This window comes from Bufo gargarizans, chromosome 4 (assembly GCF_014858855.1).
Source record: "Bufo gargarizans isolate SCDJY-AF-19 chromosome 4, ASM1485885v1, whole genome shotgun sequence".
NCBI classification, from domain to species: Eukaryota; Metazoa; Chordata; class Amphibia; order Anura; family Bufonidae; genus Bufo; species Bufo gargarizans.
The window spans coordinates 514,045,309-514,189,487 of record NC_058083.1 but is presented as its reverse complement, the minus strand read 5'-3'; the positions used below and the strand labels follow the sequence as shown (position 1 = coordinate 514,189,487).

The 144,179-nt window shown below is 43.7% G+C and overlaps 2 protein-coding genes across 5 annotated transcripts; one reads left to right on the top strand and one right to left on the bottom strand.

Moving 5' to 3' along the window:
* Window positions 1-47,766: 47,766 nt before the first annotated feature.
* LOC122934333 (zinc finger protein 605-like) lies at window positions 47,767-95,680 on the bottom strand. Of its 4 annotated transcripts, none has more exons than XM_044289726.1 (7): window positions 95,562-95,680; window positions 73,667-73,816; window positions 73,358-73,537; window positions 73,152-73,275; window positions 72,982-73,067; window positions 68,045-68,147; window positions 47,767-50,052 (listed from the first exon to the last, which is right to left on the bottom strand). In XM_044289726.1, the coding sequence occupies exons 2-7, from the start codon at window positions 73,742-73,744 to the stop codon at window positions 48,443-48,445; spliced, it is 2,181 nt and encodes a 726-aa protein (XP_044145661.1). In that variant the 5' UTR covers window positions 73,745-73,816; window positions 95,562-95,680; the 3' UTR covers window positions 47,767-48,442. The 4 variants fall into 4 exon arrangements, with proteins under 4 accessions (XP_044145661.1, XP_044145662.1, XP_044145663.1 ...); XM_044289727.1 differs by lacking the exon at window positions 95,562-95,680 and adding an exon at window positions 77,127-77,334; XM_044289728.1 differs by lacking the exon at window positions 95,562-95,680 and adding an exon at window positions 76,938-77,066.
* Window positions 95,681-95,860: 180 nt separating this feature from the next.
* On the top strand, window positions 95,861-142,808 carry LOC122935525 (oocyte zinc finger protein XlCOF7.1-like). Its single transcript, XM_044291294.1, has 9 exons — window positions 95,861-95,969; window positions 97,070-97,155; window positions 115,829-115,974; window positions 116,096-116,248; window positions 116,330-116,450; window positions 116,530-116,621; window positions 117,011-117,089; window positions 139,029-139,631; window positions 142,621-142,808. Exons 3-9 carry the CDS (start codon window positions 115,897-115,899, stop codon window positions 142,806-142,808), a joined length of 1,314 nt encoding a protein of 437 aa, XP_044147229.1. The 5' UTR covers window positions 95,861-95,969; window positions 97,070-97,155; window positions 115,829-115,896.
* Window positions 142,809-144,179: the final 1,371 nt, after the last annotated feature.

Sequence of the window (144,179 nt, the reverse complement as noted above, 5' to 3'; positions counted from 1 at the left end):
TATTAGACGCTGTTTTGTTAACAGCGTCTGATATACCTGCTACCTGGTCCTCTGGTGGTTTCTTTTGCTTGGATCGACCACCAGAGGACACAGGCAGCTCTGTAAGTAGCACCAAGCACCACTACACTATATATGGGGGATCTGTGGAGGACGCTGTTATATGGGGGATGTGTGCTATGACACATAGGGCCATGAGGGGGGCCAGCATAAGACACACATATAGCATCTTATGCTGGTCCCCCTCATGTGTCCTAAACTGCACACATAACTGGCTTTGTGTGTAAAGTATTTTACTAGTGTGTGAAACAATCTCTCTCCTATTGATAACAGGTCCGGCCTCTCTACTCACAGTACTATGAATGCACTGCAGCGAACGGCAGGGAGCTGGCCGGCCGGCGCGTGACTGACGTCACTTAGTAACGCTCCTCCCACTTCAGGAAGCAGGAGAGTTACTAAGTGACGTCAGTCACGCGCCGGCCGGCCCGGTCCGCTCGCTGCCGTTCGCTGCAGTGCATTCATCGTGACAGTGAGTACAGAGGCCGGACCTGTTATCAATAGGAGAGAGCTTGTTTCACACACTAGTAAAATACTTTACACACAGAGCCAGTTATGTGCGCGGGACCCCTTTATAAATAATCGCGGCATTTTCGGGTCGGCCAAATCGCCATATCGCATTTGCCGATTATCGCGATTCGATAATTTTTTCGATTTATCGTGCAGCCCTAATTGATACCCAAGACGGATGGGACGTCGTGGTTTTGAAACGACTTTCGAAAACTTAACAAGATTTACAAGAATTCGATGCGTATCCCATGCCCCTGGTAGATGAGCTCATCGAGAGGTTAAGACAAGCCCGGTATTTTTCTGTTTTGGACCTCACGAAAGGGTACTGGCAGGTGCCCTTAACAGAGGCTGCCAAAGAGAAAACTGCTTTCATCACGCCTGAGGGGCTTGATCAATATAAGGTCTTACCCTTTGGTCTGCTTGGCGCCCCCGACACTTTTTAGCGACTAATTAACATCGTGCTTCGTCCACATCGTCGGTACGCTTCGGCTTACCTGGACGATATTGTCATCCACAGTACCGACTGGGAAAGTCACCTACCCAAAGTGCAGGCTGTAGTGGACTCCCTTCGGAAAGCTGGCCTAACCGCTAACCCAAAAATATGTGCGATAGGGTTAGAAGAGATTAAGTACCTGGGGTATGTCATTGGGCGCGGAGTCATCAAACCCCAAGTGAACAAAATAGAGGCGATATGGAATTGGCCCCGACCTGTCACCATTAGGCAAATAAAGTCATTCCTGCGAACGGTGGGCTATTACATGAGGTTTGTTCCCCACTTTGCTACTCTAGCCATGCCCTTTACAGGACTCTTGAAGGGACACAAGTCAATGATGGTTTCGCTGGGATGATCGGGCCGAAGAGACTTTCTCCGCTTTGAAGTAGGCCCTGTGCAGGTCCCCGGTTTTGGTGACGCCCGACTTCAAAAGGGAGTTTATAGTACAGACCAATGCCTCTGAAGTAGGCCTCGGTGCTGTACTGTCTCAGGAGGTCAATGGAGAGGAGCATCCCGTTGTCTTCCTCAGCTGTAAGCTCACTCCAGCCGAGACCAGGTACAGTATAGTGGAGAGAGAGTGCCTGGCTATCAAGTGGGCACTAGAATCTCTCCGCTATAATCTATTGGGGAGAAAATTCCGACTGGTGATTGACCACTCCCCTCACAAGTGGATGAGCCAGGCCAAGGACAGAAATGCCCGGGTCACCAGATGGTTTCTCTCCCTACAAAACTTTTTCGGTGGAACACAGGGCAGGCCGGTTATAGGGAAACACAGATGCCCTGTCCCGGGTACACTGTCTGGCATGTGTTCACCCCCTCAGGGTTGAACAAAGGGGGGGGTTTATGTGACACAGTGAGAGGTTTTGTCTCATGTGCTGCTGGGCTGATTTACAGCCAGGTTAGGTCAAATACCGGACCAGATTTTGAGTGCCGGTCTGGGTTTTGGCAGCACCTGGCTGTCCTTAAACAGGCAGCTGGGCTCAGAAGCAAGGTCTTTGTGTTGGGATCTGGGAGCCTTGTGTCTGGATAAAGGCTTGCTACCTATTTGGCGTGAAAACAGGTTGGTGCTGCTATCAGCAAGGACTCTTTGAGACAGAATTGTCATATGGTGTGAATTACCACCAACACCGCAAGGTGACTTTTTGCCTGATTATGACTGTTTGTTTTGTCACTTGTCACCAAGTGTGAATAAAACACTGAACTGTTTATTCCAAAGAAATTATTGTTGCCGCTATACTGCGTCCGCTAATCCTGTCTACCAGAGTGAGTCCCCACAATATATAAAAATGTTAGAAGTGCATTATATTATTTGTTGTGTTAACTTCCTTCTAGAATTATATTCATCTGCCTTCTTTGACCTCGAGATCGTCTGCAGATGCTCTACAGACTATCTAGTCATGATTCTGGGCATGCAGCCAAAGAGTGAATAAACAGACAACATAGATTAGGATGAGGGGAGCGCAATAGATCGTCCGTCTTCTGTACAAATCAGTGTAAATGTCAAATGTTATGTTTATGATTAGGCTGGCTAATTTTTGACAGTTTTGAGTGGTGAAGTGCGACTTTATTTGCATTAAAAGTCGCACTTTCAGGGAGTCGTGCGACTATTTTTCATACGACCAGTCTAAATGAATATGAACCTGTCTAATTTAAAAAGAACCACCAGAGGTCAGACTAAGGCCTCATGCACACGACCGTATGGCTTTTTCAGTATTTTGCGGTCCCCAAAAAATGTATTTGCAAAAAAATACAGATGAGGTCTTTGTGCATTCCATTTTTTGCGGAAAGGAACAGCTGGCCCCTGAGAGAACAGTACTATCCTTGTCCATTATGCGGACAATAATAGGACATGTTCTATCTTTGAACAGAACGGAAAAACAGAAATACAGAAACGGAAGGCATACGGAGTACCTTCTGTTTTTTTTTTTTTTGCGGATCCATTGAAATGAATGGTTCCGTATACGGTCCGTATATGGAACACAAAAAATGGAACGGGAAAAAAAAATTGTTCGTGTGCAAGAGGTCTAAGAACAATACGCTAAGGGTCTATTCACACTTCCGTAGTGTATTGCGGATCCGCAATACACCTGGCCGGCACCCCCATAGAACTGCAATTGCGGACAAGAATAGGACATTCCAAACTTTGTGGAATTATTTTTTAGGACGATTTTTTCATATTAACTATATTACACCACTGAGGCAGGCGAAGGAGTCTCCTTCCATCCATCTTATTACTTCTTGCTAAGAAGTGTTTTACAATACACAGTTGGATTCTCATGCACCAGTCCTGCTCCGTGCTTGACTTAGGATGGTATTCCAGCAAACCATGCATTAAGATTTCAGTTTTTTTTATTGATGTCATCATTAAAAGGTGGGTGCCTGTGCTGTAAAGGGACGAGAGACAGCTACTAAAATCACTCGGCCCCATACAGATTCATTGTTTCTGGGGAGCAGATCCCTGTCAGGGCCGACTTTAATATTGATTGGACCCTGGGCAAAAATTTACTTGGGCCCCCTGGATCAAATTTACTTGGGCCCCCTGGATCCCGCCTTCCCACACCTTAGCAGGCAATCACGCCCTCCACCACAACACGCGCACACAAAAAAACACACACCTGGTAGAGTACAGTGAATGACTGTAAATACTTCCAGTTCTGAAGACTCCAGCGGCTCAGGGTCAGTGCTCTGGGCAGCTGGGCTCAGGCTGGAAGTGGGCACCGCTCTGCAGGAAGGAGACCAGGGCTCGACTAACCCTAGTGTTACAGTGCACCCCAGAACCCCACAGTATGCAGTATAGCACCCCACACTATACAATACCCCACAGTATATAGTAGAGCAGTATAGCAGCCCACAGTATACAGCACCCTACAGTATACAACACCTCACAGTATACAGTAGAGCAGTATAGCACCTCACCGTATACAGCACCCCACACTATACAGTACAGCAGTATAGCACTCCACACTATACAGCACCCACAGTATACAGCCCCCCACAGTATACAGTACAGCAGTATAGCAATCTACAATATACAGCACCCACAGTATACAGGCCCCCCACACAGTATACAGTAGTTTACAGTATATTAGCATGACAGCCCCTGTCACCTTTTTCTGATGTAATCTTCACAAAAAAAGCTCCACAGTTAAGGCAAACTTCTCCTGCAACACTCCTGGACCTGTGATGACCTCATAGCCATGTGACCAGTAATATTGCTAGGTTACTGGTCACATGGTGATGATGTCATCTAAGGTCCTAGATCACAGCTCTCACTATTTTCCTACCAGGCAAACTGAGCATGCTTAGCAAAAGTGAATTCCACACCCACATGTAAAGTTCCTGCCCATTCTCCCCACCCATTATATTTTCCTACTGCTTCTGTTCCTGTTCTGCTGGATTTATTGTGTCTACTGCTGTCATGTGTAAATTCCTACTGGTTTTAGGCTACTTTCACACTAGCGTTCGGGGCTCTGCTTGTGAGTTCCGTTTGAAGGCTCTCACAAGCGGCCCCGAACGGATCCGTCCAGCCCTAATGCATTCTGAGTGGATGCGGATCCGCTCAGAATGCATCAATATGGCTCCGCTTGGCTTCCGCTCCGCTCAGCAGGCGGACACCCGAACGCTGCTTGCAGCGTTCGGGTGTCCGCCTGGCTGTGCGGAGGCAAACGGATCCGTCCAGAGTTACAATGGAAGTCAATGGGGGCGGATCCGTTTGAAGGTGACACAATATGGTGCAATTTTCAAACGGATCCGCCCCCCATTGACTTTTAATGTAAAGTCTGGACGGATCCGTCTGACTACAAATTACACTTAGACTTTTTTCTGAAATATAATGCAGACGGTTCCGTTCTGAACGGATACCATCGTTTGCATTATAGGAGTGGATCCGTCTGTACAGATACCAGACAGATCCACTCCGAACGCAAGTGTGAAAGTAGCCTTAAATTGTTGTAGCCTCCTATATTCTGTATGTAACTTCTGTACTGTGCTATCTGCTGAATTCACTGTCTACTATATACTGCATGTCTCCTATATACTGTGTGTAGCTTAGAAGGGGCCCACTGGGGGCCCAATGAGCTCCTATGAATACTTCCATCATCAGGGAGCTTCTGTCATTTCACTTTCACAATACCCCTTCTGCTGGCCCCCTGCAGAGACTCAAACAGCCCCCCAGCCCCCTTCTTCACTCCAGCAGAGAAGGACAGGCTGCCTGAGAAGAGAGATTGGGAAGTGTGAAGCAGAAGTCTGTGAGTCTGCACTGTGACTGTCTCTTCTCTGTGGGACAGGAGGAGGGGGTTAGGGAACTCTTCAAGCTGCTACTGGATACTGTACATCATGGGTGTCAAACATGCGGCCCGCGGGCCGCATGCGGCCCGCAATGAATATCTTTGCGGCCCGGCAAAGATGCAGCATCGCAGACTGCTATGTATGAGCCGGGAGAGAGGAGGGCCTGGAGTCCGTAACTAGGGGCGGGGCCCGGTGCAGTCACTGTACTCTTACACCGGGCCCCGTCGCTCACCAAAGTATTTATAAATGTGAATCCTTATCCTGTTATTAAGTTGAACTAACGCTGCCCTCTCCCATGTTCCCATGTCCCCCTTACTTAAGCTTCAATAGCAGGCAGAGAGGACAGCAGCAGTAACGTCACTCACTGACGTCGAGCGCCTGCTCCGCCCACTTTATGAATGAAGCAGGCGGAGCAGACGCGCGATGTCAGTGAGTGACGTTACTGGTGCCGTCCGCTCTGCCTGCTATGGAAGCGTGTTCGTAAGTGCTGTGGGGATACAGGGGAACATGGGAGAGGGCAGCGTTAGTTCAACTTAATAACAGGATAAGGATTCACGTTTATAAATACTTCGGTGAGCAGAGGGCCGGTGTATTGGGGGACACTGTTATGAGGGGGATCTGTGGATGACATATAGCAGTGTCATCCACAGATCCCCCCCATAACAGTTCCATCCACAGATCCCCCCACCTCATAACAATGCCATCCACAGATATCCCACCCCATAGCAGTACCATCCACAGATATCCCACCCCATAACAGTTCCATCCACAGATCCCCCACCTCATAACAATGACATCCACAGATCCCCCATAACAGCACCATCCACAGATCCCCCACCCCATAACAATGCCATCCACAGATCCCCCCACCCCATAACAATGCCATCCACAGATATCCCACCCCATAGCAGTACCATCCACAGATCCCCATAACAGTGCCATCCACAGATCCCCCATAACAGTGCCATCCACAGATCCCCCATAACAGTGCCATCCACAGATCCCCCATAACAGTGCCATCCACAGATCCCCCCATAACAGTGCCATCCACAGATCCCCCCATAACAGTGCCATCCACAGGTCCCCCATAACAGTGCCATCCACAGATCCCCCATAACAGTGCCATCCACAGATCCCCATAACAGTGCCATCCACAGATCCCCCATAACAGTGCCATCCACAGATCCCCCATAACAGTGCCATCCACAGGTCCCCCATAACAGTGCCATCCACAGATCCCCCATAACAGTGCCATCCACAGATCCCCATAACAGTGCCATCCACAGATCCCCCATAACAGTGCCATCCACAGGTCCCCCATAACAGTGCCATCCACAGATCCCCCACATGACAGTGCGTCATCCACAGATCCCCCATAATAGTGTCATGCACAGACCACCATTAATTCAAAGCCCACCAAAAGCACAACTTTTGGTTAAAAATATTTTTTTCTTATTTTCCTCCTCAAAAACCTAGGCGCGTCTTATAGTGAAGTTTAATATTTGTGTATATATATATAATAATCATTCCTCCTTGGTGGTTTTATCGTGAATACATTTTCACTTTTTGATATTTGTTGATTTATTACCTAGTTGCCACGTCGGCTTGGTCTTGCGGTTTAGCTGGTTTCCTAGTAACCACAATATTTTTGCGAGCATCATTACGTCATAACGACACCTGCGGCTTCCCGTTCCCGTTTTTTTTTTTTTTTATGCGGCCCACATAAACTAAAATTTTGTTTTTTTGGCCCATGTTAGCCTTTGAGTTTGACATGCTTGCTGTACATCATCACCTTCATACTATTTAGTTTTTTTAACTGCCTCATTAAGCAGTTTGCTTCCATGACACCTGCCCCCCCCCCCCATATCCTGTCCTATCTCATCCTCATGGGTCCCCCTCTGTCTTCTTTCCTCCCTCATGTATCCAGAGCTCCTGTCTCATATTGCTGCTCTGCATAGACCTCCTGCCTCTATATCTTGTACAAACCGGATTCCCAAAAAGTTGGGACACTAAACAAATTGTGAATAAAAACTGAATGCAATGATGTGGAGATGGCAAATGTCAATATTTCATTTGTAATAGAACGTAGATGACAGATCAAACGTTTAATCCGAGTAAATGTATCATTTTAAAGGAAAAATACGTTGATTCAAATTTTTATGGTGTCAACAAATCCCCAAAAAGTTGGGACAAGTAGCAATAAGAGGCTGGAAAAGTAAATTTGAGCATAATGAAGAGCTGGAAGACCAATTAACACTAATTAAGTCAATTGGCAACATGATTGGGTATAAAAAGAGCTTCTCAGAGTGGCAGTGTCTCTCAGACGCCAAGATGGGTAGAGGATCACCAATTCCCACAATGTTGCGCAGAAAGATAGTGGAGCAATATCAGAAAGGTGTTACCCAGCGAAAAATTGCAAAGACTTTGCATCTATCATCATCAACTGTGCATAAAATCATCCGAAGATTCAGAGAATCTGGAACAATCTCTGTGCGTAAGGGTCAAGGCCGTAAAACCATACTGGATGCCCGTGATCTCCGGCCCCTTAAACGACACTGCACCACAAACAGGAATGCCACTGTAAAGGAAATGACAGAATGGGCTCAGGAGTACTTCCAGAAACCATTGTCAGTGAACACAATCCACCGCGCCATCCACCGTTGCCAGCTGAAACTCTACAGTGCAAAGGAGAAGCCATTTCTAAGCAAGATCCACAAGCTCAGGCCTTTTTTACTGGGCCAGGGATCATTTAAAATGGAGTGTGGCAAAATGGAAGACTGTTCTGTGGTCAGACGAGTCACGATTCAAAGTTCTTTTTGGAAATCTGGGACGCCATGTCATCCGGACCAAAGAGGACAAGGACAACCCAAGTTGTTATCAACGCTCAGTTCAGAAGCCTGCATCTCTGATGGTATGGGGTTGCATGAGTGCGTGTGGCATGGGCAGCTTGCATGTCTGGAAAGGCACCATCAATGCAGAAAAATATATTCAGGTTCTAGAACAACATATGCTCCCATCCAGACATCATCTCTTTCAGGGAAGACCCTGCATTTTTCAACAAGATAATGCCAGACCACATTCTGCATCAATCACAACATCATGGCTGCGTAGGAGAAGGATCCGGGTACTGAAATGGCCAGTCTGCAGTCCAGATCTTTCACCTATAGAGAACATTTGGCGCATCATAAAGAGGAAGGTGCAACAAAGAAGGCCCAAGACGATTGAACAGTTAGAGGCCTGTATTAGACAAGAATGGGAGAGCATTCCTATTTCTAAACTTGAGAAACTGGTCTCCTCGGTCCCCAGACGTCTGTTGAGTGTTGTAAGAAGAAGCAGAGATGCCACACAGTGGTGAAAATGGCCTTGTCCCAACTTTTTGGGGATTTGATGACACCATGAAATTCTGATTCAACATATTTTTCCCTTAAAATGGTACATTTTCTCAGTTTAAACTTTTGTTCCGTGATTTATGTTCTATTCTGAATAAAATATTAGAAGTTGGCACCTCCACATCATTGCATTCAGTTTTTATTCACGATTTGTATAGTGTCCCAACTTTTTGGGAATCCGGTTTGTATGAATTCCCCTCACAGCCCCATCCATCTACTTGCTATGTCCACCACTCATATCCATCCAGGGCCCCGGGCCCCTGTCTCACTCCTCTGCCTCTCATTATGGTGGCGTCTGAACCTCATTCACCATAAGCCCCTTCTAATGTCACAGGGTCATGTGACTGTGTCCACCATGTATGAGTGTGTCCATGGATGTGGTGACTGCATCTATGTATATAGTGAGTACATGTATGAGTATGTACATTAATTTGGGGAGGGGACCCATACAAACATTTGCTGTGGGGCCCAATCAGTTCTAGCTTACGCCCCTGGCTTTACTGAGCTATGTGCTGGATTGTGAGTTACATGATTAGTGTCCTAGGTGCTGCATTTCTACTGTAACTTTTATAATGATTGTATTGTCATTTTAGATTATATTGTGCTATTTGATAGATTTCTACAGAGCTTCAGTTTTACTTTATCTGCTGGATTTGTGTGTTTATTGTATTGATTCATCTACAGATGTCTGCTGTGACTTTATGATTTATTTTATTGTGTTTGTTGAAAGTTGCTGCTGTTGGATATCATCACTTAAGCTCCATACAGACAGAGCAATAATCCCGAAACCCGCATCGTCCCGCCATATCACTTGTGTCATAGCGTGGGACAATATCCTAGGGATTGCGAATGCTGGATCAATCAGAGATCCAGCAACATGATCCCAGCTATGGCCACAGTGCCGGCGACTTTTGTTGACATCATTGGGCGGGGGGGGGGGGGGATAGGGGGTTTGGCGTTGCAAAGGAGCTTGCTCCCCCCTCGCTCCGTCTATACGGAGCTTAAGGTATCCTGCACGATCCAAGCTATGGCCGCGGTGCCCGTGACTTTTGTTGACATCATCTCGCGAGCGTGGCGGGGGTGTCGCAAAGGAGCTTGCTCCCCCCTCGCTCCGTCTATACAGAGCTTAAGGTATCCTGCACGATCCAAGCTATGGCCGCGGTGCCCGTGATTTTTGTTGACATCATCTCGCGAGTGGAGCGTGTGGCGGGGGTGTCGCAAAGGAGCTTGCTTCCCCCCTCGCTCTGTCTATACAGAGCTTAAAGGGAGTCTTTCACCTAAAATGACCATTATACACCACAAACATCATGATATCCATTACATTCCCCATATTATAATCTTACCTTTCATATTACTGTCCATCGCCTATTCTCTCTTAAAAACGCTTTTATTCCATATGCTAATTAGGTTGTGAAGGTGCCCAGGGGCGGCGTTTATGCGGCTGGTGCCCAGGCCCCACAGCGCTGTTAAAATCAAACCCCTCCCCTTTCACCCTTCTGGCCCGCCCTAGGTTCTTCAGATTCCATCCTCCTGTCATTGACAAATTTGGCGCCTGCGCAGTTCAACATAATCCTGAGCCTGCGCACTCCATTACCCACTAGGGCAGAGGCAGCAGAGCGTTTAATGCCTATGCGTCAGCCCGTGCATCCCGATCTAGCCGGTGGAAGTAAACTGCCAAAATATCGGGATGTACGGGCCGGCGCATGCGCATTAAACGCTCTGCTGCCTCTGCCCATAGTGGGTAATGGAGTGCGCAGGTGCGAGGATTATGTTGAACGGCGCAGGCGCCGGATTTGTCATTGACTGAAGGATGGAATCTGAAGAACCTAGGGCGGGCCAGAGGGGTTAAAGGGGAGGGGTTTGATTTGAACAGCGCCGTGGGGCATGGGCACCGGCCACATAAACGCCTCCCCTGGGCACCTTCACAACCTAATTAGCATATGGAATAAAAGCGTTTTTAAGAGAAAATAGGAGATGGACAGCAATATGAAAGGTAAGATTATAATATGGGGAATGTAATGGATATCATGATGATTGTGGTGTATAATGGTCATCTTAGGTGAAAGACTCCCTTTAAGGTATCCTGCTTAATGTATGGATCCAATGTATATGTACATGTGACCCGTAAGCGACAAAAGACCGTTGTGTGTGGCTGACGCGATCATTGTGACCCGCATCGTCCCACACTATCACTAGTGATGGTCACTGCCAGTCGAACACATGCGGGCTGCCATCTTTAGTAAAGTAGACTTACCTGTGTGAAGCCGTCTGGCAATGCATAGGTAAGCCCTTACCTATGCCTGTTGCGGGAGCACCGCGATGGCCACACTAGGTGCGTCATCCTGATGAAGGCCCCCGGTGGCTGTTCTCGGAACTGGGGCCCTTTATCGGGATGACATGCCTAGGGACAGGTAAGCAGTCTTGGCTGTTCACTGTCCATGGAGGACAGCGAATTGCCATCACTAGCTATCACTCCTGCGATAGCGTTGGACCATATCCTAGGGATCGCGCACGCCGGACAGATCCATGGTTGTGGCACCCGCGACTTGTTGTCATCACGCGAGGGGGGCATCATGCGAGCGTTGCGGCTATACGGAGATTAACATCACCAGCTTTCCAGTTCCATCTCCCCTACCTATTGTATACTCTCTTTCCCAACCTCTTACATTGTAAGCCCCATTTTATTGTACAGCGCTGCGTTATATGTTGGCGCTTAATATATAAAAAACAATAGCCTCACACCCACAGGAACACTGCACCACAATAAATACAGTTTATAAATTACGAATGGGAAAAAAACTAATATATAAATTTATTGTGTATTCATAAATAAATTGATTTGACTTTAGCTGTTTATCATATTTGTCATAAAAATATTTTGTTATATTGCAGTCATGGAGAAGAAGTATGATGAGGTTTACAATCTACTTCGGAGTGGTTCATATCCACAAGGATTTAACAAGTCACAGCGACAGAATCTAAGACGTCATGCTTCAAAATTTCACCTCATAGGTCTGTATTTCAATTACTTGTTTAAAATGGGGAGAGGCTGGGTGTATGAAAATATTCGTTAATCATTGTCAATATTTTTATGCTATCATAATGCAGAGGATGAACTCTATTATGGATCCAAGAGAAGAGTTATAAGAACCCAAATAGAGGCAATGAAGTTGTTCAAAGAATTTCATTCATCCCCTATAGGTGGACACAGTGGTGTTACAAGGACCACAATCACTTTAACCACCCGTTTTTTTTTTGGGTCGGCATGACTTTGGATATTAAAAAATGGGTACTTTTTTTGTGTCTTTTTTTAGTATGGTTTGCTCAAGAAGAGGTTTAAAATAATTTATATGTTTTTTTTATACAACAGACATTGCATTGTGACCAATGTCAAAGAGTTGGACAACCCATCACAGCACCAACACCATTGTGTAGCATAAAGGTACATGATATTGCAATGCTTATCTGTCACTAATGCAGCTGACAACTCCATAGATTTGTTCTATACTGCACACAAACCATCCCAAACAAAGCTAGCCCAAACAGTTATGTAAGATTCCCCATACTATTTGTCAATTTTTTGTGTGCACATCACAGTATATGTTCAACAACACTATAATACACCTAAGGCTATAGAAGCCAAAAATGTATACATAAAAATTAGAAGAAAAAAAAAATTACCTGATCGCGATATGCAGCTTTTTAGCTGCTGGCCCTACCCACTCCCTCTCGAGCGGCCTGGGCCCTTTCAAAGGTTTCTGGGAACCTTTGCAAGGCACGATGGGAGATGAGCCTGTCAATCTCCCTTCGGGGTCCCGCTTCCTCGTCTTCTGCTTTTCCCGTGGTTTACTACTCACTATTAACTATGAATGGCAAGGAGCAGGACCGTAGAGTGTTTACCTCGCGATCCCGCCCCTTCTCATTCACAGTAAATGATGAGCGGTGACCACGGAAAAAGCCCAAGACGAGGAGGCCGGACCCCGACAGGAGAGTGACACATTGCTAGATCTAAGATGGCGTCGTCAAGGGGCACGAAGACCGGACAGTACGGGAGGTGCGGCAGACTATAGGGACCAAGCAGGTACGTTTTATATGGATTTTATGTGTGTGTTATGTGTTTGGTATCATATTTTTTTTTTTACTTTTAAGTGCCCTTTAAGACAATTTGGAAGGCAGATCTGGTTGCATCATGGCATTATGAAAGGGTTATAAAGGATAATACAAATGTTTTATGATTGCAGGTTTCCGAAGTTTGGGAACTTGTTGGGATAGATCTAACTGGTCCTTTCCCAGTAACTGCGAATGGTAATCAATACATATTGACTGCAACGGATTATCATTCAAAATGGGTTGAAGCATATCCTTTAAAAACTAAATCTGCTGTGGAAGTGGCTCTGAATTTATGCAGCATGTTCTATAGGCATGGATGCCCGAAGAGGATTTTATCTGATCAAGGCAGATAATTTGTTAATGAAGTAAGTTACTGCTTTCAATGGGGGATTTAGGTTAGAAACATTGTATTTGTTCTTTTCAAAGCTGTTCTCAGAGCCTCAAAGTTTTTTACTACTTTTCCAGATCAATCTTACATTATGCCGAATTCTGCAAATAGAACGTTGTATGTCTGCAGCATATCATCCCCAAACCAATGGCTTGGATGAAAAAACAAATGATAATATAAAGCAGTAAAAATATTATATTAACCTTTGGAAATTATTTATTTATCCATCAGTATATTTGATTATATTTCTTTGCCTTTTTAGAGCCTTTCGAAAAAAATTGTGAACAATCAGCAAAATGATTGGGATGTGTTTCTAGATGCCACCCTTTTTTTCACTACGGTCCAAAATCCATACAGGGACCAAATTTAGTCTATTTTTTCTGCTCTATGGGAGAGAGGCAGTATTCCCCTCTTAAGTATCAACTGAATTTCCAGTAAGAAATACATTTTTTATTTAAAAAAAAAAGACTTCTAGACATATTTCTTGAAAATATAGTTCTATTCCAATGTTCATACTTCCTTGCAACTTTGATCTCAGGTAAAGATATTTAACCACAGCCCATATTAGTGTAATTGCTATGGGCAATTACCTTTATAAAGGTGACTTTTATATTTTTTGTAATCACATTTGTACATTCAAGTCCTGAGTTCTTCATGTGTGGGTAGGTCCCTATTTTCCTGTGAGTTCTCATCTGCACCTTTTATTTCTCCATGCTATGCACCTACAAGTCAAACCTTCTCTGCTTCAAGGCAACAAGTGATTTCCCTTAGGGCAAGAAAGAGACAAGGCCACTGATCAATCCTGTAGGGCCTTTATGAAGCTATGTTAAGATTAACAAGCAGAGGTCTATGTTAATGACAATTAACAGAAGCCTACCCATGCTCATTTTTCCCCTTTCACTCTCCACCCCTCGAAATGGCCTACATGATATCAGGTTGTGAGATTCCGAATGTGGCTTCATCAACTTCTGATGTGTTATGGAAGTTGTCCGGACTTAGCTGTCATTGTGGAGAGTTGATGGACTGCTCCCAGCCAACAGCCACCTTCTGGTCCCTGCTATTTTGAGGAAACATAGCTATAGTAGGCACTGACTTCCTTTTCTCATGGAGACAACACTCAATATAGCTACCTCACGATTATGTATTGCTCTATGATTAACCCCACCAGGTAGGTGAAACGCATAAGAGGGGACCTTTGAGTCTGATGAAGTTGTATGTGATGGTTGGATAATAAACTTTTTATACTTTTACAAAACTCTGTGTGGAACCTTCGTATGGACTATAGGGATGCACAGAGAGCTGGAGATGGATTAAAAGAGAGCTCCTGCACTAGACTCCACGTGTAATCAGTAGCCATAGGGGAAGTCTGTGGAGACCCAGATATATTGAACATGCAGTGAGTGCGGATTCATATAAATGGGTAAGTCATACAGCAGGATTACCTTGAAGGAAAGCGGACTGTGGTGTACACTTACATAAGTAGTTATGGAAGGGTGCCACATCAGGACAGTTCAATGCAAACACAGTTTTTTTTTTTTTTTTAAGATAGTCCTTTCAGATTGTGCCCAAAGTAAAGGTCTACAAAGAATAAGTACAAAAACAAAACAAAATGGCTGCACACCATTATATATGCAAACAATCGAGCTAAGAAAAGGGGGTCATTCTAGATAAAAGTGGTACAATACCGACTATAAATGAGTAATAGAAGCTTTTAGCGCACATACGTGACGGGCCCACCTACCAAGCGTCAAAGTGGCTTCAGCAGATGGGTCCCTATCACTAAAGATACTGCCTCACTTTGGATTTACTAAAGCCTCCAATATTCAGGGCTGTGTAGGAACTAGCTACAAAAGTACTCTGCTGAGAAGTCCCAGGTAGATGGGCGTGTCCAGTCTAAAATGGTTGCCACCCCCAATATATTGCAAGAAAATTTAGACTAAAACCTTCAGAATCACAGGTGCATATCCATGAAGCAAACAAAGCGTCAAGGTGGCTTCCGCAGATGGGTCCCTATCACTAACTTATAGTCGGTATTGTACCACTTTTATCTAGAATGACCCCCATTTCTTAGCTCTATTGTTTGCATATATAATGGTGTGCAGCCATTTTGTTTTTTTGTAATTATGTTTGCTTCATGGATATGCACTTGTGATTCTGAAGGTTTTAGTCTAAATTTTCTTGCAATATATTGGGGGTGGCACCCCTTTTAGACTGGACACGCCCATCTACCTGGGACTTCTGAGCAGAGTACTTTTGTAGCTAGTTCCTACACAGCCCTGAATATTGGAGGCTTTAGTAAGTCCAAAGTGAGGCAGTATCTTTAGTGATAGGGACCCATCTGCGGAAGCCACCTTGACGCTTGGTAGGTGGGCCCGACACGTATGTGTGCTAAGAGCTTCCATTACTCATTTATAGTCGGTATTGTACCACTTTTATCTAGAATGACCCCCATTTCTTAGCTCTATTGTTTGCATATATAATGGTGTGCAGCCATTTTGTTTTTTTTTTTGTAATTATGTTTACTTCATGGATATGCACCTGTGATTCTGAAGGTTTTAGTCTAAATTTTCTTGCAGGTCTACAAAGAATAATATAGAATGGTTTTTGAAAGGTGTTGGTATATCCATCCATAGGTTATTTATTATCCAAAAATACAAAATATACAATTTCTGGAATAGAACTTCAAAGTTTTAGTATACTTCAGAATGTTCATAACCATTGTGCTTAGCAACATATAATGGAGATATTCTTATTTTTTTCCCCCCTAATTTTGTCCTGACTACAGTGTAAAACATAAACACTCTCACTTTCATTTTAGCTTGCTTCAATTATTATGCCAAAGGAGCCAGATTATACAGGTTGTGTTCAGTCAAAATTAGAAAAACGTAAACAGGTCAGGGACAAAGTTGATTACAATATGCAGTATTCCCAAGAAAGACAAAAGGAGGCACATATAAAGAAGGTTCTTAAAAAATATAGTAATCTAACGTACAAAATTGGGGATGAAGTACTTCTTTACAATATGAGGAAGAAGGGGAGAAAGGGTGGAAGAATGGAGGCAGACTTCTCTGGCCCATATACAATTACAGAAATCAAGAGCAAAATTGTTAAACTGCAATGAAAGTGGTGAAGAATTGAAGACTTCATTCAACATTTCACATCTGAAACCTTATAAAAGATCTTTACTACCCCGGAATGACAAAGACATCCCCGAACAAAAACTGGAAGAAGGAATAAGTGGTGTGTCGATAAAAGAAAGGTCTTCTGAATAACGTAAACTAATCTTGTACAACATACATTGTCAGAAAGTAGTGAGAGTCACGAAATTTAGGATTTGACGCAAAAATTATGTCAACTATGCCGAATGTAGTGACATGGAGGAAAAAAAGCGTTGGTGGATCAGTGTGACCACAGAGAAGCCGAAGGTGTTTATTTGCCCCGTTTTATTTGCCCCGTTGGCCCTGCTTTTGAAGAGAACTTAGGTGTTGGCCCTGCTTTTTGAGAGAACTTAGGTGTTGGCCCAGTTGGCCCTGCTGTTTAAGAGAACTTAGGTGTTGGCCCTGCTGTTTAACCCCTTAGGAACTTAGGGCGTACCGGTACGCCCTGTTTCCCGAGTACTTAAGGACCTAGGGCGTACCGGTACGGCCTGTGTAGTTTTAAACACTACCGCACGGCCGGCAGTGATCGGAACAGGGTGCCTGTGGAAATCATTCAGCAGGCACCCTGTGACAATGCCTAGGGGGGTCCTGTGACCCCCCGTATTGCCGATTGCTACAAACCGCAGGTTAATTCAGACCTGCGGTTTTTAGCGCTTATGCAAGTTTCTGATCCCTGCGGTCCATGACCGCAGGGATCAGAAACTTCAAAGTGCCCATATTTTTGAAAGTTAACCCCCTCCTGCAGCCCTCTGTGTTTTTGTGCGGGCGCATTGCTGACACTCAGATTCAAACGGCAGACATCTGTGCAGATGTCCGCCGTTTTAAATCCTTCCATGCCGCGGTCCGTAGGGACCGCGGTATGGAAGAGAGAGGGAGCTCCTTCCCTCTCCCATCGGGGGCTGCTGTGCCTTTGCAGCCTCCGGACAGGATGGGGTGACAGAGGGAGGGAGCTCTCCTCCCTCCCCTTTCCCGTCTGCTCAGTTCCCCGTCTTCTCAGGCATCCTGCTGTCCATGGTGCTGAACAGATCTGTGCTAAAGGCAGAGATCTGTTCAAAGTGTGAGTGAAATACAGTGCAGTACACTATATAGTGTACTGTTCTGTATTATACAGACATCAGACCCACTGGATCTTCAAGAACCAAGTGGGTCTGGGTAAAAAAAAATAAAAGTGAAAAAAAAAGTAAAATAAAAAATTTATCCCTGATTTAAAATTAAAAAAATAAAATTCCCTACACATGTTATATATCACTGCGTCCGTAACGACACGATCTATAAAACGGTCATGTTACATTCCCCGCACGGTGAACGCCATAAAAAATAAAACATAAAAACTATGATGAAATAGAAGTTTTGCTCACCTTACTTCCAAAAAAAGGTAATAAAAGTGATCAAAAAAGTCGTATGTACGCCAAAATAATGTCAAACCGTCGTCTCATCCCGCAAAAAATGAGCCCCTACATGAGACAATGGCCCAAAAAATAAAAAACTATGGCTCTCAGACTATGGAGACACTAAAGCAAGTTTTTTTGGTTTAAAAAATGATATTATTGTGTAAAACCTTAATAAATAAAAAAAGGTACACATATTAGGTATTGCCGTGTAAGTAAGAACCTGCTCTATAAAAATATCACATGATCTAAACCCTCAGGTGAAAAACGTAAAAATAAAAAAGGTGTAAAAAAAGCCATAATTTTGTGACCTTACATCACAAAAAGTGTAATTGCAAGCGATCAAAAAGGTATATGCACCCCAGAATCATACCATTAAAACAGTAATCTCATCCTGCAAAAAATGAGACCCTAACTAAGACAATCGCCCAAAAAATAAATAAAACTATGGCTCTCAGACTATGGAGACACTAAAATGATTTTTCTTTTCAAAAATGATATTATTGTGTAAAACTTAAATAAATTTTAAAAAGTAAACATATTAGGTATCCCTGCGTCCGTAACAACCTGTTCTATAAAAATAGTACATGATCTAATCTGTCAGATGAACGTTGTAAATAATAAAAAAATAAAAACGATGCCAAAACAGGTATTTTTTGGCAAATTTTCCATTTTAATCCATTTTTTCCCATAACAAAGCAAGGGTTAACAGCCAAACAAAACTCAATATTTATTGAGGTTTTTTTTAAATTTAGTTTACAGAAATATCCGATATGTGGTCGTAAACCTCTGTACGGGCACACAGCAGGGCGCAGAAGGAAAGGAATGCCATATGGATTTTGGAAGGCAGTTTTTGCTGGACTTGTTTTTTCACACCATGTCCCATTTGAAGCCCCCCTGATGCACCCCTAGAGTAGAAACTCCAAAAAGTGACCCCATTTAAGAAACTACACCCCTCAAGGTATTCAAAACTGATTTTACAAACTTTGTTAATCCTTTAAGTGTTCCACAAGAGTCAATGGCAAATGGAGATGAAAATTCAGATTTCTATTTTATGTTACATTGCTTCACAAAAAGTGTAATATAGAGCAACCAAAAATCATATGTACCCTAAAATAGTACCAAAAAAACTGCCACCTTATCCCGTAGTTTCCAAAATGGGGTCACGTTTTTGGAGTTTCTACTCATGGGGTGCATCATGGAGCTTCAAATGGGACATGGTGTAAATAAACCAGTCCAGCGAAATCTGCCTTCCAAAAACCACACGGCGTTCCTTTCCTTCTACGCCCTGACGTGGGGCCGTAGAGTGGTGTACGACCACATATCGGGTGTTTCTGTAAACCGCAGAGTCATGGCAATAAATATAGAGTTTTGTTTGGCTGTTAACCCTTGCATTGTTAGTGGAAAAAATGGATTAAAACTGAAAAATTTGGCAAACAATTAAAATTCTGAAATTTCATCTCCATTTGCCATCAACTCTTGGGGGACACCTAAAGGGTTAATAATGTTTGTAAAATCAGTATTGAATACCTTGAGGGATGTAGTTTCTATAATGGGGTCACTTTTGGGTGGTTTCTATTATGTAAGCCTCACAAAGTGACTTCAGACCTGAACGGGTCCCTAAAAAGTTGGTTTTTGAATATTTCGCTAAATTTTCAAGATTTGCATCTAAACTTCTAAGCCTTGTAACATCCCCAAAAAATAAAATGGCATTCCAAAAATGATCCAAACATGAAGTAGACATATGGGGAATGTAAACTAATAGCTATTTTTGCAGGTATTACTATGTATTATAGAAGTAGAGAAATTGAAACTTGGAAATTTGCAAATTTTTCCCAAATTTTGGTAAATTTGGTATTTTTTTATAAATAAAAATTGTTTTTTTTTACTCCATTTTACCAGTGTTATGAAGTACAATATGTGACGAAAAAACTATCTCAGAATGGCCTGGATAAGTAAAAGCGTTTTAAAGTTATCACCATATAAAGTGACACTGGTCAGATTAGCAAAAAATGGCCGAGTCCTTAAGGTGAAATAGTCCTTAAGGGGTTAAGAGAACTTAGGTGTTGGCCCCGTTTGTTTTTACACATTGCTCACCATATATATTGTGCTTGTTCCTGTTAGGAAATGTTGAAGACTATTGTACTAAGTGCAGCCAACAGGAACAAGCACAATATATATGGTGAGCAATGTGTAAAAACAAACTTGTCTCATGCACATGACACATTTAAAGGGAGTCTGTCAGCACATTTACACCTATTAAACCGTTGAAATAGTGCTATAGGCTACACCTAGATGTTTAAAATGGTACCTTTGTTGGCTTCACTGCAGTTTTGTAACATCAAAAAATGAAGTTTGAAGAATATGTAAATTAGGGCTCGCAAGTGCCCAGGGGCGACGTCCACAGCGTTAGAGCCCAGGCAGCTCTGCCTCTCCGGCTCATATGCCCACCCAGCGTCTTCCTCTGCCCGCCCTTTTTTTCTCTCTCCCCCTCGTCGAGATCCCGCGCCTGTGCTCTGATGTCCTCAGCCGGGGCATTCCCCCATGCGATGCCCGCTCCTGGCACGGCATCGCAGTACCTCCGGTGCATGTGCATGCCCCGGCTGAGGACATCAGAGCGCAGGCGCGGGATCTCGACGAGGGGAGAGAGAAAAAAAGGGCGGGCAGAGGAAGACGCTGGGTAGGGATATGAGCCGGAGAGGCAGAGCTGCCGGGGCTCCAATGCTATGGACGCCGCCCCTGGGCACCTGCGGGCTCTCATTTACATATTCTTCAAACTTCGATTTTTTTATGTTACAAAACTGCAGTGAAGCCAACAAAGATACAATTTTATGGTTCAATTTGTATTTATTGAAAACCAAAAACATGAAATAAATACAGTGAGTCGTAAGAGATTTACATTTCTCATGTACAGTAGTAGAATCAGCACATTGAAAGACCAATCAACATCGATCTAATAAAGGGGATAAAGACATACAGGGAGGGCAAGACAGAAGGATGACGGGATGGGGAGGGGAGGGAAAGTGGAAGAAGGAAGGACTGGTAGTCCAGTGAAGAATCCAAGACAATAACTCTAATAGAGGTATATTACGTAAGAGTACCTGAGGTCAACCAGCCTGAGAAGTTAGCAGACGCCCGAAAGTGATACCATGCTTCCCACTGATTGGCATGTGCAGGACCCCTTCCCTGATCTTCGGCGCCCAACTCCTCCATGCGCGCCAGGTGATCCAGAGCCACTACCCATGTGATTCTGCGAAGGCTTTCCGTTGAGCGCCAGGATCGAGGAATGATTTGGTCCATTGCTATAATAAAGAATCTAATAATACTTTTCTTTACCAATTTGACTCTCCCTGGGAAGACCGATAGCAGAGCTACCTGTGGGGATGGGGAGATGGAAGAGCTATAGAGATGGTCGTGGAGCTTGAATATGTCCCGCCACAGTGGGGCAACCCCTGGACAATCCCACCAGATGTGCAACATGGAACCTCTTGAGTTTAGGCAACGCCAACAGGTGTCTGGAACGGAGGGGTAAAACTGGTGTAGCTTAACCGGGGTCCTATACCACATCTTGTAATTTAGCTCCTGTATCTTACAGGATATAGAGGACTTGTGGGTAAACAACAAGGACCTCTTCCACTGGGCAGATGTGAGGGTACATCCCACCTCGTTCTCCCAGGATTGTATAAGTTTCTTATCCGGAGCAGGGAGCTCCTCCGAGTCGTCCCTGATCTCTCCCTCAGTATGGCATATATGAGGGATATAGGATGTCCAGGCGCAGAAGTTGCAACACATAATTTCTCAAAATCGGACAGAGAGGATTGAAGTTGCCATCCGGGTGCCAGAGATTTAGTAAAGTTGAGTAATTGGAAGTAAGAGAACCAGCGTCCCGGTGAGTCAGGTATGAGATGCGACAGGTCACTAAGGTCCCTTAATCCCTTAGTGGAGTGTATGTCTCTAACTCTGACCTGGGGTCTGGTCTGCAGCCCAAACGTGGGTAGGGCCTTGAGATTGGGGGGTAATGAAGGGTGAACAGATAGGTTCGTGGGAGGACCAGGGATCGTGGCCAATTTAACCTTGGAGGCGAACCCAATCCATATATTCACTATGGAAGACAACACTATGGAAGACAGAAAAGGGGAAAACTGTTGGATGAACAATTGGTTCAGAGTGTCCTTTGGGTACCAGAAGACACCAAGAATCAAGCCGGGGGCCAGAGCATGTTCTAACTCGACCCATAGTTTCGTGTTTAAATTGTGTGTGAGGTCAATTACGCAGTTGGCAACCGCCGCTCTATAATATGCCAGAAAGTTAGGTAATCCCGTGCCTCCTAGGTTCTTTGTTCTGTTGTGCATTTTCATAAGTATAAAATGTATCTGATAATACTATATTCAATATGGATGATCATTGCCTTTAACAACATGTGATCAGCATGAACTTGAAAGAAAAACCAAGATGGGTTCATGGCAAGTTCAATGTGTTAAAAGTGAATAAATAGAGAACATTATACTTTTTATTATTGTTTAGAGACATGGATTTATCTGTACTGGTTTATCTGAACATGTCTGTCTGAGGAACAATGGGTGTTTCATGGCTGAGCCATGATCTGATAAGAGATGTCCATAAAACACATCTGGTGTGGAATAGATATCTATTCATATATTCACATATATATATATATATTCCTGTGTACATTTATATAGCATTTGAACTTGTTAATGATTCATATATACTATGCAATATTGATGTATTATAACCAAATATTATTAATGTATATTTTATACTGTGATTATCTCACTAAGTGGATATATAATCTTAAGGGATATAGAGAGCGTTTAAGTTGAATTTTCCTAAATAAGATCCATTCAGAGGAGCTGATGTTATTTCAAACATCATTACTCAATAGCTGAGACAGTTAGGGTACACACACAACGAGAAAAGTTAAAAGATTTTGTTCTCTTATCTGACCATAAATAAGATGGTCTGTTAACTGTCAAGATGGATCCATGATGTCTGGGAAAGTGATTCTAAAGTGTCAAAGAAGAGTCCCTTCTAATTGATTTAAGTTGGGAGAGGTCAAAGTTTAAGTTGTGTAATGAAGCCATATATATGTGTTAATTCTTAAAATATTTAAATTTCATATATGAAACAACAGTGCTATCAAGTGGTAGATTGGCAGAAGTTTCTAAGGAATGCCAATTAAATGACATCATCCCCATGTTTAACATACGTCACACCCACCTTGTCTGATTGGAAATCCCTAATCTAGAAGGGGATGAGTTATTAGATAACATGGGGTATAAAGTATGCATGTAAGAGGTTAGAAAAAAACTTCTTCTAAAAACGTCAACTAACAACTTACTTCAACAACTAAAATACAACTACAACACAAAAAAATCTTGCTACAAAGAAACATTGGCACAGAGAAAATTGCCCACAAGAAAGATTTATCACAAAGAAACATGGATTAATTTTTGTCTACTGGAGAGCTGATCACATCCGAAACTCTGTTCATCCTTGACCCGGTAACGTATATTTGTACTTGCTGATTGTGGTATTAATAAGATATTCCTCTTGGCATATAGTCAAGAGTTCCCATACTGTGGGAACATATAGTGTTAAACACCTCCCTAATGCTAGTTGTCCTCTTAGCAAAGATGCATATTGCTAATGGGAGATTAGACATTGTCCGAGTAGAGGAAAAACTCTGGGAAATAATATTTCCATAGTCTGATTGCCGAGTGGGGTATAATATCATATTAATATCATACATATTCTTTGATTGAGCATAAGGGACTTTCCACAGATTCATTTCTATTGTTTTTCGTTGCATCATAATGTTTTGATAACCAGTACACTAATCGATAATAATTTTATAAAAAGTAGCATTGTATTATACTTGGTGTAGTAAATTAAGTTAGCCTGGCGTAAACGGTGGAGCACCATCTTGTGGTCAATTTTGATATTATCCTTGTATTAATTTGTATGCCATTTTTACTGTATTTATTTGTAATAAATTATATTTTATATAATTAATTGCACCCTGTTTCATTAGCTGCACAAATTGACTTTAGATCTCATCAATAAAAGAACTGGCGTTTATATGTCCGCCAATAAAAATTTTCATATTTCATAAAAATATGAAATCTAAATTTTTATGATTTAATATCTTATATGAAATAAATACTCGACAGTTCGGGTCATTAGGTTGTAATTCAGTCTAGCTCTAGACCTACCAAAAATGAAGCGAGAGGCCATTCTTCTGAGTCAAGCAAAATAAGAGGAGTCTGGGTAGCACGTCCATCTTTAAGGTGCTAATCCTGCCAAACCAGGAGATATTTAAATCTGACCACGATCGAAGGTTATTTTCGATGGTATGAACTAGTGGTAGATAATTGAGCTTGAACAATTGGGAAGGATCCGCACAAATGTGTATTCCCAAGTGTTTAAGCGTGAGTGGGGACCATTTAAACGAGAAGGAATTCTTGAGGGTGGCGACTTCCCTCAGGGGGAGAGTGACATTTAGAATTTCAGATTTTTGGATATTCACTTTGAAGTTGGATAATGATCCAAAGATCTCAAATTCTTTTAGCAGGGCAGGCTGATTCTAGGAGAGGTTAAGTAAATTAGTAGGTCATCGGCGAACAGTGAGAGTTTATGTTCTACGTCACCAAAACGGAGGCCTTTGATCGATTCATTGGCTTGCAGAGAGTTAGCTAGAGATTCCATGACTAGTATGTAGAGGGACGGGGACAGGGAACAGCCCTGGTGCGTTCCGTTTCAAATAGGAAAGAGGTCTGAAAGTGTACTATTGACACGGACTCTGGCATTGGGGCCTGCATACAGGGCCATGATTCTATGAACCATTTTAGTTCCTAGGCCAATATGGGCTAAGGTCCTCTCTAGGAAATTCCAGTTAACCCTGTCAAAGGCCTTTTCTGCGTCGACTGATAGCAGGCATAAAGGGTTCTTGGACTGTTTAGCTTAAGATATCAAGCTAACAGACTTGATAGTATTGTCGCGGGCTTCTTGCCCTGGAACAAATCCCATTTGTTCTCTATGAATGCAATTTGGGATGTAGGGGCGTAGTCTCAGGGCTAACAATTTAGCGAATATCTTTAAGTCGATATTAAGGAGGGTGTCACCACCAGACATCTGAGAAGCTCTGACAGACGTCCTTCAGAACCTCCTCCTTGAGGTTCCTTTTGTTTTGCTTTCATTTTCTCATCTCGTTAGCCTCTCTCAGCTGTCATGTAGTTGCACTGATTGCATCCCTTTAAATCCCTTCCCATACTGCATCACTTTGCGGTTTATATTACTTCCTGGAGTGTGTGCATGCTGATGCTACTACTGAGTACAGATAAGTTTTGTTCGTTCATTTGTGTTTTCCTGTTTGCTGGATCCCAGGTGACCCTGACTCCCTCCGTATCAAGTGTAGGGAGCCGGTGGTCGTGTCCCCTCACTATTATAGGGTGTTCAGGTGTTATACAGTCGAGGTACGAGGATATGCGATCATCTACCATTGGGATTTTCGCATAGGCTGAGCAGTTAGGGAGAGAGCCAGGTCTGTTGCAGGGCTCTCCCTTTTGTTCCTTAGGCCTCTTTCACACTTGCGTTCTCCGGATCCGGCGTGTACTCCACTTGCCGGAATTACACGCCGGATCCGGAAAAACGCAAGTGTACTGAAAGCATTTGAAGACGGATCCGTCTTCAAAATGCTTTCAGTGTTACTATGGCACCCAGGACGCTATTAAAGTCCTGGTTGCCATAGTAGGAGCGGGGGAGCGGTATACTTACAGTTCGTGCGGCTCCCGGGGCGCTCCAGAGTGACGTCAGAGCGCCCCATGCGCATGGAAGACGTGCCATGCGATCACGTGATCCATGCGTTTGGGGCGCCCTGACGTCACTCTGGAGCGCCCCGGGAGCCGCACGGACGGTAAGTATGCTGCTCCCCCGCTCCCCGCTACACTTTACCATGGCTGCCAGGACTTTAGCGTCCCAGCAGCCATGGTAACCATTCAGAAAAAGCTAAACGTCGGATCCGGCAATGCGCCGAAACGACGTTTAGCTTAAGGCTGGATCCGGATCAATGCCTTTCAATGGGCATTAATTCCGGATCCGGCCTTGCGGCAAGTCTTCAGGATTTTTGGCCGGAGCAAAAAGCGCAGCATGCTGCGGTATTTTCTCCGGCCAAAAAACGTTCCGTTCCGGAACTGAAGACATCCTGATGCATCCTGAACGGATTTCACTCCATTCAGAATGCATTAGGATAAAACTGATCAGTATTCTTCCGGCATAGAGCCCCGACGACGGAACTCTATGCCGGAAGAAAAGAACGAAGATGTGAAAGAGCCCTTAGTTTTGGATCCAGTCAGTCGGATCTTCATTTTGTGTCTTCTAGTTTTCTGTACACCTTCCGTGACAGAGGGAGATAGGCCGGTAATTTGAGCAGAGGGAGTGATCTTTGTCCGGTTTGGGAATGACCGCGATATGTGCCTGTAGGGACTGAGATGGAAAGGGGCATGTATCCGAGATCGAGTTAAATGTCTTTAGGAGCAGAGAGGCCAGGTCATCACCCAACGTTTTGTAAAAACAGGAGGTCAAGCCATTTGGGCCTGGTCTCTTCCCGTTTTTGAGGTCTTTAATGACGGACGAAAGTTCTGGTGCGGAGAAGTCGTCCTCCATACCAGAAGACGCATCATCAGAGAGACATGGGGTCCAAATTGGGAAAGGTACTTGTGTACAGCGGAAGACGACGGTCTAGAGGTGTTTGCACTAGTATGATCAAGATTATATAAGTTGCGGTAATACGCTTGGAATTCGCGAGCAATTTCGATCGGGGCGTGGATCTGACCTTTCGATCCCGCGTTTAGCGAGGGGATATGCGCGAGAGGTGTACGTGGGTGTAAGGCTTTCGCTAGCCATTTAACACATTTGTCACCGAACTCATAGTATCCGCGTTTGATTTTGTCTCTGAGGCACAGGGATTTTTGATCCAATATTTTTAATATCTGTTGTCGGATAGAGGAGAGCTCAGCCTTAAGGGAGTCTGAAGGGGAGGTCTTGTTTATAGCCTCTTTAGCGTCCAGCTCCGCAAGGCATATAGAGAGCTTGTGCGTCCTTTCCCTTTTGAGCCTAGTTCCATGCGACAAAAAAATACCCCTAAGAACACATTTAAGGGCTTCCCATTTCATAGGAGGAGCAGTAATGTCTACCCTGCGATCAGTGACAAAATCTGCAATTGCTTTTTTCACGTCTGCAACACATACTGGGTCATTCAAGAGGTTATCATTTAATCTCCAGGTGAACGTATGGGAGTGTGTGTGGGTTGGGGACAGAAGACCAAATACCGGGGAATGATTAGACCATATCATGGGGCCGATTGAGCATCGGGGACCAAAGTCCAGAAGGCTCTGTGACACAAAGAGATGGTCTAATCTGCTGTAGCTGTTGTGGGCAGAAGAATAGAAGCTGTAATCTCTAACACCCGGATGCAAGATCCTCCAGAGGTCAACCAGTTTGAGAGATGTGAGAGCCGCTTTAAATATGCGCAATGACGAGGGAGAGATCGAGGACTTACCTACAGAGGAATCCAGCTCGGGGTCCATGACCATGTTGAAATCTCCGCCCAAGATGATGCGGGAGCCCTCGGCGAAGCCAGCCAGCTTTCTCAGGATTTTGGTCCCAAAAGACGTCTGGCCCTGGTTGGGGAAATAAACATTAGCCACAGTAAAGATGGAATCATTAAGTGAAAGCTTAAGGAAAATATATCGGCCTTTTAAGTCAATTTCTGAGGCCAAGACCGTGGGGCAGAGAGTTTTGTGGAAGGCTACGGAGACTCCACCTGCTTTTTTGTCTGGGTGGGGACTGTGATACCAGGTGGGGTAGTATCTGCTCACACAATTTGGCGTAGAAGACAGCTTAAAGTGAGTCTCTTGTATCATAGCTATCATAATTATTTTCTTATGAAATCGGTATAGAATCTGGTTGCGTTTCTCAGGCTTGTTGAGACCCCTAGCATTATAGGTGCTAATCGACAAAGGACCTGAGTGAGACTATATAATAGAGCTAGACCACACACAAGGAAGAGAACACGAGGGGGGAGACATACAAACACGGGGTACAATAAGAAAACAGTGATTAAGATAGATGGACATGGAATGGGGTACAGAAGACAGTGAGAACCAGACAAACGGTTCAACAGGAACTAAATATTGACGAATCGGCGCGTGTAGCACTGTAGGTAGTGTTGCGGTACCTAGTTGGGGAAGGAGGAGACAAGGGCAGTAAAGCAGCCCAACATGTCTCCGGACAAGTTATAAAGCATGTAAATGAAACAGGTCTCTAACAGCCTATCAAGCAATAACCTTAACATTAGGAAGAATAGTAACATTAAACAGGAGGGGCCCGTGTTTCAAGGCCACGCATAGAAAATAGCAGGCACATCATGTTAGGACTCAGGAATGGAACAGAGCATAAAGATGTGGAGAGTACTTGAAACAGATGCCCAGTAAGAATTGGACAGTTCAGTCCTTGGAGGTATTTGAGCGTCTGGTGGGCCTCTGTTGTATCGGATGTGCCGCCTGCCAAGAGTCCCTGTGTGGCATGGGGATCATCTCCCGTGGTCGAGGCCAATCAGGAAGGCTCATAGGTGGAAGGTCAAAGGTGTCCAACAGTCTCTGAAGATCTGTAATGGTTTCGAAGGAGGCGGATTTCCCTTCCTTTTTAGCAAATAACTGGAAGGGGTAACCCAGCGATATACAATGTCATTGTCCTTGAGAAGTAGCAGCAGGGGTTTAAGGGCTTTACGCAGCATACGTGTATGCCTGGCCAGGTCTGGCAGGATAAGTATCCCTGGATAATCTGGGATGCCAGGTGACAAGTTTCTGGCTGCTTTAAGGATCGCCTCTTTTTCTTTGAAAAAATTGACACTGCAGACAATGTCGCGCGGTCTGAATTGGTCCGTGGGTTTCGGGCCCAGGGTCCTGTGGATCCTGTCAATCTCGACAGGTGTTCCATAGTTTTGGTTAGCAGCTTGCCAAAGAAACCGTGGCCCCAGTGCTCCAGATCGTGTGGAAGGACAGATTTGGGTACACCTCGTATGCGGAGGTTGTTATCACGACCGGCGTGCCTATCACATACGTGACACAGAGGGAGGGAAAGAGGAAGGCCCTGTCCAAGGGAGAGGGAAAGGTGGTGACCCCTATCTCACCTTGAGGCTGGCACCTGACTGCCCTGACGTCCCTAGACGGGTTCCTCACCCGTACGCCGATCACGTGCCTAAAACCCTGGCTTTCCCGAAGATGAGCCCTAGATAGTGAATAGGGCGGTGGGAACACTAATCCTCACCAGTAGCTATAAAGGAAAACACCAAGGGGAGGACAGACAATACAGACTATACATATAATCCCAGGTGGGCGACAACAGAAGACAACAAAAAGCCCAACAGGGATCCGGAGGATAACACTCTGGAACAACAACCAGGATTCACAGCTCCAGTGGGTCAGTAAAGAAGTCCAGGCAGGAAGCTCTATATCTGGCAACTAGAGAAGTGTGAGAGGAGAATATAAGGAGGTTGGGAGTGACAGACAAGAAACAGCTGAGGAGGAGAAGCTACGGATCCCTGAGTGAGACAAAAAGGATTGCAAGGCAAACACAGAAAACTATCATTAAGAAACAACGTGATCTTTAGACATAGAGCGCGCAGCCACCCGCTGCGACTTCCTGACCCTGGGTATAACGGAGTCAGACATGGCTCTTGACACCCTCGTGACAGTTGTTACTTCTGTGTCTGTTTTCCATATCATCAAGATGATTCAGGATGTCTTGAATTTGCTCAGTGTGGTCCTGCAGGGCATGCTGATGAGAATCAAGTGTCGGAAGAGTCTGTTCCTGAAGATCTTCGATTTCCTCAACCCTATGACCCACTTGTTTGAGGTCTGATTGCAATGCCGCCATGTCTTGTTTGTGGGAGGCTTCCAGCCTGGAGAAGAAAGCGTTCATCTCCTGTTTGGTGGGGAGAGCCTTAAGATGGACCTTCCAGTCCCAGTCCTCATCAGGCAAGATTGGTGTCGTTTCTCTGGCCTTGTTAACAGGGAGACCCGAGGAGCCCTGTGACTGGGGTGAGGAGCCTGGTGTGGAGCGTCTGCTGCCTGCCAGTGCTGGAGAGGAGGGGGCAGCCGAGGACGGGCTGCTGGCAGCTACAGCAAATGATAGTGTCCCTGAGGGGTTGAGCGGCGACTGGCTGGGGTTCGGGTGAGCGGCTGTGATGGTCGGCGCCGCGATCTCCTCACCTCCGGTGGCGGCCGCCATCAAGGTGCGCGTGCTGCTCATGGCGCTTCCCGCCGCTGAGAGCTAGCGGCAAGGAAGTGCTCTATGGCCCCCGATTCTCTCTCCACAGGTGCCAGTGTGGACAAGGTCCTCTCCCTCCTGTTCTTCATAGGGGTAAGTAGGCTGTGTGAGACCCGTGTCGGGGATATGCGCTGGAGACCGTCAGGAGCTCAAGAGACGCGCTGCTTACACGGCCATTGGCAAGCTCCGCCCCACAAAGGTACAATTTTAAACATCTAGGTGTAGCCTATAGCACTATTTCAACGGTTTAATAGGTGTAAATGTGTTGACAGACTCCCTTTAAACATTTGTCAGTCATTATCCAGGAAAAGAGTACTCAAAAACTGTTTTCATAAATTAACTTTGCTTTTATAAAATCCAAAAAAGGGGGTAACGTAAAACCTTGTGAAGTTTATAAATTCATGACCTATATATTTTAGAGAATGTGGTCAATCTGTCAAAACAGGATACAAAGATCCTTACCAAGTTGGAGTGTGTGTAATGTGTAAGGATAGTGCACTTAAAGGGGTTGTCCGGGCTATTCATATTGATGACCTATCCTCAGAATAGATCATCAATATCAGATCGGCGGGGGTCCGACACCCAGCACCACGCCGATCAGCTGTTTGAAGAGAAGGTGCGCACCGTGCTGGCGCTGCCTCCTCTTCACTGTTTACCTGCTCGGCGTCACCTGTGCAGCGGTGAGCAGGTGTGATTACACCCAAGCCGTCCCATTCATTTCAATGCGACGGCTTCTTTCTATACACTTCTATAGGAGCGATCCGTCCCATTGAAATTAATGGGACTGCTTGGGTGTAATTACACCTGCTCACCGCTGCACAGGCGACAGCGAGCAGGTAAACAGTGAAGAGGAGGCAGCGCCAGCACAGCGCACACCTTCTCTTCAAACAGCTGATCGGCTGGGGTGCCACGTGTCAGACCCTGGCCAATCTGATATTGATGATCTATCCTGAGGATAGGTCATCAATATTAAAAAGCCCAGACAACCCCTTTAATTGTTTCAGTAAATATATTCAAACTAATTATGTGCTATGCCAAATTTTGACCAAATACTAGTCTTCACATCACTCCACAACAATTTTCAGAATGACCAGTTGTACAAATGTGTCTGTGCATGGTTTCAAAGCCTATAATAGATTACATTTTTCTATTTTAGGTACAATGTGACAGATCCAATCGATGGACCCATGTTGAATGTGCAACCCTTCTTTTGTGAGAAATGGAATTGAGGTGTGGCATGCATGGTCCTCAGTAAAGGAATCAATCAGACAGGACTCTGCGGACAGATCTTCCCTCTGACAGTTTCCATGCCTCTGCCTCAGATAAGGAAGGCGCATTTGCCCTATAGGAACCCCCCCCCCCCCCCCAACAATACGACTTTGCATGTGGCCAAACAATTTTTTTACTTTTAACTTGTTATTTGTTATGGGAATTTGTAATAAAAGAAAGTTTATTGATATATGTGTCCTAATTAATTTCAATCATAATAAATAAATAAAGTGTTTTGCAGGATTTAGCAAACTTATGAGTTGATATGATAACTGAAATACACTGTTTATGGAACAGATAATGGGATAAGATAAGGGTAGGAAAATATCACAGGATGAAATCTATATAACATGCCTTGATATTTTCCTACCCCCGATCACAGGGTAAAAACATATCATGGGATGAGATAAGGGTAGGAAAATATCACAGGATGAAATCTATATAACATGCCATGATATTTTCCTACCCCCCATCACAGGGTAAAAACATATCATGGGCTGAGATAAGGGTAGGAAAATATCACAGGATAAAATCTATATAACATGCTGTGATATTTTACTACCCACCCCCCCAATCACAGGGTAAAAACATATCATGGGATGAGATACGGGTAGGAAAATATCACAGGATGAAATCTATATAACATGCTGTGATATTTTCCTGAAATACAGGAAAATAGCTGTCACGGAAGGTGTACAGGGAACAAGACAATGCAAAATGAATATATGACTCACTGGATCCAAAACTAAGGAAGAAAAGGGAGACCCCTGCATAAGACCTGGCATTCTCCCTGACTGCTCAGCCTATGCGAACACCCCAATGGTGGATGATCGCATATCCTCGTACCTCGACTATATAACACCTGAACACCCTACAATAGTGAGGGGACACGACCACCGGCTCCCTACACTAGATACGGAGGGAGTCAGGGTCACCTGGGATCCAGCAAACATAAAATCACAAATTAAAGTACAACACTTATCTTGTAGAAGACTGGGAAATAGGATCAGCATGCACACACACTCCAGGAAGTTGTATAAACCGCACACTAATGCATTATGGGGAGGAATTTAAAGGGATGCAATCAGTCCAACTACAAGACAGCTGAGAGAGGCTAACGAGATGAGGAACTGAAAACCAAAACAAAGAAAGCTCAAGGAGGAGGTTCTGAAAGGCATCTGTCAGAGCTTCTCAGATGTCTGGTTGTGACAGTACCCCTCCCTCTACGAGTGGACTCCGGACACTCAGAGCCCACCTTCTAAGAGCCATAGTGTTTTCAGTTTCTAGGCGATTATCTTGGGTAGGGTATGATTTTTGCGGGATAAGATGACGGTTTGATTGGTAGTATTTTGGCATACATGCGACTTTTATTACCTTTTTTGGGAAGTAAGGTGGGCAAAATTTAGATTTTCTCATAGTTTTTATTTTTTTTATTTTTATGGCGTTCACCGTGCGGGGAAAGTAACATGAACGTTTTATAGATAAGGTCATTACGGACGCGGCGATACCTAATACAGTACAGACCAAAAGTTTGGACACACCTTCTCATTCAAAGAGTTTTCTTTATTTTCATGACTATAAAAATTGTAGATTCACACTGAAGGCATCAAAACTATGAATTAACACATGTGGCATTATATACATAGCAAAAAAGTGTGAAACAACTGAAAATATGTCATATTTTAGGTTCTTCAAAGTAGCCACCTTTTGCTTTGATTACTGCTTTGCACACTCTTGGCATTCTCTTGATGAGCTTCAAGAGGTAGTCACCTGAAATGTTTTTCACTTCACAGGTGTGCCCTGTCAGGTTTAATAAGTGGGATTTCTTGCCTTATAAATGGGGTTGGGACCATCAGTTGCCTTGTGGAGAAGTCAGGTGGATACACAGCTGATAGTCCTACTGAATAGACTGTTAGAATTTGTATTATGGCAAGAAAAAAGCAGCTAAGTAAAGAAAAACGAGTGGCCATCATTACTTTAAGAAATGAAGGTCAGTCAGTCAAAAAAATGTGGAAAACTTTGAAAGTGTCCCCAAGTGCAGTCACAAAAACCATCAAGCGCTACAAAGAAACTGGCTCACATGCAGACCGCCCCAGGAAAGGAAGACCAAGAGTCACCTCTGCTGCGGAGGATAAGTTCATCCGAGTCACCAGCCTCAGAAATCGCAGGTTAACAACAGCTCAGATTAGAGACCAGGTCAATGCCACACAGAAATCTAGCAGCAGACACATCTCTAGAACAACTGTTAAGAGGAGACCTTGTGAATCAGGCCTTCATGGTAGAATATCTGCTAGGAAACCACTGCTAAGGACAGGCAACAAGCAGAAGAGACTTGTTTGGGCTAAAGAACACAAGGAATGGACATTAGACCAGTGGAAATCTGTGCTTTGGTCTGATGAGTCCAAATTTGAGATCTTTGGTTCCAACCACCGTGTCTTTGTGCGATGCAGAAAAGGTAAACGGATGGACTCTATATGCCTGGTTCCCACCATGAAGCATGGAGGAGGAGGTGTGATGGTGTGGGGGTGCTTTGCTGGTGACACTGTTGGGGATTTATTCAAAATTGAAGGCATACTGTCACGGCTGTTTAAGGGTAACCAGAGCATACACAGTAATAAGAGCTACTGACCGGACCCAAACTAGGGAAGAGAAAGGGTGACCCCTGTCAGACCCTCAACACTCTCCCTATGCTGCTAAAGCACATGCCCGGATCCAAATGGTGGAACGAGGCATGCCCGCGTACCTTAGACTGATGAGCCCTGTAACCCCTACAATAATGGAAGGGGCACGGCCACCGATGCCCTGCTCAGAATATGGAGGGAACCGTGGCCACCTCAGATCCAGTCAGGAAATCACCAGGTACACAACAAAGTCTGCACACTTAGCTGATGGAGCTGTAGCCGCAGAGAAGACGGATCCAAGGGCCGCTGGCAATATCCGGAGTGCTTGCAGCAGCAGAACACAGGTCCAGAGAACTAGTAGGTAAAGAAGTGAAGATACTCAAGGCAGAGCTACAACTGAAAAGAGAAGTATAATCCACGCCCTGCAATAGGAGGAGGGGTGATTTAAAGGCAGGGAAATCAAACGCAGGAGAGACAGCTGGGAGTAAAGACCTCATCACAGGGGCGGAGAAACAGAACAGTGAGAACACCTCCAAACTCTAAGTGACATCATCACAGGGGTGGAGACACAGAGCTGTGAGAACGTCTCAAAGCTCTGGTAGTGACAGTACACCCCCTCTACGGGTGGACTCCGGACACCCAGGACCCACCTTCCCAGGATGAGCCCTATGAAATGCCCTGATAAGGCGAGTGGCTTTAATGTCTGACATCGGAACCCACATCCTCTCCTCAGGACCATAACCCTTCCAATGAACGAGGTACTGAAGAGAACCGCGGACAATGCGAGAGTCCACAATTCTGGAAACCTCAAACTCCAGATTGCCATCAACCAAAATCGGAGAAGGAGGCAAAGAGGAGGGTACCGTGGGCTGGACATATGGTTTTAAGAGAGATCTGTGAAATACATTATGTATCTTCCAAACCCATGGAAGATCAAGACGGAAGGCAACAGGATTGATGACTGACAAAATTTTATAAGGCCCAATAAACTTGGGACCCAATTTCCAGGAGGGAACCTTCAGTTTAATATTTCTTGTAGACAACCACACCAGATCACCCACATTCAGGTCCGGACCAGGCACACGTCTCTTATCAGCCACACGCTTATACTTCTCACTCATCTTTCTGAGATTACTCTGAATCTTTTGCCAAATGGTAGACAAAGACGAGGAAAATCTCTCCTCCTCAGGTAAACCAGAAAGAGCCCCTCCCGAGAATGTCCCAAACTGCGGATGGAACCCATATGCACCAAAAAATGGTGACTTATCAGAAGATTCCTGACGACGGTTGTTCAAAGCAAACTCAGCAAGAGGGAGAAATGAACACCAATCCTCCTGGTTCTCCGCCACAAAACAGCGCAAATATGTCTCCAGATTCTGATTGAGGCGCTCAGTCTGACCATTCGACTGCGGGTGAAAAGCAGAAGAGAAGGACAGCCGAATCCCCAGGCGAGAACAGAAAGCCTTCCAGAACCTGGACACAAACTGCGTGCCTCTATCGGAAACAATATCAGAGGGAATGCCGTGCAATTTAACAATATGGTCGACAAAAGCTTGCGCCAACGTTTTAGCATTGGGTAAACCAGGGAAAGGAACGAAATGAGCCATCTTGCTAAAACGGTCCACGACCACCAGGATCACCGACTTCCCCGAGGAACGAGGAAGATCCGTGATAAAGTCCATGGACAGGTGTGTCCAAGGACGGGAAGGTATGGGTAACGGGAGAAGGGAACCTGAAGGTCGTGAACGAGGGACCTTAGCGCGAGCGCACGTCTCACAAGCAGCCACAAAACCCTCCACAGACTTACGAAGAGCCGGCCACCAAAATCTCCGAGCAATGAGATCTACCGTGGCTCTACTCCCGGGGTGACCAGCAAGAACCGTATCATGATGTTCCTTAAAGAGTTTGTGACGTAGCTCAGGAGGCACGAACAACTTCCCGGAGGGACAACGGGCAGGTGCCTCAGTCTGGGCAGCCTGGACCTCGGCCTCCAAATCGGAATATAGAGCAGAAACAACTACCCCCTCCGCCAAAATGGGACCCGGGTCCTCGGAGTTTCCTCCTCCCGGAAAACAGCGAGAGAGAGCATCAGCCTTCACATTCTTGATCCCAGGGCGGAAAGTAACAACAAAATTGAATCTGGAGAAGAACAGAGACCATCTGGCCTGTCTCGGATTCATACGCCTGGCCGACTCCAAGTACGCCAGATTCTTATGGTCGGTAAAAACGGTGATAGGGTGCCTGGCCCCCTCCAACCAATGGCGCCATTCCTCGAAAGCCAACTTGATTGCCAACAACTCCCTATCTCCCACATCATAGTTTCTCTCTGCAGGGGAGAGTTTTCTAGAGAAAAAGGCACAAGGTCGCCATTTGGCAGAAGAGGGGCCCTGGGACAAAACTGCACCCACACCCACCTCGGAAGCATCCACCTCAACAATAAAAGGTAAGGAAACATCGGGATGCACCAAGATGGGAGCAGACGCAAAACTCTCTTTAATCTTAGAAAAGGCTGCAAGCGCCTCCTCTGACCAAGAGGAAAAATCCGTCCCCTTTTTTGTCATGTCAGTAAGGGGTTTGACAATAGAGGAATAATTCAAAATGAACTTTCTGTAGTAGTTAGCAAAACCCAGAAAGCGCATCAATGCCTTCTGATTTTCAGGAAGCTCCCACTCCAGCACAGCACGGACCTTCTCCGGATCCATGCGAAAACCAGAAGCAGAGAGGAGAAAACCCAGAAATTGAATCTCCGATACCATAAAAAGACATTTCTCCAGCTTGGCATACAGTTTATTCTCCCGCAGTATCTGCAGGACCTGAAAAAGATGATCCTGATGGGTCTGAACATCAGGGGAAAAAATCAAAATATCATCAAGATACACCAATACAAATTTCCCCATTAAATGATAGAAAATACTATTAACAAAATGCTGAAAGACGGCCGGAGCATTCATCAGGCCGAAAGGCATAACGAGATTCTCGAAATGCCCGTTAGGGGTATTAAAGGCCGTTTTCCATTCATCCCCCTCTCTGACCCTGACCAGGTTGTACGCGCCTCTCAGATCCAATTTGGAAAACACCTTGGCCCCAACAATTTGGTTGAAGAGGTCCGGGATCAGAGGAAGGGGATAGGGATCGCGAATCGTGATACGGTTCAGCTCCCTAAAATCTAAACAAGGTCTCAGAGAGCCATCTTTTTTTTTAACAAAAAAAAAAAACGCGGCAACAGGTGACTTTGAGGGACGAATATGCCCCTTCTCGAGACTCTCGGAGATATAGGTTCGCATTGCGAGTCTTTCCGGTTGTGAGAGATTGTAGAGGCGTGCTTTTGGCAGCTTGGCGCCGGGAATGAGGTTAATGGGACAGTCAAACTCCCGGTGAGGAGGTAGCTCCTGAACACCGCTCTCAGGAAAACACATCCGAGAAATCAGAGAGAAATGATGGCACAGTTTTAGTAGACACCTCTGCAAAAGTCGCTGTGAGACAATTCTCTCTACAAAAGTCACTCCACTCATTTATTTGCCTTCCTTGCCAATCAATAGTGGGGTTATGTCTAGTGAGCCAGGGTAGCCCCAAAACTAGAGGAGAAGGCAATCCGTTAAGGACAAAACAAGATATCTCCTCCACATGAGTGTCACCTACAGCTAGCCGGATATTGTGAACAATGCCTTTCAGAGATCTCTGCGAGAGTGGAGCAGAGTCGATAGCAAAAACAGGTATATCCTTTTCTAATGTACAAACCTGAAAACCATGCAAGGCTACAAATTGAGTGTCAATAAGATTGACGGCCGCTCCACTATCGACAAAAATCTCACAAGGAATGACTTTGCTCTCTAGCGCCACCCTGGCAGACAGGAGAAAACGGGAACTGCAGGTCAGAGGAATAGCATCAATTCCCACATCAACTTTGCCCAAAGTAGCAGATGAAGCAGAACTTGATGATCTACCTCTTGAGGTTTTTCTCTTATTATCGCTCTTAGTACAGTTCAGGAATCTCCTAGATGGACAAACATTTGCCAAATGACCTATGCCCCCACAACAAAAACACACCATATTCTGAGGACTAAATCCTCTTTTATCAGGGGCAAGTCGGCCTAGCTGCATGGGCTCCTCCTCAGAGGGGAGCGAGACAGGATGAGACCCCTGCATACTGAATGAGTCCGCACCATTGCCCCTAGACTGACAATGGCTGGACGGAGAGGTCTTGTTTCTTTCCCTTAGACGCCTGTCAAGGCGTACCGCCAATGACATGGCCGACTCTAAGGACGTTGGTCTCTCATGGAAAGCAAAGGCATCTTTCAAACCCTCTGAGAGACCATGACAGAACTGACTTCGGAGTGCAGCATCATTCCAGCCTGAATCAGCTGCCCATCTCCGAAATTCAGAACAATAAAGCTCCGCAGACAGTTTGTTCTGGCATAAAACACGTAAGTTCGATTCTGCCAGAGCAACACGATCCGGGTCATCATATATCTGCCCCAGGGCCACAAAAAATCTTTCCACGGATCGAAGGGAGGGATCCCCTGATGACAGCGAAAAAGCCCAAGTCTGAGCATTACCCCTGAGCAGGGAGATGACAATCCTCACCCTCTGTTCCTCATTACCAGAGGAGTGGGGACACAAACAAAAATGGAGTTTACATGCCTCTCTGAAGCGAACAAAATTCTCACTGCCCTCGGAGAACGTTTCCGGAAGTGAGACCTTTGGCTCGCAACAGACTCCATGAGCCGGAGCAGAGCCCAATGTTTGTAGCTGAGTCACAGATTGACGGAGATCCGCTACTTCCAAAGAAAGACCCTGCATGCGGTCAACCAAGCCAGAAAGCGGATCCATGTCAACAAGGACGGTTTTGGAGGATTATAATGTCACGGCTGTTTAAGGGTAACCAGAGCATACACAGTAATAAGAGCTACTGACCGGACCCAAACTAGGGAAGAGAAAGGGTGACCCCTGTCAGACCCTCAACACTCTCCCTATGCTGCTAAAGCACATGCCCGGATCCAAATGGTGGAACGAGGCATGCCCGCGTACCTTAGACTGATGAGCCCTGTAACCCCTACAATAATGGAAGGGGCACGGCCACCGATGCCCTGCTCAGAATATGGAGGGAACCGTGGCCACCTCAGATCCAGTCAGGAAATCACCAGGTACACAACAAAGTCTGCACACTTAGCTGATGGAGCTGTAGCCGCAGAGAAGACGGATCCAAGGGCCGCTGGCAATATCCGGAGTGCTTGCAGCAGCAGAACACAGGTCCAGAGAACTAGTAGGTAAAGAAGTGAAGATACTCAAGGCAGAGCTACAACTGAAAAGAGAAGTATAATCCACGCCCTGCAATAGGAGGAGGGGTGATTTAACCCCTTAGGGACCCATGACGTACCGGTACGGCATGGATCCCGAGTCCTTAAGGACCCATGACGTACCGGTACGTCATGAGTTTAAATTGAGATTGTGGCGCCCCAGGGGTTAATCCGCACAGGATGCCGGCTGAAATCATTCAGCCGGCATCCTGTCACAACGCCTGGGGGGGTCATATGACCCCCCCGTATCGGCGATCGCAGCAAACCGCAGGTCAATTCAGACCTGCGGTTTGTTGCTATTTCTGCTGTTTCTGATCGCCGCGGTCCCTGACTTTAGTGTGGCACAAATCTATAGTTATCACCCCCCCTGCACCCCTGCATGATTTTAGCCTGGTGGGAGGTGCAGGGGGGGTGTTGGGGGCGGTGTGGGCGGTGCGGCAGGCGGGATCGCGATCCCCCGCCCGCCTCCCGCCGAATAATCGTTGGCTTCTAGTGGGTATACCAGGGTGCCAGCACATTGCTGGCACCCTGGTATAAACGGCTGACATCTGTGAATGGATGTCAGCCGTTTAACCCTTTCCATACAGCGGTCCGTACGGACCGCTGTATGGAAAGAGTTAACAGTAAGATGCGGCTCCCTCCCTCTCCCATCGGGGGGCTGCTGTGCCTTTGCAGCCCCCCGATGGGAGAGGGAGAGAGCCCCCAGACAGCCCCCCGAAGCCCCAGTCCTTACCCTTCCCCGTCTGCGAAGTTGTGGCAGACGGGGAAGGTTCCCATGGCAACAGGACGCCTGCTCAGGCGTCCTGCTGTCCATGGTGCTGAACAGATCTATGCTGAAAGCATAGATCTGTTCAGTGTAAGTAAAATACAGTACAGAAACCTATATAGGTTCTGTACTGTATTATGCAGACACCAGACCCACTGGATCTTCAAGAACCAAGTGGGTCTGGGTCAAAAAAAAAGTAAGAAAAAGTGAAAAAAAAGTGAAAATCAAAAAACACATTTATCACTAATTAAAAATGAAAAAAATAAAATTCCCTACACATGTTTGGTATCGCCGCGTCCGTAACGACCTGATCTATAAAACGGTCATGTTACTTTCCCTGCACGGTGAACGCCATAAAAATAAAAAAATAAAAACTATGAGAAAATTTTAATTTTGCCCACCTTACTTCCCAAAAAAGGTAATAAAAGTGATCAAAAAAGTCGCATGTACGCCAAAGTAGTGCCAATCAAACCGGCATCTCATTCCGCAAAAAAAGAGACCCTACCCAAAATTATCGCCCAAAAACTGAAAAAACTATGGCTCTTAGACTATGGAAACACTAAAACATCATTTTTTTTGTTTAAAAAATTAAATCATTGTGTAAAACTTACATAAATAAAAAAAAGTATACATATTAGGTATCGCCGTGTCCGTATCGACCGGCTCTATAAAAATATCAGTTAACCCCTCAGGTGACCACCGTAAAAAAATAAAAATAAAAACGGTTTAAAAAAAGCAATTTTTTGTCATCTTACGTCACAAAAAGTGCAATAGCAAGCGATCAAAAAGTCATATGCACCCTAAAATAGTGCCAATAAAACAGCCATCTCATCCCGCAAAAAATGAGACCCTACATAACATAATCGCTCAAAAACTGAAAAAACTATGGCTCTTAGACTATGGAGACACTAAAACTTTTTTTGTTTTAACAATGAAATCATTGTGTAAAACTTACATAAATAAAAAAAAGTATACATATTAGGTATCGCCGCGTCCGTGACAACCTGCTCTATAAAATTACCACATGATCTAACCTTTCAGATGAATGTTGTAAATAACAAAAAAAAACGGTGCCAAAAAAGCTATTTCTTGTTACCTTGCCGCACAAAAAGTGTAATATAGAGCAACCAAAAATCATATGTACCCTAAACTAGTACCAAGAAAACTGCCACCTTATCCCGTAGTTTCTAAAATGGGGTCACTTTTTTGGAGTTTCTACTCTAGGGGTGCATCAGGGGGGCTTCAAATTGGAGATGGTGTAAAAAAAAACAGTCCAGCAAAATCTGCCTTCCAAAAACCATATGACGTTCCTTTCCTTCTGCGCCCTGCCGTGTGCCCGTACAGCAGTTTACGACCACATATGGGGTGTTTCTGTAAACTACTGAATCAGGGCCATAAATAATGAGTTTTGTTTGGCTGTTAACCCTTGCTTTGTTACTTGAAAAAAGATATTAAAATGGAAAATCTGCCAAAAAAGTGAAATTTTGAAATTGTATCTCTATTTTCCATTATATCTTGTGCAACACCTAAAGGGTTAACAAAGTTTTTAAATTCAGTTTTGAATACCTTGAGGGGTGTAGTTTCTTAGATGGGATCACTTTTAGGGAGTTTCTACTCTAGGGGTGCATCAGGGGGGCTTCAAATGGGACATGGTGTCAAAAAACCAGTCCAGCAAAATTTGGCTTCCAAAAACCAAACGGCGCACCTTTCACTCTACGCCCCGCTGTGTGGCCGTACAGTAGTTTACGGCCACATATGGGGTGTTTCTGTAAACGGCAGAGTCAGGGCAATAAAGATACAGTCTTGTTTGGCTGTTAACCCTTGCTTTGTTAGTGGAAAAAATGGGTTAAAATGGAAAATTAGGCAAAAAAATGAAATTCTCAAATTTCATCCCCATTTGCCAATAACTCTTGTGCAACACCTAAAGGGTTAACAAAGTTTGTAAAATCAGTTTTGAATACCTTGAGGGGTGTAGTTTATAGAATGGGGTCATTTTTGGGTGGTTTCTATTATGTAAGCCTCGCAAAGTGACTTCAGAGCTGTAGTGGTCCCTAAAAATTGGGTTTTTGTAAATTTCTGAAAAATTTCAATATTTGCCTCTAAAGTTCTAAACCTTGTAACATCCCCAAAAAATAAAATATCATTCCCAAAATAATTCCAACCTGAAGTAGACATATGGGGAATGTAAAGTCATCACAATTTTTGGGGGTATTACTATGTATTACAGAAGTAGAGAAACTGAAACTTTGAAATTTGCTAATTTTTCAGAATTTTTTGTAAATTTGGTATTTTTTTATGCAAAAAAAATATTTTTTTTGACTTCATTTTACCAGTGTCATGAAGTTCAATATGTGACGAAAAAACAATCTCAGAATGGCCTGGATAAGTCAAAGTGTTTTAAAGTTATGAGCACTTAAAGGGACACTGGTCAGATTTGCAAAAAATGGCCAAGTCCTTAAGGTGAAATAGGGCTGAGTCCTTAGGCAGGGAAATCAAACGCAGGAGAGACAGCTGGGAGTAAAGACCTCATCACAGGGGCGGAGAAACAGAACAGTGAGAACACCTCCAAACTCTAAGTGACATCATCACAGGGGTGGAGACACAGAGCTGTGAGAACGTCTCAAAGCTCTGGTAGTGACACATACTGAACCAGCATGGCTACCACAGCATCTTGCAGCGGCATGCTATTCCATCCATTTTGCGTTTAGTTGGACCATCATTTATTTTTCAACAGGACAATGACCCCAAACACACCTCCAGGCTGTGTAAGGGCTATTTGACCATGAAGGAAAGTGATGGAGTGCTGCGCCAAATCACCTGGTCTCCACAGTCACCGGACCTGAACCCAATCGTGATGATTTGGGGTGAGCTGGACCGCAGAGTGAAGGCAAAAGGGCCAACAAGTGCTAAGCATCTCTGGGAACTCTTTCAAGACTGTTGGAAGACCATTTCAGGTGACTACCTCTTGAAGCTCATCAAGAGAATGCCAAGATTGTGCAAAGCAGTAATCAAAGCAAAAGGTGGCTACTTTGAAGAACCTAGAATATGACATATTTTCAGTTGTTTCACACTTTTTTGTTATGTATATAATTCCACGTGTTAATTCATAGTTTTGATGCCTTCAGTTCATAGTCATGAAAATAAAGAAAACTCTTTGAATGAGAAGGTGTGTCCAAACTTTTGGTCTGTACTGTATGTGTAGTGTATTTTTTTTATTTATTTTTTATTCAGTGATAAATTAATAAAAAATAATTTAAGTTGACTTTTTGACCCAGACCCACTTGGTTCTTGAAGATCCAGTGGGTCTGATGTCTGTATAATAGAGTACAGTACACTATATAGTGTACTGTACGGTATTTTACTTACACTTTGTCTGAACAGATCTATGCCTTTAGCACAGATCTGTTCAGCACCATGGACAGCAGGATGCCTGAGAAGGCGTCCTGTTGCCATGGGAACTTTCCCCGTCTGCTCAGTTGCCCTCCCTCCTGTGACCCCATCCTGTCTGGGGGCTGCAAAGGCACAGCAGCCCCCCAATGGGAGAGGGAGGGAGCTCCCGACTGTTAACCTCTGCTCTTCCATACCGCGGTCCGTACGGGTTAAACGGCTGACATCACATAACCACTAGCCACCAATGATTATTCAAAAGGAGGCGGGCGGGGGATCACGATCCCGCCTGCCGCACCGCCCGCAACCCCCCTTGCACCACCCGCCGCCATAAAATCACTCAGGGGTGCAGGGGGGTGAAAATCTATATTTTGGGCATGTTAAAGTTTCTGATCCCCGCGGATCAGAAACTGCAGAAAGCGCAGCAAACCGCAGGTCTGAATTGACCTGCGGTTTGCTGCGATCGCCGACACGGGGGGGGGGGGGGGTCACGGGACCCCCCCCGCGCAATTAGCCGAGGTGCCTGCTCAATGACTTGAGCAGGCACCTTGTTCCGATCACCGCCCGCCGGGCGGCAGTGATCGGAACAACACATTACGTACCGGTACGTCATGTGTCCTTAAGGGGTTAAGATCATGTTAGAAATAGTGTTCTTTTCACTACCAACTGATCTTTATAGGCCATCTAAACGCAACTTAGTAACCCATCTCATTTCGGCTGCTAAAGCCATCGTACCTCTCCACTGGAAGAATACCAATACTCCCTCAATACAAGAATGGAAGGCTAAAGTTAACCAGATCTGCCAATTCGAAGAAATGACAAGTTGGATTAATAGAAGCCACAAGAAATTCCTGAAAACGTGGCAAAGGTCACTGAATGACAGTGGGTGATGTGAAACGCTATGGTGACAGTTCGGTGGCTTAACCTGAGTGGTCTGGCATCACCTGACCAGCTTTGTAAGCATCTGACCAGCCTTTTAAACATTGACTAGCTCTCTTAGGTACTGAAGCCCCCCCCCCCTCCCCTCCCTTTTGTATCTTCTCTCTCTTCTTTTTTTTCTTTCTTCTTCAAAAATGTATTTTCTTCCATACCTCTCTCTTTCTCTTTATCCTTTTTTCTAATGTATATTATGTTCAATATTTGGGTAGCCAACGCCACCTGAACACTCCAATATGTTACACCTGTGGTAAACTATTGAATCTCTGGGAGTGGCACAGGGGAATGTGAATTTGGTAACAACTCTGGCTACTATATTTGGATATTTTGATGTTAAATTTTGAAGTAATTGTATGTTCTGCCTGATTACTTGTAACACTACCTTCATACAATATCAGTCTATGGCCATCAGGCTTTGTTGGTATGTCTCAAGATTGAAAAAATTTGAAAATAAAGAATTAATAAAAATAAAAAACAAACAAAAAAAAAAACTATGATTTAATGTCCTGCATTAAAGATCATTTCACCCCATGAATGAGTGTTTTACACGGTAAGATAATCACAAACAAACATCTGTATATAAAACGTTTATTCCCGATAATCAGGCCGTGTAAGTCTGCCTTAACAATAGTTCTGTGCTGAAGAGGATGAGGAACATGGGATCTTCAGAACCAGAGAGGGCAAATCAGGGAGGAGAAACAGCATATAAACAGGTGGTGGAAGAGAAATAAGCGACTTCACCTGCTACACACACATCAGACATCTGCTAAATACAGATCACACAGAGGCAGCTCTGCTACACAAAGACTACAGGTCATTCAGCATTGATCACAACCAGCATGGTTACATCTAGAACAGAGTTGCTGATGGTAGGTGCAGCAGCTTCACTGTAGAGAGATCATTGGTGAGAATGCTGGAATGAAGTTGCTAAACGGAGGACCTACCAGGAGGGTTGATCTAAAATGGAGTTGTTAGAAGGAGGTGTGAGGTCAGTGGTCACGTGGCTCCAGGACAGGGAAGCCCAACCTGCGGCCCTCCGCAAAACTTCAGCTCACAGCATGCCTGAACAGACTACAGCTATTAGGGCAGGCTGAGAGTTGTAGTTTTGGAACACATGGAGGGCCGCAGGTTGAGCATCCCTGCTCTAGGATATATTTAACTCTCTAAGTGCCTCCTTTAGCCTGAACAGCGAAGGCTGCTATGTGCTATCAGATAGGGAGCCGACACGTCATAGGTAAGGCAGTTCATTTATGCTCGCTCAGCAATCCTGTACGTCGGACTTCTTTTCAGATAGGAAAAAATCATATTTGGTGAAACCCATAATCTGTGGGACCACATGGTTAGAAAAAAGGTACTTGGGGGAGCTACATAGACCTCCTCCATTCTAGCTTCTACCCCCTAGAGATATAGCCATAAATGATGGCGATGAATTGAAGCACACCTGTATATGCTTGCATGTCTGTTTTTGCAAACACCAATTTGAGAGCACACATATTCAAAATATCATATTTTATTATATACCATAATTACATTATAGAAACAATAAAACCCATAAGGGACAGATTATGCAGGAGAGAATATGGAAACAATGTGTGTGTCCCGATTACACTGAACTAGTAAGGACACAAAGGCAATAACATCAAATTATAACCATCATGGTTAAGTAACAAACACTGCCCGAATCCTACACCCACCCAGCATCCATCAATAACACTCCATCTCATAGGGCACAATGCCTAACTGTGTAAATAGAGACAAGTGCCTGCACCCCCGACCGGGAATGCTAACAAGTCCCCAAGACACTATTACTCTTGAGCAGCCTAATAGCATACACATACATGGACACAACTGTGGGGATACCAACCAGCAATCAGGAGACACACCACCCCGACGTACGTTTTGCCGTCGCTTCCTCTTGGGGGTGCCTAGTTGTGTCCATGTATGTGTATGCTATTAGGCTGCTCAAGAGTAATAGTGTGCTGGGGACTTGTTGTTAGCATTCCCGGCTGGGGGTGCAGGCACTTGTCTCTATTACACAGTTAGGCATTGTGCCCTCTGAGATGGAGTGTTATTGATGGATGCTGGGTGGGTGTAGGAGTCGGGCAGTGATTGTTACTTAACCATGATGGTTATAATTTGATGTTATTGCCTTTGTGTCCTTACTAGTTCAGTGTAGTCGGGGGACACACATTGTTTCCATATTCTCTCCTGCATAATCTGTCCCTTATGGGTTTTATTGTTTCTATAATGTAATTATGGTATAATAAAATATTATATTTTGAATATGTGTGCTCTCAAATTGCTGTTTGTTATTGCATTATCACACATTATTGGCTGCGATTTGTTTAATGTCTGTATATACACTACTCACTACTCACAAAAACGTTAGGGAGATTTGGCTTTCGGGTGAAATTTATTGAAAACATAAAAAGTTCATGAAAGTCAGGCATTATAGTAGAAGCATGCAATGGTGATTTCCTCATCTCAATTTATTGAAACAAAAGCCAACACCAGTGGTGAGTATACCCCCACAAAAATGTCAATGTCTCACTAGATTGTGCCTTGAGCATCAATTACAGCTTGACAACGACATCTCATTCACAAGTCGACTTATTGTCTGCTGAGGCATGGCATTCCACTGTTCTTGAAGGGTGGCCCTCTGGTCATTGAGGGTCTAGGGTACAGAGTTACAAGCCTCTACACGGCAACTCAGCTGATCCCATAGGTTCTTAATGGAATTCAGGTCTGGAGAATGTGAAGGCCACTCCATTTGAGGTCCCCCAGTCTCCAGCAGTCTCCCTAATGATGTGACCTCGATGAGCTGGTGCATTGTCATCCATAAAGATGAAATTAGACCTGTGTTGTTCATGCAGAGCACAATGACTGGATCAATGAGGAAGTAGTATGGGCTTGTCAATGTACCATTCACAAAGTGTAGGGCAGTTCTGTATATAGACGTATTTAAGATTCATAAATGACCCCCAAAGTGCCTGACCACCTCCAAATATAGTGTCAGATAAAGATCTCTTTCTTTTAATCAGATCATTTTTATTGATTCTTGATTCTTGTAAACACACAAGTAACACATATAATCTTATAAAGCTTTGTAAAAAGACCCAATTCGAGTATATCGACAATAGATTATGACAAACAATTTCAGGGCAAAAAAAACCTAGTCAGCCTAAGGGTCCATTCACACGTCCGCAATTCTGTTCCGCATTTTGCGGAATGGAATTGCGGACCCATTCACTTCGATGGGGCCGCACGATGTGCGGCCTGGATCCGGAAATGCAGTCCCCCAAAAAATAGAACATGTCCTATTCTTGTCCGCAATTGCGGACAAGAATAGGCATAGTCTATTAGTGCCAGCGATGTGCAGCCCGCAAAATGCGGAACGCACATTGCCGGTGTCCGTGTTTTGCGGATCCACGGATCTGCAAAACACACACGGACGTGTGAATGGACCCTAACCATACGTACCCTCCCCTGAACAGCATCGCACCTAGACCACAGATCTCGCCTGTCTTAGTAGACAGGTAAATACCATGGGCAAACATGTAGCCCGCAGACCCCTAGAACAGCACTATTTTGGCCTGACCTTCCTAAATATTGCCCCCTCCCATCCGGACATGCAACAGTCACTGTGATGGTAACCCTGGTGTCATTAGCCAGGGGCCCCAAATACAGTTAAACTTGTTATCTGCTCCTTTTTTATGATATACTTCCTTCTCTAACCGGATTACCTCGTTCACATGTACAATAAACTCTTCTTCAGTTGGCACTCTGGAGATAAAGATCTCTTACCTCCCGAAGCTACTGCCACAAGCACAATTTTTTTTAAAGGGAGCCTGTCATCAGGAAAGTCACTGTTAAACAAGACATACTGCCTTGTAGAGCTAGCTCAGCTGAATGTAATGATACCTTTGCACTGAGGGAGTGGTGTAAACACTCTTGCTTCTCTTGTTTCCTTTGCCAGACCCTCCCTCTTCTCTTTGATGGACAGGGCCAGATTCCCACATACTCATCTAGACTGGCCCTCAGTCAAGAAGTAAAGGGGGCATTCTCAGTGCAATTAGAACTGATTTCCTTAACATGACAACTGAGTTTTCCTGAGTGAATTGTCTCATGCCTAACAAGATGTGATTTACGTTTAAAACATTTCCCACATTCTGAACATGAAAATGGCTTCTCCCCTTTGTGAAATTTCTGATGCCTAACAAGATGTGATTTACATCTAAAACGTTCTCCACATTCTGAGCATGAAAATGGCTTCTCCCCTTTGTGAAATTTCTCATGCACAACAAGATGTGATTTAGTTTTAACACATTTACCACATTCTGAGCATGAAAATGGCTTCTCCCCTGTGTGAGTTCTCTCATGCATAACAAGATGTGATTTACGGTTAAATCTTTTCCCACATTCTGAACAAGAAAATGGCCTCTCCCCTGAGTGAATTCTCTGATGATTTACAAGAACTGATTTACAGCTAAAATGTTTTTCACATTCTGAGCATGAAAATGGCTTCTCCCCTGTGTGAAATTTCTCATGTATAACAAGATGTGATTTACGTTTAAAACATTTCCCACATTCTGAGCATGAAAATGGCTTCTCTCCTGTGTGAATTCTCTTATGATTTACAAGAACTGATTTACAGCTAAAACGTTTTTCACATTCTGAACATGAAAATGGCTTCTCCTCTGTGTGAAATTTCTCATGCCTAATAAGATGTGATTTAGTTTTAACACATTTACCACATTCTGAGCATGAAAATGGCTTCTCCTCTGTGTGAGTTTTCTCATGAATAACAAGATGTGATTTACGATTAAAACTTTTCCCACATTCTGAACAAGAAAATGGCCTCTCCCCTGTGTGAATTCTCTGATGATTTACAAGAGCTGATTTACAGCTAAAACGTTTTTCACATTCTGAGCATGAAAATGGCTTCTCCCCTTTGTGACATTTCTCATGCTTAACAAGATATGATTTAGTTTTAAAACATTTACCACATTCTGAGCATGAAAATGGCTTTTCCCCTGTGTGAGTTCTCTCATGCATAACAAGATGTGATTTACATCCAAAACATTTACCACATCCTAAACATGAAAATGGCTTCTCCCCTGTGTGAGTTCTCTCATGCCTAACAACATGTGCTTTACGGCTAAAACTTTTCCCACACTCTGAACATGAAAATGGTTTCTCTCCTGTGTGAATTCTCTGATGTTTTACAAGAAGTGATTTACAGCCAAAACGTTTTTCACATTCTGAGCATGAAAATGGCTTCTCCCCTGTGTGAGTTCTCTCATGCATAACAAGATGTGAGTTACGGCTAAAACTTTTCCCACATTCTGAACATGAAAATGGCTTCTCTCCTGTGTGAATTTTCTGATGCATAACAAGAATTGATTTATCGTTAAAACATTTCCCACATTCTGAGCATGAAAAAGCCTTCTCCCCTGTATGAATTCTTTGAACACTTCTTCTATGACTTTTATTTTGCTTAACAGTCTGTAATGAATCAGAAAATCGGAATTCATCTAAAGGATCAGATGATATAATGACATGCTCTTCCGGTTTATCTTCTGTGACAAAACAATCATCTGTTTTAAAATCTGAAGATATAAGATGTTCCTCTGAGCTCCTGGTACAGTCATCTGCCAAGAATAAATCAGATTTTTATTATTTTCAAATAATCTTTGCAGGACACCCACTCTTAGGGAGAGTAGCAGCAGTGCTGAACTTTCTCCATTTATAGACAATTTGTCTTACCGTGGACTGATGAACAACAAGGCTTTTGGAGATACTTTTATAACCCTTTCCAGCTTTCTGCAAGTCAACAATTCTTAATCGTAGGTCTTCTGAGAGCTCTTTTGTGCGAAGCATCATTCACATCAGGCAATGCTTCTTGTGAAAAGCAAACCCAGAACTGGTGTGTTTTTTTATAGAGATGGGCAGCTGTAACCAACACCTCTGATCTCATCTCATTGATTGGACTCCAGTTGGCTAACACCTCACTCCAATTAGCTCTTGGAGATGTCATTAGTCTAGGGGTTCACATACTTTTTCCACCTGCACTGTGAATGTTTACATGGTGTGTTCAAAAAAAAACATGGTAACATTTAATTATTTGTGTGTTATTAGTTTAAGCAGACTGTGATTGTCTATTGTTGTGACTTAGATGAAGATCAGATCACATTTTATGACCAATTTGTGCAGAAATCCATATCATTCCAAAGGGTTCACATACTTTTTCTTGCAACTGTATATATATATAAAAAAAGAAGGGACGTATATATGTGTGTATGTATGTTCCGCGATCACTCAAAAACACAACCATCGATTTCAACGAAACTTGGTATACACATGCCTTGCTACCTGGAAAGAAATCTTGTGGAGGTCTCAGCTCTCTAGGACATACCGTTCCTGAGATATTCCCAAAAAATGACCTGCATTAGCCAATACAAGCCTGCAAAGCATTCTCTTCCATATGCCAACTGACAAACACACGGTCACATGTCCCTTATCAGCCAATAGAAGCTCGCAGGCCCTTACTCTTACTTTCCACAAACACAGCTTTACTCCAGGTTTCCATAACAACCCAGCCAACCCAAGTCGCACGACACATAGGGCACAACTATGTTACTACATGCATCCATCTTGGATGGATTTTTTTGCAACTGTCATGTCGCAGTCGCAAAATGACGCATGTCGCAGTGCAACACCATAGCCTATCATTATAAAAATTGTTGAGACAAAATGTTGCGCAACACGTCGTCAAGTAGCCTTAAAGGGGCAGGGCGCTGTGCAGGTCACTGTTAAAGGGAAGGGCACTGGGGAGGTCACTGTTAATGAAAGGGCACTGGGGAGGTCACTGTTAAAGGGATGGGCACTGGGGAGGTCACTGGTAAAGGGATGGGCACTGGGGAGGTCACTGGTAAAGGGACGGGCACTGGGGAGTTCACTGTTAAAGGGATGGGCATGGGGAGGTCACTGGTAAAGGGACGGGCACTGGGGAGGTCACTGGTAAAGGGACGGGCACTGGGGAGGTCACTGTTAAAGGGGCGGGGTGCTGTATAGGTCACTTAAAGGGGAATGGTCCTGAAAAGGTCAAGGGAGTGAGGTGCTGTGAAACTCACTGTTAAAGGGGTGGGCTGCTGTATAGCTCAAAGTTAAGGGGACGGGCTGCTGTAGACGTCCCATTGTAAGGAGGCGGGGCACTGTGTGGGGGGTCAATGGTAAGGAGTGAGGGTCAGTGGAGTTCATTGTTAAAGGGGCAGGGTGCTGTAGAGGAGACAGTTATGGGGGATACTGTGGATATCTTTCAATGAAACACAGATACATTAAATGAAACAGATGAAATATACCCGTGTGAAGCCGGATCCTTCTGATAGTCATGACATATAAAATAGAACAAAAACAGACATATTAGGTATCGCCGCGTTTGTAAGACAATATTTCTTTTCCAAATTGATTTTACTGTGTAAAACTTATACAAAACTTAAATAAATATATCACTTGATCCACCCCATCAGGTAAATGCTGTACAAAATAAGTAAATAAAAATGGTGACAAAACAGACATTTTTTGGTAACCTTGCCTCACAAAAAGTGTAATACCAAAAAGCATATGTACTCCAAAATGGCACCAAACAGTCACCTCATCCCACAAAAACAAGCCTTCAAACAAGAACATTACCCGAAAAATTACATAATTATGGCTTTCGGAAAATGGTGATGCAAAAACATGATTATTCTTTATATCTATATATAAAATTGGTATGAAATGGAGAAATTTGTAGTGGGGTTGGAAAACTCTTATAAGCAGTAATTAACTGCTGTAAAAGCCAACATACAAGCAATAGAGGAGAAGATGGAAGAAGTAGCCCCATGCATGATCAAACCGCTGCTAAAGTGTAGGAGCTGATACCCAAGGGGAATCTAGAGATTGTCATATTTGCCAACTATACCACCTACATGATGATATTGAAAAGGAGGGTTCCAGAATCTACCAAAGCAGAAGACCTGATCCCCACACTGCGAGGCTTATTCAGCACCATCCTAGAGACATCTATCTCTGATCACCTAGAGATCGACAGCTCACAGAACTCTGGGTCCCGTCAATCCAGACCAAGGGACGTCATTTGTCATCTTCACTATTTTACAGTGAAAGAAGAAATCATGAGGAAGGCTCACAACTTCTCTACCATTGACTTTAATGGGGCTACTCTAACAATCTTGCAAGACCTATCAAGAGCTACCCTAGCTCAGAGAAGAGCCCTTAAAATCCTGTTAGATCTCCTTAGAGCAAATGACATTCCCTACTCATGGAGGTTCCCGTTTCAGCTAGTAGTGTGTAAAAACAGCCACCGCATTGAGCCGAGAGACCCAGAGGACCTACAAACATTCCTCACAGCACCAGATCTTCCTACAATCCAACTTCCAGAGTGGCAGAGTGTACCCCCACTTCCCTCACGGTCGACACCTCGAGGACCTAGGAGTGATCTCCAAAGACGAAGCAGCAGGAATGTGCCTACCTGAAACTACTAGGAGTCATTGAGATACACAGATGATTACGAGAGATCCTTGACTCATTATAGAGGAGAGATACAGGACTCAACAAGTTTAGATTGCAGTTGAGAGAACCCTTTCCGGCTTAAATACTGCATCAGTCATAGTATTCTTTTTTTGCTCTTTTGTTAAAGGGTTTCTACCACTTCGTTTTCACATAATTAGCTTTCAGACACTAGCGATCTGCTAGTGTCTGCTCTGCCAAACAATCCTAATATAATAGCTTTTGGGGCAGCCGTTTCGCAAAAAAAAGAACTTATAGTGATATGCTAATGACCCTCTAGGTGCTATGGGGACGTCATTAGCACCTAGAGGATCGGTCTACCTTCACAAAATGCCGCCGCCCAGCACGTCCCTCCAGCCCGCCCATCTCCTCCGGAATGCGATCAAGCGGACGAATTCTCGCGCATGCGCCATGCGCGTCTGTATTCGGCGCATGTGCAATGAATGTCCGACCGCTTCCCTGCTCAGACATCTCCACTGCGCCTGTTCCTCGGAGCACTATGACGTCATCGGCGCAGGCGCAGTGGAGATGTCTGAGCAGGGAAGCGGTCGGACATTCACTGCGCATGCGCCGAATACAGACGCGCACTGCGCATGCGCGAGAATTCGTCCGCTTGATCGCATTCCGGAGGAGATGGGCGGGCTGGAGGGACGTGCTGGGCGGCGGCATTTTGTGAAGGTAGACCGATCCTCTAGGTGCTAATGACGTCCCCATAGCACCTAGAGGGTCATTAGCATATCACTATAAGTTCTTTTTTTTGCGAAACGGCTGCCCCAAAAGCTATTATATTAGGATTGTTTGGCAGAGCAGACACTAGCAGATCGCTAGTGTCTGAAAGCTAATTATATGAAAACAAAGTGGTAGAAACCCTTTAAGATAGGGTTTCTGAAAGGTTTTTGAGATAGTTATGTTACAATTCAGCTTTTCGGCGGTCTCTCATTCAGAAATTTGTCTCCTTTTGTTTGGAGACATAGCATCCTTCCTGATTGAAGGATCTCCCCCCCCCCCTTTTTTTTGTGTTGTTAATTCCCTATCCCTTCCTCTCCTTCCCTTTTGTGTTTGTTCTTCTCCTAATTCTAGCTATACAGAGATCTTTACTATACGGATCAGAACTTACACAGGTTCACTTATATCTTCAGATATCTTTGAAAAACCTTTTCTTTTCCCTACCCTTCCATTCTCGTAAGTTGAACTTCCTCACGTGGTAAGAGAACTCAGGAGACACCTACACATTTAACGTCCTGTACTGTTTTTCTAGCGCTATTCTGTGTTTTTTGTACAAACCATACTAATATTTCACAACAGATTGGTATCAATGGCTCCACCTAATGTTAAACTCACCTCACTAAACGCCAGGGAATTTAATACTCCTGAAAAGCGTTCTAAGGTCCTATATGGCATGCACTGAGAGAGGGTTCAAATTCTCCTACTACAGGAAACACGTTTTAAAGGGGTTGTCCGGGTTCAGAGCTGAACCTGGACATACCTCCATTTTCACCCAGGCAGCCCCCCTGACTTGAGCCTCGGAGCAGTTCATGCTTCGATGCTCTCCTTTTCCCTGCGCTAAATCGCGCAGGGCAAAGGCATTTTCAGGAGTTCCGGTGATGAAACAGGCTCTTTGTGGGGCTGCCCGAAACCTAAAAAAGATGCAACTATATGTAACAATTATCAGCCCATATCAAACCGGTTCAATAAAGTGCTCCCCGGGGTTATCCACAGAGACCAAGTGGGCTTTGTAACAGGCAGGGACAATACCAAGCTAGGGACAATACTATTCAAACTATTACTCTTATTTCCACGTCGCAGAGTTGTCAGAGTCCCCTATGTCTTCTATCAGTAGATGCAGAAAAAGCATTCAATAGGGTACTGGAGATTCATGATAGCTTCGCTGAGACAAATAGGATTGTGCCCCATTGAGTCAGCACTAATGGCATACTTGCACCTTCCTTTAATATTAGAAATGGACTCGCCAGGGTTGCCCACTCTCGCCTCTGCTGTATGTATTAGTCATGGAACACCTGGCTAATGCATTGAGGAAAAATCAGGACATTACTGGAATAAACATAGGAGATCGGCAACATAAATTGGCGCTTTATGCAGTCGACCTTATGTACGTCTACAATCCCCACATCACCATCCATTCTTAAGGAATGATGCTCCTAGTGCTTCCCGAGGACTCCAAGCACTCCACTGGACACCGTAAGCGCTGCAGACCCCACGAACCGCCGAAGCTTGGTTGAGGTCTCACCGTCTCCTACCCACCCTGGACCTACAACAAGGCTCCAGGCTCCAGTGGGTGAACCTCTCCTTAATGCAGAGAGCAGGAACAGCTCTTACAAGAGCTAGTAGTTATACCAGGGGAGTATAGCAAAGCTTCAGCATATAGCAATCCCCCAGTGTCGATCAGTTACCCAAACACAAGCCTCAACTTGGTAAAGGGTAAAAACAGGACCTCTTTATTTGGACACACAAGCATTGATGTATACACATTTTCCAACAAGGTTACCACCCACAGGGTTTTGTAAAAACAGAAAATAACCACGTACAATACACTCAGACACCCCCACACAAAATCCTCCCCTCTGCCTGTGATACAATTACCTCACACTGGGTTGATGTAATCATCACAGGCAGGAGAATACACAATGTCTTCTGTCCTGGAGACAACCGAGAAGTAATTCAATTATCTCTCAGGACAAAGGAAATCGCCAACACACACAGAGAGACAATGAAACAGACCTCACTACTCAACGTATACAATGTCCCACCCTTTACAATACACATAGACAATTAACATCCCAAAATGGCACGAATTAGACCAGGGGTTTAAGTTAGTACAAGTCCTTTGTGAACAAAGGAAGCCTGGCTGATGAGAGGGCCCATAATCCTGGGGCAAGAGGCTGGTAGCCCGGCCCCTCCAAAACCCAGTGGCGAGGTTGGTTTCGCCACAGGGCATATTGCTAGGATATGTCCCCATTGTCCGATAGGCGCGGGTCCCACCGCTGGGACCCGCACCTATATCGAGAACGGAGCGGGGAGCGCTGTGGCTGGAGGACCCCAGATTTCCTGGTGTCCGTCCACTACCAAGCACTAATCCCCGCCTCTCCAAAAGAAGTGAATGGGAGCGTGCCGCGCAACTTTATTTTCACCGCCAAGTGCTTCTAAATTCTATGAAACGCCTGTGGAGACATAGTGCTCACTACACTTCTTAAAAAATTCCATAGGGGGTGCAGTTTTCAAAATGGGGTTACTTTTTTGACGTTTCTACTATAGGGGTGCATCAGAGGGTCTTCAAATGCGACATGGTGCCTGAAAATGATTCCAATGAAATCCAGTGAACTGCTCCTTCTCTTCTGAGCCCTGCTGGTTGCCCAAAGAGCAGTTTATGACCACATATGGGGTGTTTCCGTATTTAGGAAAAAGTGAGTAGCAAATTGTTAGGTGCTTTTTTCCTATTACCCGTTGGGCACATTGTACTTCATGATAGATTTTTATTTATTTTTATAAATAAAGATGAAACATATTACCTCAAATTTACTACTATCATGAAGTACAATGTGGCAAGAGAAAGAATCTCAATATTGCACTTCAGAACATAGCACAGTGCAAGAAAAAGGCAATTAACAAAATAAGACAGACAATTATAACCCTTAGATATTGAGAAATTGCAAAGAAAGTGAATAGAGTTTCTTATACTATCAAAAGGCACTGGAAACGGGAGGAAACTCTGACAGGAAGAGGTCTAGCAGATCAAAGGCCACTCCAAAATCAGAAGACACATTTCTGAGAGTCAACAGTTTGCATGATCAGTGACTGCACAAGATCTTCAAGCATAGCTTAACCACCTCCTGTATACTATAAACACCCGGGAGGTGGATCTCCATCTCTGAATAGACGTTTCTGAATGTCCAGAGATGGCAGCTGCACGCTAATTGTGCAGCTGCAGATTGGGTTGCCCGCTGTCATTGACAGCAGGGCAACCCAGAGGGAAGGCAGAGACTGTTCCCAGGTGTCCCTGCCTTCTAGATCGCTGTATACACAGCGCTCAACGAGTTCTGTGTATACAGAGCAGGAAGCGCTATGCGCTTCCTGTCCTGGCCCGGCAGTCATGTGACCGCCTGGGTCGGGAGAGTGCAGGAGTTGTCGGGTCTTCTACAGGCCTCGATCAGCCCTGCACTGAGGCTGTACAGTGCTGTATTCTGCTGTACAGACTCTCTGGGGGGTGTATTTCCCCTGTAACTGGGGCTACTATGTCAGCCCCAGTTACAGGAGAAATCAATAGTGAAAAAAAAAAAAAGGAAGTGAAGTTAAATGTCCCCCAGAGGTCTTGTATGACCTTATGGGGAACGCATAGTGTAAAGTAAGAAAAAATAAAAAGGTTTCACATGTCAGCTCTATAAATTATATCACATGATCCACCCAGTCCGATAAACACCATAAAAAATAAAAACTGCGTCAAAAAAATACATTTTTGTCGCCTTACATCAAAAAAAGTGCAACACCAAGTGATTAAAAAGACGTATGTCCCACAAAATGGTACCAATAAAACAGTCACCTCATCCCGCAAAAAATGAGCCCCTACATAAGAAAATCGCTCAAAAAAATAAAAATAAAATATATAGCTCTCAGAACATGGACACATTAAAACATCATTTTTTTGTTTCAAAAATGCTATCATTGTGTAAAACTTAAATAAATAAAAAAAAGTATATATATTAGGTATCGCCACATCCTTAACGATCTGCTCTATAAAAATGTCACATGACCTAACCACTCAGGTGAACGCTGTAAACATAAATAAATAAAAACTGTGCTAAAACAACCAACCTAACATCACATAAAGTGCAACACAAAGCGAACAAAAAGGCGTATGCCCCCGAAAATAGTATTAAAGTGAAATAAATAAATAAAGTATACATATTGGGTATCGCCGCGTCCGTAACAAGCAGCTCTATAAAAATATCATATGACCTAACCCCTCAGATGAACACCATAAATAAAATAAAAAAAGATGCCAAAAAAGCCATTTTTTGTCACCTAACATCGCTTGGTGTTGCACTTTATGTGATCAAAAAGGCGTATGCCCGCCAAAATAGTACCAAACTGTCACCTCATCCCGCTAAAAATGAGACCCTAACTTAGACAATCGGTGAAAAAATAAAAAAGCTATAGCTCTCAGACGATGGAGACACAAAAAAATGTTTGGGGTTTCAAAAATTCTAATATTGTGTAAAACTTAAATAAATAAGAAAAAGTATACATATTAGGTATCGCCATGTCCGTAACTATCTGCTCTATAAAAATGTCACCTAACCCCTCAGGTGAACGCTGTAAAAATAAATAAAAAAAACTAAGAGGAGCTCTAGTCATTTGGTCTGAGCTTTTCAAGTCACAAACTGTACGGTTCCATCTCCCCAATACCCCCCTGGCCTTACTACAATCTTATATCCATCCCTCAGTCCTCACTCCTACAGGAGTCTGGGCCTCACTAACTAACATCTCCCTAAGGGAGATCTTTCTATCAGATGGCAACACATCATAGGATAAAACCCTTGAGCTACCCAGAGTCCAGAAGGCCCCGTTCCTACACCTCCTTGACTTTCATCGTGACGTAAAAAGAATAAAATTTACCATCCAACCCATCCGAGTCCAAAATGTGGCTAGAAGAATTAATTGTGAAAATCCAACCCCCCCAGAAGAGCATTGTCCCTTACATATAAATCACTACTCTCCTACTTACCGCCCAAGCTGTACTTTCTAGAGGCTTGTGAGAAGGAACTTGCCATCACTCTTAGGCCTCTTTCACACTTGCGTTGTCCGGATCCGGCGTGTACTCCACTTGCCGGAAATACACGCCGGATCCGGAAAAACGCAAGTGTACTGAAAGCATTTGAAGATGGATCCGTCTTCAAAATGCTTTCAGTGTTACTATGGCACCCAGGACGCTATTAAAGTCCTGGTTGCCATAGTAGGAGCGGGGAGCGGGGGAGCGGTATACTTACCGTCCGTGCGGCTCCCGGGGCGCTCCAGAGTGACGTCAGAGCGCCCCAGGCGCATGGATGACGTGCCATGCGATGACGTCATCCATGCGCCTGGGGCGCCCTGACGTCACTCTGGAGCGCCCCGGGAGCCGCACGGATGGTAAGTATACTGCTCCCCCGCTCCCCGCTCCACTTTACCATGGCTGCCAGGACTTTAGCGTCCCGGCAGCCATGGTAACCACTCTAAAAAAGCTAAACGTCGGATCCGGCAATGCGCCGAAACATCGTTTAGCTTAAGGCCGGATCCGGATCAATGCCTTTCAATGGGCATTCATTCCGGATCCGGCCTTGCGGCACGTCTTCAGTTTTTTTGGCCGGAGCAAAAAGCGCAGCATGCTGCGGTATTTTCTCCGGCCAAAAAACGTTCCGTTCCGGAACTGAAGACATCCTGATGCATCCTGAACGGATTTCACTCCATTCAGAATGCATTAGGATAATCCTGATCAGGATTCTTCCGGCATAGAGCCCCGACGACGGAACTCTATGCCGGAAGACAATAACGCAGGTGTGAAAGAGCCCTTACCGACCCAGAAAAAGCCTTCATTTTAGCACACTCGCATGGGTTTAACAGGTGTATTAGAATACAAGAGAACTTATACAAGCTTTTGACCAGGTGGTACAAAACACCCCAGTTCTTACACAAGCTTAACCCAGATATTCCAGAACTTTGTTGGAGATGTGGCTCGGGAATAGGGTCCCTCTCCCACATTTGGTGGTACTGCCCACTCATACAGCCTTTTTGGAAAGAACTAGGTAAACTGCTCAATCAAATATGCCTTATGAATCTATCATTAGATCCCAAGCTGGTACTGCTCTTGTGCCCTGTAAACACTTTTACCCCGGCCAAAAACAATATACCCACCATGCTCATTTAAGCAGCCCGTTTACTAATACCTTACCTCTGAAAAATCAGTGCTTGGATGGAGAAGACAGATCAAATCTATCGTTTTGAAGAATTAGCACACTGGGAGACACACACACGTAGAAGATTCCTGAAGACATGGGGACCATGGAAAAAATATAGGGGCTTAACTTCAAAGCTCCGTTACAAATGTCAATATTTAGACCTGACCTCAAGCAGGTGTACACCATAATGAGTCTTGACCATAACTTCATAGCTATTCCAATACAGAGTTCGTCAGTGGTATAAGTATAATCGCCATAGCTGACCCTGTCCCTAGGTAAATGTACTTATATTTACGGCAGGCTTCTTGAGTAGGTCGCCTAGATTGATTGGCTTACCAGACCCTAACTATAACAATAAATGTTGATTTTTGATTACTACTTCAAGATACCACTGCAACAAGTCCCCCCCCCCAACTCACCCCCCCTCCCCTCCCATTTTCCTCTCCCACCCTCCTACCCCCCTTCTTCCCCTGAGAGCTACTGTTTACAGCCTCACATTACTGTAATGGTTTATAACTATTTGACATGTTGTATCACAAAACTGTATTACTCTGTTAATGTGCTACTCTCTTGATCAATAAAAAGAGATTTAATAAAATAAAAATAAAAACGGTGCTAAAACAACCAATTTTTTAGTCACCTTGCCCCATAAAGTGTTATAATGAATGATCAAAAAAATCATACGTACCTAAAAATGGTACCAATAAAAACATCAACTCTTCCTGCAAAAAAAAAAGCCTCTGCACAAGACGATCGGCAGAAAGAAAAAATAAAATATGGCGTTCAGAAATTGGAGACAAAATAAAAATAAATAAATAAATGCTTTATTATGTAAAACTGAAACAATACAAACAAAGAAAGTAGACATATTTGATGATATTGTGTCCGTAACAACCTTCTCTATAAAAATAGCACATGATCTACCCTGTCAAATGAATGTTGAAAAAAATAAAAACAGTGCCAAAACAGCCATTATTTTGTTACCTTGCCTCACAAAAAACGTAATATAGAGCAATTAAAAATCATATGTACCCCAAAATAGTACCAATAAAACTGGTGCCTTATCCCCTAGTTTCCAAAATTGGGAGTTTCTACTGTAAGGGTACATCAGGGGGGCTTCAAAATAGGACATGGCATCTAAAAACCAGCAAAGTTCAGCAAAATCCATGTGGGGTGTTTCTGTAAACCGCAGAATCAGGGTAATAAATATTGAGTTTTGTTTGGCTGTTAACTCTCGATGTGTTAAAGAAAAAAATTGATTAAAATGGAAAATCTGCCAAAAAAATGAAATTTAAAAATTTGATCTCCATTTTCCTTTAATTCTTGTAAAACACCTAAAGGGTTAACAAAGTTTGTAAAATCCGTTTTATGTAACTTGAGGGGTGTGATTTCTACAATGGGGTCATTTATGGGGGTATCCACTATGTAAGCCCCACAAAGTGACTTTAGACCCGAACTGGTCCTTAAAAAGTGGGTTTTTGCAATTTTCTTAAAAATTTTAAGAATTGCTTCTAAAAATTCTAAGCCTTGTAACGTCCTAAAAAAATAAAATTACATTTACAAAATGATGCCAACGTAAAGTAGACATATGGGGAATGTCAAGTAATAAATATTTTATGAGGTACCACTTTCGGTTTCTTAAAGCAGAGAAATAGAAATTTTGAAAATTGCAAATTTTTCTAAATTTTTTGTAAATTTGGGATTTTTTCATAAATATATTGACTCAAATTTATGACTATCATGAAGTACAATGTGTCACGAGAAAACAATCTCTGAATGGCTTGGATAAGTAAACATAAAGTGACATATGTCAGATTTGTAAAATTAGGCCTGGTCAGGAAGGGAGCAAATGGCCCGTATGTGAAGAGGTTAATTCAGGTCAAGAAAGAAGTAAGAAAGTCACTGCCAAGATTGCAAAAAAAAAGAGATTTGTCTGGGCCAAGCAGCACCACGAGTGGACTAGTAAAGATTGGAAGAAGGTCTTATGAACTGATGAATTAGTTTGACATATCTGGTACATCATGCAGCATTTTTGTGCACCATTGAGAAGGTGAAAGGACGGTTCCTCATAGTGTGATGCTGTCAAACATGGAGGAGGAAGTGTGATGGTTTGGCGCTCTTTTGCTAGATTCAGAGTTGGCAACTTGCACAGGGTGACTGGTACACTGGACAAAAAGGGCTACGACATAATTTTGAAGCTCCATGTAATACCCTCTGGTCTATGCCTAGTTGGTCAGGGGTCCAAATTACAGCAATACTTCTATGTTATGTAACTACTTTCGATGACAAGAACAAGGTGGTAGGCTGTAAATAATGGAATGGCCTGCAAAGCCTCCAGACTTAAACCCCACTCAGCTTGTTTGGGATGAACTGGAAGCGTGGAAGACTTCTGCAACAATCTTGGGGGGAAAAAATCTTTATAAATATCTGAATTCCATTGCAGAAAGACTGCCTCAATTGTGTTCAGCAGGGGTGGATTAAGTGCATGATAGGCCCGGGGCTGTCTACCCAACTTGGGCCCCTCCCTCCATTTTAATGTAGTTTTTTTTTCTGCATAAGGAGGCTGTGGTGCTTTGTGAGCACCACAGTCTTTTTCTAGGCCATATGACATCACGTTCATCTAGAACACAGTGCTCCAGACTAAAAAAAAAAAAACCCAGGAGCTATTGGCTCCTAAACTGAAATATTTAGGAGCCAAATTAAATTTTTTGGCGGAAAATGTAAAATACATATAATTATAATAAAAAAAAGACTTGGAGGAGACTACAGCACCACATACCTCTTCCATCCAGTGACATCTACTGTCATGTAGACCTTCTCTTTCCTCTTCTCCTCCGTTTGACCCAGACCACCATGACTAATTCTTTCAGCTGCATCATAGTTTGTTACACAGACACGTAAGATTTCTAAATTTTTCCATCAACCTCCCCACCCTGGTGTCCCAACAATGTCATCCTGCTGCCTCTCCCAATACTGTGCCCACGGTGCTCTGCAATACCCCAGGTATGATACTGCTGAAAACATAGATGGGGTAACGTAGACATAGATGGGGTCCTTTATCAAACTGGTGTAAAGCAGAACTGTCTTAGTTGCCCATAGCAACCAATCAGATTCCACCTTTTATTTTCCAAAGGAACTGGCAAAAATGAAAGATGGAATCTGATTGGTTGCTATGGGCAACTAAGCCAGTCTTACTTTACACCAGTTTGATAAATTACCCCAAATGTCCCTATAGTGTCTACAGCAATTATAATGTCCCCTAGAGTGCCCCCTGTAATAACACCCTATATTGTGCTCCAGGTAATAATGTATGTATAGTGTCCCCAAAAATAATGTCCCCTAATATGTCGCTGTAATAGAAATGCCCCTACTAGAGATGAGAGAATCGACTTCATAATGAAACATCCGAAGTAGATTTGCATAAAACTTTGGTCCAATACTGTACACAGAGTATTAGAATGTATTGGCTCAGATGAGCCAAAGTTACTACTTCGCGAAGTCTCGTGTGACTTTGCGTAATAACTTCAGCTCATCTGAGCCAATACATTCTAATACTGTATGGAGCACTAGCTCTGTACAGTATTGGACCAAAGTTTTATGCAAATCGACTTTGGATATTTCATCTGAAGTCGATTCGCTCATCTCTAGACCCTACAGTGCCTTGCCAATAGCAACATCCCCCACACTGCCACCATATAGTAATTTGCCCCCACATAGTAATTTTCCTCCACACAGCCCACATATAGTAATTTTCCTCCACACAGCCCACATATAGTAATCTGGACCCACAGAGCAGTCTGCCCCATGCAGTTTTGCCCCCACACTGCCCTGCATGCAGTAGTTTGCCACCCCACCCTGCCTACATGTAGTAATTTGCCCCCACTGTCCCTTTAGTAATATGTCCTCCTCTGCCCCGCACAGTAATGTCCCCCACAGTTGGCACACAAAAAAAAACACAACAAAAAAAAAACCTAAAAGCTGATACTCACCTGGGTCCAGGCGCTCACTTGCTGCTGGTACGGGTCGGGATGGTGAGGAAGGACCACACACTTCACTGTGCTGCATTCCGGCACAGGTGCGCAGACGACGTCATCACGCCCGTCTGTGCCAGGATTTTACTACCGCATAGGCCTCAGACCCAAATGCCCTGATTATAATCTGCCATTGGTGTTCAGCTGTTCAATCTGCAAGAGGTGGCTACTTTGATGAGTCAAAAATCTAGATTCAATTTTGTCAAACAAAATTATTCCATGATTTGTTTTTATCTTATAGGGAATCTGTCACCAGTTACCTCCCTATCCAACTGTTTACACAGACACAACTGTGGTTCGCCTGATTAAAATGCTGTTTTTTTTTTGTTGATTCGAGGCACCGTTCGCAAGCTATGATACTATTTCTTAATATACAAATTACTCCTTTGGTGCAATTAGGGCGTCCCTCAAGCAAAGCACTCTCTATTACTAGAAGTGTGGAGCGATGATACATATAAAACGTCTATCACAGAATCTGAAGAACCACACTTGGTCATATTTACTTACTGGAGGCAACAGTTTGGGGAAGACACCTTCATTTTCAGCATGACTGTGCACCAGTGCACAAAGCAAAGTTCATAATGGCATGGTTTGGTTAGTCTGGTAAGAAAAAAACTTGACAGGGTCCTGACCTCAAACCCATCCAACACATTTGGGATGAAGGAGATTGTGAGCCAATATCATTCTCTGTCCTCATAAATGATTTTCTGGATAAATGGGCACAAATTCCCACAGACATACTCCAAAATCTTGCAGAAAGCATTCCCTGAAGCGTGGAAGCTGATTTAACTGCAAAGGGAGGGGTGGAACAATTCCATATTACTGCCTATAGATGTAGAATGGGGTGTCATAACAGCTCCTGTAGGTCTAAGGTTGTGTCTCAATACTTTTCTCCACATAGTATATTTTCACTTCTCTACACTTCATAAACTTCACAGTGTAGATGTCATATAATTCTTAAAATCCATTAATCCAAGTTAGAATTGTTGTGCGAGTAAAATAGAAGATCTCATTCAGGCCTCATGAGCTCAATACACCCAGTTGATAGATCTATCTGGCTTCATCTTATATAATAAATTATCTAAATTTCATTTTCTGAGGCCTAGGTTAACCAACTGAAGTTCCCAGAAATTTATAGCCTAATGATCTCCTTGATGGTAATATTTAATGTGTCTTGCCAAGGGGCTTACCTTTTCTGTATATATTGTGTCAATACGTTGGTCTGTTAGATATAGTTTTTGTGTGGTCTTTCTAAAATACACTACTTAAAAAAGTTAAGGATATTTGGCTTTTGGCTAAAATTTATGGAAAATGTAAAACGTTCACGGTACAGTTATATTATATCATGAAAGTGAGGCATTTCAGTAGAAGCATGCAATGGTGATTTCCTCATCACAAACAATTGAATCGAAACAAAAGCCAACAGTGGTGGGTATACCCCCACAAAAAATTAGTGTCAAATAACTTGTCATGTGGCCTTCAGCGTAAACTACAGCTTGACAACAACATCTCATGCTGTTCACAAGTCGCCTAATTGTCTTCTGAGGCATGGCATCCCACTCTTCTTGAAGGGTGGCCCTCAGGTCATTGAGGGTCTGGGGTACAGAGTGTGGTACTGTGTACACTAAAGTAGTGGAAGGTGTGCACATCTCACCCAGATACCTCAGCTGGGTGAGATAGATGAAATACAGGAAGCAGCACATCCTTCAGCAGAGACAGTTTGCTGGAGCCGTTTTGTTTAATTTCATGGGCTGGATTTTATTTGGACTGAGAGGTAGGTTTGGCAGTGGAACCTCCTAGTCCACACCCTTCCACAACAGATATTCCGCATAGCCTGAAGGATCCCAGGTGTAGGGTGCTGGCATCATTAGCGGGTAATAAAAGATCCCAGACTGTCAGTCTGTGGGAGTTATACCTGGAGAGCTGACCTGTGTGGTTAGAGACTGGTGACTGGCTTACTGTGATGCTGTGTGAAGCCTGAACTTCCCTGGTGTGAATAAGACTCTAGGGGAGAGAGGAATCGCCTGTGTATTAGGTAGAGCCCAGACGGGCAGGTGTTTATTTTGTTTTTATGTTTTGTTTTGCTGGTGCTGGAACCTCACCCAGTGACTCTATAACCGGGATGATAATCTGTATTCCTGATCTGACCAAATAAAGCATCGTTTAGACTTTGAAACCCGCTGTTTGGCGAGAAGAATGTCATCCCCGCCCTGCTTGAAAGAGAGCGATCCCTTACAAGAGTTATGGGCCTTTACACGGCAGCTGATCCCGTAGGCTTTCAAGTGTAGGGTAGTTCTGTATTGACTAGACCAGTGTTTCCCAACCAGTGTGCCTACAGCTGTTACAAAACTACAACTCCCAGCATGCCCGCACAGCCAAAGGCTGTCTGGGCATGCTGGGAGTTGTAGTTTTGCAACAGCTGGAGGCACACTGGTTGGGAAACACTGGACTAGACACACCTGCCCACACTAACACCATCACCACCGGCAAACAGTGGTTGATGCATAGCGCTCTCCTTGATGTCTCCAATATCGTTGGTGGCCATCATTTCTGCTCAGTGTGAATCGACTGAGTGAACAGCACTGAGACCCACTGGTCCCTCATCCAGCGTAGATGCTCCCTGGCCCATACAAGACTATGACGCCTGTGGTCATGTACCCTTGCAGATCATCTAGCACGCAGACCACACTGATGTAAACAGTTTTGAATGGTCCGACGTGACCCATGGGTGCCTCTCACTTCCCTTAAACGTGCCTGAAGTTGTGTGGCATTCATCATCCAGTTCTGCAGAACATTGTTCACAATGAAGTGTTCATCAGTGTGGGATCTGGCGAAAGGATGTCCACTACTACAGTGTTTCCCAACCAGCCTTTGGCTGTGCGGGCATGCTGGGAGTTGTAGTTTTGTAACAGCTGGAGGCACACTGGTTGGGAAACACTGCACTACTATGCCTTTTTGTGACTCTTCCAGTCTCTCTGTATCTCTGTTGAAACCTGTGACACTCTAAGCTCAGTGGCCACTTCCCTCTGTGAACATCCTGCTTGAAGCCATGCATGATGAGGAGGACTGTTTAAATACCAATTCTAATTGAATCAGGAAAATTATTATTTATTATTATTCTTCTGCTGCCTGAGCCTAAGGTTTTGTGGCAGCAGATCGTCAAGGATTTTTAACACAGAACTGCCTTCTTTCTCTGCATTCACGGTAATGGAGTGTAGATTATTGATCTTCAAAAATAGCCCTCTTCGCGCCTCTGCCTGTTCTCCCACCTGCCAGTCAACTGGCCAAGTAATTTGCGGAACGCATTTTTCAAGCTTCATGGGTTGCCCTTGCACATTGTTTTTGATTGGGGAGTAAAGTTCAACTCTAAGGTTTGGAGAATCATCTGCAAGCTATTGGAAATCGAACTGGACTTTTCCTCAGCCTGTTACCCACAGTCCAGTCATCAGGTGGAGCGTATCAATCAGATCCTGGTCAACTACCTGAGACATTTCATGTCTGGACGTCCTTATGATTGAATCACTTTGCTTACAACTATTCTAGCGATTCCTCCGTTCAGACTCCTTTTTTTTTTATAGTTTATGTCTTCTGTTACCTGTCCCTTCTGTAGTTGCAGTAGATTACTCTGTCAGTAACGTCACCCATATCTGACAAGAAACAAACATCCCTACTACAGGCCTCCACTCGCATAAAGAAGTTCACTGATCACAGACACAGGGCTCCACCTCAGTTTTCTCTAGGGGCACGGTATGGCTTTCCTCAAGAAACATCAGACTCAAAGTGCCCTCATACAAGTTGGAAAGCTTCGTAGGGGTGAGTGGACAACTGTTACTGGTACAAAAATCTAAGTGAAGCCTCTAAGTACTACTAAAAAGGGTTTATAGAAGATGGAAAATTGGTGATAACCCCAACCTTCTGATCAATACTATGGAACACCAAGTAATGGCAACAACTGTGTGCTAGTAAAGGAATACCTGTCAGAAAGCAAGTGCCCAGCAAACTGCCACCACTACCTGACTATGGAATGAGTAACCAGTAGCCAGTGAAGGAGAAGAATCTGTGAGTCTTTTCTGCTTTTTTTAGTGGTTACTACTCACCTGGGTGGTTATCTGGGGGAATGTCCTCTATGCTTTGCTCATCACCCCTCACATATGTATCTTCAGCCTTAATATTGTTCAGAGCTTTACCTCGATTTAAAAGCTATGAAAAAAATATTGTAAAAGTCAGCAGACTGACAGAGAGACCATGTGGAATATTTTACTTGACCTGATATCATTAATTACCATGACAAAAAGTGATGAAATGACAGCAGAGATTCCTATGGCAGTGATCTGGGCCTACAGCTGCTAAAATAATGCTGTCCCACACAGACGGAGGCCTGCTTCCAGCTGACAATGGCTCTCTTTGCCCATAGGGCATACGCACACACTCTCTCAAAGGAACAAATGTACTTAGTGAACAACTCCAAGAATTTGCGAAAGAGTATTTAAACTAGGAAGGGGGGAGGGGCAAAAGAGTGAAAATAAAAGAGTCCAATTGCCCCCCGAAACAATGCCAGAACAGGTCAGAAGCACAGAGGTTAAGAAATGATAAGCTCAGAGTCCTGTCTACAAATGCTCGCAGTTTAGGTAAAAAAAAATCAATGAACTTGGGTCAATAATGGCATCTGAGAATGTAGATTTAGTGGCTGTTACGGAGACATGGTTTAATGAAAGAAATGACTGGGACATAACCCTACCAGGGTACTCTTTATACAGAAGAGACAGAGAAGGCAAGAAAGGAGGAGGAGTGGCCCTGTATGTGAAAGATCGCATAAAATCTAACCTAATACAAGTTGGTGAGGCCAACATAGAGTCAGTTTGGGTTACGTTGCAGTTTGCTAATCATGCAGTAACTCGTGTAGGTGTGATATATAGACCACCTGGTCAAGTTAAAGAACTAGATGATCTACTAGTTGAAGAAATAGCTAAAATGACAATGAAAGGAGAAGTTATCATTATGGGAGATTTCAATCTTCCAGATATAAACTGGAAAACCAAAATAGCAAGTTCTACCAGGAGTACAGATATTCTAAATTCCCTACTGGGGTTATCCCTACAACAAATGGTTGAGGAGCCAACCCGGAGGGAGGCCATTTTGGATTTGGTATTCACAAATGGGGATTCGGTATATGATGTCATTGTAGGCGAAACCTTGGGATCTAGTGATCACCAGTCAGTGTGGTTTAATATAAGAACTGTGAAAGAGTCCCACCACACAAAAACAAAAGTTTTAGATTTTAGAAAAACAGACTTTTCAAAAATGAAATTAGTCATAAATGAGTCCTGACTGGAACGGATTACATGGAGTCCAGGAGAAATGGGACTACTTAAAGGGATTCTGTCACCTCCCCTCAGCCAAAAAACGATTTAAAAGCAGCCATGCAGCACAGCTTACCTGGATTAGGCTGTGCTGTTTTATCTTGAAATCCGTCCAGCAGTTACTTCAAAAAACGACTTTGATCAATAAGGAAATGCGTCCTGAAGGTGCCCAGAGGGGCGTTTTTTTCTTCCTAGTGAGCCCAGTACCGCCCCTCTTTCAGTGCCCAGCCCGCCTTCCTTGTATTTTCTAACCGCCGCCCCCAGCCTGCCACAGCCTCCCCTCCCTCTCCTCCCCCTCGCTCACGCCGAACGAAGTCTCGCACAGGCGCAGTACCCACTGAGGGCTGCGCCTGTGCGATCATCAGGAGACTGAGGGCGGCAGCTTCATCTTCGTCACTGGGCATGCGCCGAGCCCAGTGACGTCCGATGCTCGCTCTTCCCTCAGTCAGCAGGGAAGAGCGAGCATCGGACGTCACTGGGCTCGGCGCATGCCCAGTGACGAAGATGAAGCTGCCGCCCTCAGTCTCCTGATGATCGCACAGGCGCAGCCCTCAGTGGGTACTGCGCCTGTGCGAGACTTCGTTCGGCGTGAGGGAGGGGGAGGAGAGGCTGTGGCAGGCTGGGGGCGGCGGTTAGAAAATACAAGGAAGGCGGGCTGGGCACTGAAAGAGGGGCGGTACTGGGCTCACTAGGAAGAAAAAAACGCCCCTCTGGGCACCTTCAGGACGCATTTCCTTATTGATCAAAGTCGTTTTTTGAAGTAACTGCTGGACGGATTTCAAGATAAAACAGCACAGCCTAATCCAGGTAAGCTGTGCTGCATGGCTGCTTTTAAATCGTTTTTTGGCTGAGGGGAGGTGACAGAATCCCTTTAAAAGGTGCATTATTGAAGGCAACAGAAAATTGCATTAGACTTGTCAGTAAAAGCAAAAAAAGGAAGAGACCACTGTGGTACTCAGCAGAAGTGGCCCAAATCATTAAAAATAAAAAGCTAGCATTTTGTAATTATAAAAAAACCCAGAGCAATGAAGATAAGGAAATCTACAAGAATAGGCAGAAAGAGGCCAAGCAAGTTATAAGAACTTCTAAAGCGCAGGCAGAAGAAAAACTAGCTCAGTCTATGAAAAAAGGGGATAAGACATTCTTCAGATATATAAATGAAAAAAGGAAATTAAAACAAGGAATAACTAAATTAAAAACAAAGGACGGAAGGTATGTAGAAGAGAATAAAGGGCTAGCCGACTGCCTTAATGAATACTTCTGTTCAGTTTTTACAAAAGAAAAAGAAGGAGAAGGACCTCCACTAGAAAGGATGACTAATAAATCGTTTGATGCATGTGTCTTTACAGAGGAAGATGTTCTAAGTTTGCTGTCTAAAGTGAAGACAAATAAGTCACAGGAGCCTGATGAGATACACCCAAAATTATTAAAAGAGCTTAGTGGTGAGCTGGCAAAACCGTTAACAGATTTATTTAACCAATCATTAGTAACAGGAGTCGTCCCGGAAGATTGGAAATTGGCAAATGTCGTGCCCATTCATAAGAAAGGTAGTAGGGAGGAATCGAGCAACTATAGACCAGTGAGTCTGACATCAATAGTAGGCAAATTATTGGAAACCCTATTAAAGGATAGGATTGTGGAACATCTAAAATCCCATGGATTGCAAGATGAAAAACAACATGGGTTTACTTCAGGGAGATCATGTCAAACAAATCTTATAGATTTTTTTGACTGGGTGACTAAAATAATAGACGGTGGAGGTGCAGTAGACATCGCATATCTAGATTTTAGTAAGGCTTTTGACACTGTCCCACACAGAAGACTTATCAATAAACTGCAGTCATTGAGCATGGACTCCCATATTGCTGAGTGGATTAGGCAGTGGCTGAGTGACAGACAACAGAGGGTTGTAGTCAATGGAGAACATTCAAAACAAGGTCATGTTACCAGTGGGGTTCCACAGGGATCTGTACTGGGACCAATTTTGTTTAATATCTTCATAAGTGATATTGCAAAAGGCCTCGATGGTAAGGTTTGTCTTTTTGCTGATGACACAAAGATATGTAACAGGGTTGATGTTCCTGGAGGGAAACGCCAAATGGAAAAGGATTTAGGAAAACTAGAAGAATGGTCAGAACTCTGGCAACTGAAATTTAATGTGGATAAGTGCAAGATAATGCACCTGGGGCGTAAAAACCCAAGGGCAGAATATAGAATATTTGACACAGTCCTGACCTCAGTATCTGAGGAAAGGGATTTAGGAGTAATTATTTCAGAAGACTTAAAGGTGGGAAGACAATGTAATAGAGCAGCACGAAATGCCAGCAGAATGCTTGGATGTATAGGGAGAGGTATAAGCAGTAGAAAGAGTGAAGTGCTTATGCCGCTCTACAGAGCACTGGTGAGACCTCACTTGGAGTATTGTGCGCAGTACTGGAGGCCATATCTCCAGAAGGATATAGATACTCTAGAGAGAGTTCAGAGAAGAGCTACTAAACTAGTACATGGATTGCAGGATAAAACTTACCAGGAAAGGTTAAAGGACCTTAATATGTATAGCTTGGAAGAAAGAAGAGACAGAGGGGATATGATAGAAACTTTTAAATACATAAAGGGAATCAGCTCGGTAAAGGAGGAGAGCATATTTAAAAGAAGAAAAACTACCACAAGAGGACACCGTTTTAAATTAGAGGGGCAAAGGTTTAAAAGTAATATAAGGAAGTATTACTTTACTGAGAGAGTAGTGGATGCATGGAATAGCCTTCCTGCAGAAGTGGTAGCTGCAAATACAGTGAAGGAGTTTAAGCATGCATGGGATAGGCATAAGGCTATCCTTCATATAAGATAGGGCCAGGGACTATTCATAGGATTCAGATATATTGGGCAGACTAGATGGGCCAAATGGTTCTTATCTGCCGACACATTCTATGTTTCTATGTTTCTCCAGCTCTTAAAGGGCCTGCATGCCCCCTATTCTCTCCTAACCTTGGGAAAGTGCTTGAGCAATAGGTACTAGAATGCCAGTTACATGTAAAAGTGTGCCATTAGCTTGTTGCCTGTTTTGTGTATAGATTTTTGCATGACTTTTGGATTTGAAGCTTTGCTGTCTGACCTTTCCTGATCACCGTTCAGACCCTGAGTTGCCTGTCCTGACATCGAACTGTACTCTGCCTGTCCTGACCTTGTCCTGCCTACGGTTGTGCCTGATCACTTGGTGTCTTTTAACACTGGTACAGAAGCAACTTCAAGAGTTAACGGCCTGGTGGATTCCCTGCAGAACAGTCTAGGTCCATATATGGGGGATAAAGTTTGAAAGGGGGGGGGGGGGGTCGCTTAAATAGCGCCCTCAGGAGTAGCTCCAAGTCGAATCTGTTTGAATAACAAAGCGGATCCACATCTGCTACGTTTCATTGTCTGACCCAAATATCTGAAGGTTTCCTGTATAAATCCAACCTGTTAGTTCCTTATTCCAACCAACAGTCTCCATAGCCAGAAAACTGTGAGAAGATCCAGACGACATGTAACGTCTGTGGTCAGCTGTATTGCTACTATCTCCACCTTTCACATTATATAATTATAAAATATATAATACTGTTGGGTAAAACAAGACTAACACAAGATTTTTACAGCTCTTTTACAGATCATAGGAAACATGAGACCTTATCTCCATCTACCTGACCATTGTGATGTTCTTCTGAACCATGCTGTAGAAGAAGAGGGCTAGGACATCTTTCTGGTTTTATTTTCTTACTGGATCTAACTGTAGAAAACATGTACAAGTGACAGAATTCAGTCTTTACATACAAATAATGAGAGGTTGTGTGTATTTAGTCATGTTTATTACCTGATGATCTGAGGGATTGGTGATCCTCCATCATGACTACCTTGTACAGATCTTTGTGTCCTTCTAAATACTCCCACTCCTCCATGGAGAAATAGACAGCGACATCCTGACACCTTATAGGAACCTGACAACACAATGATACAGTCATCACCCAGATCCCTTCATAGCGTTACTGTATAATGTCCCGGCATTCCCAGCGATGTCACCTCTCCAGTCAGTAGCGCAAATATCTTGTTGGTGAACTCTAGGATCTTGTCTTTGTTGAGTTTCCCATGTATCAGGAGTTGAGGTGTTCGCCCAGAGATTGTGCCCCAGGTTTTTCCCCATCCTTCAAACACAGGGGCTTGACAATGCTCACTAGAGGTCTTCTTCACTACTGTGTATTCCTGGTTATGGAGAGACGCAGTAATAAATATCACTCCATACATCTGCAGAGTCCCTCACCTCTCCAGTCATGTCCATCTGTTAGTAACATACAGAAGATGATGTAATGCAACATCATCAGAATATCTCACCTCTCCAGTAACCTGGAAAAGGATCTCGAGGGTGAGATTTATTATACTTTCTGCCATCTTGTCTCCATCCCTATCCATCCTTGATGGGTCAATCAGGAGAATGATCTTATACAGGAGATATCCACTGAGCCAATTCTATGTTGTAGGAACCTGAATGAAGAGAAGATGAGCCGATGTAAAATCATACAAAATACTATATAAAAATACAACTACTGGAGATAATAAAAGGAAACATTGCAGGATATAATAAAGTGTAAATGTTTAATATCTTATGAAGGCAGTTCCTTCATGTCGCACCTTCATATTACCACTATAGACAATTACAGGTCAGAGCGGTAATGCCAGTATAAAGCTGTAATCTGTTAGATCACTTCATAGCTCTAGAGCTCAGACTGCCCTCGTCCTATAAGTTGATATCTCAAGATTTAAAGGGGTTCTGTTATCAGATGGATTTCAATTTTATTTATCTTTTTTAATATATTTTATTGAAAGTCAAACAATTTTAGGAGCCATCATTGAGGGAAGATACGTGTCACCGAGGTTCCTGGCCTCGGTGAGGTAAGAACCGGGTTTATTTTCCTGAAGTGTCAGTTCTGTAGTGCAGTCTCACACTTCAGCTGTCAGAATGGCTGTAAAGCCAATCCGGGCCGGTTCTTATTGGGAGCAGTCAAAGAGCAGGGTGGATGGCTGTTCCCCGCGGTTCCAGGCCGGGTTTTGGCTGGGATATAAAAACCCAACTAGCATGTTCAGCTGTGTGGATTATCCTCTATCTGCTAGTGGAGTGCTGGCAGTCTGGGTGTTGGAGCTTGAGCGTTTGGGCCTGGACTAGGCCTGCCACATTGTTTGTGGACAAAAGCACATGGACTATTGCTTTATTCAAGGACTTATGTGCTGCAGCCTGGTGTGAACAAACACCAGACTCAAGGTGACTGTTTTTCTTGAAACTGTTATTTTGTCACTTTACGTCTGTGTGAATAAAACACTGCACTATTTAAGTTAAAGACGTTGTCATTGCCTCTGTACTGCGTCCGCAAGCCTGTCTACCAGAGAAAATTCCCACATTATATATATATATATATATATATATATACACACACACACACACACATATATATATGTTGGTAAGGCTGAAGGTCAGCCTGCATTTGTGGGAGGGGCTTGAGCCTTCTTAAACCCCCACCTACCTCATCACAGTGGGCGTTCCGGTTCTTGTCCCACCCACCCATTCCCTTCATTTTAAGGGTCTCCCTTGGGGTAGCCCCCTTTTAGGCTACTCTCATACCCGGCTCCAGGCACACCCCAGCCGGTTAGGTTCCAGGCAGGCACTCTGCCCTAGTCTCGTATTTAGCCTCGACCACAAATATATATATATATATATATATATATACACACACACACATACATATACTAGCAGAAGGAACCCGGCTTCGCACGGGTATATTTCATTTAATGTTTCTGTGTGTCGTTAAAAGATATCCACAGTATTCCCCATAACTGTGACCTTTACAGCACCCCGCCCCCTTAACAGTGAACTCCACTGCCCCTCACTCCTTAACACTGACCCCCCCCACAGTGCCCCGCCTCCTTACAATGGGACGTCTACAGCAGTCCATCCCCTTAACTTTGAGCTTCGCAGCAGCCCACCCCTTTAACAGTGAGTTTGGCAGTTGGCATATGAATAGAAATACTTGCAGGCTTGTGTTGGCTAATATATACCTATAATGTTGCTCACTCACAAACAACAAAGACATACCCAATATAATCAAAAATATATCCACTTTATTGCAGAAAAATCCATGTACACAATATATAACAGTATAATGGTAATGATAAAAGGAAAACGACAGATGTATAAGGGTGCCAGAATCACCTGACCTACGCTGCTACTACTCCCATAAAGATCTTCCACATGTCAAGTGTCACCATGTCCAGAGAGTGTACGCTATAAAACATGAATATCACAAACCTGCCTACCTGTTACTACATGCATGGGGGTATAGCCCTCCGTACGGGTAGATACCTATATCAAGTGCACATTTAGGATGTGTATAATAACACTCCATAAAGGGAATCTGTCACCTGGTTTGAGCATATTAAGGTGTTACTACTGCCATGTACAATACGATACCTTACTTCTTGCTGTAGTCCTAATTTTTTTTTTCGTGGTTTCATTAGTGATAAAATCCACTTTTTATTTTATGCAAATGAGTGTCCAAGGTGCCCATAGGGTCGTTATTATCCTAATCTGGAGCCCAGTAACTCCCCCGTACAGTGCCCAGCCCGCCTTCCTTTAGAGCCCAAGCACGCCTCTTCCAGCATAAGTAACTGTCCACACCCGCACTCTTTGCCGCCGCCCCCCTCCGCTATATGAAATCTAACGCAGGCGCAGTACCGCGTACTTTATGCGTGATGTAGAAGCTCCTGAGGGCAATAGCTTTAAATTTGTCACTGGGCTCCGGGCGGGGAGGTGTGAGCCTTTAGGTTCTGGGTCAGTTCACACACACCTGAGGCCACGACTAAAAATGTCGGCTAAACAGGAGTAAGAGGGAGAAGGCTGCTCTATGTCCTGTTTTGTTCTATATATGTTCAAGATTTTGGCAATAAAGAAATATCGCAAAAAGGACCCTTCAGTGCTGGATTTCTTTTTTTATTATTATTTCTCTGTTTATATGTGATTATACAAGTGTGACTTCAACTTTTGCCATGCACAACGGAATCACAGGTGAGCTGGACTGTTGAAACTATTGATCTGGGTTTATATTCAAGTGTGTCCGTGCTCCATCCTATTCCTTATACTGGTCTACCAATTTATACTATATTGCCACCAAGAAAATAGGACGGAGTTTGCTTGTCTTCATCCCTCACCTCCTGAATATCTGATCTGACAAGGCTAACATGGCTAGTGAAGACCGCAGAACTAAAGTGGACTTAGTTTTTTCATCAAATGACCAAACCAGTCAAAATCAATTGAACATGAAACGCACTTTTCGTGAATTGGAAAAATGCTTGATCCAAGAAACCAGACTTTGGTGGGACTATACCACTTTATCCAAATATGTGGAAAAATGTATGATCCCCCGGGGTCTCAGGATCAAGAAAATTCCGACCACCATTTTTTTCAATGAGTTTGTGGAGTGGTGGAATGACATTTTATCGCAATGCTCTTTATCTCTTATGAATTTGATCATGGAATATGAAACTATTACACTTGAAGAGATTAATCAGGAAATTAACAGGGGTAAAGAGGCACTTCAAAAATTTGAAACCTCACCTGATTTTGCTGAAATGAATGATATAATGCTTGATTCCATTGGAGGATGATATAATGAAAATAAAACAACAGAAATTTCAATGTGATCTGTATGATTACAGTGCAAACCAGGTCTTTGAGTGGGGAACATGTGAAAATGCATTTGACACCCCCAAGTCCATTTTGAAGAGACACAAGAAGGGTAAATACCATAAAAAACAACGGGGGACTGATGCAGCACGTAAAGTGAGTTTTTCTGATGTGGATAGTTCCTCTGCCTTAAGTGATTCCCAAGAGTCTGCAGACGATCAGCTCATGGGTTCTGCACAACAACTCAATGGACATAATAGATCATCCTACTACAAAAAACAAAAGAACAGGATTAAAAATAAAAACAGCAACAAACAAGTGGAGCATCTGCGGTAGAAGAGAAGGACGCAAACATCGCAGGAAAACCACGTCCAATGGTTACGTGTCTTCACAGGAAATAACTCTCAATATGGAACCTTCATACTTAGATGTTATCAATCTGACAAGTGTCCCACTGACACAGATGGAAAAAGATGTACTTGCCTTGGGCCTTAATTTTGCTCTAACAAGCAACTTTAATTTATTTAATACTATTTTGGATGTGAATAAGTTTGTACGATTTTTGACCCCGAAGAGACACTTTTTCCAACTTAATGGAACAGAACCAGAGTATGAGGGAAACTATCCTCCCAATAATCAGACCACCACACCTGAAACTTAGAATGAGTTTGCAGATCTCTCTTTTTTGAACAATTGTCCCTTAAACATTTGATGGATTTACAATACGATGGTGGGCCCTGTGTTAACAGTAGAGACAAAATGTATTTTGTTACGTCTAATCCGGACTTCTATCCTGTATCATCCATACTAGCAGTATGGATAGTTGTCAAGAAGCTTTAGAATGAGAATGTAAAATAATAGAAGATAGGTGTAATAATGAAAACAAAATGCTGCTAACATCAAATATAATCTCACCTATAAACAATTTCCAGCATAGTTATTAAGATGGCGGACAAAGGGGAATCAGTGGTGGTCTTGGAGAGGGCTGCATATATACAACAGATGTTAGAGATGTTGACAGATGACTCCACATACAGGAAACTGGACTCCAATCCTACCAAGGACTTCCAAAAGAGGTTATTGATTGTGGTTTTCAAAATGTTTTTTTTGATAAGGGGGTTCCTGATTTCCTGTGTGTGGAGACTCCTGTTATACCTATTATCCAGGCCCTTCCCAAGACCCACAAGAATCTTAATCCGCCCCCCTTCGTCCCATTGTTTACGGCATTGAGTCAGTATTTGAGAGGTTGGGGGGAGTGGTTGGATTCTCTCCTCCAGCCTCTTAGTAAACGTATGCCAGTGTACATTAGGGACACTACCCAGGTACTTCAGGCTTTCTTTGAAAAGCAGTGGAATGCGGAGGATGCTTGGCTTACTTTGGATGTGGGGTCTCTTTACCCTTTAATCCCACATCATGTGGCGTTGTTGGCATTAGAGTACCACCTTCACAGATATACAGCGCACACAGCGGAATTTATTGAATATGTCTCAGTTCCTAATGTCCCAAACCTATTTTATGTTCGAGGGGAAATTTTTTCTCCAGACAAGAGACGTTTCAATGGGGGCCAAATACTTGCCCTCTCTTACCAATTTAGTTATGGCGTATTGGGAAGAAAGATATGTATACAGCTGTGACAATCCTTTTGAGGATCAGATTTTCTGGTACGGCAGATACATCGATGACCTGCTCATCATTTGGCGGGGCGATGTGTCTGCCGTACCAGACTTTGCCGAATATGTCAATGACAACCCCTATAATTTGCGGTTTACATGTCATGTTGATGTTTCCGCCATAGATTTCTTGGATCTCACTTTTCAGGGTATTCCCAACCAAATTATTCACACTAGTACGTTCCGCAAAAATAAAAAAATCCCAGGGAACACTATCCTTAGAGCAAACAGCCATCATCCTTCGCATGTCATCAAGGCCATCCCAATAGGTGAATTCTCACGAGCCAGGAGAAATTGCAGTTCTGACCAGGCGAATATACAAGAGTGTGAGACTATTTGCAATCATCTTAAGTCTCGCGGTTATCCGGACTGGATACTTACAAGGGCCAAGAACCGGTTTAAAAAAAAAAAATATAGGCAATAGATATTATTTAAGACACCTTGTAATACACATAATCAGAACAGGCAAGGCATGCCATGAAAGATGGATGTGATTTGCCAGGAAATAAAGATGAGGTCAAACCGGTTTTAGTTTTAACTTACAGTCGCCAGTTTCCAGAGATCGCAGCACCAGAGATCTGGAGGCATTTGCTATTGAAAAAGTACAGGAACCAAAGAGAGGAGGGAATTTTAGAAAGAAAATACTAGCACGGGAGGCTTTCTGGAATTTTATGCTAAATACTAGAGCCCCACATGGCCTTAACCTTAGGAAGAAGATTATGCATTTTTATTGATTTCGATTAATCATGATTAATTTTTTATCATGGTATTTGGAATCGTATGTTGAATTAGGATATGACATGTTCACAACCTTATATATTTATGCAGCATTTTGGGACTCAGTTTCTTCCCTGTGTTAACCTTGTCAGTCCTCATTTTGCATGTTATGACAATTTTGGTGATCATGGACATACTGTGGTTCAGGGGTCCTGTTCGCCTTATATTGTCATACATGGTTTTTATATTGACGGTGGGGTTGGGGTAAGTTATATTCTTATACACCTACTCACCGTTCAATATGCCCATGTGCAACTTTTGTTCCCATTTGGAGGTGATACATTTGTGTGTAATTTTTAATGTATACACATTTTATTATTATCATATATGTCTTGAATTAAAGGGAGTCTGTCACCTCCATATGGCCATATACAGTGCTTACATGCCTCTGTAGCACACCTACACAGGATTGTAACGGTACCTTTGTTCTTTTCTTTAGACTTGCACCAGCAGGAAAAACGAAGTTTAATTCATATGCAAATGAGCACTCGCAAGTGCCCAGGGGCGGCGTTCAGTGTGTAAGTGCCCAGGCTGCTCTGCCTTCTTTTCACTTTACTCCTCCCCAGCCTCTGCCTTTGCCCGCCCTCCAAGTCTCTTGCCTCATCGATAGGTCCGGACTTGGAGGGCGGGCAAAGGAAGAGACTGGGGAGGAGAAAAGTGAAAAGAAGGCAGAGCAGCCTGGGCACTTACACACTGAACTCCTCCCTGGGCACTTGCGAGTGCTCATTTGCATATGAATTAAACTTCGTTTTTCCTGCTGGTGCAAGTCTAAAGAAAAGAACAAAGGTACCATTACAATCCTGTATAGGTGTGCTACAGAGCCATGTAAGCACTGTATATGGCCATATGGAGGTGACAGACTCCCTTTAATATATATGTTTTTGTATTCAATGTTAGCACATGTTCATAAGCGCACGAGGTGTTACAGATATGCTGTGTCTGAACTGACGGGACTTGGGTTCATATCATCCCTCCCTCTTTCCTTTCCTCCTTTTCCCTGCGCTTCATCTCCTCTTTACCTCCCCCGGGGCGGGGAGGTGTGAGGCTTTAAGTTTTGGGTCAGTTCACACACACCTGAGGCCACGACCAAGAGCCTAGGCGGCTCAAAAAATGTCGGCTAAACGGGAGTAAGAGGGAGAGGGCTGCTCTGATTTTGGAAATAAAGAAATATCGCAAAAAGGACCCTTCAGTGCTGGATTTTCTCTGTTTATACATGATTATACAAGTGTGACTTCAACTTTTGCCGTGCACGACGGAATCACAGGTGAGCTGGACTGTTGAAACTATTGATCTGGGTTTAAAATAAAAAAAACTAATTTTAGATTACCCAGGATTTTTTCCCAATCATCTCCTTCTAGCGTTAAACAATCAGCTCTCCAAGCTTTTTAACCAGAGTAGATAATATCATTAAATAGTGATTTTATCAATAATTTATACATTTTAGAAATATTAGCATCGTGACCTATAATCCCTATTAGGCCTCATGCACATGACCGTAGTTATGGTCCGCATCAGAGCTGCAGTTTTTGCGGCTCAGAGGCGGACCCATTCACTTCAATGGGGCCGCAAAAGATGCGGACAGCACTCAGTGTGCTGTCCGCATCCTTTGCTCTGTTCCGTGGCCCCACAAAAAAAAAAAATATAGCATGTCCTATTCTTGTCCGTTTTGTGAACAAGAATAGGCATGTCTACATTGGGCTGCCTGTTCCATTCCGCAAATTGCGGAAGGCACACGGGCGACTTCCATTTTTTGCAGATCCGCGGACCGCAAATACACGGTACGGTCGTGTGCATGAGGCCTTAATTCGTTTAACGGTGTACAAGTGTCGATATCTAATAAAGATTTGTCTTTGATTTTAAAAAGTTCTGAACGAAGTTGTAAGTATCTAAACCATAATAGATTAGTTATATTCTCTCTTTGTGTTATCTCCAAAAATGAAAGTACTTCTCCCTGCCTCACCACTTGTGAAAGAGAATATTTTCTTGCCAGTATTGATCCCCTCTGGGTTGGTCTAGAACAGGGGTGCACAACCTGCGGCCCTCAATACCATTCTATGCGGCCCCCAGCCATCTGGTAACAGACATGTATGTCGTCTTGTGGCTGCTCACATGAATCTTTCATGTATTGTCCCATTAGATGGGAGTACTAGAAGTGCAACTAGACATTTAGAATATATACTGTATGTTCAATATGCCATAAATATAGTATTTCACTTGGTAACACCCCTTTAAAGATTATTTTCGGCCCTTGAAACTGTTTCAGGTTGAGAATGTGGCCCCCAACCAGAAAAGGTTGTGCATCCCTGGTCTAGAACTTGCAGTGAACATTATGCCAAAGGGGTGTACAAGATAAAGAACCCTTTATTCCCAACCATCCTCTAGCAGTGCGCCAGTTACTAAAAAGTTTCCTTGTTTGAACATAATCCTGATGCTTACTAGATAACTGCCCTGATTCAAGATAAACATATTGTCGTAGCCCGATCTACTCACCAATGACCTACATAAAAGGACTTTTCTTCCAATGACAAAAAAAGCCATAATTGTGCAGATATAAAATAACCCTTAAAGTAAGGAAGGTTCACCCCTCCTTTTTCTATCGGCTTTTATAGATGTTGCAGTTTAAGTCTTACTCGCTTTCTTCCGCAAAGTAGGTCAATGATGATTCTATTGAGTAACTTAAAAAATGTATCGTCAATCCATATTGGAGAGTTCCTGAGAACAGAGGAACTGAGGTAAAATCACCATCTTAGTCAAGGAAGTTCTATCGGCTCTAGATAGAGAAAGTTTGAGCCATATTGCAACTTTAATTCTCAATTTGATTATCAATGGATTTAAATTCAAATGCCAAACATTTTTAGTCTTAGTGGAAATTATACTACCCAAATACTCAAAGGACTCAGATCTTCAACATATTAAAGGGCCACTCGCTGGAAAGTTCAAATCTGTCTATAAGCATAAGAGTGTTTTTTGACCAATTGCTATCTAAACCCGATACTTCCCCGAAAGAATTAACTAACTGAATAATTCTTGGGAGCATTAAATTGGTATTTTTTTTAATAAAAAATAAAAATGTCATCAGCATATAGAGAAATTCTATCATCTATTCCTAATGTCCCAAATCCTTCAATTGTAGAGTTCTGCCTCACGATTACTGCCAAGGGCTCAATATAGATGTCAAAAAGTAATGGGGAAAGAGGACACCCTTAACAGATGCCTCTAATCAAGGAGAAACTCTCTGTCAAACTCCCATTACTATTCAGACTTGCTCTGGGGGACTTATATAGAAGCTTAATCATATTTATAAATCTGGCCCGAAATCCCATTTCCCTCCAGAGGAATCTCCACTCCACCCTTTCAAAAGCCTTAGAGGCATCAAGAGACAGGATGGAGTCCCCAGTGGACTGTAAATTTGCATACACACGAAGATTATAATGTGTACCTTTATTTGGAATAAAGACATTCTGATCAGGATGAATAATTGATGTAATAACCTTAGCTAATCTCGTGGCCAAAATCCTTGAAAAAAGCTTCACGTCGGTGTTTAATATGGAAATCGGCCTATAAGACTCCGTATTCAGGGGATCTTTGGCTTTTTTGGGTATTAATACTATCACTACTTCTAACATTGAATCAGGAAGGGTGCCGTCCTTCACTCACTAATTAAACACCTTTAGTAGCCATTGAAAAAGGACCCCACTGTATTTGTGGTAAAATTTGTATGGGAAGCCATCTAGGCCAGGGGAAGAATTACCCGAACCGACTTTTAAAGCTGCCTCTAACTCCCGAGGGGAAAAGTCAAGATTAAGGTATTGACTTTGACCATCTGTAAGAACAGGTAAGTCAATGGAGTTTAACAAAAATTTGCCTAACAAAAATTTGTTTTATATACTACTGATCTTCGACTACTCCCTCAGGTCCCCGAATGCTTAATATTTCTTTTTCTCCCGATTTGAAATCACCTTGGCTAGTAGTTTTCCTGTGGACATCCTGATTCAACAAAATATTGAAAAAAAGAGCCTTTGCCGGACCTTCTCCAAAAGAAAATTAGAGTATTTCTGACTTAGCTTCTCCATACTTTCTCTATTTTCTACTGTTTTATTTCTGGAGAATTCAATCGAGGCGGCTGCCACTGCTTCCTTAAGATCCCTCTCTTTTATACCATATCATTTTCTTAAATGAACCCGGACATACCTCCATTTTCACCCAGGCAGCCCCCCCTGATTTGAGCATCGGAGCAGTTCATGCATCAAGGCATTTTCTGGAGATCCGGTGACATACCGGGCTCTCCATGGGGCTGCCAGCAAGGCCGGTGATGTCACCGGCACTGATGGGCGGGCTTTAGTGCTGCCCAAGCATGCCCATCAGAGCCGGTGACGTCACCGAACACACTGCCGGGCGAAAGCTTCCGCTCGGCAGTGTGTTATTGTAAACAAAAGAGCTCTTTCCTTTTTGCGATCTAGAGCAGGGCAAGGGAGTGCATTAGAGCATGAGATGCTCTGATGCCAAAATCAAGGGGGCTGCATGGGTGAAATTATGGGTATTCCGGGTTCAGCTCTGAACCCGGACAACCTCTTTAAGTTAGAGATATTACTTACAAATATCCCCCTCATATAGGTCTTAAATGCGTCCCATACTACAAACTGGATTCCAATAAAGTTGGGACACTAAACAAATTGTGAATAAAAACTGAATGCAATGATGTGGAGATGGCAAATGTCAATATTTTATTTGCAATAGAACGTAGATGACAGATCAAACGTTTAATCCGAGTAAATGTATCATTTTAAAGGAAAAATACGTTGATTCAAATTTTCACGGTGTCAACAAATCCCAAAAAAGTTAGGACAAGTAGCAATAAGAGGCTGGAAAAAGTAAATTTGAGCATAACGAAGAGCTGGAAGACCAATTAACACTAATTAGGTCAATTGGCAACATGATTGGGTATAAAAAGAGCTTCTCAGAGTGGCAGTGTCTCTCAGAAGCCAAGATGGGTAGAGGATCACCAATTCCCACAATGTTGCGCAGAAAGATAGTGGAGCAATATCAGAAAGGAAAGGTGTTACCCAGCGAAAAATTGCAAAGACTTTGCATCTATCATCATCAACTGTGCATAAAATCATCCGAGAATCTGGAGCAATCTCTGTGCGTAAGGGTCAAGGCCATAAAACCATACTGGATAACCGTGATCTCCGGGCCCTTAAACGACACTGCACCACAAACAGGAATGCTACTGTAAAGGAAATCACAGAATGGGCTCAGGAATACTTCCAGAAACCATTGTCAGTGAACACAATCCACCATGCCATCCGCCATTGCCAGCTGAAACTCTACAGTGCAAAGAAGAAGCCATTTCTAAGCAAGATCCACAAGCTCAGACGTTTTCACTGGGCCAGGGATCATTTAAAATGGAGTGTTGCAAAATGGAAGACTGTTCTGTGGTCAGACGAGCCACGATTCAAAGTTCTTTTTGGAAATCTGGGACGCCATGTCATCCGGACCAAAGAGGACAAGGACAACCCAAGTTGTTATCAACGCTCAGTTCAGAAGCCTGCATCTCTGATGGTATGGGGTTGCATGAGTGCGTGTGGCATGGGCAGCTTGCATGTCTGGAAAGGCACCATCAATGCAGAAAAATATATTCAGGTTCTAGAACAACATATGCTCCCATCCAGACGTCATCTCTTTCAGGGAAGACCCTGCATTTTCAACAAGATAATGCCAGACCACATTCTGTATCAATCACAACATCATGGCTGCGTAGGAGAAGGATCCGGGTACTGAAATGGCCAGTCTGCAGTCCAGATCTTTCACCTATAGAGAACATTTGGCGCATCATAAAGAGGAAGGTGCAACAAAGAAGGCCCAAGATGATTGAACAGTTAGAGGCCTGTATTAGACAAGAATGGGAGAGCATTCCTATTTCTAAACTTGAGAAACTGGTCTCCTCGGTCCCCAGACGTCTGTTGAGTGTTGTAAGAAGAAGGGGAGATGCCACACAGCGGTGAAAATGGCCTTGTCCCAACTTTTTGGGGATTTGTTGACACCATGAAATTCTGATTCAACATATTTTTCCCTTAAAATGGTACATTTTCTCAGTTTAAACTTTTGTTCCGTGATTTATGTTCTATTCTGAATAAAATATTAGAAGTTGGCACCTCCACATCATTGCATTCAGTTTTTATTCACGATTTGTATAGTGTCCCAACTTTTTGGGAATCCGGTTTGTAGTTGAATACTTACTGAATTATAGTTAATATCCCAAAATCGGGCCAAATCCTGCTCCATACTGTCATGATTGTCAATTAAGGAGATCTAATGGGGATTTAGCCTAAAACGGGGTTTTCCCTTGCTTTATTGTCCACCATGGAAACCTAAAGGGAGAGCGGTACTGATCCGATAGAGCCCTAGCTTCATATTTCATCTGCTTAAAGGGGTTCTGTAGTTTGTTTAAACTGATGATCTATCCTCTGGATAGATTATCAGCATCTGACCGGCAGGGGTCCGACACTCGGGACCCCCGCTGATCAGTTGTTTGAGAAGGTGGCCTTCTCACTGTTTACCAAAGGCCCAGTGACGTCACGACTAGTATCAACTATCCCATCCTCAAAAGGGGAGTGCCGTTTTTTTTGTTATTTTTGCCACGGGTGTGTCCACCTTAGGGCATTTATCCCAGTGGGTGGTATCTTCCTTTGAGAAAGAATACGCTCTCTTGAAGATTCTGGAAACCCCTGGTTTTTTTTTTCTCCAGCCCCGCCCACTCTTTTTATAAGTTTTGTTATATTAGAATGGAGAGGGAATACTCATTTCCCCCAATCCTTTAAACATAAGATCTTGGACTGACTTAGCTTTCTTAGAATCTTCTATATTTAAGGTCGCTCTGATAGTCTTTAATAACGCATCAGTTTCCTCAATAGAGCAGAGAGGACGACCCGTCATCGTTGACCCTCACATACCGATAACTAAGGTGTCAGTTGGAACACTGCCTTCCATTGATCCTCCGAAATAGGACCCACCTCTCCCTCCCATTTGTATTTTACCCCTTGGGAATCCTGTTTCACAGATTTCACAAATAAGTTCCTATATATGGAAGAAATTAATCCACTCGAGGAGTCACTTGTAAGAATCCGTTGAAATAATGGTATTTTAGTACATGAAAACGTCATAGACTTAGCTTGAGCCTGGAACGCATGCCTCAACTGCAAAAATGTATAGAAGGCAGAGCGAGGAAGGTCAAACTCTTTTCTGAGTTGATTTAAATACCCCATCCTTTTGCAACTAGTATAGGAATACGAAAATCCTTCTAAACTGAATATCTCTGGCAGCTGATGATTTTTGCATAGAGGGGTGACCTGTGTGAAACCCCGTAAAGATAATAGAGCACGACATTTATGCCAAACCCTGTGTATCAGGTTTAGAGTAGGATGCTTCACCACCTTGTCAGAGAGACCACTATGTTCCAATAGGACAGCCGGCAATTCACTTTCTATGATATGTGCCATCAGCCACACAGATGCGTTGTCACCCGGAGTCCTCCCCCAACCCCTCAGCTGCTGCAACTGTGAGGAAATGAAATACAGCCACAGATTAGGAATGGCTAACCCACCTCCATCCTTCCCTCTCTGCAAGGTGTCCAGCCCGATTCTGGCCCTTTTTTTTTTTTACACCAAATTAAGCTTTTTGAAGTTTTTATCACCAGGGTCTGGAGAGACCCGTCCCAATTGCATAGGTCAATCTCCAAACATGGGCTCAGGTGTCTCAGTACTCCAAGTGTCAGAGGGAACCGACCTCCCTTCGGGTAATAAGTCCCGAGAGAACGGAGTCTTGCACCTTTCCCTCAGATGTCTATCAATTCATACCGCAAGAGACAGGGCAGCTTCTAATGAAACAGGATTTTCATGCAGTGCTAGGGCATCTTTTTGTCTCTCAGATAGCCCCTGACAGAACCGACTCCGGAGAGCAGGGTCATTCCACTCAGAATCAGTTGCCCACCTCCTTAATTCAGAGAAATAGGACTCAGCAGATCGATTTCCCTGTTGCAAGCCGCGCAACATAGATTCAGCCAGAGAAACTCAGTCTGGGTCATCATAAATAAGTTCCAAGGCTCTGAAAAAATTATCCACCAACCGGAGGGATTGGGATCCGGTCGGCAAAGAAAAGGCCCAGGATTGAGCGTCACCTTTCTATAAAGAAATAACGATCCCCACCTTTTGACTCTCGTCACCAGAGGAGTGAGGGCGTAAGTAAAAATAAAGTTTGCAAGACTCCCTGAACCGAACAAAGTTGTCACTTCCTCCGGCAAAAATCGGTCCAGGAGGGCGATCTTAGGTTCAGAGCAGGTCTGGACCCCACTGGCGGAGACAGACGCCTGACACCTTGCAACAGATTCATGGAGGTCTGCTACCTCCAGCGACAACCCCTGCATGCGATCCACCAGTGCAGAGACAGGACAACACAGAGCAGGGGAAATAGTAACGGTATTCGGCAGCTGATAATGTCACAGGAAGTATGGGGAAGGAAAGACAACCAAAGGGAACCACAACTAAACAGACTAGGCCCCAAAACCTAGGGACTGAAGAGGTCACCTCCTAGCAATCCCTGATACTCTCCCTAAGCGCTAACGACATGCGCAAATCTCAAATGGTAGAAATGCACATGCACAGAAACCTGAGACTGCTGAAACACTGCACCAAACCCTCAGCTTAGGGAACAGGGAAAGAGGGAACCGGCTCCTTCCAAACTGAAGGAGCTAGTGTCTTCCTGATGCCTAGCCAGGACAGACACACCAAGAAAAGATGTAACTGGAACAGGAGAACCACCACACAAGCAGAGCACTCCACAGAGGAACTATCAGCCGCAGGGAAACAAGTGAGAGGCGGAACATATAAAGAGCCACCTGACTGATAATGAGCAGCATCTGCGAAGGGGTACCTGTCAGCAACAATGAAAACAAGAGAGATCTGTCAGATAGACTCCTGAGTCTTCCGTCTATCTGAAATTCTAAGATCTCTCCCAGGGCCGGCGGTGACATGCCCATAGTCTATAATGGTATAATAGATTTACCATGTAGGCATAATTACTTGACACTTAAAATAACTTTTAAGCAGATGAGCTGTTCAACACAGTAGCACAGTTTAGAATTCAGATGTACAGGGTTTATCATTGTTTTCTTTTGGAAAGGCAAACCTAGTGACACGATGGAATGGCCATTGAGTATAAGGGAAAGCAGAAAATATTAAAAAATGAGCTCATTTTCAGGCAAATGTGTGTGGCGTAGAAAATTAACCTTTTATTTACAGATGTTCCCCAAGTGCAGAGTCAAGAGCTAAGATTGAAATTGTCTGACAGCATTGTTTTCTTCTAGGGAATAATATGAGAAGTAGTTGGGAGAGAAGGAAAGTGTCCTTGGGAGGAGCAGCAGCAGGACCCTTTATTCTGAGCACTGGTGGCATAGGTAATACGTTGGGAGCTTTGACGCTATTTGCAGCAGGCAAGATGCATGATAACCATTGGCAACATTTGCAACATAAAACCATGCAGTCGGTGGGAGTGAATGACCCAGGGTAGGTATTCTGCCCACACGTCGACCATCTGCTGCTGTCCCTATCTAGAAGAGATAAAACGTAGGTAAAAAGTGGATTCTTGATGACAGCAGTTTTCATGTTCATTTGTAGAAGTGCTTTGTGTTTTTTAATATGCAAACCTTTGGTGAGTTTTTTAGTCTTCAGCCTTTTGCTGTTGCACTTCTTATGTTCTGCTATATTTAATGCAATCCATTTTCGAACGTGTTGCCTAACATTATGATACTGATGTCCAGAAAAATTTGAATAAGTGTTCAATACAGTGTAGACACCATAGTCAAAATTATTGTTTTGTTGGACCGCATCTTCACAAAGGTATACTCTCCATTCCTCTTTGGAAAAAGATACGTTTGCTAACTGGTAACATGCAGCATCAATAGATAAAGCAATGTCAGCATGTTCCTCTGTTCTTTTTCTTTCATGGAATCCAAAAATATTACTTCCTTGGTACTAAAAATTACAACAGAAAGGCACCAGTGCTGTCCAGGACCCTGTTCCCATCCAAACAGATCAGAAGGTCACACAAAAATTCACTATGGCATGCTTTAAATTTTCTCTCAAGAAGAAGAAAAGCCACAGGAAAAATCGGGTTACCAATTAATGTGACATTTCTCATCACAATTGTAGACAGATAAAAGTTGCCAACATTAAATGTGGTATCATAGGATAAAAGCTGCAGCAAATAAACATATTGATTTGATATCTAAATAAGCTTCCTAGCTCAACTTAATCTCCTGGTGGCCAAACGTTTCCAGAAGATCTGGACAAATTTTTTGTATTTTTTTTATGTACTCTGCAAGGTGGACTGCCAGTTCAAGGAGGCTAAATATTTCATCATTGCAGATTATTTGTTTCTTTTTTTCCTGGTAGGAGAAATTTTGCACCTGCTTTAAGTTTCCAGAACGGTCCACACTCATGGGCTTGTTAGATCCTTGGAACGAATATTTGCCCCCGTCTTATAGACCATGTATGGCAAAAGCACAGGGGTAATAAAAAATGCCTGGGTTTTGCTGGAATTGAGGTGATTCCACATATGACACAATGATGGAGGGCAGGAACAGCAGGCACAGGACAGGCAAAAAACCTTGACGCGCGTTTCGCCTCAGCTTCGTCAGGAGGTAAGTGTAAGTGTGGCCATAGGCTCCTATTTATATCCCCCATGTGGCTTCAGGGCATAACTTGAGTACAGCAGCTGATACTTACTATCGAGCGCTCCTGCCTGATGATGCACGCCGAGTCAAACATGAATGAGGCGTCGCCATGTTTGACTCGGCGTGCATCATCAGGCAGGAGCGCTCGATAGTAAGTATCAGCTGCTGTACTCAAGTTATGCCCTGAAGCCACATGGGGGATATAAATAGGAGCCTATGGCCACACTTACACTTACCTCCTGACTAAGCTGAGGCGAAACGCGCGTCAAGGTTTTTTGCCTGTCCTGTGCCTGCTGTTTCTGCCCTCCATCATGTCTCATGGTATGTTGTGATTTTCCACCAGATATCCACGGATGAGTTTTGCTCACAGCCTTCATTTGAAGGTCTGGTGTATGGGGCCTCATTTATTCTGAGAATCCCATATGAATACTATTTTCTGTCCATGTTTCCATTTGTGTAGCATTAGGATCCAGTGCTTGAGACTTATCCAGTGGCTATGCACTAGGGTGATTATCACAGTCATTATTTTCTAGTGGTTTGTATTTTACACCACCCTTCTGTGAATCACCATACCGCATAACATTTACACACCTGACATGTGTTCCATCTCTTGGTGGGTTACAGAGACACAGGCCGGGGGACTGCGGCATCCAGGGTTTTCTGCTGATTCTTCAAACCTTTTTTTGTTATCTTAAATGCCCCAATAATCATGAATTGTTTATTATTATGAAATAAAATATATATTTTTAATATATTGGGCATTCATTTGTTGTTTGTTAAACACTTTAGTTTTATACACTCTTAATAAATGTTGAGTTTCTTTCAATGAAGAAAAAGCAAGGGTGTGACATACAACTCGGAATCCGCTTCTCCGGTGATGAGACCCGTAAGCAGATAGTTCAGGATAGTGAACTCTTTCTCCATCCTCGATTACAGACAGCTGCACTTGAGAATGACCTTTAAGCTCAGGGGGTTGCAGTATTCCATATAGCAACCGTCTGTTCTGCTACTCAAAATATGTCACAGATGTAGTAGGGGAGAAAGTCTGGGTAAAGTCAGGCTACATAGGGATAGGTAAAAGTCACATGATCCACACCTGAACAGGCGGTGTGGACATACCAGCAACACACAGACAAAGTGAAACCAAAAGAGACTGTCAGATCACTAATGTGCAGATAATCTTTCAGACCTTCTAAGACCTGTCACAGGTAACCTCCGGGCACCCAGGACCGACCCTATCAGGATGAGCTCTGTGGAATGCTCTCACCAGACGACTAGCATTAACATCGGTCGCTGGAACCCACATCTTCTCCTCTGGTCCGTAACCTCTCCAATGAACGAGATACTGGAGGGATCTCCGGAGAACTCAGGAGTCCACAATCCTGCTGATCTGAAATTCTAAATTGCTGTCCACCATGACAGGAGCCGGAGGTAAGGAGGACGGCTCAACAGGCTCGACACATTTCTTTACTAAAGATTTATGAAAAACGTTATGGATTTTCAATGCCTGAGGAAGTTCAAGACGGAAGGCTACAGGGTTAACAATGGCAGTGATCTTATATGGACCAATAATTCTTGGGCCCAACTTCCCATATGCCCCAAAAAACGGCCACCTATCAGTGGATTCCCGTCTACGGTTATTTATAGCAAACTCAGCCAATGACAAAAATGAAGACCACTCTTCCTGATTCTCTGAAACAAAACATCTCAAGTAAGTCTCCAGATTCTGATTAGTGTGCTCTGTCTGTCCGTTCGACTGAGGATGAAAAGCCATAGAGAAGGACAATTGTACACCCAGACGAGTACAGAACACTTTCCAGAATCTGGAAACAAAGTGAGTCCCTTTATCGGATACCACATCAGAGGGAATGCCATGTAGTTTCACGAGGTTGTCGACAAACACCTGTGCAACAGTTTTAGCATTGGGTAGACTAGGTAATGCAATAAAGTGTGCCATTTTACTAAAACGATTGACAACCACCAGAATCACGTTTTTTCCTGAAGAATTTTGTAAATCCGTTATAAAATCCATGGACAAATGGGTCCACGGTCTGGACGGGATGGTCAATGGAAGCAGAGATCCGGAAGGCCGAGTATGTGTCACCTTAGCACGTGCACAGGTAGCACAGGCTGACACATAGTCCTCAACACACTTGCGCAACCCCGGCCACCAGAATCTGCGAGAGATGAGATTGACAGTCGATCTGCTCCCAGGGTGCCCAGAAAGCACCGTACAGTGATGTTCCTCAAACACTTTGGGATGTAATTCGGAGGGAACAAACAATTTCCCCAGAGGACAAGAGTCCGGAGCATCCTCCTGTGCCTCCAACACCCTGGCCTCGAGATCAGGATAAAGAGCGGATATGACTACCCCTTAAGATAAAAATGGGACTAGGGTCATTAGACTCACCCCCCCTTCCCCAGGGAAGCTACACAACAAAGCATCCGCCTTGACGTTCTTAACCTCAGGGCAGTAAGTGACGATGAAGTTAAATCTGGTGAAAAACAATAACCATCTGGCCTGCCTTGGGTTCAGTCGCTTATCCGACTCCAGGAAGGCCAGATTCTTGTGATCCGTAATAACCGTAATAGGATGAATTGCTCCTTCCAACCAATGCCACCATTCCTCGAATGCCAACTTAATGGCCAGCAATTCCCTATTCCCCACATAATAATTCCTTTCAGCAGTAATGCACATGGGGGCCATTTACTGGATGAAAGACACTGCAACAAGATTGCTCCTACCCCTACCTCGGACGCGTCAACCTTAACATGTCTGAGACACGTCCGGTTGCACCAGAATAGGGGCCGAAGTAAAACATTATTTCACAGCAGAAAAGGCCTATAATGCCGCATCAGACCAGATAGAAATATTAGCACCCTTGCTAGTCATGTATGTTAAAGGTTCAACCACCAACGAATAGTTCAAGATAAATTTACGGCAGTAGTAGTAGTAAATCCCCAAAACCGCATAAGCACTTTCAGATGTTCAGGTCGATCCCAGTCCAACACGGCACGAACCTTCTCAGGATCCATATGAAAACCTGAGGATGAGAGCAGAAAACCCAGAAATTGCACTTCCTGTACAGCAAATACGCACTTTTCCATCTTAGCATACAACTTATTCTCTCTTTGGATCTGTAACACCTGTCTCACATAATCCTGATGAGTCTCCCATGCGACGACAAACGTCCCCACCAGATGATGAAAGATGTCATTGACAAAGTGTTGAAAAACCGCAGGAGCATTGGTTAACCCAAAGGGCATGACCAGGTTTTCAAAATGATCCTCAGGGTATTAAATGGGGTCTTCCACTCATCCCTCTCCTTAATCCTTACCAGATTATATGCCCCCCTCAGATCCAATTTAGAGAACACCTTGGCACCGACAATCTGACTAAACAAATCCGGAATCAAAGGAAGGGGGTAAGGATCACGGACGGTCAAACGATTGAAACATGAAAACCGCTATCATCGAGAAGCCACTTTCTACCTACGTTTCATCTCTTCTAGATAGGGACAGCAGAAGATGTTCGACCTGTGGGCAGAATACCTGCCCTGGGTCATTCATCCCCACCGACTGAAAGGTTTAATGTTCCATATGTCGCCAATGGTATCGTGCATCTTGCCCGCTGCAAATAGCGTCAAAGCTCCCAACGTATTACCTATGCCACCAGTGCTCAGAATAAAGGGTCCTGCTGCTGCTCCTCCCAAGGACCCTTTCCTTCTCTCCCAAATACTTCCGTAATAACTCATGTTATTCCCTAGAAGAAAACAATGCAAATGTTCTACGCCACACACATTTGCCTGGAAATTAGCTCATTTTTTATTTTTTGCTTTCCCTTATACTCTGGGCATTCCATCGTGTCACCAGGTTTGCCTTTCCAAAAGAAAACAATGATAAACCCTGTACATCTGAATTCTAAAACGTGCTACTGTGTTGAACAGCACATCTGATTAAAAGTTATTTTAAGTGTCAAGTAATTATGCCTACATGGTAGATCTTAGAAGTTCAGATAGACAGAAGACTCAGGAGTCGATCTGGCAGATCTCTCTTGTTTTCATTGTTGCTGACAGGTTTCCACCCCTTCGCAGATGCTGCTCATTATCAGTCAGGTGGCTCTTTATATGTTCCGTCTCTCACTTGTTTCCCTGCAGCTGATAGTTCTTCTGTGGAGTGCTCTGCTTGTGTGGTGGTTCTCCTGTTCCAGTTATATCTCAAGCTAAGTCCTTTCCCTTTTCTTGGTGTGTCTGTCCTGACTAGGCCTTAGGAAGACACTAGCTCCTTCAGTTTGGAAGGAGTCGGTTGCCTCTTTCCCTATTCCCTAAGCTGAGGGTTTGGTGCAGTGTGTCAGCAGTCTTAGGTTCCCGTGCATGTGTATTTCTACCATTGAGATTTGCACATGTTGTTAGCAGCTTAGGGAGAGTATCGGGGATTGCTAGGAGGTGACCTCTTCATTCCCTAGGTTTGGGGCCTAGTCTGTTGTTGTTTAGTTTAGTTCCCTTTGGTTGTCTTTCCTTCCCCGTACTTTCTGTGACAGGGCATTTCATAGTGTCATTCACTCTAGAAAATAATAATAATCCCACCCAATCTCAATATAGATCAATGCTACTGTGTTGTGATAGTATGCCTGCTAAAGATTTATTTGCTGTGTCATATGGTTCTCGTCTCCAAGGCCCATCTTTCTTCCCATTATACTCTATAGGCATTCTATTGTGCTATTCACTTGTCATTCCATAGAAAACAGGAAAAATCCAAAGTTATTTCAATTGTAAAAGATGTTACTGTACACGGGGAAGATCTGTGGTAAAGGATAAATTGATATTTTTTGCAGATTTGCCTACAAATTATCTGATACTTTGCTTCCCATTATACTCTATGGGCATTCCGTTTGGCTTCATTATAGTCTATGGGCATTCCATTCTGCCATTCCTTTTAGTATGCCCCGCAGGACCAGCCTCAGGGTCACGTGGCCCCTTATATAAGCCTATAACACCGTACAGAAATAATACCGCCATATAGCACATAGATCACGGCTGCGGTATAAGTCACTGTACACCATAGAGGTAATACTCCCGGGAGGGCTGTGCTCGGAGCTAGGGATGAGCTGACTTGTGGTACAAGTTTGGCGTGCAAGGTTCGGGTTATCTAAGAGTTCCGATATGGATTCCGCTACCACAGACTGGTCCATTGTGGCGGACTCCATAACGGAATTCTTAGATAACCCACACCTTGCTCGCCAAACCTGAAACACAAGTCAGCTCATCCCTACAGAGAACCCCTTTAACTGCTTCCTGGTGTTTATAAGGAATATAAGGTAATTCAAGAACAGAGAGCAGGTAGTGAAGGGGTTAATGACAGAAATAACTACACACATACCTCCACCTGCACTTCTTCACACTACATGTATGGGGGAGGCAGACTGGAGTTTTTAGGTGTATAGCCTGCCCTTCACACCACCGGTCTCCACCTCTTTCGGCGACAGCACCCCCCTACCAGCAGCGAGGCTATTCTAGTCACTATCCAACCAGCACAGCAGAACATGGTCATGTGATCTTCTTGACCTCGCCCATACAGGATCACATGGTCGTGATGTCATCACAGGTCCTTTACCACCTCCAGCTGAACGGCCAGGAGACTGACTCCACCCACGCAGGATCACGTGATCGTGACATCATGAAAGGTCTTTCAGCCCCACTAGAGGTCGCAAATGTATGGGCTCCTGAGAGGTGTAGGTCACGTGATGCGAGAACCTGAGATAGGTGGTGGTGAAAAATAGCTCTCTAGGTAAGTGTCCTGTGTGCTGGGCTGCGGGGCGTCCTCTCCGTGTTCTGTGCGGTCTCCTGTGGGGGTCAGGATTAGGGACAGGTTTACAGTCAGGGAGGTTTTGTGGAGAACATTAGGCCATAGAAGCCCATACAATCTATGTGCAATAACGCTGTGTACAGAGGTGGAGATGCAGGTAAGTGTCATTAACCCCTTCACCACCAGATGTACAGCTTCACCACTGATGTACAGTTACCGCCTGGTCACGATTCACATCAGGAGGCGGATAAAGGGGTTCTCCGAGCACAGACCTCCTGGAGTATTGCCTCTACGGTGTACAGTGACTTATACCGCAGCCGTAATCTATGTGCTGTATGGCGGTATTATTGCTGTACGGTGACCATATTTTGGTTGGGGACAGGATGGTTTGCAGCACTGTGTACGTTGAGGACACGGGCAGCGCCGACTCCTGCGTCAGAGGTCCCGGGCGCGGTGAAGGTAAAGCGCATATTCACCGCTCCCTGGGGCCTCCTTGTCCGCTAATGCCGGGTTCACATCGTTTCAGTTTTCATTCTTTTGATCCGTCTGAAGAACAGAAAAATAAAGGGGAAAAAACAGATCCTGTATTTTGAGCATTTTTTATGCTCACTTACGCACATTTTGCATCCGTTTTAGAACTTTCTGTCTGAGATCCGTTATTTAATAAAAATAAAAAAATACTTTGTGCAGGACTTTTTTTTTTCCTTTTTATGAAAATGTAAATTAAGTAAATTTAAAAATCTTTTTTTTTTCCCAAAAAGAGGACATGTCCAGGAAAAGGAGGACGTATTTTGCGGAACGGAACAGCCGGCCCCTAATAGAACAGTCCTATCCTTGTCCATAATGTGGACAATAATTGGACATGTTCTATTTTTTTTGCGGAACGGAAATACAGAAACGGAATGCACGCGGAGTAACTTCCATTTTTTTGCAGACCCATTGAAATGAATGATTCTGTATACGGTCCGCAAAACAACCCCAGAGCGGACACGGAAAGAAAATACTGTGACGGACTGAGCTGGAGTTGGTTTCTTTATTTGTATTTAATGAATGAATTCAGTCACTGTATGTTTTTCCCACAGAAGAGAGAACAACGCCGGAGAGATGTCCCAGTCCTCTTCTACAGGATGGTTCAGAAGAACATCAAAACGTCCCACTGGATGATAAGGTCTCCTGAAAGGTTCCCTATGATCTGTAGAAGGCTGTACAGATTTTGTGTTCAGTCTTATTATACGGTCAGGTCCATAAATATTGGGACATCGACACAATTCTAACATTTTTGGCTCTATACACCACCACAATGGATTAGAAATGAAACAAACAAGATGTGCTTTACCTGCAGACTGTCAGCTTTAATTTGAGGGTATTTACATCAAAATCAGGTGAACGGTGTAGGAATTACAACAGTTTGCATATGTGCCTCCCACTTGTTAAGGGGCCAAAAGTAATGGGACAGAATAATAATCATAAATCAAACTTTTACTTTTTAATACTTGGTTGCAAATCCTTTGCAGTCAATTACAGCCTGAAGTCTGGAATGCATAGACCTCACCAGACGCTGGGTTCCATCCCTGGTGATGCTCTGCCAGGCCTCTACTGCAACTGTCTTCAGTTCCTGCTTGTTCTTGGGGCATTTTCCCTTCAGTTTTGTCTTCAGCAAGTGAAATGCTCAATCGGATTCAGTTCAGGTGATTGACTTGGCCATTGCATAACATTCCACTTCTTTCCCTTAAAAAACTCTTTGGTTGCTTTTGCAGTATGCTTTGGGTCATTGTCCATCTGCACTGTGAAGCGCCGTCCAATGAGTTCTGAAGCATTTGGCTGAATATGAGCAGATAATATTGTCCGAAACACTTCAGAATTCATCCTGCTGCTTTTGTCAGCAGTCGCATCATCAATAAATACAAGAGAACCAGTTCCATTGGCAGCTATACATGCCCACGCCATGACACTACCACCACCATGCTTCACTGATGAGGTGGTATGCTTAGGATCATGAGCAGTTCCTTTCCTTCTCCATACTCTTCTCTTCCCATCACTCTGGTACAAGTTGATCTTGGTCTCATCTGTCCATAGGATGTTGTTCCAGAACTGTGAAGGCTTTTTTAAATGTCGTTTGGCAAACTCTAATCTGGCCTTTCTGTTTTTGAGGCTCGCCAATAGTTTACATCTTGTGGTGAACCCTCTGTATTCACTCTGGTGAAGTCTTCTCTTGATTGTTGACTTTGCCACACATACACCTACCTCCTGGAAAGTGTTCTTGATCTGGCCAACTGTTGTGAAGGGTGTTTTCTTCACCAGGGAAATAATTATTCGGTCATCCACCACATTCCGTGGTCTCCCGGGTCTTTTGGTGTTGCTGAGCTCACCGGTGCGTTCCTTCTTTTAAGAATGATCCAAACAGTTGTTTTGGCCACGCCTAATGTTTTTTCTATCTCTCTGATGGGTTTGTTTTTTCAGCCTAATGATGGCTTGCTTCACTGATAGTGACAGCTCTTTGGATCTTATCTTGAGAGTTGACAGCAACAGATTCCAAATGCAAATTGCACACTTGAAATGAACTCGGGACCTTTTATCTGCTCATTGTAATTGGGATAATGAGGGAATAACACACACCTGGCAATGAAACAGCTGAGAAGCCAATTGTCCCATTACTTTTGGTCCCTTAACAAGTAAGAGGCACATATGCAAACTGTTGTAATTCCTGCACCGTTCACCTGTTTTGGATATAAATACCCTCAAATTAAAGTGGACAGTCTGCAGTTAAAGCACATCTTGTTCATTTCAAATCCATTGTGGTGGTGTATAGAGCCAAAAATGGTAGAATTGTGACGATGTCCCAATATTTATGGACCCAACTGTATGTGTTATCCTTGTATAATGAGAATGGTGGAGATGATAGAACTACAGCTGGCCACCTTTGACTACCTCTTTAATTAGTCTCTGCACAACTGACTGCTGAACCATGGGGGTCAAGAGACACTGGTGTGGATCGGGCAGAACCAAAGGCAGGGACAGGTCAGGTCAGAGTATATGCAGTCCTAAAAATGGTTTGATGTCCAGGCAACTCGTGGTCAGAACAGAGATCAGGTAAGGGTCAGGCAGCAAAGGGTCAAATCCAGAAGTCTGTACACAGAACATTCAGACAAGCTAATGGCACGCCTTTACATGAAACTAGTGTACTAGAACCTATTGCTCAGGCACCTGTCCATAGCTGGGAGAGATTAAGGTGCTCAAAACAAATATTGTAAAAGTCATGTGGAATGATTTAGGTGACCAGAAAATCCGGAATTAGTCTTACTGGTAATTCAGTTTCCATGAGATCACCACCACGGCACACAAGGAGATGGACCCCTGACCTCTGTAGGGGTAGGAACAGAGAAAGGTTTAAATCCTCCCACCCACCACCAACACCAGTGTTTCCAAAATTACAAAGAGTAAAAGGTAGTGGTTAACACATAGTGAGACAAAAGAAAATATAACCTAGAGAAGGTATTACATCATACCCACCAGAAAGTCCTTCTGAAAAAAACCAAAAATGGGAGGGAATAATGTGCCGTCGTGGTGATCTCATGGAAACTGAATTACCGGTAAGTCTAATTCTGGATTTCCATATCACCACGACGGCACACAAGGAGATATACAAAATTATATATTAAGTGGGGGCGACTGCCTGAAGGACTTTACGTCCAAATGACAAGTCTGAAGTTTTGGAAAAATCTAGTCTATAGTGCTTTATGAATGTATGTACACTAGACCATGTAGTAGCCCTGCAAATGTCTTCCAAGGATGCTCCTGCTTTCTCGGCCTGAGAAGAGGACATTGCCCGGGTTGAATGAGCTTTCAAGTTGTCAGGACAGGGGAGATCCTGAATCTCATAGCAAAGGGAAATAGTGTTCCTAATCCACCTGGCTATAGAAGATTTAGAGACATTTTTTGTCCCTTGTTTCTCCCTGAAAATTGAACTAGAAGGCTATCGGACTTTCTGAAACCTTTGGTAGCCTCGATATAATTAAAAACTGTACGCCTGACGTCCAGGGAATGAAAAACAGATTTTGTGCTGTTTGAAGGGTTATTACAAAAAGATGGTAAAATGATCTCCAGGTCACGATGAGAGTCTAGAATCCCCTATAGGAAACCTATTTTTCCATTTCGTCCACCATGACGGCTTAACCATGAGATTGACCCCTAACCTCTGTAGGGGCAGGAACACAGTTTAAAGGCCACCACCCACTCACCCTCAGTGTTTCTTGTCCCTTGGGGCACCTCACAGAGAGACCTCCTGTAAGAGTTGAAGATTTTTTTTATCCTTTTTTCCTCTGCCCTCCTGTGGTTTATTCTAAAGCTGGGCAGAGGAGGACACTCTGGAAGTAGATCTCGTTCCTGTACAGCGGGGGCCTGTTATCTCTCCACATGCGCATGGTCCTCCTTCCCTTTCTCTGTGGAATCTGACCGCGCACTACAGAACACAATGCACGCCGACATCAGCGCGAAGCCGCAGCGCTGTGCTCTGTTCTCGGCCTGCAGGGGGGGCGGAGCTTGGAACCCACATGCGCACACTGATGACGGCACCCGCTGTAAAAGCAGCAGATTCAAACGACACCACTGCTTCCAGAGTGTTGTCAGCTCCCGATGCCCCTGCAGGCCAGATGGATCCTACAGACCCCCCCCTTCGGCTACTCCAACCGTGAGTTCCCCTCTGGAGAGAATATGTATCACTCTGAGATGCTTAATGTGTATGGTCTCCTAATACCTGGTTGCTCCTCTTATAGGAAGTGAAAGAGCCCAGAATTAAATCCAAAGTCTCTAGATGTGCAACTTGTACCAAGAGACTTCCTGAAAACCATAACAAGAAGCTCTGTCAATCTTGCATTAATGAGCTTGTAAAGGAAGAGCAACCATCGATCCTTATGGAAGTTAAATCTATGAACCAGAACAAGATAAAATCCTCCCTGGCCTACCTCAAATCCTTTCCTCCTGCTCCACCTGCGAAAAGGTCTGAGATGTCTGTTCCATCCTCCTCTGACACAGAGGACATGAACGAGGAGACTTCCACCTCTAGACATTGATATTCTATCAGGGGGAGAAATTGCGGAAGATAGAAGAAAAATATTTTTTCTCTTCTGAGGATATGGAGGAATTATTGGGAGCTGTAAGAATTACCATGGGCATTGAGGACATACAAAAGCCCCGGTCAGTCCAGGATGAGATGCTTGGAGGACTTAGAACAAAGAAATCCAAAGTGTTCACAGTAAATGAAAATATTAAAGAGATGATTCTGGATGAGTGGACAGATCCAGAAAGGAGATTAGGTGTCTCTAGGGAGTTTAGGAACAGTTGTTTGATCAAGCTGAAGTAAAGATCTTTAATAAAACACCAAAGATTGATGTCCAGGTAGCAAAAGTTGTCAAAAAGACCTCCCTTCCTTTTTAGGAGTCCTCTCAACTACAGGATCCAATGAAAAGGAAAGCTGATGCTCTACTGAAAAAATCCTGGTAAGCATCCATGTTTGGAATAAAAACAAACATAGCGGCAACATCAGTGGCTAGATCCATGTATTTTTGGATCAGCAAATTAGAAAACCATATTAAAAACAGGACTCCTAGAGAGGAAATCCTAAACTCTATTCCCCTTTTCAGGTCAGCCACAGCGTTCTTGGCGGATGCCTCAGCTGAATCCGATGCGGCTCTCTAATTCAGCGAGAAGAGCATTGTGGATGAAGTCTTGAGGGGGGGGGGGGGATAGAACATCTAAAGCTAAGTTATACTCTATTGCTTTTTCTAGAGAATACGTGTTCGGTCCGGTCTTAGACTCTATTCTCGAAAAAGCAGCTGATAAAAAGAAAGGGTTCCCTGAAGAGAGTAAAAAGAAGCCCTTTCGTGCCTTTGACCCTCAGTCTAGATCCTACAGCAACAAAGGGAAATCGGGGAGGGGGAGCTATCAAAAAAGGGAGAAGGGCAGGGGTTTTCTCCTTAATCCCCCAAATAAATAATCCCATAAACAATGACGCCAAGGTTGGGGGAAGGTTGAGAAGTTTTCTATCCCAGTGGAAATCCATGACCCGGAACCCATGGGCCTTGAACATCATAGAAAACGGATACAGGATAGAATTCTCCTCAACTCCTCCAAAGAAATTCCAGATAACCTCACACAGCCAGAGTGTGTTAGGAAAAATTTATCAGGGAGTCTTAGATTTAATAGAATCAAAAGTGGTAACAGACGTCCCCGAACGAAAAGGGAAAAGGTTATTATTCAAACCTTTTTTTTTAGTCCAAAAACCAGATGGGTCTTTCCGTACCATTATAAATCTAAAATGGGTTATACAAAGCCATTACCTACAGAAAATTCAAAATGGAGTCTGTCTCTTCTATTATCCCTTTTAATCAAGAAAGGAGCCTTCATGATGTCCATAGATCTAAAGGACACCTATTACCACGTCCCCATACACAAACATTCTCAAAAATACCTCAGATTTGCATTGATAGACAACGCAGGTATGGTAAATCATTTTCAGTTCACTGCTCTACCCTTCGGGATATCTTCCGCCCCAAGGGTGTTCACAAAATTGGTGGTGGAAATGATCTACCCTTTTAGGACAGAGGGATTAAAAATATTTCCATACCTAGACGACTTGCTTATTATAGGCAACTCAGAACTAGAAACATCCAGTCAAATGGATTACCTGATTCACAAGTTCACAGATTTGGGATGGTTAATAAATCGGAAAAACTCTTGTCTAGCACCATCTACTCAAATGAAATTCCTAGGGGTGATGCTAAATTCTATTACCCAGATGTCATCTCTACCACAAGAATAGTTGGTATCCTTCAAGGGAAAGATAAAGAGTTTCCAATCCCAAAATCGGAGTGCCATGAGCCTTCTGGGAATGATGACCTTGTGCATCACTGCAGTGGCATGGTGCCAGGCCCATACCAGGATAACGCAATCCTGGATATTAGGAAAGTGGGACAGAAAACAGTCTTCCCTAGAGAAAAAGATAACCATCCCCCCGTAAAATCTGATTTAAACTGAAGAATCTGTTGAGGGGCGTAACCTGGTTGAGAAATTCAGAAGCCCAGATCATGACAGATGCAAGCGGTATGGGATGGGGAGCAAAGGTAGCCTCCTCATACTACCAGGGCAGGTGGTCAAACAAAATCAAACAAAGATCATCAAACTACCGAGAGTTGAGAGCTGTCTGGGAGACTCACTAAAAGTTTCCCAATAACTATTGTCAGGAAAACATCTAAAAATTTTCTCCGACAATGTAACAGCTGTGGCCTACCTAAAACACCAGAGGGGCACAAGATCTACAATCCTAAAGGGTCTGGCGGAAAGAATATTCTTTTGGGCAGAAAGAAATGTACTTTCAGTCACAGCAATCTATCTGAAAGGTTCAGAAAACATACCTAATCCAGCAGTTAGGTAGGAAAAGTCTCTTAGGGTTAGTAAATACAAAACTAAGTCCAGCAAACCATATAACCCATTAAAAGTCATATACTTTAATTTCGATGAGGATGTACTGTGTACCTAGTTGGCTGTAACAGCAGCACTAGGGTTGTATACACAGTTCACCAACAGGCCCTATATCAATATGGTAGTTATATGTGGTGGTGTTTTGTTTTCTGTATCTGTCCACTTCTAAGCACCAATTAAATTACCTCCCCACCCTCTAGGACCACCGTGTTAGGGTTGCGAGCGGTTCAGATTAGCCCAGGTTCGAGGACAGGGAATCCCCACCATTAGGGGTCATCCCTAGGCTGAGCATCAGACCAGGGAGAGACAACAGTGACAGTTTTCCCTTTATCCCCTGGTATGTCTAGAGGTGCTTATTGTGGTAATATATCTGAGTGGACCCTCAGTTATTATTGTCCTAATTGTCTATTTATCCATTTATTTTAAGGATTGAAATTAAAGTATATGACTTTTAATGGGTTATATGGTTTGCTGGACTTAGTTCAGAAAACATAGGCGCCGACTCCCTTTAGACCCAGGGGAGTGGTCCCTAAATCAAGAAATTTGTCTGAGCATTTCCAAAAGATGGTGAGTCCCTCAAATAGACCTATTTGCGTAAAAAAACAATGCGAAAGTGGGGCGTTTTTTGTTCTCTAAACCCCAGAGAAGAGCCACGGGCAGTCAACGCCTTTTCAGTCCCTGGGCCCTAATCCCTCGAGTACTGCAGAAAATAATAACCGATCCTGTAACAGTAATACTGGTGGTTCCCTATTGGCCGAAGAGAAATTGGTTCCCCGTCCTAAAGGAATTAGCTCTGGAAGAGCCATGGAAAATACCTCTCCAGAAGGACATTCTATCACAGGGTCCTATCCTTCACCAAGATCCCAGCCTGTTCAAATTATCAGCATGGATCCTGAACACGAGATCTTACAGAAAAGGTTTATTAATAAACTAAAATCCAGCAGGAAAAAAGTTACTCCTGCAATCTATCTGAAAATCTGGAGAAAATACTGCAGTTGGCTGGCACAAGATTCACCAATAAATTCTACCCCAAGTATCGAAGATTTTAGATTTTCTCCAGATGGGACTGGATATGGGCTTCAGACCCAGTACACTAATGTGTCATGCCCTGCTCAGGCTATGTGCGGAGGTCTGCCAGGTTAGCAGCACGTGTGTAGCCTTTTTGTTTTGGAATTTAGCTATATCCGCCTCCTTTCAGGTGCACTGGGTGGGGTCGTTAGTTTGAGTTTAAATTACGTCCAGTCCCAGTGTCCTGTGCGGGTTATAGCTTCTGAGGAAGGAAGGAAGGATTTGCTGTTCCTGCTCAGTAAAGATAAGTTGGTTTTGTTTTCTTGTGGTTGTCTGTCTAGGCTGTTAGCGAGACGCCTGCCCCCTCCAGGTCCTGAGGGAGCAGGCTGCCTCTTTCCCCCTTTCACCATCTTAGGGATTCTAGGGAATTTTCAGCCTAGGCACGAGGACACGTTTTCTTCCAGGGAGAGCTGGTAGGGATTTGTCAGGAGGTGACCTCTATCCCCAGCTTCTTGCCTAGACACTTTGTTTGTTTATATCCTGTGACACTATAACCCACCAATACTTTGACTGCAATTTCTCAGCTGTTTTGAGATGGAGTCAATTGATGCGCTAGTTGATCGCATGCAGGGATTATCCCTAGAGGTTGCGGATCTGCATAATTTGGTCACACGGTGTCAGAATGCTCTGGCATCAGGTGCAATAGGAGGAAGTCAAATTTATGGGGAGCCTAAAGTAGCTCTCCCTGATAGATTTGCAGGGGTGTGGATTACTTTATCCGCTTTAAAGAGTCATGCAAGTTGTATTTTCGGCTGCGTCCATCTTCGTCTGGTGATGAGAGTCAGAGGGTAGGGATAATCATTTCCCTGCTTAAATGGGACGCGCAATCCTGGGCTTACTGGGTTGAGTTTAGGAGATGGGCAACCGAGTGAGAGTGGAATGACCCTGCGTTATGTAGTCAGTTTTGTCAGGGGTTATCTGAGAGATTGAAAGATGCCCTAGCTTTTCATGAGTACCCGGATACATTGGAGAATGCTATGTCTTTGGCAGTACGGTTAGATAGACGTATTAGAGAGAGGTGTAAGGTTCCCTCCGCGCAAGGGATCCCTTCTGTGAGTGGTTTCGTCTCCCCAGGGTGATATGACATGTAACTCTGGGGTAGGGGTGGAACCCATGCAGTTGGGTCAGCTATCTATCCGTTCTGGTAGTAGGAACTTTAGGAGGTTGCATAAACTGTTATTACTGTGGAAAAAGTGGTCATTTTATTTTTGCTTGTTCTTTTGTTAAACCGCATGTTGATGAGAAAGAATCACAAAGAGGTTTACAAAAAAAAAAAAAAAAAAAACATCTCTGACTCTTGGTAGTGTAAATGGGGTGGTGGAGCAAGCGGGTATGCAAGCTCCCTGTAATACTTGTTTTCTCCTTCCAGCTATGGTGGCGCTAGACTGAAGACATTTTTTTGTTGAAGTATTCATTGACTGTGGTGCTGGGGTAAACCTTTATTGATTTTCTTTTTCTTCAAAATCTGGGTCTAAGTACTTGCACTTTAGAAAGGGAGATTCCGGTTTTCGCAATAGATTCTTCCCCTCTTTCTCAAAGGAGTCTCGCTCATATTGCTCTTCTGTTAAGGGTGGGTGATTCACATGTTGAGATCATGTCTTGTTTTGTCATGAAGGACTTGCCCGCTCCTATGACAAAACATAACCCAATTATAGATTGGCAAGCAAGACAGATCATTGGTTGGAGTGAATTTTGTTCGGACAATTGTCTTGGCAAATCTATCTCTGGTGTGTCTACTACGGCTTTACCTCAGTATCTCTCAGATTTTGCGGATGTCTTTTCGGAGGGTGGGGCTCGGGAATTGCCCCCTCATCGTGACTATGATTGTCCAGTTAATCTCATCCCAGGGGCTAAGTTGCCAAAGTCTCGGCTTTACAATCTTTCTCAACCTGAAAGAGAGGTCATGCGGAAGTATATTGCTGAGAGTTTGGCAAAAGGTCATATTAGGCCATTTAAGTCTCCGGTGGCAGTGAGTTTATTCTTTGTAAAGAAAAAGGATGGATCACTGAGACCATGTTTGGATTTCCGGGAATTGAACCGTAATACGGTCCGTGATCCGTATCCCCTTCCTTTGATCTCCGATCTTTTTGATCAGATTGCTGGAGCCAAGGTGTTCTCCAAGTTGGATTTAAGAGGGGCCTACAATCTGATCAGAATAAAGGAAGGTGTCTAAACCTGCCAATAGGTGTTCTACTGAATCGCCAATTAAGAGAAAATTGTCTAAGTATGGGACGAAGATTAGTACCCTTTTCCTCAAATATGCCACCATCTCGACTACGAGTTTGGTGAAAATCCTAGGTGCGGAGGAAATTCCAAATGGAAAAGCCGTGAATTGATAATGATGTATAAACCCTCTGTGGTCTCTGATGGCGAACTGCAGGGATTTTTTGGAAGTGTCATGAATTGGGACATGGTAATAGGCGTCTTTTAGGTCCACCGTGCACATTAAGGCGTCTTTTCCTATTAAGGATATTATGGACCCCAAGGACTCCATCCTGAATTTTCGGTAAGATATGAATTTGTTCTGGGATTTTAGATTTATTATGGTTTGGAACGAGCCCTCTTTCTTTTTTACTAGGAATAGATTGGAGTAAAAACCTCTTCCTTGCTCTTGAAACGGGACTTTGACTACCACTTCTATTTTTAAAAGGTCTTGCACTCCCTGACAGATCTTGTTTTGAGCAGTTAGAGACCTGAGGCTGGATACAATTAACTTGTTTGGGGGGACTGAATAAAATTCTATCCTGTAACCTGATTTTACTACCTCCCGGGTCCAGGGGTTCGGAGAGATCAGTTCCCAAAATGTAAGAAGATTCTTCAGTCTACCCCCTACCATGGCGTCATTGTTCATCGCTGGGTTTGTTCTAGGGGTTAAGGAGAAAACCCCTTCCTCTGCCCCCTTTGGTGTAGCTCCAGCGTCCTGATTTTCCCTTTCCTCTATATGATCTGTCCTGGCCTGAGGAAGAACGAAAGGGATATTTTTTTCCTATACGGTCTGTCTTCAGGAAAACCTTTTTTCTTGTCTGAAGCATTCTCCAAGATATTATCTAGCATGGGCCCAAAAACATATTCCCCAGAAAAAAGAATGGAGAACAGCTTTATCTTTGAAGTTTTGTCTCCTGACCAAGACTTCATCCAAAGGGCTCTGCGAACCGCGTTGGAGAGGCCCACGTCTTTGGCTTAGAATCTTACTGACTCAGCAGAGGCATCCGCCAGGAAAGCCGTGGCTGATTTCAGCAAGGGGATAGAGTTTAGAATCTCCTCTCTAGGGGTCTTATCCCTGATGTGTTTTTCAAGTTCAGTCAGCCAAATGAACATAGATCTAGCAACGGATGTTGCGGCGATATTTGATTTAAGGTGTCACTCCCTGCGTTGTGGGTGTTCTGAGGAGATCTGTCAGAGTTGCTGCACGTGACTCGATCTGACAGTTTGTTTTGTTGTGGGTTTGAGCTGAATCGCACCTCCTCCCAGGTGTTGCTCTTTAGGTAATTGGTGAGGCTATTTATTCCTCCCTCTCCCTATAGCTTTTGCGGTCTATAGTTCTGCCTTGTGAGCGCTGGATGTTTGGTGGATCGTCTGCTCCAACACATCTTCAGATAAGTCCTTTTCCCTTGTTCCTTCTGTGTCTGTTTTGACTAGGCCTCTAGGGTGACGCTAGCTCCTTTAGTTGTTGAAGGAGCTGGGTGTCTCTTTCCCTTTTCCCTACAGCTGAGGGTTTGGTTCAATGTATCATAGTCTTAGGTATGTGGGCATGTGCATATCTACCATCGAGGTATGCACATGGGCATAGCAGCTTAGGGAAAGTGTTTTAGGGATTGCTAGGAGGTGACCCCTTTGTTGCCTAGCATTTGGGGCCTAGTCAGTTGTTTTGTTTGCCTTGCCGTGTCCTGTGTCCTTCCCTTATCTTACCTACCGTGACATAAGGTTAAACATCGCCGCTTCCCATGATTTTCGTAACAGACTGTCCGCTTTTCTCTCCATGGGATGCGTCTTCGAAGGGCAATGATGTCTTCTTATTAACTTTTGCCACCTGCACGTCTATTTTAGGGATCTCATCGTATATTTTAGATTCAGCCAGATCAAATAATAGACTGTTTTTAAAAGCCTTGTACACCCCCAGGCGTTTTTCAGGGTCAGACCATTCCTCTAAAATCATGTCTTTTATGTTCTCATTAATGGGGAATACCCGTTTTTTGTTTTGTTTTTTTTAACCCTTAGACCCCCCAAACATTTCCTTCTGGATGGAATGGGTTTTCTGCACCTCTTCCACCCCCATAGTGACCCTCACCGCTTTTAACAGATCCGGCATTTCAACCACAGCAAAATAAAATTTCCTATCGCCTTCAGAAAATTCCGTCTCTGAAGCAAAATTCTCTTCATCCCAATGCCTGAAGGAGGAGGCATCCTCCCCCCAAGTCCTCGGAATCCGAGGATGAGGGTGATCTTAATTTTTGTCGCTTAAGCGGTCCCCTAGGAGTGGTGGACAATTGAGATAAGGAGGATTTAACTTCTTTCTGTATCATAGCCCTACATTCGTCCACAATTACAATTTACAAGTTACAATACTTGTAATACAGTCTTTGTATAATTTTTTAAGGTGGTTATCCGGTAGCTGTTTGAAACATGAAATAGATTTTAATAGCTTCTTTGGTTTCTTCTGCGCCTCCTTGGAATATATATATATATATATATATATATATATATATATATATTGATATAGTTAACCCAGATAAAAACACCCTTATGTTTGGGAAAAAAAGGGAGAGGGGGATCAAAATGACTCCCTGACCTTCAAAGGTGCGTCCCAAACCTAGTGAGCGAAATAACAATTTCTCCCCACAGGGGAACTTAAAGAGGGCGGCGCAGGAGCATCCGGCTCCCGTGGTGAACGCGGCTCTGGTCCTGACATGTTGCCACGATGAATCCAGTGTGGCTCCTCTGCTTTATGCCGGCCAGGACGCCGGACGTTGCCCAGTCACTTCCTGCGTCCGCCTGCAGTGACGTCTTCTTCAAAGCACCGACGCGCCGGGTGCGCAAACCCGGCTTAACCCTCCAGGGGCAAGGCAGGAGACGTCGCTCCGGATCAACCGGAACGAGCCCTCCCGATACCGCACACCATACTGGATGAGGGGGGGGGGGTAAGATTCCTATTTTCATTTCCCTGCACATAGGAAGACCTTCCTCCGCCCTGTCCTCTGTAGGGACAGGACACACTGGTGTTGGTGGTGGGAGGGGGGGATTTAAACCTTTCTCTGTTCCTGCCCCTACAGAGTTCAATCTCCTTGTGTGCCGTCGTGATGATTTGGAAATATCATTAATATTATGATAACCAGTGATGAAATGACAGCAGTCATCTGATTTGGTGGAAGTCTGTGCTAAAGCTCCTCTCCTTTCTGCTGGTGGCCATGCCTGCTGTCTGGCTCCCCTACTCCATAACTTCAGGACACAAATGGCCTGGTCCCATCGGCATCCCTCTCTCCCTGCACAGTTGTCCCGGTTGCTGGAATAATGCTGTCCTCCCACACAAGTTGAGGCCTGCACCCTGCTGATAACTGCGCTTACTGGCCAAAGATCATGTACACACACTCTTTCTGGCTCTTAGCCCTTTCAGTAGCAAGCCACTTTTTACCTTAAATCCCAGGCCAATTTTTGCAAATCTGACATGCGTCACTTTGTGCTAATAACTTTGGAATGCATTTACTTATCCAAACCGTTCTGAGATTGTTTTTTTCGTGACACATTGTACTTCATGGCAGTAATAAATTTGAGTCAATATATTACACCTTTTGGTTATGAAAAAATCACAAATTTACAAAACATTTGGAAAAATTCACAATTCTCTAAATTTGAATTTCTTTACTTTTAAGACCGATAGTAATACCTCATAAAATAGTTATCAATCAACATTCCCCATATGTCCACTCAGAGGCGGCTCTTCCATTAGGCCACTTAGGCTGCCGCCTAATGCCTCGCGCTGGTGGGAGCGTCCTTAGGTCAAAACATTCCAGGCTTGAGCCAGTGCCCCGAATGCTATTCCCCACCCCTCTTGTACTTGTCTGCTTATCTGCTAGGCTGCTGCAGCGAGCATCGGACGTCACTGGGCCCGGCGCATGCCCAGTGACGACGATGAAGCTCCTGCCCTCAGTCTCCAGCAAATCGCACTGGCGCAGCCCTCAGTGGGTACTGCGTCTGCGCGAGACTTCACTCGGCCGTCAGGGAGGGGGAGGAGAGGGATGAGACGCTGTGGGCCGTTAGGGATTCAGGAGGAAGGCGTTTTGGGCACTGCAGGGGGGTGTTACTGGGCACACAAAGTTGAACATAACGCCCGTCTGGGCACCTTCAGGATTAATTAGCATAATTATAAAAGTCGTTTTTCAGCAAAACTACTGGACGGATTACAGTATAGAACAGCAAAGCCGATTCAAGGTAATCTGTGGAGCATGACTGGTTTAAAATCTGAATTTGTGTTAGTAGAGGTGACAGAATCCCTTTAATGTCATTTTCCCCAAATAAAGTAAAAAAAATTGAAAAAATAAATAAAAAGTTGACATATTGGGTATCGCCGCATCCGTATCGACCGGCTCTATAAACATATCACATGACCTAACCCCTCAGATGAACACCATAAAAAATAAAAACTGTGTTAAATCTTTTTTTTTTTTGTCACCTTACATCACAAAAAGTACAACAGCAAGCGATCAAAAAGGCGTATGCACACCAAAATAGTACCAATCTAACCGTCGCCTCATCCCACAAAAAATGAGCCTGTACCTGAGACAATCGCCCAAAAAATAAAAAAAACTATGGCTCAGAATATGGAGACAGTAAAACATAATTTTCTTTTTTGTTTTATAAAAGCTGTTATTGTGTAAAACTTAAAGGGAACCTGTCACCAGTTTTATGGTGTCCTAACTAAGTGTAACATAAATAAGTGACTGATTCGCTTATCAAAATGCTGGGTCACTTTCTTTAATTGACCCAGTCAATCTGCCAACATCTTGTATTGAAAAGCTCCAGCTGATAATGATGAGTCATGAATATTCATGAGCTCCTGACTCTCCCCGCCCACCTGCTGCTGAGTGACAGTTTGTTGCCATAGGAATCAGCAGCAGGTGGGCAGGGGAGTGGCTAAAGCTCTGAATTAAATAAACGCTGGACTCAATGACATCACGCCGGACTCGAATCAGCTCATTAGCATGCGGCATGTGGCATCTTTGTGTGTATATTATGAGGTAACCATCTGTCACACCAGTAAGTGAATACATCTAAGGTACCTTTTTAGTAGTTAATGATTGTATATAATTAGTTAGATTATAATCAAATATCCACATGACAGGTTCCCTTTAAGTAAATTAAAAAAAGGATACATATTTGGTATCGCCGTGTTCGTAATAACATGCTCTATAAAAATATCACATGACCTAACCCCTCAGGTGAACACCGTAAAAAAAAAAAAAAGTGTAAAAAAAGCTATTTTTGTCACCTAACATCACAAAAAGTGTAATAGCAAGTGATCAAAAAGTCATATGCACCCCAAAATAGTGCCAAATCATTGTGTAAACCTTACATAAAAAAAAAAATATTGTATACATATTAGGTATCGCCGCGTCCGTGACAACCTGGTATATAAAAATACCACATGCTCTAACCTGTCAGATGAATGTTGTAAATAACAAAAAATAAAAACTGTGCCAAAACAGCTATTTCTTGTTACCTTGCCTCACAAAAAGTGTAATATAGAGCAACAAAAAATCATATGTACCCTAAACTAGTACCAACAAAACTGCCACCCTATCCCGTAGTTTCTAAAATGGGGTAACTTTTTGGAGTTTCTACTCTAGGGGTGCATCAGGGGTGCTTCAAATGGGACATGGTGTCAAAAAACTGCTCCTCACCGCCCGCACTCTGTAATCCTCCTCTTCAGTCTGCTGTGTGTGGCGCACGCACAGTGTGAGGTCACAATGCGCCCTCACATGTGCGCAGCCTTCACAGCAGAGCGTCGAGGACCAGGAAGAGGTGAGTATAGCGCTTTCTCAGCTTCCCGGCATAATGGAAGTGCTTGATTAGTATTCGCCCCATAAGACGCAGGGGCATTGCATCTTATGGGGAGAAAAATACGGTAAGTGGTGCGGTGCACGAACACAGGGCTGAGTCCTAGGATAAACGCGTTGTCTGTGCAGTCTGCTCAGCACTTGGAGGATAAGCATAGATATCTTTATTTCATCTCATGACGTAAACAAGTTAAAAACATAGGGGGTCATTTATTAAGACCAGCCTTTTGCTGCACACATGACATTATGGGTAGCCCATTAGAGACAGTAGTAGGGTGTAGGAATGGTAATACCAGCGATGCTAGGACGCACTTTCCTCCGGTCGCTGGGTGATGACTTCAGATGCTAAGACTCGAGCGGGGTCATGTGTCTCGACATCATGTCCGGCGTTACAGGTCTATGTCCATGCCGGGAGATAAAAAAAGGGCGCAGGACCTGTGTAAGATGGCGCCCGACAAGTCTCACCCAACGTTCCTGGGATTTGCAGTATCCATGTGGACAGGGTTGGTGAACCATGAGTGCCCCTACCACGTGAAGGCACAGGGAGCCCCCCAATATCCAGGGTGAAGTGAGTAGCCTGTCTCAGACCCTCTTATGTATTTTATTTCCCTGTAGTGGCTGACCCTTCTCTTCCTTGTATGTTTCAGGGAGGAAAGGGAGTCATCCTCCATCATTAAATTTAAAATTGGGAAATGTGGTTTATCTGCTAAAAGATGACCATCATCTAAAACTAAACCCCTGTGCAAGGATTTGTACTGCCAAAGTGGTCAAGGCTGAAACTTCTAGCTTTCTGTAGGACATTAAAGTGCTTGTTAGAGAAGAGGTTCATTCTGTCCTGTCTTCTCGGGAGTTAACATCCTTCTCCAGACCTCCGACTCCCCCACCCTCCCTCTCCGGGAGTTGCTATGGATTCCATTAATGTGGAAAGTGACCGATTCTGTTAAGGGCTCATGCACACGACCATTGCATGGCTGTGTCCGTATTGCGGCCTGCAAACAGCGGATCGCAGACCCTGTTCAAGTGAATGAGTCCTGCCCCCACATACAGTGACCCTATGGTTGGTGCCCATGCATTGAGGAGCGCAATTTGCGGTCCACAGCATGAGCTCAGCCGACCGTGCATGAGCCCTAACCCTGATCTTTCTGATCTAGAGGCTTTTGGTAGATCTCAGGACTTGGGTGAAGATAATAAATATAAGAGGTTCTTGTTCAACCAAGATGATATTGTTAAGCTAATTAAGGCCATGAGAACTACTATTCAGAGGGTGATCCCTAAAATGCCAAAATCGGTTCAGGAGGAAATTTTTGGGGGTCTGTGGGAAAGATGCAGGTCTGCGTTTCCTGTTCCAGATAATGTCCAGAAGTTAATAAAAACCAAGTGGGAAAGACCAGAGAAGGGTTCCTTTATTTTATGAGACTGTACAGATTGGGAATCTATCCCTCGGGTCAACGCACCTGTAGCTAAGGAAGCAAAGGTATTGGGATATATTTATAATAAAGTAATAATTAATAATTTTCAGTAATTTTATTTTCATAGAACCCCTTTAAAGGGTTAATATTCGCAGCATAGCACTTTGCTTACTCATTTCAAGCACAAAGCTCATAATGTATAGGAAAAGATGGCAATCTTTAACCCCTAGCCTGACTGTTCCTTATATTCTTACCACATTCCTATTTACTTTATCAGTTTACCACTATTTTTCCACCAACATGTTTCCTATTTTGATGGAGACTCTCTTCTTTACATATCTTTCTAGACTGTGTGCAGTGAGAAAAAATTTGCATCAAGTTTTTTTTTTTTTTCGTGTCGAATTACCCACTGCAGCCCTAGCCTCAACGCTACGCTGGGTCTCCAGACAGTTATGACGTTTTGCTGTCCAGAGAGTCAGGGTTTGCACTGACCTGGCTTCTCCCGTCTCCTCCGGGACAGAAGAATTAATTTTCTTGCTAAAGAACTTGCTGAACAACACTGGTACCCTGGGCAAAATCTGGTCGTCCAGGATCTGTGGCTCCATTCTCTGGCTGGCAACCCAGGGTCTGTGGCTGTGCATCCCCACCGTGACGTCTTCTTCTGGTCACTCATGCAGTCTGGCAGAGTCTCTCCTATGAAGCACTAGTCCCTATCTGCAGACAACTAGGGGCTCTGAGTGCTCAGTTTATTTACAATTTAGCTGAACTAGCACCTTCTAGTGGGAGGGGTGGTGTGGAGAAGCACAGCCTAAACAGAAATAATGTTACACTTTTAGTCTGTCACAGACTTGTATACAGCTTTAAGGGTTTGTCTGCTATATTTATATTGATGACCTAAGGATAGGTCATTAATATCAGATCGGCGGGGGTATGATTCCCTGCACCCCTGCCTATCGGATGTTTGAGGAGAAGGCCATGCACGTAGGAGCGCTGTCTTCTCTTCATTGTTTACCTGCTCACTGTCTCAACCGCAGCAGTGAGCAGTGTAAATACACCTAAGCCATCCCATCCACTTCGAGTGAACAGGAAGGAGTTGTCACCGCTGTGGCGGCGAGCAGGTAAACATCTGATAGGTGAGGGTTTCTGGAGTCTGACTCCCACTGATCTGATATTGATGACCAACCTGAGAATAGGTCATCAATATAAATTATCCAGACAACGCCTTTTAACCCCTTTGCGCATTATGACGTAGAGTTACACCATAATGAATGATGGGATGTATGGAGCGGGCCTCTGCAATATAAATGGTGAATGGGAAAAAAATGCCAACCCCAGAGCATTTGCATTTTGGAAAGGAAAATCACAGAAACAACAAGGACGCTGTGTAGGGATTCTTGTATTTCTTGTGGAGCTAATTCCTGAAACTGAATAAATGAAGGCTTTCCCAATATTTGTCTCCATTTTTTTATCGTTTAACATTTCTACTGATCCTGTGATTTCCATAATCCAACTAAGTTTCCTTCTTGATGCTGCAATTTCAGTGTTGAAGAGTATAATTTTAATAGCACCAAGACCATCTGTATTTGGGTTTAATAGGACTTGGGTAGTCTGAGTTCTAGATCTACCAGATTTACACTGGCATTACTGCTGCAACCTGTATTGTGTTGACTATAGTGGTGATATGAAGGTGTGACATGCTTTGATTGAAACCTGGTATTCAATATCTACTCATTTATTAACTCCTCCAATGTTTCCTTTTAATATCCCCAGTGATTGAATTTTCAGATAGGTTTTTGTACGATTTTATATTGGTTCATCTTCTCATTTTTACATTCAGGTTTCTACAATATATGATACGCTCAGTGGATATCTTATTTGTAAGATCATTCTGCTGACCCATCAAGGATGGATAGAAACAGTGAAAAGATGGCAGAGAGTATAATAAATCTCACCCTAGAGATCCTCTTCCAGCTTACTGGACAGGTGAGAGATTCTGATGATGTCACATTACATAATCTTCTGTATGTTACTAGCAAATAAACATGACTGGCGATGTAAGGGACTCTGGAAATCTATATAGTTTTTATTGTTTCTCCATTACTAGGATTACACCGTAATAAAGGAGACCTCTAGTGAGTGCTGTCAGACCTCTGTGTTTGGAGGATGGGAAAGAACCCGGAGCCCGATATATAAAAAAGTCAACAGAGAGAAGATCCTAGAGCTCACCAACAAAATCATTGAGCTGCTGACTGGAGAGGTGACACTGCTGGGAATGCTTGGACATTATACAGTAAACTATGATGCTGTCTGGGTGATGACTGTATCATTATGTTGTTAGGTTTTTATAAGGTGTCAGGATGTTGCCGTGTATTTCTCCATGGAGGAGAGGGAATACTTAGAAGGATACAAAGATCTGTACCAGGACTTCATGATGGAGGATCACCATGCCCTCACATCAGGTAATAGACATATCTAAATACTCACGACCTTTAATTATTTGTATGTAAAGAATTAATTCACTGTATGCTTTTACTATAGTTAAGGAAGAGAAAATAACAACGGAGAGATGTCCCAGTCCTCTTCCACAGGATGGTTCAGAAGAACATCCCGATGTTCCACAGGATGATCAGGTAGATGGAGATGAGGTTTCATGAGAGGTTCCCTATGATTTGTAGAAGGGCTGTGAAGATCTTGTGCTTAGTCTTTCTTTTATCCAAAGTATTATACACTGTATTTTTTATCCTTGTATAATGATAAAGGTGGATATGGTAGGATTACAGCTGTCATTCTTGCTGTCAGTCAGCTGGATCTTATCACAGTTTTTTTTTTTTTGTTTGTTTGTTTTTTGCTTTGAAGACTGCTGGTCAGAATTTAGGAACCAACATATATTTGGTTCAGATATCTCCTGTCATTTAATGACTGGTTGTCATGATAATTGATTATATTCTCTGGTCATCTAAAACATTCAACACGACTTCTCTACAATTGTCTGTTGACTGTTACTATATTTGTTTCACAGCTTTTTAACAATATTAAGGCTGAAGAGAAATATGTGATGGGTGATGAACAGAACATAGAGGACACAGATAACCATTCAGGTGAGTAGAAACCTCTAAATAAAGCAGAGAAGACTCACAGATTCTACCCCTTCACTGGCTTCTGATTACTCATTGTACAGTCAGGTACTGATGTGAGTGTGGGGAGCACATACTTTCTGACAGGTTCCCTGTACTAGCGCACAATTATTCCCACTACAAGAGGTCCCACAGTATTGATCAGAAAGTTCGAAAGTTTATGAACCCTCTTACAGTAGTACTTAGCGGAGCGTTATGGATTCCGTTACCACGGAACAGAACGCAATTCTATGACTGAATCCATAACGGAATGCCTTTAGAGGCATTCCGTTATTCATTCCATCATAATAGAAGTCTATGGGCTGGAAAATGGATCCTTCCCGTTTCCGTTATGCAGGGGAGTCCTCTCCTGCAAGTAACAGACATCTTCATGTCCTGTCACACTTACCTTCTGATGTAGAGATGAATGTCTCTCACGTAAATTGCTCTAAAATTATTACTTTGAAAGAAAATACCAAAATGATGATTTGGGAAATTGTCAAAGTAGTTGGTTTTGGGAAATAAAGTATTTCAAGAATTGTGAAACAAAAAAAAAAAAATGAGTACAACAAAAATTATGGAATTTATGGAAAGGACACTGTGGAAGAAACAGGAAAACTCCATGAGATGATCTAATTTGCAGAATAACCATCATCAACACTGAAAATAGAAGCAGGGATATCAAAGAGAAATGGCATCACATGGGATCGATGTCCATGCCTCGTGCAATGTAGTTGCAGGGCTAAACAACCTGTCAGGATGCAACTTTTAACTGCCAAATTAAGAAGTAGCTGTTGTCGTGGGCAAAGCAAAAGTGGAAAAAAGTGATGTTTTGTTACAGCTGCTGGACCAGAGATACTCCATCCCATTAAAAACATGATGAACAGTAAAAATAAAATATGATCCTTCAGAAAGAAGGACATCACTGTTTACTGCTGGCCCAGTGATGTCACGACTTGTATCAACTGGCCTGGGCGGGCCTAAACTCCATTCAATTGAACAGAGCTTAGCCACGCCCAGGCCAGTGATACTAGTCGTGACGTCACTGGGCCAGCGGTAAACAGCGAGAAGGCCGCGGCGCTGCTGGAGCACCGCTGCCTTCTCAAACAGCTGATCGGCGGGGGTCTGGCGCCAGTCAAAAGCTGATGATCTATCCACAGGATAGATCATCAGTTTAAACAAAGTGCAGAAGCCCTTTAATTTAGTTATATTGTGCAATCAGTAAAACATGGTACAAGAATCTATGCAAAAATATAAATTATTTATTATACGATAAATTAAAATACAATCAAAGCTTAATCAATAGAAAAAACTCAATAATATGTATTAATATACATTTATATGCAATGCCCTAAATTCACCACTAGATAGCTCTAACACAAATACCAGCGTTCCTTATTACTTCTCAAACATAAGAATGTAATACAACGTCCCGACCACAATTATGAGATATAAAACTCAATAGTAATGAGGACAGATACAAACCCTTGCTCTGCTCAAACTATGACCGATCTCGGATATCGGGTAGTATTACTACACAACTTATAAATTATCAGGCCAGATATTGGCTATGGAAATTAATATTCCAATCGGAGATTTTCTCCGATATCAATATTGGATCTTTTATTCAGTAATATGCATCTTTACTGAATAGTGATAATGTTGATGTAGCACTTTTAACATTATACATCCGCACTAAAGAGGGTAATTACTAAATATCACGCCAATTAATTCAATCAATACTACACATAATAAAGTTATACGTTACCGGAGAGTGCAGATGATATGTAGAGTCTAAGGGAAGTCAGCTCTAAGGTCCATTCTGATCATTGGGATTTTTCTCCTGGGGTCTCTCCTTTCTCTTTTTCTTTTCTTTTCTTTAGTTTTTCCCTTTTCATGTGTGTATGGTTCATGATCACAAACTTATCAGTTAGACACACCTTCCTAATTTGGAGTTTTCCAATCATTGTTGGTTAGGCGTGTACATATAATAATGACTGTGATGTCACTATATCGCCCAAAATGCATTTCAACTGTTGGCACAATGTTACCTATTCATACCTAGGTGGCACTATTGCATAAGCTATTAGCATCATACTAGTAAGGGTTAAATGTCCAGGTCTGATTTTGTCTTACAATCCATACACATAACATAAGGAATCCTAAATCAGAGCTAAGGGATTATCTTTGACACATATACCAATTAAAACACAGACGTTGGGGACCATTTGAGACATTTCCCAAGCTACTAAATTTATAGTACCGATAAGAATATAATGGACCTTGTGCTATCACAGACATGTGTGTCTCCTCTGTTACTCCAACGGTTGATTGATTGTTAGTTAAAAAAAACACTAAATAACACTAGAATACCACTATCTTACTAACAAAGTTTACACTTAAAATTCTTCTCATCATGCTTTAGGAGTGTATGCGTTCCTAGTGAGAAATATATAAGATAATAGATGCATTGATATCCTTCATAATATCCAATAATATAGTACAATACATGTGTCCTATTGATTATCTTATACTAAAAACTAAAGTTCACTATACGTGTATACATATATCATATATTTTCTGCTTCATCAATTGACATTAAACCGTAGGGATAATTAGTACCAGATGTGTCTAGAGAATATCCTTATCTCAGTCATAAATCTATAAGGAGACAAGAATGACTGCGCTCTCCCTCGCTGGGCCGGGGCATGCGCACTGCGATGCCCATTGTGGCATCACTGTAGCTACTGCGCCTCTGGTCCGCCTCCTTGCCGCTGGTTTCGCGCCGTTGGCCAGCACATGCGCAGTAGCTACAGTGATGCCGTGCCCACAATGGGCATCGCAGTGCGCATGCCCCGGCCCAGCGAGCGAGAGCGCAGTCATTCTTGTCTCCTTATAGATTTATGACTGAGCTAAGGATATTCTCTAGACACATCTGTCCCACAGTGGGCATCGCAGTGCGCATGCCCCGGCCCAGCGAGGGAGAGCACAGGCGTGGGATCTCGCTGGGAGAGAAGGAGTATGCAAGGGAAGAAAAGGGCGGACAGAGGCGAAGGCTGGGGCGGGGATATGGGCAAAAGAGGCAGAGCAGCCTGGGCTCCAACGAAGTGAACGCCAGCCCTGGGCACTTGCGAGCCCTCATTTACATACAAATAAAAGTCAGTTTTTGCCTCGGGTGAACTTCACAAGAACACAACAAAGGTACCATTTGCATCATCTACAGTTATTCTACAGCGCTATGTAAGCGGTCTATAATGTCAAAATGTGGTGACAGACTCCCTTTAAGTTGGAGTTGTTCTGACTCTTGCTAAATCAGCTTCCACTCTTCCGGGAAGGCTTTGTACAAGATTTTGTAGTATCTCTGTGGGCATTTTTTATTATAAACCCAGAAGAGCATTCATGAGGTCAAATAAAGATGTTGGCTCCCATTCTAGTTCATGGCACAGCCGTTGGATGGGGTAGAGGGCAAAAATCAGTGCGGCCAAGTTCCTACACACTCACCCATTTATGGGTCTTGCTTTGTGCACTTGAGCACAGTCATGCTGGAAAAGAAAAGGGAAAATAATATGGTGCAAATTCACACTCAATACGATCATTGCAAATTCAGTGACTAATTGAAAAATTGTTTCCACAAAGTTGGAAGCATATAATTGTCCAAAATGTCTTGGTATGCTGAAGCATTAAGGTTTGTTTTCACTGGAACTAAGGGATAGAGGATTTCTCTCCTCCACCAGACTTTACAGCTGGCACATTACAGTCAGGCAAGTAACATTCTCTTGGCATTCACCAAACCCAGACTCATCCTTGAGATCTCAGTGGTGTAACAAGTAACCATGGGGTCCCACAGCAAAACTTGGCATGTGCCCCTGCTTTACCATGACTGCTACCATCAGTAAGTTCAGTAAAGCTCATTATTGGTCTTTCTAAAGCACATTGAATATTGCACACAGTGATTACACAGTACAGGATATTCTACTCTGTAAAAAATACAGCTTATGTATTGTACAGTTACATCACAGTACAAGCATAAAGCACACAATATTGCATAGCACAGCTCTTCACACTGTCAAAAAACATAATGATGTCATATATAGGTATAATGCACACAGGATGCACAATACATGAATAATATAGTGATATTACAACACACCATAGCTGCATTCAGTGTTACATGCCATGTAGTTATGCCCATGATTGCATTTTACTCATTTTAGACTAAAAATCTTTTTTTTCCCCTCGCCCAGGACAGCACAACGACAGAGAGGCTCCGCCCCCACAGACAAGAAACCTGAAGTACAAAAAGGCGAAGGCTCTCCTCCCACTTCAGTATGGTTTCCTGTCTCTGGAGGGAAGCCTCGAGTCCCGTAAAGCTTCTCCCTTGGGTGCCTCTTTTTTACCTGCGGTCCCGGTACTTTAGATGGCGGCATGTCTTATGCGCCAGTGGATGGGCAGAGGCGCGGTAGTTGGATGGAGGGCTCTGAAGCTCTTGGGGAATTTTTTGCTTGCTGGCATAGTTGCGCACCTTAGGCAAACTGAAGAGTGGCCCAGGGGAAAAGCGGGTGCTTCCAGAAGCCTGAGAGGCGTATCGGGAAGCGAGGACGTCAGAAATCGAGGCCTGGAACTCGGGCGCCAGATGCGGAGGTGCGGCGTGATGACGTCATGGGAGGCGCATAAAAAGAGCACGTAACCCGAATGTGGCTGCTGCCGGGTTGAATGGGAATTAAGCACCGCAGGTGAAAAGGCTCCTGGCGTTTTTTTTTGCAGCAGTGCAATCTGGATTAGGAGCGTTGAGACCCTCTGGCAAGCCACAATGGAGGAAGACAAGAAGGATATGCCTGGTGAGCCTCCCTCCACTCCAGCTCTGGTACGTGAAAAAGGGAGGTGAGCGGCCTTGGCCATTTTTTCTTTAAAAAAAAAACCCCTGTGTTAATGTTATATATATGTATATATATGTTGCAGGGAAGGCCTAAAAAAGCATTCTCTAAGGAAGAATGAGTGTGCGCTATGCAGATGCCCTTTATCTTCTGAATATGTGGAGAAGCTGTCAGACCTGCATTGACAAGACGGTAGCAGAAGAACCTTCAGTCTTTGGTTAGGTGGGAGGTCAGCTCTTTCATGGCCACAAAAAAAATCAGGAGTACAGAAGGAACAGAAATCTAGGCGGGTCCAGCCTGTAGAGATTGTACTCCTCGGATTCAAAACAGGAGCAGATTTTTCCTTACTTTGAAAACCAATGTTCTGACGTCTCGTCTTATTCTTCTGGAGAAGAGGAGAAGGAAAAGCAGTAAAATCTACCATGGGTATTGAAGAATCTAGGGAACCAAAGTCAGTGCAGGGTACAATGTTTGGTGGGCTTGAAATTAGGCATCAGAGATGTTCTCCTGTCTATAAGAATGTAACGTCTTTAATTAAGGGAGAATGGAATAGGGCCAATAAGAGGGTTTATATTTCCAAAAATTTTAAGAGAAAATATCCTTTTTCAGAAACAGATTGTGCCCCCTGGAACAAAGCACATAAAATAGACGTGGCTATTTCAAAGGTAACTAAGAGGTTGTGTCTTCCCTTTTGAAGACACAGGCTCTCTTAGGGATCCCTTAGATAAAAAAAAGCAGACTGGTTTTTAAAAGGTGCCTGGGAAGCTTCTACATCATCCTTCAGACCCTCTATTGCCTCGACTTGTACAGCTTGTTCCTTAGTTGTTTGGCTTTCTGAACTAGAAGATCAGATTAAAAACAAATGCCCTAGGGAGGAAATCCTGGCAGGGCTTCCCACCATTAAGAAGGCAGCAGATTTTTTACCAGACGCTTCGGCAGAATCCATTAGGCTGGCGGCTAGATCTTCTGCGCTTTCTAACTCTGCACATAGGGCCCTATGGCTAAAAGGCTGGAGTGGAGATTGGCTTTGTAAGAAAAGGTTGTGTGCCATTCCCTGCGAGGGAGAATATCTTTTTGGTCCAGCATTGTGGTTCATTCACACGTCCATAGTGTATTGCGGATCCGCAATACACCCGGCCGGCACCCCCCATAGAACTGCCTATTCTTGTCCGCAATTGCGAACAAGAATAGGATATGTTCTATTTTTTGCGGAGCCGCGGACCGGAAGTTCGGGGCCGCAGCACAGAAATTCGGATGCGGTCAGCACACTGTGAGCTGTCCGCATCTTTTCTGTTCCCGTAGAGAATTAATGGGTCCACACCCGTTCCGCAAAATTGCAAAACGGATGTGGACCCATTTGTGGATGTGTAAATGGGGTCTTAGATGAACTTTTAGAGAAAGCGGCAGATAAAAAGAGAAAATTTCCATTCCAGAGTTTTTCTGCTAGGGGGAGAGATGACTGCTCCTTTCGTCCGTTTCATTCCTTTCATGGTGGTAGAGAGGGAGATAAAAGAGACAGAGTACAAGTTCCGGTAACAAATGAGAGGTGGAAGAGGTTTCTTCTTCAGTCAATCCATGGGTGAAAAGAAAAAAAATCTAGCGACCAAAAATGACACCAGGTTGCCTGTAGGAGGAAGACTAGCCAGATTTCTTCCTGCATGGCAAAAAGTTTCCAGTAGTTCATGGATCTTGAATACCATAGGTTTGAAGCTACAGTTTCGCTCTCCTCCTCCGGTAAGGTTTGTGGTCACAAAGACTACTGGAGAAAGAAGCAGCCCTATACAACAGGAAGTGTTGGAACTGTAAAGAAAGAGTTTTCTGATTCCAGTTCCAGGGGGACAAGAGGGAGAAGGTTTTTATTCTCCTCTCTTTCTGGTGAAAAAAACTGACGGTTCCTACAGAACGATCATAAATTTTAAAAAAGCTAAACAGTTTCTTGCTCTTAATAGAATTCAGGATGGAGACAATAAGTTCAGCTAAAAATCTTCTTTTCAAATTGCTTCATGGCGGTACTGGACTTAAAAGATCCCTATTTTCATGTCCCTATTCATTAGGATTATCAAAAGTTTCTCCGGGTGGCAGTAGAACTAGAAGGAGTAGTTAGACATCTGTAGTTCCAAGCCCTTCCCTTTTGGCTTTCAATGGCACCGAGAGTGTTTACAAAGGTGATATCAGAAATGGGGGCTCATATCAGAGAGAGAGACATTCTTTTTATCCCCTACCTGGACGACTTTTTGATAGTAGGAGAAACACTGGAATCCTGCAGGAAAGCAGTACAGGAAGTGTCTCAGATCCTGGAAAGATGGGTTGGATCCTGAACAGAGAGAAGTTGAGACCAGAACCAGCAATTTGTGTGGCTTCTCCTTATGCGATTATATACATACGGTAACCATTAACTATTAGAGATACGATTATACAGTGAGCGGGGCCCATGTAGTAGAATAGTCACTGCACGGGCCCCGCTGTCATTATAAAAGCAGATGCCGGCCCCTAGCCCGTGTATTGAGGGTCATTCACTACTACAGGGACACCTATGGAGGGGATCTGTGGATGACACATAGCATAAGATGCTATATATGTGTCATCCACAAATCCCCCCGTAAGTGCCACCCACAGATCCCCCCATAAGTGCCACCCACAGATCCCCCCATAAGTGCCACCCACAGATCCCCCATAAGTGCCACCCACAGATCCCCCCCATAAGTGCCACCCACAGATCCCCCCATAAGTGCCACCCACAGATCCCCCCATAAGTGCCACCCACAGATCCCCCCATAAGTGCCACCCACAGATCCCCCCCATAAGTGCCACCCACAGATCCCCCCATAAGTGCCACCCACAGATCCCCCCATAAGTGCCACCCACAGATCCCCCCATAAGTGCCACCCACAGATCCCCCCATAAGTGCCACCCACAGATCCCCCCATAAGTGCCACCCACAGATCCCCCCATAAGTGCCACCCACAGATCCCCCCATAAGTGCCACCCACAGATCCCCCCATAAGTGCCACCCACAGATCCCCCCATAAGTGCCACCCACAGATCCCCCCATAAGTGCCACCCACAGATCCCCCATAAGTGCCACCCACAGATCCCCCCATAAGTGCCACCCACAGATCCCCCCATAAGTGCCACCCACAGATCCCCCATAAGTGCCACCCACAGATCCCCCCATAAGTGCCACCCACAGATCCCCCATAAGTGCCACCCACAGATCCCCCCCATAAGTGCCACCCACAGATCCCCCCCATAAGTGCCACCCACAGATCCCCCCCATAAGTGCCACCCACAGATCCCCCCCATAAGTGCCACCCACAGATCCCCCCATAAGTGCCACCCACAGATCCCCCCATAAGTGCCACCCACAGATCCCCCCATAAGTGCCACCCACAGATCCCCCCATAAGTGCCACCCACAGATCCCCCCCATAAGTGCCACCCACAGATCCCCCCCATAAGTGCCACCCACAGATCCCCCCCATAAGTGCCACCCACAGATCCCCCCCATAAGTGCCACCCACAGATCCCCCCCATAAGTGCCACCCACAGATCCCCCCCATAAGTGCCACCCACAGCTCCCCCCATAAGTGCCACCCACAGCTCCCCCCATAAGTGCCACCCACAGCTCCCCCCATAAGTGCCACCCACAGCTCCCCCCATAAGTGCCACCCACAGCTCCCCCCATAAGTGCCACCCACAGCTCCCCCCATAAGTGCCACCCACAGCTCCCCCCATAAGTGCCACCCACAGCTCCCCCCATAAGTGCCACCCACAGATCCCCCCATAAGTGCCACCCACAGATCCCCCCATAAGTGCCACCCACAGATCCCCCCATAAGTGCCACCCACAGATCCCCCCATAAGTGCCACCCACAGATCCCCCCATAAGTGCCACCCACAGATCCCCCCCATAAGTGACACCCACAGATCCCCCATAAGTGCCACCCACAGATCCCCCATAAGTGCCACCCACAGATCCCCCATAAGTGCCACCCACAGATCACAGCTTTCAGAGCTAGTTATTACTTACATTATTACAAAAAACAGTAATAATTGAATGCAGTGACAATAATTTATGATAATAAAGAGTGGACACATAGTCCTACAGATACAACCGGCCCTTTGAGGGTGACCAAACTGCTGATGCGGCCCCCGATGAATTTAAGTTTGACACCCCTGCCCTAGAGGATCTAGGGTGGTGGTTGATAAGAGACAACCTGAACCAGGGGGCGCCCTGGAGAAAGAAGGAGCTTTTGTGCTTGACAACAGCCGCAAGCCCTTGGGGTTGGGGGGCTCATATTCTGGATCAATCCATTCAGGATTTATGGAGGGGCAGTCTAAAGTCGGCCACCTCAAATATAAAAGAACTCATGGCAGTGAAATTTGCAATGTCACAGATTCTCCCATTAATATCAAACAGACATCTCAGAGTCATGTCAGACAACAGGACTTTGGTTTCCTACATAAATAGAGAGGTACCAGAAGCAGGAGTTTGATGCTGATAGCGGGCGAGATTCTTCAGTTAGCCAAACAGAATTGCAGCTCCATCTCGGCAGTCCACACCAAATGCATAGAAATTATTCAGGCAGATTTTCTAAGTCGTCATCTAATTTCCCAGGGGGAGTGGAGTCTAAACGAGAAGATTTTCAGACAGATTACAGACAGTTGGAGAGTCCCTTCTATAGACCTTTTTGCAACAAGTCAGAACAAGAAAGTGAGGAATTTATTTTCTCTATCCCCAGAGGGATCCCCCTGTGGTCTGGATGCTTTTCTCCACAGTTGGAATTTTCTTCTGGGATATGCTTTTCCTTAGTTTCCCTTGATCCCCAAGGTTGTTGCAGAAGATAAGGGAGGATCGTGCAAGAGTGATTTTGGTAGCCCCTTTTTGGCCCAGAAGGACATGGTTCACGTGGCTGAGAAAGATGTCAGTGACAGATCCATGGGTCCTTCTGGAAGTGCAGGACCTTCTATCTCAGGGGCAGATTTTTCATCCACAGATAAAGGGGCTCCATCTGACGGCATGGAATTTGAAAGGTTCCTGCTAGCCAAGCGGGGGTTCTCTTCAGACCTAGTTGATACCCTTTTAAAGTGTAGAAAGAAGGTTACGGTGTCTATTTATGCCAGGGTCTGGAAGAAATTCCTGAGTTTTGCTGAGCTGGATTTCAGGAACATCCCCTCTCAGGCTCTGGTCGGCCATATTCTGGAATTTCTTCAGAAAGGTTTACAATTAAAATGGTCACCTAGCACATTGAAAGTTCAGGTCTTGGCGCTCTCGGCTATGTTTAACGAAAATCTGTCCTCAGATCCTTGGGTTTCTAGATTATATATATATATATATATATATATATATAATTTTTTTTTTTTAGATCGATTTCCAGATTCTCCCAGGATAGCTCCTTGGGATTTAAATTTGGTGCTGAACGCTTTAACAAAACCTCCTTTTGAGCCTATTGAAGAAATTTCCATCAAAATGTTATCTTTTAAGCTATGTTTATTGGTAGCCCTAACCTCGACCCATAGGATTGGTGAACTGCATGGTATTTCTATTAATCCCCCTTATACTTCCATTTTAGAAGATGGGGTAATTATCCAACCTGACCCAGCTTTCCTTCCTAAGGTAGCTTCCAGGTTTTACAGATCTCAGGTGATTGTGCCTCCATCTACAGAGGAGGAAGAGTCCTATCATTGCCTTGACGTTAGGAGGTGTTTAGTCTTTAGTTCTGGACAGGTATTGTATTAAAGTATTTGATACTCTGGCGATTTTGCAAGTTTTCCCACCTACAAAGAATGGAGAGGTCTGTAATTTTTATCTTAGGTGCACTTCAACTGTGAGAGACAGATTCAAAAAAAAATTAAAATCACATTGTATAATTTTTAAATAATTAATTTGCATTTTATTGCATGAAATAAGTATTTGATACAATAGAAAAGCAGGTACAGAAACCTTTGTTTGCAAAATACAGAGGTCACAGACGTTTCCTGTAGTTCCTGACCAAGTTTGCACACACTTCAGCAAGGATTTTGTCCCACTCCTCCATACAGATCTTCTCCCAGTTTGTCTTTCAGGGGAAGAGGAAGGGCCATGCAGCATCAAAAAATACTTTGACCAGATGGATTAAGTCTGCAATATCTTTGGCTTATTCATCGTCATGGAAGTCTCCTCCAGAAGGCCTCAGGGCACACTCTACTAGGGCTATTTCCACCTCTTGGGCTGAGAGGGCTTCTGTCTCTATTGAGGATATCTGTAAGGCGGCGGTCTGGTCCTCTCCAACTACTTTTTTCAGGCATTACTGTTTACAGTTAGACTCTGCTTCGGATTTAACCTTTGCTACTAAGGTGCTTTCGGCTGTCAACCCACCCTAAGTGTCTCCTTGGTTTTCACTCTTGTGCTGCTGTCGTGGGTGAGGGGAAAAATTGAGATTACTTTTACCGGTAATTCGATTTTCCTGAACCCACGACAGCACCCTTATTTCCCATCCCTGTTGTGTTGGTGGTTGTTTTCTGTTCACGCGTGTTGCATTTAAAAAAATAAAATAAAAGGCTATTTCTGGATTTAAAGATTTGTTTCTAATAACTGTGGGCGGAGTTCCTCTCATCCTTGGAAAAACATACTGAAGTGGGAGGAGAGCCTCCGCCTTTTTGTACTTCAGGTTTCCTGTCTGTGGGGGAGGAGCCTCTCTTTCGTAGTGCTGTCGTGGGTTCAGTAAAATCCAATTACTGGTAAGAGTAATCTTCATTTTCAGTTGGTCTTTATTAAAAACATTAAGCCGTTCTGTCACAAAGGGTTAAAGGAAAGGTGTCACCAAAATGTTATCTGCCAGTAAAAACCAGGTAGAGATATCCTTTTTATTTAATTTTTTTTCTAATCTGATTTTATTTTCTGGTTACAGATATATACAGTTGCAAGAAAAAGTATGTGAACCCTTTGGAATAATATGGATTTCTGCACAAATTGGTCATAAAATGTGATCTGATCTTCATCTAAGTCACAACAATAGACAATCACAGTCTGCTTAAACTAAAAACACACATCTTTACAGCACGACCACTCCTAGGGAGAGTAGCAGCAGTGCTGAACTTTCTCCATTTATAGACAATTTGTCTTACCGTGGACTGATGAACAGCAAGGCTTTTGGAGATACTTTTATAACCCTTTCCAGCTTTATGCAAGTCAACAATTCTTAATCGTAGGTCTTCTGAGAGCTCTTTTAAGCCGAGGCATCATTCACATCAGGCAATGCTTCTTGTGAATAGCAAACCCAGAACTGGTGTGTGTTCTTTATAGGGCAGGGCAGCTGTAACCAACACCTCCAATCTCATCTCATTGATTGGACTCCAGTTGGCTGACACCTTACTCCAATTATCTCTTGAAGATGTCATTAGTCTAGGGGTTCACATACTTTTCCCACTTGCACTGTGAATGTTTACATGGTGTGTTCAATAAAAACATGGTAACATTTAATTATTTGTGTGTTATTAGTTTAAGCAGACTGTGTGTCACGGCTGTTTAAGGGTAACAAGAGTATACACAGTAAAAAGACCTACTGACCGGACCAAAACTAGGGAAGAGAAAGGGTGACCCCTGTCAGACCCTCAACACTCTCCCTATGCTGCTAAAGCACATGCCCGGATCCAAATGGTGGAACGAGGCATGCCCGCGTACCTTAGACTGATGAGCCCTGTAACCCCTACAATAGTGGAAGGGGCACGGCCTCCGATGCCCTGCACAGAATAAGGAGGGAACCGGGGCCACCTCAGATCCAGTCAGGAAATCACCAGGTACATAACAAAGTCTGCACACTTAGCTGATGGAGCTGCAGCCGTAGAGAAGACGGATCCAAGGACCGCTGGCAATATCCGGAGTGCTTGCAGCAGCAGAACACAGGTCCAGAGAACTAGTAGCTAAAGGAGTGAAGATACTCAAGGCAGAGCTACAACTGAAAGGAGAAATATAATCCACGCCCTGCAATAGGAGGAGGGGTGATTTAAAGGCAGAGAAATCAAACGCAGGAGAGACAGCTGAGAGTAAGACCTCATCACAGGGGCGGAGAAACAGAACAGTGAGAAAACCTCCAACCCTAAGTGACATCATCACAGGGGTGGAGACACAGAGCTTTGAGAACGTCTCAAAGCTCTGGTAGTGACAGTACCCCCCCTTCTACGGGTGGACTCCGGACACCCAGGACCCACCTTCCCAGGATGAGCCCTATGAAATGCCCTGATAAGGCGAGTGGCTTTAATGTCCGACATCGGAACCCACATCCTCTCCTCAGGACCATAACCCTTCCAATGAACGAGGTACTGAAGAGAACCGCGGACAATGCGAGAGTCCACAATTCTGGAAACCTCAAACTCCAGATTGCCATCAACCAAAATCGGAGGAGGAGGCAAAGAGGAGGGTACCGTGGGCTGGACATATGGTTTTAAGAGAGATCTGTGAAAAACATTATGTATCTTCCAAACCCGTGGAAGATCAAGGCGGAAGGCAACAGGATTGATGACTGACAAAATTTTATAAGGCCCAATAAACTTGGGGCCCAATTTCCAGGAGGGAACCTTCAGTTTAATATTTCTTGTAGACAACCACACCAGATCACCCACATTCAGGTCCGGACCAGGCACACGTCTCTTATCAGCCACACGCTTATACTTCTCACTCATCTTTCTGAGATTACTCTGAATCTTTTGCCAAATGGTAGACAAAGATGAGGAAAATCTCTCCTCCTCAGGTAAACCAGAAAGAGCCCCTCCCGAGAATGTCCCAAACTGCGGATGGAACCCATATGCACCAAAAAATGGTGACTTATCAGAAGATTCCTGACGACGGTTGTTCAAAGCAAACTCAGCAAGAGGGAGAAATGAACACCAATCCTCCTGGTTCTCTGCCACAAAACAGCGCAAATATGTCTCCAGATTCTGATTGAGGCGCTCAGTCTGACCATTCGACTGCGGGTGAAAAGCAGAAGAGAAGGACAGCCGAACCCCCAGGCGAGAACAGAAAGCCTTCCAGAACCTGGACACAAACTGCGTGCCTCTATCGGAAACAATCTCAGAGGGAATGCCGTGCAATTTAACAATATGATCGACAAAAGCTTGCGCCAACGTTTTAGCATTGGGTAAACCAGGGAAAGGAACGAAATGAGCCATCTTGCTAAAACGGTCCACGACCACCAGGATCACCGACTTCCCCGAGGAACGAGGAAGATCCGTGATAAAGTCCATGGACAGGTGTGTCCAAGGACGGGAAGGTATGGGTAACGGGAGAAGGGAACCTGAAGGTCGTGAACGAGGGACCTTAGCGCGAGCGCACGTCTCACAAGCCGCCACAAAACCCTCCACAGACTTACGAAGAGCCGGCCACCAAAATCTCCGAGCAATGAGATCTACCGTGGCTCTACTCCCGGGGTGACCAGCAAGAACTGTATCATGATGTTCCTTAAAGAGTTTGTGACGTAGCTCAGGAGGCACGAACAACTTCCCGGAAGGACAACGGGCAGGTGCCTCAGACTGGGCAGCCTGGACCTCGGCCTCCAAATCGGAATATAGAGCAGAAACAACTACCCCCTCCGCCAAAATGGGACCCGGGTCCTCGGAGTTTCCTCCTCCCGGAAAACAGCGAGAGAGAGCATCAGCCTTCACATTCTTGATCCCAGGGCGGAAAGTAACAACAAAATTAAATCTGGAGAAGAACAGAGACCATCTGGCCTGTCTCGGATTCATACGCCTGGCCGACTCCAGGTACGCCAGATTCTTATGGTCGGTAAAAACGGTGATCGGGTGCCTGGCCCCCTCCAACCAATGGCGCCATTCCTCGAAAGCCAACTTGATGGCCAACAACTCCCTATCTCCCACATCATAGTTTCTCTCTGCCGGGGAGAGTTTTCTAGAGAAAAAGGCACAAGGTCGCCATTTGGCAGGAGAGGGGCCCTGGGACAAAACTGCACCCACACCCACCTCGGAAGCATCCACCTCAACAATAAAAGGTAAGGAAACATCGGGATGCAGCAAGATGGGAGCAGACGCAAAACTCTCTTTAATCTTAGAAAAGGCTGCAAGCGCCTCCTCCGACCAAGAGGAAAAATCCGTCCCCTTTTTTGTCATGTCAGTAAGGGGTTTGACAATAGAGGAATAATTCAAAATGAACTTTCTGTAGTAGTTAGCAAAACCCAGAAAGCGCATCAATGCCTTCTGATTTTCAGGAAGCTCCCACTCCAGCACAGCACGGACCTTCTCCGGATCCATGCGAAAACCAGAAGCAGAGAGGAGAAAACCCAGAAATTGAATCTCTGATACCATAAAAAGACATTTCTCCAGCTTGGCATACAGTTTATTTTCCCGCAGTATCTGCAGGACCTGAAAAAGATGATCCTGATGAGTCTGAACATCAGGGGAAAAAATCAAAATATCATCAAGATACACCAATACAAATTTCCCCATTAAATGATAGAAAATACTATTAACAAAATGCTGAAAGACGGCCGGAGCATTCATCAGGCCGAAAGGCATAACGAGATTCTCGAAATGCCCGTTAGGGGTATTAAAGGCCGTTTTCCATTCATCCCCCTCTCTGACCCTGACCAGGTTGTACGCGCCTCTCAGATCCAATTTGGAAAACACCTTGGCCCCAACAATTTGGTTGAAGAGGTCCGGGATCAGAGGAAGGGGATAGGGATCGCGAATCGTGATACGGTTCAGCTCCCTAAAATCTAAGCAAGGTCTCAGAGAGCCATCTTTTTTTTTAACAAAAAAAAAACCCGCGGCAACAGGCGACTTTGAGGGACGAATATGCCCCTTCTCGAGACTCTCAGAGATATAGGTTCGCATTGCGAGTCTCTCCGGTTGTGAGAGATTGTAGAGGCGTGCCTTTGGCAGCTTGGCGCCGGGAATGAGGTTAATGGGACAGTCAAACTCCCGGTGAGGAGGTAGCTCCTGAACACCGCTCTCGGAAAACACATCCGAGAAATCAGAGAGAAATGATGGCAGAGTTTTAGTAGACACCTCAGCAAGAGTGGCTGTGAGACAATTCTCTCTACAAAAGTCACTCCACTCATTTATTTGCCTTCCTTGCCAATCAATAGTGGGGTTATGTCTAGTGAGCCAGGGTAGCCCCAAAACTAGAGGAGAAGGCAATCCGTTAAGGACAAAACAAGATATCTCCTCCACATGAGTGTCACCTACAGCTAGCCGGATATTGTGAACAATGCCTTTCAGAGATCTCTGCGAGAGTGGGGCAGAGTCAATAGCAAAAACAGGTATATCCTTTTCTAATGTACAAACCTGAAACCCATGCAAAGCTACAAATTGAGTGTCAATAAGATTGACGGCCGCTCCACTATCGACAAAAATCTCACAAGGAATGACCTTGCTCTCTAGCGCCACCCTGGCAGACAGGATAAAACGGGAACTGCAGGTCAGAGGAAAAGCATCAATTCCCACATCAACTTTGCCCAAAGTAGCAGATGAAGCAGAACTTGATGATCTACCTCTTGAGGTTTTTCTCTTATTATCGCTCTTAGTACAGTTCAGGAATCTCCTAGACGGACAAACATTTGCCAAATGACCTATGCCCCCACAACAAAAACACACCATATTCTGAGGACTAAATCCTCTTTTATCAGGGGCAAGTCGGCCTAGCTGCATGGGCTCCTCCTCAGAGGGGAGCGAGACAGGATGAGACCCCTGCATACTGAATGAGTCCGCACCATTGCCCCTAGACTGACAATGGCTGGACGGAGAGGTCTTGTTTCTTTCCCTTAGACGCCTGTCAAGGCGTACCGCCAATGACATGGCAGACTCTAAGGATGTTGGTCTCTCATGGAAAGCAAAGGCATCTTTCAAACCCTCTGAGAGACCATGACAGAACTGACTTCGGAGTGCAGCATCATTCCAGCCTGAATCAGCTGCCCATCTCCGAAATTCAGAACAATAAAGCTCCGCAGACAGTTTGTTCTGGCATAGAACACGTAAGTTCGATTCTGCCAGAGCAACACGATCCGGGTCATCATATATCTGCCCCAGGGCCACAAAAAACCTCTCCACGGATCGCAGGGAAGGATCCCCTGATGGCAGCGAAAAAGCCCAAGTCTGAGCATTACCTCTGAGCAGGGAGATGACAATCCTCACCCTCTGTTCCTCATTACCAGAGGAGTGGGGACACAAACAAAAATGGAGTTTACATGCCTCTCTGAAGCGAACAAAATTCTCACTGCCCCCGGAGAACGTTTCCGGAAGTGAGACCTTTGGCTCGCAACAGACTCCATGAGCCGGAGCAGAGCCCAATGCTTGTAGCTGAGTCAGAGATTGACGGAGATCCGCTACTTCCAAAGAAAGACCCTGCATGCGGTCAACCAGGTCAGAAAGCGGATCCATGTCAACAAGGACGGTTTTGGTGGATTATAATGTCACGGCTGTTTAAGGGTAACAAGAGTATACACAGTAAAAAGACCTACTGACCGGACCAAAACTAGGGAAGAGAAAGGGTGACCCCTGTCAGACCCTCAACACTCTCCCTATGCTGCTAAAGCACATGCCCGGATCCAAATGGTGGAACGAGGCATGCCCGCGTACCTTAGACTGATGAGCCCTGTAACCCCTACAATAGTGGAAGGGGCACGGCCTCCGATGCCCTGCACAGAATAAGGAGGGAACCGGGGCCACCTCAGATCCAGTCAGGAAATCACCAGGTACATAACAAAGTCTGCACACTTAGCTGATGGAGCTGCAGCCGTAGAGAAGACGGATCCAAGGACCGCTGGCAATATCCGGAGTGCTTGCAGCAGCAGAACACAGGTCCAGAGAACTAGTAGCTAAAGGAGTGAAGATACTCAAGGCAGAGCTACAACTGAAAGGAGAAATATAATCCACGCCCTGCAATAGGAGGAGGGGTGATTTAAAGGCAGAGAAATCAAACGCAGGAGAGACAGCTGAGAGTAAGACCTCATCACAGGGGCGGAGAAACAGAACAGTGAGAAAACCTCCAACCCTAAGTGACATCATCACAGGGGTGGAGACACAGAGCTTTGAGAACGTCTCAAAGCTCTGGTAGTGACACTGTGATTGTCTATTGTTGTGACTTAGATGAAGATCCGATCACATTTTATGACCAATTTGTGCAGAAATCTATATAATTCCAAAGGGTTCACATACTTTTTCTTGCAACTGTATATATGTGTGTATATACAATTTTTTTTATTTTTTTAATCCTATTTTCTGAACATGATTATGGAGGCAACCATCTTGCCTGAGCTATTTAGAAAGCATTGAGAAAATTTGCTTTATGGCAGCCCAATAGGCCATAGACACAATGGTCTGGAGGGGACCATATTGACTTCTATATGAGAGTTTTCTAATCAAGCTCTGTGACCTGTGCAGAGGTCAACGTACAAGGAAAGAATAGATCGGTGGATCCTGACTTATCCGTAAACAGAGGTGATCGCCTTATCATTGCAAGCAGGTTTGGAATAATATATACAATGGGGAAGATAAGTATTTGATACTCTGGCGATTTTGCAAGTTTTCCCACCTACAAAGAATGGAGAGGTCTGTAATTTTTATCTTAGGTGCACTTCAACTGTGAGAGACAGATTCTAAAACAAATTAAAATCACATTGTATAATTTTTAAATAATTAATTAGCATTTTATTGCATGAAATAAGTATTTGATACAATAGAAAAGCAGGTACAGAAACCTTTGTTTGCAATTACAGAGGTCACAGACGTTTCCTGTAGTTCCTGACCAAGTTTGCACACACTTCAGCAAGGATTTTGGCCCACTCCTCCATACAGATCTTCTCCAGATCTTTGAGGTTTCAGGGCCATTTCTGGGCTACTTTGAGTTTCAGCTGCCTCCAAAGATTTTCGATTGGGTTCAGGTCTGGCGACTGGCTAGGCCACTCCAGGACCTTGAAATGCTTCTTACAGAGCCACTCCTTAGTTGCCCTGGCTGTGTATTTCGGGTCATTGTCATGCTGGAAGACCCAGCCTCAACCCATCTTCAATGCTCTTACTGAGGGAAGATACATGGCTCCATCCATCCTCTCTTTAATACGGTGCAGTTGTCCTGCCCTGTCCCCTTTGCAGAAAAGCACCCCCAAAAATGATGTTTCCACCCCATGCTTAGCGGTTGGGACAGTGTTTTTGGGGTTGTAGCCTTATTCTTCCTCCAAACATGGCGAGTGGAGTTGATACTAAAAAGTTATATTTTGGTCTCATCTGACCACATGACCTTGTCCCATGCCTCCTCTGGATCATCCAGATGGTCATTGGTGAACTTCAAACAGGCCTGGACATGTGCTGAGTAACATAGTATATAAGGCCGAAAAAAGACATTCGTACATCCAGTTCAGCCTGTTATCCTGCAAGTTGATCCAAAGGCAAAAAAAAAACTGTGAGTTACAAGCCAATTTTCCCCACTTAAGGGGGGAAAAAATTCCTTCTCGACTCCAATAAGTTAATCAGAATAACGTCCTGGATCAACGACCCCTCTCTAGTAGCTGTAGCCTGTAATATTATTACACTCCAGAAATTCATCCAAGACCCTCTTGAATTTTTTTTTTATTGTACTCACCATAGCCACCTCCTCAGGCAGAGAGTTCCATAGTCTCACTGCTCTTACCGTAAAGAATCCTTTTCTATGTTTGTGTACAAACCTTCTTTCCTCCAGACGCAGAGGATGTCCCCTCGTCACAGTCACTGTCCTGGGGATAAATAACTGATGGGAGAGATCTCTGTACTGACCCCTGATATATTTATACATAGTAATTAGATCTCCCCTCAGTTGTCTTTTTTCTAAAGTGAATAACCCTAATGTTGATAATCTTTCAGGGTACTGTAGTTTCCCAATTCCAGTTATTACTTGCCCTCCTCTGAACCCTCTCCAGCTCTGCTATGTCTGCCTTGTTGACAGGAGCCCTGAACTGTACACAGTACTCCATGTGTGGTCTGACTAGTGATTTGTAAAGTGGCAGGACTATGTTCTCATCACGTGCATCTATGCCCCTTTTTGATGCAACCCATTATCTTATTGGCCTTGGCAGCAGCTGCCTGACACTGGTTTTTGCTGCTTAGTTTGTTGTTTATTAAAATTACTAGGTCCTTTTCCATGTCAGTATTACCCAGTGTTTTACCATTTAGTATGTACGGGTGATTTGCATTATTCCTTCCCATGTGCATAACCTTACATTTGTCAGTGTTAAACCTCATCTGCCACTTATCTGTCCAAGTCTCCAATCTATCCAGATCCCTCTGTAGCAGTATACCGTCCTCTTCAGTGTTAATTACTTTACACAGTTTAGTGTCATCTGCAAAAATGTATATTTTACTGTGCAAGCCTTCTACAAGATCATTAATAAATATATTGAAGAGAATAGGGCCTAGTACTGACCCCTGAGGTACTCCACTAGTGACAGTGACCCAATCTGAGTGTGTGCCATTAATAACCACCCTCTGTTATCTATCACTCAGCCAGTTATTTACCATCATACAGACATTTTCTCCCAGTCCGAGCAGTCTCATTTTATATACTAACCTTTTATGCGGTACAGTGTCAAATGCTTTGGAGAAGTCCAGATATACGACATCCATTGATTCGCCGCTGTCAAGTCTAGACCTTACCTCCTCATAGAAACGAATTAAATTAGTTTGACATGACCGAACCGTCATGAAGCCATGCTGATATGGCGTTATTTGCTTGTTTTCATTGAGCTCCAAGATAGCATCTCTTAGAAAACCTTCAAACTGTTTACCCACAACAGATGAGTGAGCAGGGAAACCCTGCAGGATTGTAATCCATGGTGGTGTAGTGTGTTACTAATGGTAATCGTTGAGACTGTGGTCCCAGCTTTCTTCAGGTCATTGACCAGGTCCTCCTGTGTATTCCGGGGCTGAAGATTGACAGTCATCTTGTGTTTCTTCCATTTTCTAATAATTGCTCCAACAGTTCTTGCCTTCTCACCAAACTGCTTGTCTGTTGTCCTGTAGCCAATTCCAGCCTTGTGCAGGTCTACAATTTGATCCCTGGTGTCCTTAGACAGCTCAGTCTTGGTCATGGTGGAGAGGTTGGAATGTGATTATGTGCACAGGTGACTTTTATACAGGTAACGAGTTCAGATAGGTGCAATTATTACAGGTAATGAGTGCAGAGTAGGAGGACTTCTTAAAGAAAAACGAATGGGTCTGTGAGAGCCAGAATTCTTACTGGTTGGTAGGTGATCAAATACGTATTTCATGCAATAAAAGGCAGATTATTTAAAAATCATACAATGTGATTTTGTGGATTTTTAAAATGTATTATTCTGTCTTTTACAGTTGAAGTGTACCTACGATAAAAATTACAGACCTCTCTATTTTTTGTAGGTGGGAAAACTTGCAAAATCGCCAGTGTATCAAATACTGATTTTCCCCACTGAAATTGCAATAAAGTGATCTGTACTGACTGAGACTTGGTGCCTATTATCAGGCTTAGTGTCCAGTGCAAAAGCTGCAGGATTTTCTGTTTTATGTTTAAATATAGACAGTGACTTGGAAAATAAAGATATCATCAAAGATTCTTTCAAAATATGTTAAACATATAAATGTGTTTTAAACAATAGACAATTTTCTGATGACACATTACCTTTAACGTTTTTCTTGATGTGTGAACCTTTCTTTAACTGAAGCTTTGTATCGGTTATCTAATAAACCTTATCTCTAAATTACTAAAAGGTCATAAACACTTATTTAACGGTGTTCTCCGGGTTCAGGGTTGAACCTAGATATAAGCGGTCATTGATTCCCTAACTACATATGAGTGAAGCATCAGAGCACTTCCTATGAGGATGCTGGCTTCAACACAAGAGTGGAAAATACAAGTGAACAGCCTGCTGACCTAACATCATGATCTACTGGTCCAGGCTACTGGTCTACTGTCAGGTTGTGGTTTATTTTCCCATAATCAGTTTATTATTGAATTTTGCTCCATGCTTTGTAATTTATATGGAATTTCATATAGAAATATCAATATATGGTGAGGTTATGTTATTTAAAAATAACAAAAATCAGATTTATTCTTGGCAGATGACTGTACCAGGAGCTTACATGAACATCTGAGATCTTCAGATTTTAAAGCAGACAATTGTGGTGTGATAGAAGATATATATAAAGAGCATGCAATTATCTCAGATGTACCCTTGGACTTTAAAAGCAAAGATCTATCATCTGATCCTTTGGATGGTTTCCAGTCTTCTGATTTATCACAGACTGTTAAGCAAAATAAAGGTCACAGAAGAAGTGTTCCGCGCCAAAGAACCCGCACAAGAAAGAAGACTTTTTCATGTTTAGAGTGTGGAAAACGTTTTAACCATAAATCAAAACTTGTTCTACATGAGAGAATTTATACAGGGGAGAAGCCATTTTCTTGTTTAGAATGTGGAAGATCTTTCTCACAGAAAACAAGTCTTGTTATACATCAGAGAACTCACACAGGGGAGAAGCCATTTTCATGTTCAGAATGTGGGAAATGTTTTAGAACTAAATCGCATCTTGTTTTGCATGAGAGAACTCACACAGGGGAGAAACCGTATTCATGTTCAGAGTGTGAGAAATGTTTTACAGATAGATCGCATCTTGTTAGACATCAGAGAATTCACACAGGGGAGAAGCCATTCTCATGTTCAGTGTGTGAGAAATGTTTTACAGATAGATCGCATCTTGTTAGACATCAGAGAATTCACACAGGGGAGAAGCCATATTCATGTTCAGAGTGTGGAAAATGTTTTACCTGTAAATCACATCTTGTTAAACATGAGAGAATTCATGCAGCGGAGCAGCCATTTTCATGTTCAGAATGTGGGAAATGTTTTAAAGATCTATCATATCTTGTCATGAATGAGAGTACTCGCGCAGAGAAGGCATATTCTTGTTCAGAATGCAGAAAACATTTGATCAACAAATCGGAGCTTGTTAGTCCCTTCCCGACTGCCACCGTAGATGTATGGTGGAAGTCGGGTCTTTAAACATGATGCCCACTTGCAAGTGCAAATGCAAGTAACACCAAGCTGTTGAGTCGGAGTCGGTAGAAATGTAAGACTCCAACTTAAAAAAATATTGTCTGTTATTAATAGTGTAGTCCATTTATTGACTTTCATAGGAATTTAGAATTGTTAATAATAAATATATTTTATTTTCTATCAATATAATTGCGCATTTACACGTGCAGGCCAAGTAGGCAATTATTGGAAAGTGATAGTTGCCTGCTCGTCAGTGGAGCTGAAAAGCTGCATTTTCCATGTAGCAATATGGCTACTGCCATTGCTCATCCTCCTACAAATTAATTGTTTCTGGGGAACACATTGCTGTTTGCACAACACAATCTGCTGCCCAGAAACAATGATTTAATGTGCTGCATGAAACGTTTTGCTCATTTGTCTGTTAACCACTTATACCCCGGGCCAGTATTTACCCTCATGCGAAGGGCATTTTTTGCAAATCTGACATGTCACTTTATGTGGTAATAACTTTGGAACACTTTTACTTATCCAAGCCATTCTGAGATTGTTTTCTTGTGACACATAGTACTTTATGACAGTCATAAAATTGAGTCAATATATTTCACCTTTTATTTATGGAAAAATCCAAAATTTACCAATAATTTGAATTTTTTTTAAAAATTTCTATTTGTCTGCTTTTAAAACTGAAAGTGATACCTCATAAAATATTTCTTAACATTCCCCATATGTCTACTTTATGTTGGCATCATTTTGAAAATGTAATTTTTTAGGACGTTAGAAGGCTTAGAATTTTATAAGCAATTTTTAAGAAAATTTCCAAAACCCACTTTTTAAGGATCGGTTCAGTTATGAAGTCACTTTGTGGAGCTTACATAGTGGAAACCACCCATAAATGACCCCATTTTAGAAACTACACCCCTCCAGTTATTCAAATCTGATTTTACAAAGTTTCTTAACCCTTCAGGTATTTCACAAGAATTAAAGGATAATGGAGATAAAATGTCAAAATTTCTTGGCAGATTTTGCATTTTATTCATTTTTTTTTTGTTCTGTAACACATCAAGGGCTAACAGCCAAACAAAACTGAATATCTATTACCCTGATTCTGCAGTCTATAGAAACACCCTACATGTGGTGGTAAACTGATGTAGGGAACACGGCAGGGCGCAGAAGAAAAGGAGCGCTTGCCTAGTTTTTGAAAAGGCAGCTTTTGCTGGACTGATTTTTAGATACCATGTCCCATTTGAAACCCCACCCACCCCACCCCCTGATGCACCCCTACAGTAGAAAGTCCCCAAAAGTGATCCCATTTTGGAAACAGGACAAGGTGACAGTTTTATTGATATTATTTTGGAGTACATACGGTTTTTGATTGCACTATATTATGCTTTTTGTGAGCCAAGGTAAACAAAAAATGGCTCTTCTGGCACAGTTTTTTTTTTTTTTTTACAATGTTCATCTGATAGGTTAGATCATGTGCTATTTTTATAGAGAAGATTGATAAGGATGCAACAATATCAAATGTGTTTTTTTCAGTTTTGCATAATAAAAGCATTTTTGAAACAAAAAATTATATTCTGAGTCATATTTTTTGGCCGATTGTCTTATGAAGGGGCTCATTTTTTGCAGGATGAGGTGACTGTTTGGTACTATTTTGGGAACATACGTCTTTTTGATCTCTTGGTGTTGCACTTTTTGTGATGTAAGGTGAAAAAAAATGGCTTTTTATTGCAGTTTATATTTTTTTTACAGTGTTTATTTGATTTAGATAGATTATGTGATATATTTATAGAGCTAGTTGTTACGGACACGGCGATACCTAATTTATTTTTTTCTATTTTTTATTATTATAAAATCAGGGGGAGAGGGCATTTATCCTTTTTTTTATACTTGAAACTTAATTTTTTTTATTAAAACTTTTTTTTTTTTTACTTTTATTTCTGTCCCACTTTGGGACTTCAACTTGCACTGAGTAATACACTAACAGTTGCCTAGGAGATCCAGCCTGGGGCTGAATCTCCTTTGCTCCCTTAGAAGGCAGATCCTGATGCCTCTACAAGGCATCGGGCTGCCTTCTCACCCAGCGGGTCCCAGTCAACGCAGCGCAGGGACCCTATGGAGATCCTCACCCACCGCAAACACCTTCTATGCCTCGGTCAGCGCTGACCGCGACATAGGAGTTAATCTGCCAGCATCAGCTTTTACAGTGATGCCAGCGGATACAGCAGGGTCCCGGCTATCAGTGACTGCCGGGCCCCTGCACTGATCAGGCAGGCACGGAGCGGTACCTGCCCAATCAGCATGACATAATAGTATATTAAAATGTGGGAATTCACATGCCGCTATGATGTACTATTACGTCGTTTGTCGGGAAGGGGTTAGATAACAGCACAGCAACATCTGCTTATTATCAGGAATGAGCCTTGTTTACATCTCTTTGTACCCTTGCTGCAGACTGCTAGCAATTCATTCATAACTTCTAGTAGAAATAATAAAGGAATGGCACAACATAGTCATAAGAAAACATGCTCCAGAATTGTAGCTATTAAAACAGGCATGTCAGTAGGGGTGACAGGTCCTCTTGACAGTGGTGACAGAAATTGTATCCCAATAAATATGGTTTATGTTCAATCTAAGTAGTCTAATTGCTTACATGATAGTGAGAAAAAGCTCAATGTTACCATTTTGCTACAGTAAATCTTTAGTACTAAATGAATGGCCTTTTCTGAAGGAGTCAGAGCTGGAGTCATATTCAGACTGTGATAAGATGCAGGGTTGGAGTTGGAGTCAGAACTTTGGCTTACCGACTCCACAGCCCCCGTCAATTGTTACCAGAGCAGCGGATTAGGTTTTCCCTGGGAGCACTTTGCTCCTGTGGCCTGAATCCTCGCACCAAGTTCAGGGAAGCCATTCATTGGTGGTGGTAGCCTCATGCATACCACAGATATATTTTTGTAGTTCTGCAGGTGGCAATGCTCCATAGAAATATATAAATAAATGCAGTGTATAGGAGAACCGATCTAATGATTGCATGTTAAATTCCCATAGTGGGACTTTATAATCACCCCACTTTCGCCATAATAAAAATAATGGCGTATTTGCTGTTTTTTCTTTGTTTTCAACTTTCAAAAAAATGTTAATTAATAGTGAACAAAAAGTTAAACACACTCCAAAATAGTATCTGCAAAATCTACAGATTGCCCTCTGTGATGAACTGCACCTCACAGTCCCTCGTGACGTCACTGTACGTCGGGATCACACAGTACGGTTTTGGCACTGGTTACCAAGATGTAATGTTACACTTGGCATAGTTTTACACTGACACCCCTTGTCCACACAGGCACAGGGAGTGAGAGAGGATGATCCACACAACCTTCTGCGTGGCCCAACACTCACTCACAACCCTGACAAGCTGAGAGAGCCTTTTCACTGCCCTAGTGAAACAGATACCTGCCAGCCCGGTAGACTGCCACCAGTTTCTCGTTGGATATAAGCCCGGTCCATTAACGGGGTTATATTGGGTGAGAAACCAACCCGGGTAGCGTATAATGTAATACCGAGACACGGACGTGTGGGATTCGTGGAGATAAAGAACAACGCAAGATTAAATTATATATTTAATTGCCTTAAATGGCGCACTAGACACAACACTATATACACACAGATTATATGCAATCGTCCGATATGCAAATACAGATGATGGTACAATCAGAGTTAAGTCAGTTACCGGATATGTATGTGGTCCTTTGAAGCTGTAATCCTTAGCGATATTCTTGGATGCTGATGCTATAGTCACATGGGGGGCGGTGACATAAGCAGGATTTCCAGGTCCCTCCAAACATGTTACACCTTCAGAAAAGACAATGGCCAGTGCCCTGCACAGGCACTTTAACCTTTAGTCAGTCACGCCCCTCCCTCTCCCTGGGAGGATCCCCCTCCCCCTCCCTTTGTCTTGGCAGCTAGAAATCCGAAAACACATTATGTCTCATAGCTCCTCACTAGGGAGAAGGTTCTGGTACCAACAGATCCTCCTGGTCTTCTGGTGCATTTGGAGACCAAACACAGCGCGTTATTTGGTTCCTATTAGGAGTTCTCCGTATTTCCTCTTCCCTGCGTCCTATAAGCAAAGGCCGGGAGAACGTCCGTCTAGGTCCCATGGTCCTGAACGCCCAGTTCCATGATTTCTATAGTGTGTGTGTGTGTTTTTTTTTTTTAAGTT

Excerpts from the sequence above, each read along its gene's own strand:
- LOC122934333 (XM_044289726.1), bottom strand. The coding sequence starts at position 73,744 with ATGGATAGGGATGGAGACAAGATGGCAGAAAGTATAATAAATCTCACC. Across the intron at positions 73,276-73,357 it reads TTGCGCTACTGACTGGAGAG|GTTCCTATAAGGTGTCAGGA; the intron begins GTGACATCGCTG and ends TTGTGTTGTCAG. Across the intron at positions 73,068-73,151 it reads CCAATCCCTCAGATCATCAG|TTAGATCCAGTAAGAAAATA; the intron begins GTAATAAACATG and ends TGTTTTCTACAG.
- LOC122935525 (XM_044291294.1), top strand. The coding sequence starts at position 115,897 with ATGGATAGAAACAGTGAAAAGATGGCAGAGAGTATAATAAATCTCACC. Across the intron at positions 115,975-116,095 it reads TCTTCCAGCTTACTGGACAG|GATTACACCGTAATAAAGGA; the intron begins GTGAGAGATTCT and ends CTCCATTACTAG. Across the intron at positions 117,090-139,028 it reads GGACACAGATAACCATTCAG|ATGACTGTACCAGGAGCTTA; the intron begins GTGAGTAGAAAC and ends TATTCTTGGCAG.